The sequence below is a fragment of the Pelmatolapia mariae genome, linkage group LG13 (assembly GCF_036321145.2).
Source record: "Pelmatolapia mariae isolate MD_Pm_ZW linkage group LG13, Pm_UMD_F_2, whole genome shotgun sequence".
Lineage (NCBI taxonomy): Eukaryota > Metazoa > Chordata > Actinopteri > Cichliformes > Cichlidae > Pelmatolapia > Pelmatolapia mariae.
In genome coordinates this window covers 37,081,875-37,226,053 of record NC_086238.1, presented here as the reverse complement: position 1 = coordinate 37,226,053, position 144,179 = coordinate 37,081,875, and the positions used below count along the sequence as shown (strand labels likewise).

The following is a 144,179-nucleotide window of genomic DNA, read 5'->3' as shown; positions in this document are numbered from 1 at the left end:
AGTCTTTTTTTTTTTCAACCATTACACAACTTTTCGGGTGTTGGTGCTCCATCCTAAGTTTTGAATAGAATAGAATAGAATTCAACTTTGTCATTGCACATGTCACAAGTACAAGGCAACAAAATGCAGTTTGCATCCATCCAGAAGTGCTTTAGCCATGATATAGATATATTACAAAATATATATTAGCAATAATATAGATATATAGATATATTACAGAAATGGGTCTATTATGGGTATGTTACAATGTACACGGTATGAAGGTCTGTTATGAATATGCTATAACTATAAGTATGTACAGGCTGTAGTGGTGTACAAGCTATGTACAGGCTATGAACAGGATATAAATATGAAACTATACAGAAATATGCAAGTTATAAACAGTTATAAACAGTTGTAGAATTATAATTATCGTATTGTACAGAATGATTGTTTATACAGAATTATACAGTAATGCAGTTAAGATAAGTGAAATATGTGGCTACTTTCTACAGAGGCTATATAAAGTGCTAGTGGTTGTGGGTGTATGTTCAGTCCATTATTTTAACGTGGGTCAGATGTCAGGAGGCAGAGTTCAGGAGTCTGACAGCTGTAGGGAAGAAGCTGTTCCGGTACCTGGTGGTCTTAGTCCAGAGGCTCCTGTAGCGCCTCCCAGAGGGCAGGAGGGTGAAGAGGCCATGTGATGGGTGACTGGGGTCTTTGATGATTTTCCCAGCCCTTTTCAGACACCGCTTCCTGTAGATGTCATTTATGGCAGGAAGTGGTGCTCCGGCGATGCGCTGGGCAGTTTTCACGACCCTCTGCAACGCCTTCCGGTCCGAGGCAGAGCAGCTCCCGTACCAGACTGTTGTACAGTTGGTCAGGATGCTCTCAATGGTGCAGCGATAGAAGTTCACCAGGATGTCTGAGGACAGGTGTGTCACGGCACAGTGACCTGTGGGAATGGGATGGACTCAGGTGCAGATGCAAAACCGGAGGCTTGAAGTTCGGTGCAACAAAAGAACTTTATTCACAACGCTTGTTAACAACTGAAAACTCAGACTGTTATTAAAAGAAACATAAACTAGATGTCTGAGGCAGAAGAGACTAGAATTATAACTAAACTAAGATGAAATCACTGTAACGACTGGGTGCAGAGACTGGGCAGGGGAAACTATTGCTGGCCAGGGCACTGAAACATAGAAGAGGACAATCAGCGGGATCCAAAAGAGAGTTGCGAGTTAATCCAAGAGTAATTTCACTGAGCGGCCTTGCATGTTTGCAGGTGGAGATTGCTTGGAGGGGAGAAGGCATGAGACAGAGGTCCAGGTGAGTACTGCATGCGAAGCAGGGAGGCAGGCAGGAGAGACTGGCAGTTGGGAAGGAGAGTTACCAGCAGGTGCGAACCAGAGTCCAGGAGAGGTTAGATTGGTGAGGCTTGGTAGGTGGGCTCCAGATGCCAACTTGAAGACAGAGGAATGAGGTAAGCAACACACACACTATGATTCACCAAGGAAGAAACATGAAGCCGAGAACTGACTAAGGTTAGCAGATAATCTGGCGAGCACTAGTTGTGTGCGCTGGTCATAAATACTGCCGGTGTGATTGCCATCAGGTGAGGAACAACGAGGATTCCACCCAGAGGAGGGGAGCCGATGCAGTGGAAAAGTACTCAGACCTGCCCAGGCCATGACAAGGTGGTTCTTCCTCAGAGTCCTCAGGAAGAAGAGGAGCTGGTGAGCCTTCTTGACCAGCTTGGAGCAGTTGGTCATCCAGATGAGATCCTCGGAGATGTGGACACCCAGGAACTTGAAGCTGCTCACACGCTCCACAGTCGTCCCTTTAATGTAGATGGGTGGATGTGGGTCAGCATTCCTCCTGTAGTCCACGATGAGCTCCTTGGTCTTCTCGGTGTTGAGCAGCAGGTTGTTGGTGTCGCACCACTCAGCCAGACGATCCACCTCCTCCCTGTAGGCGGCCTCGTCGTTGTCATTGATGAGGCCAATCACCGTGGTGTCATCTGCAAACTTAATGATGGTGTTGGAACCATCAGTAGGTCTGCAATTGTGGGTGAAGAGGGAGTAGAGGAAAAGGCTCATCACACAGCCTTGTGGTATATCGGTGTTCATTGTGATTGTAGATGACCAGTGGTTATCCAGCCGGACATGTTGGGGCCGGTTGGTCAGGAAGTCCAGTAACCATTTGCACATGAGGGACGATGCGGGGGAGGGTTTGGTGGTCCTGTAGTCTGTAATGGTCTGGAGTCCTTGCCACATGCGTCGGGGGTTGGAGTTGGAGAAGTGTTCTTCTACCTTCTTTTTGTAATGGTGTTTGGCTTTTTTGATACCCTTCTTTAGATTAGCCCTGGCTGTACTGCAGGCGTCTGCATCTCCTGACCTAAAGGCGGTGTTGCGGGCCTTCAGGAGGAGACGAACATCCCGGTTCATCCAGGGCTTCTGGTTGGGGTACATGGTGATCCGTTTCTGGGTGGTGACACTGTCTGTGGTTTTGGAGATGTAATCCAGTACAAATGAGGCGTACTGGTCCAGGTCTGTGTGGGTGAACGTATTCCAGTCTGTGTTTTTGATCTGTCCTGGTGCACTGCGTCTGTCCCCTCTGGCCACACTTTAACCCTGGAGAACCCATGGGGTCAGAGCCGACCCTATTGGTTTTCTAGGGAAACCATGGGGTCAAATTTGACCCCATGGGTTCTCCAGGGTTAATTGTCCTCACAGCAGGTTTCACATGTTGGATGAGTGGTGAATACCGAGGCGTGAGGAACAGGGAGAGATGGTCCGATTGTCCAATGTGGGGGAGGGGTGTTGCTTTGTAGGCTCCAGCCAGGTTGGAATAAACATGGTCTAAAGTCTTGTCCCCTCTGGTGTGGCAGGAGACATGTTGGTGGAATCTGGGGAGGACTGTCTTTAAGTTGGTGTGGTTGAAGTCGCCAGCAACAATAAAAGCAGCCTCGGGGTGTTTAGTCTGGTGTTTGTTGCATAAATGGCTGCACAAAGTTCTTTCGTGGCCAACCTAGCATTAGCGTCAGGGGGGATATACACTGCAGTATGATAGAGGTGAGTTCTCTGGGGAGATAATAAGGTCTGCATTTGACCATTAAAAACTCCGCATTAGGTGAGCAGTGACTCTCAGTAGTAGTGGAGTTCATGCACCAAGCATTGTTAATATAAATGCACAAACCTCCACCTCTGGTCTTGCCAGAGTCATCTACTAGCCTGTTGGCTCGGTGTGTGTAGCGTCCTGCTAACTCAATAGCATTGTCCGGGCAGCTGTTGTTCAACCATGTTTCAGTGAAAAACATGACATTTGAGTCCATAATCCATCTTTTGTTGGTGATGGAGAGCCGTTTCTCATCCATTTTGTTTGCCAGAGAACGGACATTGGCGAGGAAAATGCTGGGTAAAGGCAGCCGGTGTGGTGTTAGCTTTAGCTTAGCCCATAGCCCTCCGTGCCTACCTCGCCTTTGTTTACGTTCTCGGCACCGCCTGCGTGCACTTCCGCCCGGCCGGGGAGAGTGGGCAGCCTCCGGTGTTCTGGAGATCTCTGGGATGAGTCGGAGATCGGCGATAAAACTGTTGGAGTTATGAGTCCAAATGTCCAGGAGCTCTTGTCTGCTGTAGGTCAGCAACGCACAGCAATTCTGGATGAGTAATCCAGTCAGAAAAAGATTTTTTTTTAAAAAATAGATAAAAAACCAGCATCTGCTGCAGACAGGTGGAGAAGCTGAACCAAACTTTAAAGTCTATCATTTATAAGTTAATTCACAAGGATGAATGTAATTGGGATCGCTGGCTAGACCCTCTGCTGTTTGTAGTGCGGGAGGTGACCCAACCGATTAAAGAAAACTGTGAGGAACGTCTGAGCCCAGGTAAGAATGAAATTCAATACGTTCTGGACCTGAGAGCAAAGCTACACATGTAGGGATAGATTAGATAGGATTACCTGAACATAAAAAGACATAAAAGACCAACATGAGAAGAAACATTTGTCCCACTGAAAACATCCAGGTGAACATGAACAGCATGCATCCAGATAAAAGACAAACAGGTCAGAAGGAACTGGTTGCTGTGCTGGAGTTGTGAGTGACAGTAGACTCATCCAGGCTCGGTGTAGCCCTCTGCAATAATACAGATAAAACCCCAACAGTCACTGACCCTCCCTGAGTCTGATCACAGAGCCAAGCTCAGAGAGGAGTCCTCTGCTGCGACTGGTGAGGGAGAGGGGGCAGAACAAAGACACTCTGTGGACAAGAGACAGATGCAGAGAGGTGTATGAACACATCGTGAGTGAAGAAGAAACACTCAGTACATCATGGGCAGGTGCGCCCCCAAACAGACAAATCAGCAGCCCTCGCATTCTGCTTGTATCCCAAGACCAAAAAAGTGGTGAGGTGGTTCTTGGGGCTGGTTGGCTGTTACTGCCAGTTTATGTCAAACTTTCAGAGCTGACCGACTGACTTCACCTGAAAGGATGCCCCAGATCTGGTCCAGTGGACGGACCAGTGCGAGGTGGCGTCTCTGCAGGTGAAGAAGGCTCTCTGTGAGGAACCCCTGCTCCACACCCCTGACTTTTCCCCCCCTTTCATCCTGCTGACCGATGTCTCGAGCAGAGGGCTGGGGGAGGTTTTATCCCACACTCAGAAACGTTGGCTAAGGCATTTCTTTGATAAAAAAAAATGCTTTGTTAATATAAACATATTATGTTTATGTTTGTTAAATGATTCATTCTTGTTGGTTTCATATGAATTAAAGAAAATCTGCTAGACCAGTATGTAATCACCCAATGAGAAGCATGCACAAACAGTGATTTTTTCAGTGCTAACTACTGTGCATGCTCCTTACCCTGGAAAAAGGTCAAAACAACAAAACAACCATCTTCCCAACATTTCAATATACGAAGTATCCGAGAAAAAAAAACACATGGATTTTTAATTAACTAGTTAATTAGTTTGTTTGTGTTTTGTTTTGGGGTTTTTGTATTAAATGCAGTGGTAATGGGGTGGCTGTAGCTCAGGAGTTAGAGCAGGTCACCTACTGAATATGAACCCCAAGTTGCTCTCCGATCCATCCATCGGGGTATGAAGGTAGTTAGAAGCACTAAAAGTATGTGGCGTGTTGTATAAAGTGCTTTGAGGACTGGGAGAGTAGAGAAGCTCTATATAAGATTTTAGATTAGTCTTGTTGTAGATATTTTACCATTATTAATTAGCTTAAACAGTAGCTAATATCTTGCTCAGTGTCTAAATTGTTTTCATTCGTGTCAACATTCATATTTTCTCCCTCTGACTGGTTAATATTGCTAAAAAACTTATGCATCAAGGTTGAAATTAGAGTTCTTTGTGTGTTTCACAGAATTTATTTTAATATTCTTCATCAGAGGTACATCACAGAATAAAGCAGTCCCCTTCATCCGTGGGCACCTCCGCTTTAATCTATAGTAAGTTTTCTCTACTATCCTGAGCAGAAGCAGATTTATGTACATGGCGTGAGGATAAGCTTCACATTATTATTCTTGCACTCCACAAGACAATACTGTGTATATACAGTATGAAGTGTCTGTGTTCATAAGGGTCTTATTGCAGTGCAATTTTTAAATTAATTATGCTCTATGTTAAGGGAGAAATGAAGATATTGTTAAATGTGTAATTTGTGGGAATCTTGGAAATGTATTGCATAGTAACTTCCAATAAACCAAGTTCATAAAAGGAGTCTATGGCTGACGCGTGTTCCTGGTTTCCAAAAGAAATGCCTCCAGTTGAATTATGACTTGAGGATTGTTTATTTATTACAAACTCCTTCCAAAATAAGCATTAAAGTTCCAAAAAATAAGACATTTATCCAGAACCCCTGTGCACACGCTCAGAAACCGTGAAACTCCTAACCTGTCTGTCCATGCTCCTGCTCTTTACCTCACACAGGCTTTCATGCTGCTATTGCACTTACATACTTAAAGTGATAGCACCTCTTTTAGATTCTAATTCCATACAGTCACATATCATTACCTTTCATAAACATAAATGTTCAAATGTATTAATCCTGGAAAGATGAACTACATAACGAATCTATGAATTATAAAACAAATATGAACTTAATCGTAAATTAAAATCTAAAGCAGACGTCTGGCGCCAACGTGTATGTTTAGGTAAGCTTTGTCTTGCCTTCAAATGTTTGTTGAAATGTCTCTACTTTTATAATGTATTTCTTCTTTTAATAGTAGATGTATGTTTTTATCACACAGAACACAGACATGGAGGCTAAAAGCATGATGAAGGAAATATTTATGGGGCAGAGGAGATACGACTGGAGTCTTCATTCAAGCTGTGGTGGTCCTCACTGGTTTGGCCAGCACTGTACAGGCATGGGGTTCGCAACAGCGCTGTTGGAAGTTTAGCAGAAGATATTTGGGAATCTTCATTGACACAAATTGTCATCCAAGGCTTGTCTCTCAAAAGCAAGCTTTTAGGGTGAGTTCAACAAGACTAACAGGAGGCAGTTCCCTTTAATGTCAGCTTTAAGATAAAAACAGAAGTAACTTATTTTGCTTGGAATTTTAAAATGTGTTTAGTCTTTTACAAAGTGTTGTGCAAAAGACAGATAGTGGAGGAGTGTCAGAGATGTGGTGTATAAGCACAGAGAGGGAAAAGAGCTGAGTAAAGAAGAAACAGTGCATCATGGGAAGCCACACAGGCTAGTTTAAAATTATGTTGTTTATGTCCTCCTTATAAGGATAAGGATTTATGGAGATATGTGTACACATGAAAAGTTAAGTGTTACTGTATTTACAGGGGCCGTGATGTGGGTTAACATAAAAGTAATGTAAAGAGCATCTAAAGAATAATTTAATCTCTACAGGGAGCTAATTTTACACAATATCTCTAAAATTCGAGGCACCCTGTCTCAGAGTGATGCTGAAAAAGACAAGAACAAGTTTTAACACAAGCTGGTGTTTATGGGCTCAAAATGTGGTCATAAATATTTTGTACTTTTAAATCAGGATTTGTATGTGTAAAAAGAATTTTTGTGTGTGTAAAAAAGATTTGTGTGTGGACTTAGCCCAAAAAAAACGTGTGAATCTCTGCAAGTTACAAGTATGAATTTTGACCCTATTTTTCTTCCTTTCATCTGATTGGTCAATGTCATGTCAATCACAAATGTAACTATCCAATCAGAGAACAGATGGGTTTGGCTGTCGGAGGGGCGCTTTTTTGAACTGCAGGTCCTTGAAGGGTAATACAGTTTGAAGCTGGAGGATCTCTATAAATATCTGATAGAAGCTAGGTCCCCTAACTTTCAGTAGCTGTTGAAAGGATAAAGTTGTGGTATGTCAGTGGTTAGAAATACCATTATTACTTTAGGATTAGTTTAACACAAAGTCAGGGCTGACCCGGGACCATTGCTGTGAGTCACAGTGCAGCATAAAGGTCCTTTCACATCGGACGCAGGATGTGCTGCTAATGCTAATGCGAATTTGTTGCGCTGGCTGCTGAGCTCTGTGGGTTTTGCAGCAGCTCTACCTGTACTAGATGCACCTGCTCCTTGTCGTTTCTATCTCTGACTTTATGTCCTCTACAAGAGTTTCTGTTTTTTTTGCTAGTTCTTCAAATGTTCAATAAAAACATGTATGCTAATTCATAACGAAGAAAGCTTTGTAGTGAAGACTGTCATTTCCGAAACACTGCGCTGTTGAAAAGGCTGTGGAAGTCCCTGTATTAAGCACGTAGACCTGTGACACAAAAATCACCAAACTCGGACGACCACAGACTGTTTTCCTTCGTGGTGATGAAGGAAAACGCTGGGTTGGCATGTAAAAGGGCATTTATTCCCTTCAAGGACCTGCAGTTCAAAAAAGTGCCCCTCCGACAGCCAAACCCATCTGTTCTCTGATTGGATTGTTACATTTGTGATTGACATGACATTGACCAATCAGATGAAAGGAAGAAAAATAGGGTCAAAATTCGTACTTGTAACTTGCAGAGATTCACATGGGTTTTTTTGGCCAAGTCCACACACAAATTCTTTTTACACATACAAATCCTGATTTAAAAGTACAAAATTGATTTACAAGTACAAAACTGATTTACAAGTACAAAATATTTATGACCACATTTTGAGCCCATAGGTGTTGTCTTGTTGCATGCTCAATCATCCAGGGTAAGGAAATCTCACAAAAGTTTATTCTGTTAATCTGCATGTAGCATTTTCAGTAGGAGAAACACTTTGTTACTCTGTTGTCTGAAGCACAACAAGACAATGCTATTGACCGGACTTCATACCACAGGCTATACCCAGGGGAAGCTACACCAAGTCTTTATGGTTTACCGGAGATACATAAACAGGGTGCACCTTTAACCCTGGAGAACCCATGGGGTCAGAGCCGACCCCATTGGTTTTCTAGGGAAACCATGGGGTCAAATTTGACCCCATGGGTTCTCCAGGGTTAAGACCGATTGTCTGTATGATCAACTCGGTCACCTATAACATCTCTAAGTTTCTTCGATCCTCAACCAACTGGTAGGCAGCTCTGAACACCACATCCAGAACACTTTGGATTTTGTTGAGAAGGTGAAAGATGTCATCATGGAGGCAGATGAAACCATGGTCTCGTATGATGTTACATCTCTCTTCACTTGCATCCCAGAAGCGTTGGAGGTAGTTCGTAAGAGATTACAGGATGACCCCAATCACATTTTTTGAATGTAAACAAACCAAAAAACTGAGATTGTACTATTTGGACCTTTTGACCCTTGCTTTTCTCTTAAGGTTGACCTTGGTCCTCTGGAAAATTCCAGAAATCCCTGTGCAAAGAATCTGGGGTTGTTCTTTGATGGCAGTTTTTCATTTGAGAAACAAAATAATTCTGTTCTAAAAGCCAGCTTCTTCCAGCTCAGGGCACTTGCAAAAACTAAGAACATTTTATCATTTGCTGACTTGGAGAAAGTAATCCATGCATTTATTTCATCCAGGCTTGACGACTGTAACAGTCTTTATTTTAGTATCAGCCAGGCTCTGCTCTCTCGTCTTCAGCTAGTTCAGAATGCTGCAGCTCACACCCCCGGTCTCTGCGGCCTGCTGGAGCGGGGGGGCTAGGAGGAGGAGTTGGCCGTCCGACTGGGGTCTGGTGTGTGGGGCCTCCCTGCTGCTGCGGAGTCGGGGCAGTCTGCTTCTCCCCACTGCAGGGAAAAGGGTAACACCACCTGGGTCTGGGTGCAGTTTCCCCCTCCAGGGGCAAGGGTACCTAGACCCGGTTCTTAGAGTACGCTTGGGGAGTGTGATTGTGTGTACAGCGTCTCTTTATGTCTGTCTCCACGTTGGTTGAGTGTGGAGTAATTGCCTATGAGAGCATGAGGGTGGGAATGGATGTTTGTATTTGAGTGTGCCTGTATGTCTGTGTCTATATGTCAGGTTGGGTATCAGACGCCACCTCTCTGGGGACATCTCAGGCCCTCCAAGGTTTGGAGGCCTATCTCCCCCCACCACTTCCCCTGCCGGTGGCAGACGCCCTCAGACATCGATGCGTTGGTGGTTCTTTGTGTCCGGGGGTGGGCGTCCGGGTACACACCGGCTCACTCCTTGGTGGCTGCTTATCGGGGCCTGGAACCTGGGGCTCGCTCGGGCCACTTCGGGGGTGGGGTGCCCTCGGCCTCTCGGCCTGGGGCTCGGTCACTCAGGCACAGCTGGCTGCCGGCGGAGCTCACGGGCACGTCACTGCAACCCCCCCTGGCTTCTGCTCCGCGGCTGCTGAGTGACCCCTCATCTGGGACTCTCCTCAGCTCTTTCTGGGACAGTGGCGCGGCTGCCCCTCTGTTGGTCTTCCTTGGTCTCTTGTGTTCTGGGGGCCTCTGGATGTCTGGAGTTTTGATCTCCTCCATACCTGCTTCATGCCCTGGAGGATGGGACTGTGGCCCCCCACACCCTCTAGCAGATCATTACATTAAGGAACCTTTTAAATACAAGCGCGCTCATGCTCACAGGTGTACACACAGGTGATCACACACACAAACTACACCCTTTTTGGCTCCTACCTCAAAGCACACTGTGCGCTGTCGATCTTACGTGCTGCACAATAATGTTTAATATTAAGTATGTAGCGTTATATTCCCATATATCATTGTGATGTTGTTTATTCTATTACTCTCGTTTTCTTCTGCTTGTTTTCTTTTTTCTTTCTCAACAGGTGATCCAGGTGATCGATATATGTATTTTTTGTCTGCTTATTTTGTTGGTTTTTGTTTTTTGCCCTTTATCCCCGTCCCTCTTCTTCGCTGTTTTTTTTTTCTTCCCCCTCTTTCTTTCTCCCTTTTCTTTTCCCCTGTCCCGTATCTAGCAAGTAAAAAAAAATAAATAAATAAAATAAACAATAAAAGGTAAATCAAATGGACCATTACGGCAAGGCTGGGATGGTCCATTTGGTAAAGTAAATCCGTTGGGCATCTTTCTTCGCCTTTAGACAATAATTCTGATGGCAAAAGAACCAAACGGGACAGGTTTAAAAAAAAAAAAAGAAAAAAAAAAAAAAAAAGAATGCTGCAGCTCGACCCTTGACAGGCACACGTAAACATGACCATATTTCCCCAGTCTTGGCTCATTTACACTGGCTTCCAGTACGTTGTAGAATTGATTTTAAGATTTTATTGCTTGTTTTTAAATCTCTGAATGGACTAGCTCCGTCATACCTCTCTGATCTGTTAACTAAAAATACTCTCAGGTCAGCTGATAAGTTGCTTCTAGAAGCAGGTTAAAAAACAGAGGAGATCGTGCCTCTGCGATTGCTGCGCCCAAAGTTCGGAACAGTCTGCCTCTTGAAATTAGGATCTCTCCAACACTTGACATTTTTAAAGCCTGTTTGAAAACACATTTTTACTCTCTAGCTTTTAATTCTGACTGAGTTTTGTTTTGTTCTTTGTGTGTTTGATCTATTTTTTACTTTTTTACTATGTACAGCACTTTGGTCAACCTGTTATTTTTAAATGTGCTTATAAATAAATTGATTGATTGATTGATTGATTGATTGATTGATTGATTGATTGATTGATTGATTGATTGAAGTCATTGGTTCAGGTATGTGGATGACACCTGGGTGAAAATATAATCTTAGGACGTACCACAATTCACCGTTAACATTAAATCAGTGTACCAACACATCAAATTCACCAGGGAGGATATGAAAAGTGGCAGGTTGGCCTTCTTAGACTCTTAGATTTCCATCAATAATGGGGGACATCTAAAAGCTGATGTGTACCAGAAACCTAAGGGTACACCTTTTAATATCTGTCGCTCACTGTGAAGGTGGCAGCTAACTCACAGCTGCTTGCTATCAGCTCCTCTCTCCTTCTCAGTCTCAGTGTGCTGCTTAAATAACGGAGGCATGATCCAACTGGGCTGGTATTACCCCCTGAACCAACTGCACCACCCTTCCTCTGCAGCTGAGCCACAGACCACACCCTGCTACACTAGTTCATGCATTTATTACTTCCAGGCTGGACTACTGTAATTCATTATTATCAGGAAGTCCTAAAAACTCCCTGAAAAGCTTTCAGTTAATCCAAAATGCTGCAGCAAGAGTCCTGACAGGGACTAGAAAGAGAGAGCAGATTTCTCCTGTATTGGCTTCCTGTTAAATCCAGAATTCAAAATCCTGCTCCTCACATACAAGGTCTTAAATAATCAGGCCCCATCTTATCTTAATGACCTTGTAGTACCATATCACCCTATTAGAGCACTTCGCTCTCACACTGCAGGCTTACTTGTTGTTCCTAGAGTATTTAAAAGTAGAATGGGAGGCAGAGCCTTCAGTTTTCAGGCCCCTCTTCTGTGGAACCAGCTTCCAGTTTGGATTCAGGAGACAGACACTATCTCTACTTTTAAGATTAGGCTTCAAACTTTCCTTTTTGCTAAAGCATATAGTTAGGGCTGGAAAGTGGCGCTGAAGATACCAGCTATACAATATTGGCCACCAGGCAGGCAGAGAAGTGTGGGCTTACATGGACTGGGCAAATGACCCTCACTATGCAGTCATGAATACCTGGCTTCCAATTGCCCAGTCTTCACTCCAGAGATGTGGGCCAGCTCATGCAATCCATTGGTGTTGAGCTGCAGTTCAGACACCAGCAGGTCAACATTTGGTTGATGAGATATAACAGTAACAATGTTTCCCAAAAACAAAAGAGGGAGAAGCAAAGCCTGGGGATGCTTAAGTAGCCTTTTCTTCAAAACCCAGCATTTTACATCTGCCCCTGTCTGCCCTTCAGACCCACACCCTTCATGTCACTAGTGGCTAAATCACTGGGTGCTGTCGCAGTCATTATGGTTCATTTATTTGTGTACTGTGTAATAACAACTGATACGTTGGTTTTATGCTACTTCTACTACTAGCAGGAGTTAAAGTGGGATTTTATAGGTGGAGAACCCTAAGACTGGCTGCAGAGGGAAAATCATCGCTTAGAAATAAAACTAAATGAGCTCCATTTGATTCTGGGTACATGGTGTGATGAGCTAACTTGTACTTCTACTTTGCGATTCATTGATTCTTTGTGGTTTTGCAAGATACAATTAACATAGAGCAGAGCTGAGATGAGCTCATTGGAACAGCGCTTCCAGTAACAGTTCCAGTTACTCATGTGGCCCCTTGGGAAGATGAATTTCCCACCTTTGCCTGTTTATTAAGCATCACACTTTCACTCACACTCTGATGGATGCATCAGGGCAATTTAAATGCCAGCATATGGCCCAAGGGTACCTTAATACAATCCACTGACCTAGCTGTACACCTTAAGCCACAGCTGAAAGGTGTACAGCTATGGGCGCTTACTTTGGGCAAAAAACAAAAACACTTGACTAAATAATTTGTCTACATAAGCTAAGTCATCTGAAGAGGGTTTTGTAAAAATAACATTATACTGCTAGCCTTTCAACACAAATTGTTTTGAGACAGCAATGAGTCCATAACCAAAGATGAAGGGCAGAGCTTTAAGCAGTCTTCTTTCGACGTTGTTGAACCATTTCATAAATGACACTATTGCAGCACGCCCATTTTTATCCATTTTGAAGAAAGGAAGCTTGTCATGAGACAATATTAAATCACTGTTTTCTGTATTCTGCAATCCTCATCATCTGTAACCTGGTGAACCCAGAGTAACGTTTGTTGTCTGAGTCATTAGAGATCCTGCACTGACCCCTGGTGGTAAAAGTCAAATAGAGCTTCAGCAACAGCCTGTTGTGACAGAAACTATCTTATGCTGTTCTCGGGACCCTGTAAGCTAAAATAATTGTTCCTAGCTTGTCCTTTGTCCTTTCAGGAAGCAATGTCTCACAATCTCACTAACATTTTGAATCAACTTTATTTTTAAAAATCATTGATGTGCAAAGGGAGTTTGTTAAGCCACTTACCTGTTGTTCAAGCATAAACGTTCACTTAACTGCAGGGATGAGCCACTGTTGTGTCTACATAAACAGTTTAGTAAAGAGCCCATCTTAAATTGTTACTAGCAGCCTGTCGTAAACCCACGTAATTTGTTCCCAGTTCTTTGTCTGAGTCTATGAAAAACCTGAAGTATGTTGGAATCGTGTACAATGTGACATTAAAAACTGAGCAAAGTGGACGAAGAAAGATGTGGCAGACCTAAAAAACTATCTACAGCAGTCCAGCGGTGATTTCCTCCAGAAACAGGAAAACACTGAAACATGGACTGGACTGGGAGTGATATAAAGCTTTACTGTACTCTCAGCACTCACTTTTACAGTCCTCATTCACACACATTCATAGATGTGCTTTTTTCCTATGTATAAGGATTTTTATGTGTTATTCACGAATATCCTAAAACTCACCAACTCAGACTTCAGTATCTTCCCCAAGGGCATTTCAACATGCAGACCTCATGAGCTACAGACCCAACTGCAGATCTTCCACCTGGTAGATGATCCACTCTATACTGTGGGCTGGGTGGACAGTTTTGGTTTTTGGGTGGAGCTGTGGGAAGTCTCCCACATGTTCATACCTGCAGCACATTGCCATCACCTGAACTGTGGCACTGCTTCTAAGACTTATCATCCCATCCCCATCGGTAGTAAATTAAACTGTTTCCAGTGTGCACTTTGCTCATGTTGGATCTGGCTAACCTATTCTCTTGCATTTGTCTCCCAGTCACCTGTCTGGATAACTCAAGTGTCTCACAGCTACCATCTCGCCTGGAGCACAAGCAATGCTGCCGGTTTGTCCAAGCCCGGAGTCCGCTGTGGACCTGGCCACTCTCCACCGTTTTGATGCACATCACTCCCAAAAGCCAGCCGGCCATGTATGTATGGAGCGCATCAGGACAGAGGTACAATCTATCTATCTGTAAAACACACTGGAGGCTCTGTTGTGGTGGGATCATCCTTATTCCCATCCTATTGAACATGATCACCGTAAAAATAAAAAAAAATTCATCAACTGAAATGTAAAAAAATTCTGTGCAAACAACCACAGTAATGTGAAACAATGTGACAGAGAGTGGGAGACAGTTTTTCTGAACCTTTTTAGTTCAGGTTTAATGTACACGAAAAACAGTTATTTCCAATCATGCGAGGGAAGGGGAGAGTTGCAGGATGTGCCACTAACACAGTGTTTAGCACAACAGAGAAGCTCACTCCACATCCTAAGATGTAATGTTTGTGAAATTCAACACTATGTAGTGATGTTAGGAAGAATCAAGGGCAAACACATTATAACGGATGCAGATCTTCAGTAGGTGGATGTAGCTGTGCCTGCATCTATTGGCTCTGGTCAATTAAAGATGGACTCAAATGATGGTAAATGGACTGATTCTTATATAGCACTAGTCTACTCTCCCAGAGTACTCAAAGCACTGTATACAACATGCCACATTCATCCAATCACACCCATTCTCACAAGCACTGACTCTAAACTGAGTGCTTTTCTTACGACATTCACACTCCGATGGATGCATCGGAGAGCAACTTGGGGTTAGTATCTTGCCCAGGGATACTTGGCATGCAGACTGGAGGAGCCAGGGATCGAACCACCAACTTCCCGATCAGTAGGCGACCTGCTCTGCCTCCTGAGCTACAGCTAAATGATCTGACTGACTGTTGTGATTTCTCTAGGATTATCTGCCTGAGTCTCACAGCCCCAGTCTGGATGCTTAAGGACAGATGTCCACTTCCTGTTTCATTCCACTTTGGAGTCTATTCACAGCCTTCACTCTTTGGCTAAGAAACGCGGTGAAACGCCAGGGATATGCAGTGAAATACACTCACGGGCCTATTGTGGTGCCGTTTTAGGCTGTAAGCTATTTATTTGGGCTAATGTGGATTTTACCAGCAGTTACTTTGCCGTAGAATTGTGTTGCGTTTATCTCCGTTACAGCTGTCGGGGGGCGTTTTTGCAGGATTTTCCCTCTGCTGAATTTTTCCCCTTTGCAGCATCAGTAGCACAGAGCCAGCCTCCGACCAGACTACGCTGTTCCTGCTTGCACTGTGGGATTTTTTTTCCTAAGGTCTGGAACCAGGATTATTAGGCACAAGGACGGCAAAACAAAACGGCCCGTCTGTTGCTGCACAGGAGCGTCACAAGTTCGCGCAGATTCACGTTAGAAAAACAGGTAGAAACTTGGGCTTTATTTGATGTTTCAAGGCTCAGCGCATATCCGGATTGACGGGGACGCGTTACTTTCCGTGTGTTGGAGCCTCCGTGGAAAACGAAGGGGCGGGTGGGTCTGCATTAGAGAAAAGGCTCGTTCAGGTTCATGTCTGTGTTGTACGGTAACACTCGGGATGTGCGCGGAACCGTTAAACGTTGAAGCTGCTACATTGTGCCGACCTGACCTAGCTAACGTAGCTTCGTGTTCACGCTGACTTCATGTCCGTGAAGGAATAAAAACACTTCTCAGTGGGAGCGAAGCCGGCTCCGACACTTTCAATGAGCCAGCCGTCAAAGTAAGGCTTTTGTGGCGACGCCGTAAAGGTGTCGCCTGCCTGGCTCCGACCTAGCTCGGTACAGTAACGTTAGCCTACATGCTGAGGTCGCGTTCCCTTCTTTTTCCGTTTACACTACACGCACGTACACTATCCCCACTATTAACACTAGCGACGTGATGCTGTTTGTACATACGTGGGAACGATGTGCGTGAACTCCAGCGGCGCGGATGCAGGCCGCAGCATATCAATAACCTTTACACATAGCGTGGCCGGGTATCATGTGGCGTGGAAAACAAACACTGTGCCCTTCATTATGACACCACGCACACACACACACAGCGACACGTGTCGGGGTAAAAGAATGTTAAATGAAAGCACACGCAGATAAAGTGTTCACGCCGGGACTGAGTCTCCCACCAGCACCTGACTGACGTCAGAAACAATGTTCTCACCTGAGCATCACGTATGTGGGGGACAGCTGTGAACACATGCATGCTTGAATGTAAAAGCTGTCAAATAATAACTCGCTGTTTCTGATTGAATGTGTATAATATGCATTAATGTACAGTTTCCATCGAACTCTGTATGTAGTTTTATTTGTACAGCGCCAAATCACTACAACAGTCGCCCCAAGGTGCTTTATATTGTAAGGTAGCGCCTACAGTAATACACACAGAGAAAAACCCAACAATCATATGACCCCCTATGAGCAAGCACTTTGGCGACAGTGGGAAGGAAAAACTCCCTTTTAACAGGAAGAAACCTCCGGCAGAACCAGACTCAGGGAGGGGCGGGGCCATCTGCCTATATAAAGGCACAGGGTGGGATTTTCATGTTCTGTCTGTTCCCCTGTGTTTCTGCTGGGCACTCCAGCTTTCTCCCCAAAGTCATGCTAATTAATTTGTGATTCTAAATTGGCAGTGGCTGTGAGCTACATATAGAACAGTGCATTCATTTACAGTTAAAATGTGGCATGCCATCAGGATGATGAGAAAAGGGGTTATTTACATGCCACTGCATTGATCTGGTTGCACTGCGGCTGAGTGTTGTGGAAATTGTGAGGACACACGTATTTATTTAGTACAATTTAGAAGAGCAGAGCATCCTGCTAACGAGGGTTTCATTATTGTTAGCATGTGTTTGTGTCAGTGACTGGCTGTTGTTGTACTGTGTCCAGACAAACATGTCAGCCAGAGGAGGAAAGAAGAAGGCCACCAAGCTGTCCCGTTCAGCCAGGGCAGGTGTCATCTTCCCGGTGGGGCGTATGATGCGGTACCTGCGCATTGGCACGCACAAATATCGCATTGGCATGGGGGCTCCTGTGTACATGGCAGCTGTCATTGAGTACCTTGCAGGTAAGTTTAATACATGACAACCTCGGGGTTTGTGAGAGCATGTGAGTGTGTTCAGTGTGCTGTGGCATATCTAAGGGATCAGTACATAATTCAAAGTTGAATTTCTGCAACACTCAGAGATCAGAATACTTTGATAATCCCTTATGTGGGTAACAGTAACAAACGACACCAATTATAACGATATATTACAAAATTTAGCACTAATATAAACAAATCACTCAATTTTAAATATCAAGACCATCACAGAGGTGAAATATATATGATTGACATTTAACCTGTGAAACTTTGTCACATACAGAGGCAGACTGACTCCAAAGAACAGCTCACAGTTCTGACTCAACATTAATGAACATACTATTAACTAATAGTTTCACCACAACAGGGATGGGGTGATCGTGGCTCAAGAGTTGGCAGTTCGTCTTGTAATCGGAAGGTTGCCGGTTCGAGCCCCGGCTCCGACAGTCTCGGTCGCTGTGTCCTTGACCCGTTGCCTACTGGTGGTGGTCAGAGGGCCCGGTGGCGCCAGTGTCCGGCAGCCTCGCCTCTGGGCAGCTGTGGCTACAATGTAGCTTGCCATCTGTGTGTGAGTGTGTGAATGGGTGGATGACTCAATGTAGTGTAAAGCACTTTGGGGTCCATGGACTAAGTAAAGTGCTATACAAATACAGGCCATTTACAGGGATCCCAAACACACCGGAACAGGAACAGGAATGGATAAAGCAGCTAACAGTAAGCTTCAGAGTTTGGCTGACGGCTGTGAAAAGCAGACGAGGCGTTTCACGAGCCTGCTAATGGACATTTAACTAAACATCAGTGGGTGTGTAACTATAATAATAATATTACATTTTATTTATAGGCACCTTTAAGACCCTCAAGGTCACCGTACAGTAATACAGCAACAGTAATACAGCAAAATAAAATGTAAACATAAGGTAACTATAGATTATATATATGTGTGTGTGTGTTTGTCAACATTCAGAGTTGTGTACCCAGCTGTTGTTGTTGTCTAAAGTAATTAAAGATGTTTTACATTACACGCTGGAAAAAGAACCAGATTTGTTCATATCTGCGAACTTCTGACCACAGCTGTTTTATACATAATCAGAGCTTTGTGGATATAAACTGGAGGTTATTTTCATGAAGAATACATAGTTTATAAAGTGTTATAGATCCACAAATGCTGTTAACAGCTCATTTGACCTGTTATTAGCTATGATTATGCTACGATGTTTTTAGCATGTAGGAACAAAATGAAGGAGTTTAATGGATCAGACAGTCAGTGTTAGACACAGACTCACTGCTGCAGTCGTGTAGTTTCATCCCAGTACAATCTGTTACATGCTGACTGAAGGAAAATACAGTAAACATGTTTAAATACTGTCTGCCTAATGAGTGTGCACCATGTGTTTCCTCTCCTGTAAGCTGAGATTTTGGAGTTGGCAGGAAATGCAGCACGGGACAACAAGAAAGGCCGAATAACTCCGAGGCATATCAAGCTGGCTGTGGCCAATGACGAGGAGCTGAACCAGGTAACACAGTGCTCTATACGTGACACATACGTGTACGCAAACACATAAAACTGGCCAGCATGTTTTACACCTTTTGTCAAAGTTTATTGAAGATTTGACCTTAAAGGTCGTTTAAAAATTGATGCATGTTTTCAGGACTGCCTAATAAGAAGACAAACAAGGGGAAGCTTAAATACTTGCTGATGTACCAAGACCCTTGGTTGAGTGATTGATTGATTGAGTTACACGTAAATGTTTAAAACAAATGTTAATATTAGCAAAAGATGACCCAACTAAATACAAAATTCAGTTTGTAATAATGAGCTATCCACACCCAGCTGGCCTGTGTGGAAAAAGTCACCTTAACATTTGAACTGGTTTTGCCACCTTTGGCAACAACAGCTGTGGTCGTTCAGCCCCACTGGACGGTTTCAGAGTATGAAGGCCTGTTTAAGGTCGCGCCGAGGCGCCTCAGTCTGATTCCAGTCTGGCCTTTGACATCATTTAGTTTTTTGTCTTTTTAGCCATTTAGCGGTTTACACTTGCTGCTGCGCATGCTTGAACTTCAGGGCATGAACTTACAGCTGGACACTTTCCTTCAGGATATTTTAGTAGAGACCAGAATTCATGCTTCTATCAATTACGGTGATTCGTCCTGAAGCAGCAAAGCAGCTCCAGTCCATCACACTGATAGCTGTGTCCCAAAACCTAGGCCGCATCCTTCGGAGGACCCGGCCTTCCTGGTCTACGTGGGCCGGGTCCTTCGAAGGCCAAGAAGGCCGGAAGTGCGACGCTATGAAATGGGACGGTCAGATTTGCGTCACCGCTGTCTCGGTGGAGTTTAATAAACTCAGCCGTCTGCTCCTTGCTATCTAAAATATAACAGTACGCTGGCGTAAATTCTCGACCGTCTCACACTTCTGTTTGATCAGTTTTTTTGTTGTTGTTTTTTGTCCCACCTGTCCCGTTTGGTTCTTTTACCATCAGAATTATTGTCTAAAGGCCAAGAAAGATGCCCAACGGATTTACTTTACCAATCAGTTTTCTGTTTAACGTTTATTCAGCTGTGTGAAAACCCCGGACGAACCCACCTGATGGATTAATAAAGCTTTATTTCATCTAATCTAATAACTTTAATCTCAGCCAAACCGATTTACTGCGGAACAAATCAAACACTGAAAAAAGCCAAACAATAACATTTTTAAGTTATCTGAGTGACTTATATATCATGTTTAACCTGAGTAGCGAAAGACGGCGGTGGGTCTGAAAACAATGAAGCCGGGAGTCCGCTGCTCTCGCCGGCTCGAGTGACCATTGAACCCCAGTTAGCTATCGAGCTGGTGGGTAACAGACGTCTCCAAAAACGTCGGAGCGCTTTTGAAAATATGTGATGTCTTGATAAACCGAGCAGATATTTGAGGTTTACACAGCTACATTCTGTTCTGAAAATATGTCAAAAGTTCATTTTGTGACCCAGAAAGAGTAATAAGAGTAACATTAAAACTTAGTAGCAGCCACCATTGTTGAAAACTGGAATTGGCTGGGCGGTGCTATGAATTCTGGGATATGGTGGGCCACAAAGGACACACCCGACCCATCCTTCAAATCTGGGGAAAAGGAGGATGCATTTGTCGGCTGGATTTGGAGGAGTCTATGAATTGGGACAGCCTTCGTCGCGTCGCTGTGACGTAATCAGTCTACAAATGCGGCCTCAGGAGGATGCAGCCTACGTTTTGTGACACAGCTCATGTTTCACTGTTGCTATGATGTATCTGAGTTACTTCAGATATTACAGGACTCCAGTTCATTTTTCACAAAGAGCTGGTAGGTTTGGATTGCTATGTTAACATTCAAATTAGTTTGATGATCAGAAATATTGAAGTGTGACGTAAATGCTAAAGAGTAAGAAATCGGCAAGGAGCCAAATAAATGAGACATTCAGAGCTTTGAAAAAACAACCAGCTGGTTCTTCACCTGTCTCTCAGGTGCCGTCTCTCAGCACACCGGTCGTGGGATCTCGGGGCTTTTCAGTGTGTCTGTGTGGATCTTTCTCTGTCTGCTGTAGTAGTAGTTGGACAGAAAACACGGGCTTGGTTTGGACGTCGGTGAGTGAAATCATCATTTGATCCCCGACAGCCCGACCAATCGCAGTTCCCACAGACTACAGTGAATCTGATTATTCAGAATAAGATATGAAATAAGCATCAGTCGCTCTCAGTCTGGAGCTCCATACAACATCCTCCTTCACAGGCTGAGGATGATGCTGCTAAATTGTGTCCTGAATGTTATGTAGCTATCTGCCACCAGATGGCGCTGCAGTTGTGACGTTGTTGATCCAGGCCACCTTTTAGTTGTTAGTTTGAATGTGGCTTCCTTCAAAAGGCGGCCGACCTCGTTGGAGAGGGGCTCCTGCTCCTCAGCAGAGGTGGTCACACCCTGGGCGAGGTGTTCGGGGCACGTTCCCCCAGGGCTGACCTGGGACACGGGGAGATTTCATCATCGGCCTGGAAAGCCTCCGGCTGAGGAGTCGGGGTCTCGGCTGCTCAGACCGAGCGTGCACAATGCTCCGCACTTTGACTTTGACTTATATTAGCTTCTCATATTTTACTAACAAGTGAACATCTTTTTATATCTTATTTGACATCAGTTCTTCTTCTCAGCTGTCTGTTTGGAGTGTAATGTTCATGATACTTGCGTTTAAATGTTGAATAATTAGTGAAGAATATGATTAACCTTTTTGTCACCATGGGCACACACATATTAAAAAAAAATCTCTATATACATTAATCTCTCTCACAGTACAGCCCGTCACTACAGTGTGTTAAATAGCATTCGCCTGTCGGTCAAACCGGCTGTGGAGCGATTTTTGTATCATCCTGAAATAAAGACGGAGGTCACCACATGGTCCCTCACGTGTGTGCACAGACAACGTTTCTTCACAGACACATCGTGAGCTCATTTATCAAAATGCTTCTTCCATCAGCTTCTGCGAGGAGTGACCATATCAAACGGAGGGGTTCTACCTCGTATCCACCCAGAGCTGCTCTCCAAGAAGAGGGGAGGCCGAGTGAAAGTGGACAGCCAGGCGTCTGTCACAGACAAGCAGGAGGAACGCTTGAAGAGCAAGAAACCCACCAAAACCTTCAAAAAGGTTAAAGGCAAACGAGGGCGCAAGCCAAAGGTCAGTGTGCCCAGCAAAGCCATCTCTGCTGCTGATGATGTGCACAGGTGCTGAGTCTCTAACCCTTCTTCTGTTAACAGCAGGGCCCGTGTGTTCTGTACATTTGTGTTAAGTCGAAGATTTGACACAAATGTTTGTGTTTGATTTGTTCAATCAAAGAAGAGACAAACCAGAGCTGGTTTAATGCTGCTGCACTAGAGAAAGAACCAGAGTCATTATCATTTGGCTAACTTAAATGCTTCTTTATGATTTAAGTGAACGTTTTTCTCTCCATCTGGCAAAGAGCACAGACAATGACAAAGAGGCTGTATCAAACTCCACAGTGGAAGACGGTCCCGGTGATGGATTCACCATCCTGTCAGCAAAGAGTCTCTTTCTCGGACAGAAAGTAAGCCGTGTTAAAAGCCCAGCTGAAAGTCACAGCACGTTGTGTTACTGCCAAAAGCTGTTTGTCACTCTGTCTTTGTGAATCCACAGCTTTCATTAACAGAAAGTGAAATGAGTAAAATTGGAACAATCAAGGTGGAGGGAATAATTAACCCAACCAATGCAGAGCTGGACCTCAAAGATGGTGTGGGTAAGCAGCACCGGTTCATGTAACGTTTCTGGTTTCTTTCATGCGTCCTCATGCTGAGCGGCTGCTGTGCTGCTCTTTCAGGCAACGCCCTGGAAAAAGCTGGAGGTCGAGAGTTCCTGGAAGGAGTTAAGGAGCTGAGGAAAGCACAAGGGCCTTTGGAGGTAGCATCAGGTACACAGCTGTGTCATCATAGCCACTGAATCACATCCGTCCTTGTCCACAGTAGGATGTAGATGATGAGACAGCGTGATACATGCAAATCTGGGCCTAGTAAATAGAGTGCACAGAGATCAGCTGTTAGACTGGGTGCAGACATGTTTTTGTCTGAGGAGACGGTGGTCACTCTAACATGCTTTCATCCTGCAGTGGCAGTGAGCCAGGCCAGTGGAATGGCAGCCCGCTTCATCATCCACTGTAACATCCCACAGTGGGGCTCAGAGAAGTGTGAGGACCAGCTAGAGAAGACTGTGAAGAACTGCCTCTCAGCAGCAGAGGAGAAGAAGCTCAAGTCTGTGGCTTTCCCCTCGCTGCCTGCTGGACGGTGAGCTCCATCACACACAGTGTGTCGCCTCATAGACGTGTCTCTTTGGTCCCCGACAGCGACGCCTTTCGTGGGTTAGACGTGAGTGTAAATGAGCATGTAGCTGTCGACCTCACCGTGACCATTACAGTAACATTAAGTGCAGATCTGCTGATCTCAGCTTGTATTCTGTGTGTATAAACTCAGCCAGGGCCTCAGCTAACAGTGTAAAGAGCACAGTGTGGATCTGCACCTGGTCCAGTGTACGTCCAGCTCCACTGATCTGTGTTTAACAGCAAAGTGACCGTCACGTTTGCAGTGCTGACAGATTTTTAGCCGTAGCTCTCCCATTTCCATGTTCAGCTACTCTTCATCACAAACAGCTGTGTCGTTTGTCTTCCTCAGTCTTCATTTGTCTAACCGTTTCCCACAGGAACGGATTCCCAAAGCAAACAGCCGCTCAGCTCATCCTCAAGGCCATCTCCAACCACTTTGTGTCCTGCACCAGCTCCTCTCTGAAAAACATTTACTTTGTGCTGTTTGACAGCGAGAGCATCGGAATATACCTTCAGGAAATGGCCAAGCTGGATGCCAAATGAGGATTGCCGGTTTGTGCTTGCGTGTGTGTGCGTGCGTGTGTGTTTGGGGGCTATTTTTTAACTGTTGTTTGTCACTGTTGGTATAGGTAGGGGATCCCACAGTAGGGCTTTCCATGTGGAATGTGTTAAAGAAGAAATCTATCTGTGTGTGGAGTGCTGTTCACATTTCTGTTCCACTGTCCCTTCAAAGATTGTATTCTTTCTAGAGTAGATAATTTAAGTGGGTAGAGTTTGCTCTCTTGGCTCCTCGTTTCACTGTTTTTATATCCATGTACAAATGTAACAGTTCTTTCGCAGCCTCGGTATTTTCTGATATATTTAGTTTACTAATTCAAACCTGTGGTTGGCATTCTGCTTTGAAATAAAACTGTTTTACACCAGAGGTCTGCTCAGTGTCAGCACCTCTTCTTACCATCTCCTCTCATTTTTCACAATATTGTTTTAAAGTAGAACAAAGCACAGCTGGAGGCACGGTACACCCTGTGTATATAAGAGGCTTTTTTGGATTTTAGAAATGCCATTTGATAGAAAACTTCATCTGTGATTCTACCGAAATTCTGTTTCTAATTGATCTGGGTTGCTTTGGCTTCATTCTTGAATGACCTTTAAAGTTTGTTACCAGTGCACACTGCAAAGACTCTGTGTTTGTTACAGTTACAACAAATATTGGTTGTATATGTCTTTGTCTCTGTAGTATTTTTTTCTCAGTTGAACAGTTTGACTCCAAAATAAATTAGCGTCATCTCATTTTGTTGTGCAGAGTAGTCCATCTAATTGTCAAACCTGCTGTGGTCACAGGTGTAACCACGAGTACGAATACTGGGAAACGTACAGGGCTCAGCGCAAATGACAACTGTGAGAAGCTGCTAAGATGAGACATGCTGTGGTGCCACACCGATCAGGGATGAAGATAAAAGGGACCAAAAAGAGAATAGAAGAGTTATTTTACACATACATATACGTATATACACACAATAATGTTATATATTAGTTATCCCAGTTGTATTGCAATGTATTAAAAATGTGAGACACACCACACCAGGCAAGACCCCAGGTGCAGGCTGTGTAAAGATGCCCCTGAGACAATCCAGCACATAACAGCAGGGTGCAAGATGCTAGCAGGCAGGGCATACATGGAACGCCATAACCAAGTGGCCGGCATAGTGTACAGGAACATCCGTGCCGAGTTTGGCCTGGAAGTCCCGAGGTCAAAATGGGAGACGCCCCCAAGAGTGGTGGAGAATGACCGAGCTAAGATCCTGTGGGACTTCCAGATACAGACGGACAAACTGGTGATGGCTAACCAACCAGACAAAGTGGTGGTAGACAAACAGAAGAAGACGGCCGTAGTGATCGATGTAGTGATACCGAATGTGTTGTTTTTGCTTAATCCCTTCATTAAGAGTATTTTTCCGTGTTCTTAACATGACATCAGTTGAGAAAAGTCTACATTTCAGAATAAAACCATAAGCAGACACCAGGAGGAGCACTTTCTTACAACATATTTATTACATAGTAAAAAGTACATTACCTTTCATTTATATACATTAGACATTATATTCACGGAATTTCCTGTTCAAGTCACAATCAGCTTCTGATAAATCTACGATGCCATCCAACAAATAAACACTCAGCTTACATGTTGGTGGCTCTATAAGGCCGTAGTGTTACCTGACTGACAGACACACACTGCATCTATGCCATCGTACTGCAGCAGTCCAGTCCATTTTCAATAAATAACACAAAACATCAGTGAAGCCCAGGACTGCTGCGAATGGTTTCCAGTCAGTTTGACATCAGATGGTCATTTAACCAATGAGTCAGCACATGTATGGAAGCAAAGAGGAGCAGCTGACTCAAACTGAGGACGTGTTGTGGAAATGTTTTAACTTCTGTTGGCAACCTCTCTCTAGAAAAGAGACTGTAATCTCAGTGAGCCTTTTACCTGGATAAATAAAGGAGAACAACAAGAAAACCACCGGTCTACATGTGTGATTCCTCTCTGGCACGATGCTGCAAACTTCAGATGTTTTGTACAAGTCTGTCAAATCAAAGATGCGTGTCAGGAGAAGGTGACGTGACAGCGTGGCGAGCTTCTCTCAGACTATTCCTCATGCATCTGCCATCATGTACCAGAGCAGTTACTGTGCAGAGCGTGCTCACTTCAGCCTGACACTGGAATGTTTACGCCTCCATCTGGCTGCTTGTTGAAGGTTATAAGGTGCAAGCTTGGGGCAAAACGATGAATCGAACTTGGCCATTTTACACATGCTGATGTGACTATGTTGTCATGCCTTCTGCAACATCAGACTGTAGCCAAGGCTCTGGGAATCTTCTTAAAACATGCAGATCATATAATCCTCACAACTCACTGTCCTTCTTATCTTTAGGTTGTTGTGAAGCACAGGCATATATGAGCAAAGCTATGAGTTCAGCCTGGGGCAAAGAGAGGACTCCTGCAGGTGTTTCTGATGTAAAAACATAACAGTGCTCAGTCTGGATGAAATGTTTTCATTACTCCCAACATGAAGCTAATCCTGAAGACGAGGTGGGGCAATGAAAACACTTCACTCAGAAGCTATTTACAAGACGGAGCTCTGTTTGCTGATATCCAAAGCCAAACGATACACAGTCTGGTACTGAATAAGCAGTGTGTGTCTCAAATATACAGGATGTGCAGTCTGTTTTCGTCTGTACCGTACGGCTCCATCCTTGTGTAAAAACTTAAAACAAAGCAGTGAGGCACAGTCTGACCCCTGAACAGTCACTGTGTGTATCACGACTCAATCCCAAGCAGACGATCATTATTGGCACTACAAAACTCTTAGAAACAGTCCTTAACACATCTGTACTATTTATTTAAAAAAATAAATAGAAACCAAAGTCAGCTTTCTGAACCCATCACCCACCGAGTTCAAAGAGAACAACTAACACGTTGTGTTGTTGATCCGTTTACAGACTTACAACAGTAAAAAACAAAAATATATATCAATGGGGATAAGTTCGATCTGTGGGTTTAAAATTACTGCCTGACTTAAAATATATGCACGGTGAAAGCTGCTGAAAATTGTGGAATCAGTAAATTGCTCTCAGTGGATCGCACTAACCTCTCCTCAAAGACTGCGTGTGGTTTCTAAACCAAACCTTAACCTGTTGGGTTTTTCCTACAATAACATCAGTGCTGAATTTTTATCGGTGTCACCAGGTTTCCATTCTGGAGGATTTCTCCTTTAAATGTGGTACTACTCCATGTCGCATACATCTTAAGCTGTAGCTCTTCCAGTTGTTAAGGAGAGAACAGCATGGCTGGGGGGCAGCTGGACTTTACTGGACCTCGTCGGGAGGAGTTGTCGATCTGGGAGCAGGAAGCAGTGGTACAGGGGATGTGGCCTCTATGAGGGCGGGATTAAGAATGATTGGCAGGGACATGGGTGGGACTCCCACCTGCAGAGGAGAAGCAAGGGGCTGCAGAATGAGGGGGGACTGGCCTAAAGGTGAAGGACCCTGGACAGGAGAGGTTGTTAATGGCACTGGCATGGGAGGAATCGAGGGGGGGACCGGAGATGATCGGCCTGATCCTGGAACACAAAACGAGAGAACACGATGATTCAGTCTCTGTTCTACATCAGTTATCAGTGTGATATGCCTGGAACATGGAACGTGAGGCCGACACAGTCTCACTTGGAGCAGTTTTTTGTTTTTCTTGCAGTCTTTTGAGTATGCATGGTCTGACCTTGGGATAAATGTGCTGATCCACGGCTACAAAAGCTGACAACAGTCCTGAATGTTTCTGATGGAAATGACTTCATATGGGCCCATGAATCTGCGATGGGCCGTAACAATTACTTCTTTAAGACTCGTATATACTTGGCATTGGGTTACCACAAGCATGAATACTCCTGCAGACTGCAACATTTCTGACTACTTGGATATGAGATGGTCAGTTAATCAAAGTGCATCTGGTTGCTAATTATCCACCTGCAGAAGCAGCAAGGATTCCCCTCAGGTTTTACACACTACTATTAATACTGAGTGTGTGAAACATGCCATGTTCCAGCTGCTTTCATCCAGACTGCTTTTACAACCATGTGTGTAAGAATGGGTGAATTCCAGCATCTACTGTGATAGGATGCTATTCGTGCAATGAGTCCAGTCATCCAGTAGTTTCCTCACTGCTAAATATTCCACAGTTAGTGGTAGGCCACTCATGACCATGACCTCAGCTGAATAGTGGCTGAGCCATTCGGCCACGTGGGTTTTCTAACATCAGGTTTCAACTTACACACAGACGGTCATTTAGACCATTTAAAAGTTTTGCCATTTTATCCATCTGCCGTTAAACAAATGAATATCCTACATGTATTTGTCCCCTGACGGAGATCATACTGTGCTATAATAGAGGAAAGTTTTAGAAGTTTTACCGTTGGCACTGGCTGGTGGAGGCTCCAGTGGTGAGGCCGGCCTGCTGGAGCTTTGAGCCGCTGTAGAGTTCACTGGGGCTTGGGCGGGTGTTTGCATGGGAGGTGGAGACACCTGAGGCGATGGGGGCCGGCCTGCTGGGGTTGTCAGCTGCACCGACTCTGGTTGAGGATTGGGTACTGCATCTAAAATGAAAGATGATACAATGGGGTAAAACTCCTGGTGACGGTACAAGCTCAAATTTACAGGTTGTCATGTCAGTGCATCACACCTGGTATGATAGTCTGTTTGAAGAGCTCCTCCCTCAATAAAGGCAGGAAACAGACGATTCGTTCCCAAGTTATTTCCCACAGGTCCGAGTATCCTGTCCTAGAGTCAGCACTGTGGAAGATGCCTGCTGTGTCCATAACCAGCAGCATGTTCTTCAAAGACTCGGGGATGGCTTCCAACTACACGAACACACAGGCAACACAGTCAACCAGTCTACACACACCTTTCTCTCACAGTGACAGTCATAACTACCATGGCATTTTGTTAATGTGGACATAAGAATTATATTCTCCTTACCAACAAGTCACTTGATCCAGCATGCATGTACTTATCCATGAAGTCCAAAATGGTGAGCCAGAGGGCAGCAAAGGTAGGCAGGGACAGCAGAGGGGAGAGGTGCTGTAGGAAAACCTAGAAGACAATCACACGTCAGAAGAAACTGTTCTATTTCACCACCTAAACTCAAACTACAGCAAAGAGATGTAGACAAAATGAACCAATGACAGAGCGACTTTTATTAACATTGATTAGCCACAACATGAAAGGCACTGACAGGTGAAGGGAATACAATTCAGGATCTTGTTGGAAGGTAATGTTCTTCTGAGCAACCCATGTGGTGGGCCTTATCTTTGACACGTGGCACCACCTGAAAACTGCTACAGGCAGTGTTTATGTGAACTGCATCTGCCCGCCAAACACTCAAGACAATCCCATTCTTCACAAGAACAGGCCAAATCAGGGGAGCTGCCCTGCATGTCCTGCATGTTTTGTATGCCCTGCATGTCCTGCATGTTTTGTATGCCCTGCATGTCCTGCATGTTTTGTATGCCCTGCATGTCCTGCATGCCCTGCATGTCCTGCATGTCTTGCATGCCCTGCATGTTTTGTATGCCCTGCATGTTTTGTATGTCCTGCATGTTTTGTATGTCCTGCATGCCCTGCATGTTTTGTATGCCCTGCATGTTTTGTATGCCCTGCATGTTTTGTATGCCCTGCATGTTTTGTATGCCCTGCATGTTTTGTATGTCCTGCATGCCCTGCATGTTTTGTATGCCCTGCATGTTTTGTATGTCCTGCATGCCCTGCATGTTTTGTATGCCCTGCATGTCCTGTATGCCCTGCATGCCCACAGAACTTGACTGATCAATTGCTTATGTTTCAGTGCCAGATACCACAGGAAACATTCTAGGCACTATCTCTGTCATATATATCTAGGTCAGGGCTGTTTTGGTGGTACTTAGGGGACTTAAACAATATTAAGCTTGATTTAAACTTCTGCAGGAAATTTATCACCTAATTTGCGTAGTATCCTAACACTGCAACCTTCCATGCCATTCAAATTGTTGTGGTATGCATGTAGTTTAGCTGACGTGTAGTTATATTTCTCAGGTGCACGTCAGCGTAGGGTTAAAATGGGGTTCCGGTTACGACATAGATCTGACGCAGGTTGGAATGTTGGTTTAACTTGTGTAACTGTGGTTGTGTGCAGTGCAATATGTGATGCTTTCAACCTTTGACAACAGCGTGCAGGCTCTCATTCTGGTCTCCTCCATACCACCAACATCTGCTGGGCTAATGTTGTCAAGCAGCTTAGTCAGCAGGGGGAAAAGCACCTGACAGCCAACAAAGAAACACGAATGAAAAACGAGTGAACAAAGGTGTCTTCACAGTCCTGAAATAACGCATGGACATACTCTAGCAGACATTCAGCATTTACCTTGTTGAAACAGGACTCCCATTCAATTGCATCAAGTGTCTGCAGATCATGAACAAGCAGCGCCCTCTGGAGGTAGGTGAGGGCCTGCATGCGAACCGGTCGCCTGGCATCACAGCACAACCAAGCAATCCCTGTGGGAGTGACATTGAGTGGAGCTGTGACGAAGACACTGATATGAACATAAACTGCATTACAGAGCTGAAGGAGAACTGAAATCTGAGAGAAAACTAAACGTTTGGAAAAAAGAAAATAGCACCTAAAAAAAGACTTATCAACCTTGTACTAGAAACAGTAACACACATACACTGAAAGAGCAATCTTGGTCTGAGATCCTTTATAACAATACAGATCTACCAGAAATTCAAAGAACGGATACTTGTGTCTTGTAAAAAGCATGTTGTAAGACAATATACAAGACTGAGCATTTGGTCTACATTAAGAACAGAAACAAAAAAACGTTTATGACAAAAAATACATCAAGTACTTCAGACATGTTGTAGTATACACAACACAAAACCTAAGATCAGGATTCAGGAATATCCACCATGAACCTATTAGACTGAACTGCAGCTGTTAATTTAACTTCAGAAATCTCTAGTTTTCTGCTCCAACCAGGCTTTTTACTACAAGCCATATTTACACACACACTTTGTGAATGTGTGCACGACAGTCAGAGAGCACAGAATAGTTTCCTACCTTGCAGCAGGGGGCACCAGCAGCTGGTCCACAAAGTCTGAGAATCAGCCTCAATCTTCCTGCTGGAAGCCTCCAGATGGCACTGCTCCTCTGCCCAGGAGTTGTAGATGCTGGCAGCCCGGGTATGCAAGGTGTGCATCAGATCTAAGAGCTGCACCCCCCCACACACACACACAAAAACCAGCATTAATAATAAGGAGATGTCCAGCTTTATGTCTGCAGTTCAAACTTGACGAACGAAACCACGTAGAGACTATTTAGATGTTGACTCAGTTACTACTAGCAGCAAGGATGCAGTGAGTTAATGGTGTCTGTGACAGTAAACAGTTTGATGCAATCACATAACAGGAGACTATGCTATATGTTATACAGACGTTATATTATGAAGTCCTGCAATTAAATAAGAATACCACAGTGAATAATAGGGAGATTATTCATATTTATGCTTTAATATAAAAGCACTGCTCTTCTTGTTAATGGTTTATTTGGTCAATGCATTTTAAACCAGTTTATATGGAACTTTAGCTAATAATTAATTTCATCATGAACTAATATGCTGACTATTTTTTCCATGAATTCACAGGACAATATTTCAAAACTACTGGTGAACACAACAAAGTGGTTTAAATGTTTGTCTAAACAGTTTCCTTTCATCTAATTTCATCATAGATGAAGTTACATTTACTAAGTTCTTCACAAGCTGCTCTTTATGTGTCATTAGTTGGTAATGACATCAGTAAATGTGATCAAGGAAAACACACCATGTTTGTCCGAGAGGAGGTGGAGTGTCCTTATACAAAGAAACGACTTGAATAAAACAAAATAAACTCTAATTTGTACGTAAGTATTGTAGTTACAATCTCCCACTGGCTACAAAACAAGGCTCTTTAAAATAAGAGAAGAACTTTAACCCATGTTAGTTTAACAGCCATAGTAGCAGGTACAGAAAGCAGTGAAGATGGGTCAAAGCACTGACATCTATCCCCACGACACAAACTGCACTTTGGTTTGTGATGTTTACTTCCAGTGTGTGTGTGTGTGTGTGTGTGTGTGTGTGTGTGTGTGTGTGAATACATTAATTTGTTAGTTAAGTTAAATCCAGACCAACAACACAAAAACGTTCATCCAACTGAACATGCTGACTAAAAGCCCCAACACTCTGATCTGCACAGAAGGATGAGATCAGGCACTGAAACAGCTCACAACTCTCTATTTAACGTGTAAACACTCTAAACACAGCATGTTCCACCTACTTACACTTACAATAAGTCTGTGACTGTGTCGAGAACACTGACATGGAAAAAGAAACCGACACACTGCGTGTGAGTGAAATGGTCTTTGAAATTAGCTGGAAACTCTGGTGAACACTGACAGTAACAATGAGAATAAACAGGTAACATCGTTTAACCCAGTGCTCTGACCCATCACCACATCAGAAACAGAACAAATGGGAGTGATGCTACATTTACAGCTGACATGGATTTACAGCTTAGCTCTATGACAGCTGTAAGAGTCCTGGTGCAACACTTTATAAGCTACTAAAACTCCATCTGTGACCCAAACCAGGCGTCTTACATGCTGACACTACAGTGTCCTCAGTGGGAGGAGTTTCAGTGCTGCGTTAAAATGCTCAACTGAATCAGAGATGTGTGGGTAAAACAAGATGCTTTGGGACAGCTGGGTTCTCATCATTAGAAGGGTAAAGAGGGCTGTTGTACTTACGTCCTGACTAACCTGTAATGACACCGTGTGGTAACTGGCTGGGACACCCTCATCCTCCTCATCATCACTGTAGGAACGCGATGGGCGCTGGCTGAAGGTCCTGCTGCTGCTTCGCCTCACGCTGCCTCCGCTGTCCTTCTCCCTGCCGCCTGCCTTCTTCCTCATCCGAGACTTGGAGGTGTCATATTTGTGGCTCTTCTTCTTGTCGTGGTTGCGGTAACCTGGAGAAGTATGAGGAAACAGAGAGGAGATCTAATCTCATTTGTAATCTACCAGAAGCATGTGTGTCTGAAATATTTGCCCTTCCTGCTTAAAGGGTTTGAAACATGCTATAATAATGGGAACACAATTAAAGCCACAAGCAGCTAAAAGAGAGCCCTCGCAGTTTGGTGCACATCCAGCATGCTGCTGCTTGGGTGTGCTGTAGATGTGGCCGTGTGGATGCAGTGTAGTTTACCTCCTAGTCTCACTAAGTGGCGATGGAAAGTACACAGTAATTGCACAACACTGTTTTATATCATCCATGAAACCACTAATGAAAATCAGCTCATTTCTGCTGCTTGAATCCACAGTCTCTAAGCTTTTGACCACATGTGAGGCACGGATGTTTCATTCATCATTTCTTGGTACTTTCCCACGGACACTGGAGAGAAACTGGAATGTGAATATATTATCTGGCTTGATAGATAGATCTGGGTGTCATCTGCATAGCAGTGAAAATGTATGCTATGCCTTCTAATGATACTGCCTAAGGGAAGCATGTATAATGTAAACAGAATTGGTCCTAGCACTGAACCCTGTGGAACTCCATAATTAACCTCAGCGTGTGAGGAGGACTCATGAACATAAAGTAATGTTTCATTATTAAATCATAACTTAATTTATGGACATCTGTGGTTTGATGTGTTTCCATGTGTGGACTGAATGTGCTGTTACCAACATCTGGTGAGAATTTCATGCCAGTCGCACCTTTAGAAATAAATTGGTGACGTGTTCAGTACTCTTTCTATATATAGTGACTGACCTGCTATATTTAACTCAGCGTGTTTAGTACTAAGTAAACAAAGTTTAGTAGTAAGTTCTTCTGATAAAGCCGACCAGACTTTAGTGTCTCACCTCCATTGAGGCTGGCCTCCACAAACACTCGTATCGCTCTGACACACAGCTCAAAGTTGTCAGGCGTGACGTGGGCAGCATCTCGAACGATGAAAGAAAGCGTTTCCACACACTTGATGAGAGACTTTGTGTCGTGCTGGCCAAGGTCCTGACCCAGTGTCAGACTGTACTGGTTGACCAGTGGGTGATTCAGCTGAGCCTTTGACCCTACTGTGGGGGTCTTACTTATCTCAAAGTCATCTTTCCCAACCTAAAGGGGGGGAAGTAAAGAAACATCTGAAATAAAACAAGCATCCCATGTTCTTTCCATAATTTAAGCTTAGCAAATAAAAATAGGAAAAGAAACATATCCTTGGCTTTATATGTGATACTGTTACAGTTTCAGTGTCATATACAACATACTGTTACTCATGAAGCAGGTGTGAGTGTGTGTGCTAACCACGAGCCATCCACTGCTTGCTACATCCACATCAGTGGCCGAGCGTGGGATCCTGGTCTTGCTGTGCTCAGTGTAGACCTCTGAGTCCGATGTGTAGCCTCGGTCTAAACTCACTTCACTAGGATGATGAGACGACAGCTCACTGTCTGACTGGGCACCTGCAATAAATGCCAACAAAGACATGTTGATGTAAACTCCTAACATGATGTTTTTATGTATTTCTATTTGCTCTTAGATGCTTGTTCAGCTGAACCTGTGTCATTGTCAGCTGTGGCCGAGGTAAGCTGGAAGGCGACAGGAGGTTTCACTCCAGCTCCGATGCACTCCAGCAGTGAAAAGAGCGTGTACCAGTCATCTGTACAGTGGATATTGGCTGCATTAGTCTTCAGCAGCTCATGAAGGCCATAAGCCACCTCCCTGCTGACCCGGGAAAGGACATGAGGCTTCATCATCAGCAAGAGGCGGAGGGAGAGAAGAACCTGTGGGCGCACAGCGAGAGAGCACTGTGGTAATCTGTTTAAATCGTTTAAGCCAGGGGTCAGCAACCCTGGGCACGCGTACCACAGCTGGCACGCGAAGGGTTAACTGATGGCACGACCATAGCTGGACCTGCCATCGGGCATACCGGGCATTTGCCCGGGAGGCAGGAGGAGGAGAGACCCGAGGTGGCCGCCGGTCGAGTGTCAGGTGAACTGAACTTCAGGTAAGAAGTTATGACCTGCAGTCTATCTGGGTCAGATATAAACCAAGTTTAGGTGGAGTTTATTTTCGTTGTGCTGACTTTTTACAGTCAGTTACAATAACTCGTACTGCGTACTAGCTAGCATGACGAAGTTTCTATACAGCTGGGTGTGTGCTATGATGCTACTGATAGTGAACTTTATTTTATTCATAAGGTTAGTTAGTAGAGTTGCCAACCGTCCCGTAAAAAACAGAATCGTCTCATATTCAGAGAAAATATTACGCGTTTCGTATTGAGCTGAAAAGGAACACAGTTTGTCCCGGACTTCAGCTAGAATGGAAAAGACACAAAGCTGGATTTATTCTGTCTTTACGCTGTCAGCTGCCTCTTCTTCTCTCATTCTCTCCCCCTCCCTCTCCTGTTGCTCCTTCAATCATGAAACTGATCAATGATCAGCTGATCGGGTTTTCTCTCTTGTTTGTTTATCGCCCACTTTGCGCCAGAAAGAAGAAACCAGCGGATGTCGCGCTAAACAACAGCAGCACAGCTTGATCAGCTGTTGTTAGAATTTATTTAATATTACTTTCTAGTATCAGCTGATGTTTGCTGGAGCCACAGCTGTAAAGCTGCTGGTCATGATGTCGGTTTGGATATGTGGTGAGAGGGAAACATGAAGATGAAACCAGGAGATGTCCTTACTGAATCATCAGAGCTGAACAGGTGATGGAGAAACAGGTTTACCTTTTAGGTGACATGAATGAGTTGAAGGGAAGTTATGAACTGTTTCTGAGAGACAAATAACACCAGGATCCTTTTCTAAGTAGCTGACAGCTGGTAACTGTGCAGGGGCGGGTCTAGCAAAGTGTTGCCAGGGGGCCAGGTAGGGCATTAACAGGGAAAGGGGGGCACAAAGAAATACTTTTCTTTCTTATTCTTATTTAAAATGTCTCGCTTTGAATAAATAATTATCTGAATCTTACAACCAAAGTTTTTATCTGACATAAAATGTATAGAAATCATACATATACCAACAAGACTGTACATCACTGTCACAACAGCGTTTGTTTTCATTCAAAGGCTTTATGGCTTTAATACCTGGTGGGCCGGTCTCTAGTCAAAATGCCGGGGCTGATTTTTTTGTCCCAGTCCAGCCCTGGGCACGACACGCAGTGAGTTAATCTGAGAAGAATAATAAATGGCCGGGCCAGCGGTGCACATTGCAAATTAGCTTGCATAGACACATTAGTTGTGCCTCTTCTTAATGACGGTATCTTAGCTAACAAGCCCAACTACCACATTCAACTTGTAATTGGCTAAAAATAACTTATCCTACCGGTGAGAGGGACGTTGCTAGCTGGCAGTTTTTTCAAGCGATGTTGAAATTTCCACATTCTGACACTTCAAATGCTTCAGCAGCTGTCCGCTCAGCGCAGCATCAGCACCACGGAAATACACGGATATATCCGTAGACTCAAGACTGATCAAACCAGAAAGCTTCAATGAGCAGCTGGATTTGTCTCGCATTAACTGGCTGATTTAATGCCAGTTAATGTGACATCGAAATGCAGCTGATTGAACTGAAAAGCTCGACTCTATGGGGTCAAAGTTTGCAGAACTACGAACGCAGCTGGAATCCACAGCTGTGCGTGTTCATGGAGCTGCATTTTCACCTGCTGGACATCACTACCTGACAAGTTTAACTGTCTTCAGAACATTGCAGAGGCCTTACTGACAGTATTTGGCTCTACATATCTGTGTGAGCAGATTTTCTCTCACACGAAGAGTGTCCTCAGGTAGCCGTCTGAATGCTGGACACTCGGAGACCTGTGTCTCTGAGTGGGAGACCAGAGAGTTATTACATTTATTGCTAATGCAATCATATGGCACATTGACTTCTGAGGGAATTTTAGATGGCACTCATCATCAGAAAGGTTGCCGACCCCTGGTTTAAGCACATCAGATATTTCCAGTCTTATTTTATTGGTAAATTCTAACGAAATAGTAAACTCAACAACATTATGCAGACTCCCCCATAGAAACAGGAAACAAACCTTTAGAGCTAACATGCACTTGGCTCAAAGTGCTTGCTGGATCTAAATGATTTACTCTTCCTGCTTTCTTTGCATCCTTCTGAAATCCTCACTAATCTGCTGTTTGACTCAACGCATCGAGTAACAAATACTCGAACGATTGTGTTGTGGTGGATAAATACTTTGCCTTATTAAAGAACAACAATATTCAAAATAGAACAACACAGGTTTAAAATGAAATGCTAATTTGTATCCATTTTACAACGGCAACACTTTCAATAATCTTTAAAAACAAACAAACAAACTAAATAAACACTTTCAAGTTATTTAGATCCTAAATTAAAAGTAAATTGAGTGTTGGTCAGATTACAGACTAGTACTGTGCTTGGAGTAAGGTTGGGCGATTGGACGAATATATCGACCATCGACGATAGGGTTAGGGTAACACTAACCCTTTCCACAACATTCTGCCGCGACGTTTCAAAGAGCCAGAAAGTAAATAAGTGGCAGACAAAATGAGGCAGGTCGAATCTTCTTGCGTTTCACACATGTGCAGGACTGGAACGTAAGCGTTTTCGGCCGTTTCAATGTGGACGCACAACTCTGTGAAAAAGACTGAAAACGCTAGTGTGGACGCGGAGCATTTTCAGACAAAAACGCCGTTTTCAAATTTATCCGGGCCAGTGTGGACGTAGCCTTTGTGTCTGTGAAACTCAGAGCCTTTATCAAAGACACATAAAAAACTAGAAAGCTTTTATCTACACAGCCTGAGATGGTTATGTAACATCAAATGGGAAAATTAGATTCCAAACACTCAAGTGCTTCCAAGATGTGGGATCACTGGCATGACTATGAAAGTCCAGCTATGCTGGGCTGGACATGCAGACACCAAAATACCAAAGATGCCAACACAGTTCTAGTACAAGGTTCTCTGGACATTGTGTTCTATTGTGCATTTAACAGTCAGGTCAGACAATCTATGCACAAACCAAATTCTATAAAGTGCTGTTCATGGTCCTGTACAACATGCCACATTCACCCATTCACACCAGCACGTTCTTCTATGCTTTTCAGTGCTTTCTAACTAACACTCACACACGTTTATACTCTGATGGATGCATCGGAGAGCAAAGTCATCGTGCTGGTCAAAGAGACCAACAGCACAGGTGGCTTTGGACCAACAGCATCCAGCTACCTGGGTTTAAGCTGCCCTAAAACTGAGACTGTCTGCTAACTTGAGATGATGATCCAAGTCTGCAAGACCACATCTGTGTCAGATGGGGTCAGGAAATAATTTAGCATCTTTTTATACCTGTGAGCTAATGTCTTCTCGTCGTAGTAGGCGAATCGCGAGTCGAAGGAGTCCCACCACAGCTCGTTCCACCAGGAAGCAGCTCTCATTAGCATGAACGCAGAGCTGGCAAAGGTGGTCGCGCACCGTCTGCCACACACAGGACACACGGTCTCTGCTCACAAACGCAGAGAAACAGCTCGTTATTGTGTTCAAAATCACTGACAACACAAACGATGTCACAAGAGTTATTCCCACCGGTTCTCAAGAACAATGCGCAGCAGCATCTCCAGGCAGAAGGCAGCATCCTCTTCATCATAGGTCTCTTCATCTGGGGTGACTGATATCAGAGCCTTGACAGGAGAATCCAGGTCATTTAGTGTGCTTATGTTGAACCATGAGGTGAATGGTATTTGGAATGGGAAACACTAAGCTAACACTTAGTATGTGCTGAACAATAATAACCTTCATGAGCTCTTGTAGAGACTCCAGCTTCAGGAACTTGCTCTCGGTGATCAGCTTTTCTGGGTCACATTGCTGGAAGAGACAAACAGCAAACGTACTGATGTTGATCCGATACAGTGTCAGCTGTCTGAACAGTGATGGTCAAAGTGCACACCTCAACAAGGTCAAATGTGTTAAAGACCCCTGGTGTAAAAATAAACTATTAAGCAGGCTGACATTGTTCCCATTTTCACAGATGATCCCAGTTTAAATCCAGTTTGTTGAATATCACGACTGTGACGTTCATATTATAACAAACCAAAACCATCACTGGTGCTGTCGTCACATAACTGAATGAAAGTCAGACACTGTAACATGGGGCTAGTTTTAATTAGGCACCAATTACTGTACATACACCAACTACAGGTAGTCTGATTACTCAGAGCATTTGCTCTGTGTCATTGTTGCTACAATATCCCTTCAGTTGAACTGTATTTGTAATAAAGCTGAAGATGACAGCAGGTGTTTCGACTGTGTTCAGACATCACGGTGAGTCCAGTACCTTGATGCAGTGGATGGCAGTCTGTTTGGCTTCCTGGTTTTCTGTGGACGGTCCTCTGAGTCCTGACTGCTCGGCTCCACTAAGCGTCAGCCAGTTGAAAACACTTAGCACTGCTGACTCGCCACTGAATGTAACAGATGAGGAGAAAACATCATTTTACTCTATGGCCTCTTAGCTAACACATGCCTTTGTACTGGTTTTAAAGATCCAGTCTGTTCTACGGGGAATTAAACGTAAAGCTCGTGTTTCACTCATGTCAAACATGCAGAGCTAACTGCTGAGCATGGGAGCAGTTGAAAGCAGTTCTAGAAGGTAAAAAAACACAAGTTCACCAGTATTTGGGAAAAAGTCACTATGTGGTGACACTTATTGATCTAAAAGATTGAGGATGAGATTGGTGTGTACCGATTTGAAGGGGTTTCCTCTCTCTGAAGAGAAATCTTCCCATTGGGCTCTACAAAGTCTTCCACCTGAGGACACAGGCAACAGTAGGTGTCAGCACAGCTTTATGTCTCTCTTTATAAATGAAAACCCCAAACAAACAACAAGTAGACGCCACAGATGATCTATGCAGTACTATCAGGAAGCAAGGACAGAATAACGACCTCAACCATGGCTTTGGGCAGCAGCTCAGCTCTGAACAGCTGTAGCAGCGAGTCCACGATGTTCTTCCAGCCCTCCCTCAGGATGTTGCCATGCCGATGAGCGAGGTCGAACACCGTCTTGGCGGCTGTCTGGGCCTTACTGTTACTGCCAAACACGGTGGGAAGATTCTCCACAGACTGTGTGTGGGGGGACACACAAACACTCAGACTTTCCAACACTATTTACACATCTGAATACATTATTGTTACTGAACAACATGCAGGACAACACAATTAGATTATTCCCAAACTCTGTTGTTTCTGTAGATGTTTAAGAAGCTGAGAACTCTGATTAAACAAAGGTCATTTGAAGGTGCTGACAGTGGGGACTCTTTGTTGACATGATGGCAGCAGGTGGAGGAGTGGTACTGACTGAGCCACATGTGAAAACATCCTCTCAGTGCATCAGCATGTGGAAACACAGGTAACAGGAACATTGAATGAAATCTGGATGAATTAATTAGTGACAACAAACGTGTGTCTGTACAAGTTTAAAGTGCTGTGTTCACACTCATCCTCACTACAGTTGTATGTGGCCATGGCTCAGTGTTTGCTGTGGAGTACAACTGATACAAAAAAACTACAGTACATTTTCTCACAATCACAGTTCAGTTCACGGTACTATACTGCACTATTTATGTGTGTTAGCAGTATTTATATATTAGCAGATGCTACATTTTGTACACATTTTTAATGTGGGGTGTGTATCAGAGATTTCAGGTTTTCTTCAAAAACCACCAAACGATGATTGTGTGAAGCAGAACGTCAAACTAACGACAGTGACAGTGCCTCAGCTGATTCACCAAAACACATGATTGGACTAAGCAGTGTCACGTGTGCACTTACTGTGTGTTAAAAGTAAAGTTATGGCAGTGTCTGTGAACAGAAGTGATTTAAGCAGAGCTGTGGACCCACCTCGCTGCTCAGAGTGGTGAACTTGCAGAGGGAGATGATCAAATTGTCAAACACATCATTGAAGCCATAGTGAGCTGCAATCATCGCACATTTCCTGCCAAACACAGATGACTGCACACTTTAACAGCTGACACACAAACTGTTTATACTGCATTCTTTACCTGACAAAACTACGCCTGTTTTAAAACGTGTATTTTTTGGGCAAAGTTTCTCCTACAGTAATCACACGATTTGTCCGTCCACAGTTAATAACAGTAACTTGTGTGCAGGTGGAGCGTGCTTCTACTACAGGCTAACCTGTGGATGTGGACATTTAAAGGCCGTTTCCAGCCTGTACTACAACTCACAGCATCTCGTAGCATTTACCACTGACTACATCTGAGTGCTGTATACCTGAAGCCAGTGATGGCCTTCTGGATGATGACATCATCGAGGCTCTTGTCAAAGACATAGGAGAGTGCAGCGATAGTGGGACCCCATGTCATGGTGAACAAGTCATTGTCGTAGCTGCCGGGCGGCAGGTGGAGAAAGATGCCTTCGGATGAGGCGCCGCGGTGCAGTAAGACGCTCCACACATAATTCTCCTTCACTAAACCCGTCTGCTCGTCCGGCATCACAATCTCCTCGTTTCTACAAAGGAAAGAACGTCAGTCTATTCATGAGCCTGGGACAGCTGCCTGCCTTCTTTAATCACATCAATATGGAAAAAGACAAATTTCTCCACAGCTGGAAGTTCTTTAGATCTGTGTTGATGCATCCAGGTAAGGAAACCCCAGAAGCCTTATTCTGTTCATCCGGATGTGGCGTTTCAGCAGGAGAAACATTGAACGCTACGTGCAGATGAACAGAATCAACCTTTTGCTTTTAAATGGGGTGAATGAAGCAGTGTAATGGGCATTTTTAACAATTCTAAGATATCCTGAACCAGGATAAGCACAGAAATGAGGCTCAGGTCTGGCTGCTGATAGCAGATGCTAACACATCAGGGGAGTTGTGCTGTGCGCCTTACTTGATAGCATTGTAGATATCCTCCAACATGTCCTGGTCAAAGTCTTTGTTTCCATTGACTCCCTTTAGATTTTTCTTGAATTGCTGTTTTAAAGTGAAACATCATGTTAGCAGTGATCAGCATTGGTTTCCCTCTACAAACTCTACTCAAACATGTGACCAATAGACTTTTATTTCCACTCACACATCGGTGAGAGCACCTAAGCTAAGATACCCAATCCTTTGGCATGTAGTGCTTTGTTCACGGAGCATCAAACCAACAGTTAAAAGGCCTTGGTTGGAGACGCACTCATGTGTCATTTAATATATTTTAGGTGCATCATTAGGAAAACAGCGATGCCACAGAGAGACACAGAAACAGGATGCTGCTAAGGATCAGGAACATGCCATCTGAAACCCACAGTGGTCGGTCAGTATCAGTGCTGGTCTGGGAGCAGCTGCTGGAAACAGCACGCTGGGTTTTATGGACACAGTACCTACCATCCCACTGCCCTCAGCTGAACCTCACTCATGTCATGTTATTGTCGGGGAACACGATCTGATGTGCACACAGCCATAGTTTTCCCATTCCAAAAATAACTGTGGTGCCAACACATGCTGTGATGAATGTTACATACTGCAACAAGCTCCTAAATAAGCGAAGTGCTAGGCGCCACTTTTATTGGCCCTGTCCAAACTATTGTGTGGACATCTGTGTGTTGTCTGACCCTGAGGTCGGTGAGTTTTTCCCAAACTGCAGCTGAAAGCGCATGGAAAAGATTTTAATACACAACAACAGATGATGAGGTCAGACTCTGGAAACACACCAGCTTTTATTAACTATGTGAACATAAGAAGAGAGAAAGCAAGTGTGTGGTGTGTTTGTCAGTGAGTGCCACAAACTGGTCACCACACACAGAGTTTAGGCTTCAACACCGTCAGCCAAAGGCAGAGAGCACAGACATACACCCCTCCTCCCTGACTACAGCTGTGGGCTCTCTGAACAGCTTCACCAGTGCAAACACCAGCTTTGTTAGAGGAATGTCAAACCACCAGATGTGTCATGTTTAACAAAAATAAAATGATACGACTAGAGCTGGGCGATATAAGATTTTTTCATATCACGATATGTTTTTTTCATTTCAGGCGATAACGATATATATCACGATATAAGCCAAATAACTATATTTGTAAGATTTAAATGTGCCGTTGCTCACGAGTAAAATGTGAAATAATCAGCAGCTTGTCTTGATTTTAATATTTATTTCCCATAATAAGTTCAACAGGGTAGATGTACTTAATGAACATGAAACTTCAGTTTCAGATAAATAAAGGCAAATATTGCAAACTACACAAAAGGCAGCCGCTAAAGCGTTTAAGTTTCAAAATAGAACAAACAAAACAAACTACTAAATTGTCAATTCCACTTAGAAACAAAATATTAATTCTAAAAATAAATCTTAGTTTGTTTTACAGAAGAACAGACAAAATTGACTAACTTTTGTCAATATCAAATAAACTGAGAACTAAAAGGAAATTTTCAATCTCTCCTTGTTGTAAAGCTTTCTGAACTTTCTGAATCCTTTATCATCTGCAACTGAAAATAGTTGTGGATGATTACTATACCTTTCTAATGTGACGTTGTTGTCCCTGGCTCTCTTTCTCTCTCTCTCCCTCCCGCTCTGTTCCTGTGCTACTGTGAGTGTAACTACCGCCCCTCCCCCCTCTGCCCAGCGCAAAGCGCAAGGCTCGTGTGCAGAGTGAAGCGGGAAAAAAGTGCGAGAGAGAGGAAAGAGAGAGAAGGAAAAAAAAACCCCACGGCTCGCGATAAGGAGCCGGCTTGCGTCGTTCACGTCAAAAATCCGGCTCTAAGAGCCATTTCGTTCGCGACCGACACATCACTACGAAACACACTCATTTCCTCCATTACCAGCGGCTGGCTGCTTCCAAACCACACATGCGCGGCTTGGCACTTGTGCTGTACGTAACAAGTCACGTGACGTGACGCTGCGGCTGTGATTGGTTCGGCTCTGCGCTACTTAATTTGGATTGGCTGTTCTTCTTTTCTTTTTTTTTAAGAGAGCAAGAGAGAGATGAGGTCTATCGCAATAGTTAAATTTTTCTATCGAGAAAAAGTTATTTCGCAATACATATCGTTATCGTTCTATCGCCCAGCTCTAGATACGACCGAGACAAAAACGCTGGTATTTTGTAAATATAATAATAAACAAATTCACTGTGTGATTGTGTAACTTTATCAGCAGCGTCCTCCTGAAATGCGCCAATAACATTGAGAGTAACATCCTCCCCTCTTAATGCTCTCTGGTTGCTATGGTATCGCTTAAATATTTCTTTCAAAATAAGACACACAACTACAACACGGGAAAGACCCAGGGAAATAGAGTTAACGATAAAAACCCTGAAGACCATAAATTTCACACCCGAGCCTCAACTCTCCGGCCCGGTACCAGACGACTAACGGACTGGTACTGGGCCGTGGACCGGGGGTTTGGGACCGCTGCTCTAAACTATTCGATGTTCTTCTCTTTAATTTGCTGTAATGCTGAATGGGTTCATTTGTGTTTATGGGTTTTTCACACATGCATGTCAGAAGCAGTGTTCTGGTTTTACTCTCTCTCAGCCTCACCAACACCCGACTGCATTCTGCTAGAATACACTGCTGCAAAGGCCAACAACAACATTATTATCATTATCATTAGTAGTAGTATTACAATCATTATATTTACAACATTTATGGCAGGTTTCAGTGACAGTGTTGTGTTACAGTCTATTTTCGTGGTGATGTGGTATCGCGGGGTGTATACTCTTGTAAAAAGACTAACTGCAGCTGTTTCAGTTTAAACGTCTCTATTAACTTGAGACTGAACACTGAACTTTAAATTAAAGATTTTTCTTACACTGACTGCACCACCTGACATGTCAAGTATAACAGCTCACCATTTTCATTGAGCTAGTTATATCTATATTTAAGAGAGAGCTGCAAAACTTTATCTACAGTATGTTTGATTATTGTAATCAGGATTTTGACGTTGTTAAAGAAATGATAATGAAGGTATAACATACAACAAACAGAATCATGCCAATGCATTTGACTTTTCATTTCTTATCACTGAAACACAACCTTAATAGTCTTCACAGTGTTTCCATGGACAGTCTCTCTACTCAACATGTTTGTGCTTTAAAACATTGCATAGAAATAACTCAGCATTATGACTTTTCTCTGTTAATGAGCTCCCTGCTGACCACCGAGTATTTACTCAACTACTGTGGGAAACAGTAGCAGGGCGGATGTTTTACGCTTCATTCAGCCATTATTACTCATGCACAATAGGCTGGTGAATGAGGACCACAACAACCACTTTAACCATCAATGTTTCCTGTGATGTCTGCAGCTGTAAGAGCTTCAGTTCTTCTGAAGGACAGAAACACATATGTGAGGCACATACTGGTGTTGGGCTACAGGACCACTACAGGACCAGTCAAACCTCTTCCACACCAAACTTGTTTATTCACATCTTTATGGACTTTGTGCGCTGGTGCACAGTCAGGTTGGACGTGAAAGGGGCCACACCTGAACGTTGGGAGCATGAGATGATCAAAAATATCTCAGCATGCTGAAACATGAAGTGCTCCGTTCACTGAAACTAAGGAGCTGAGCCTGAACATCAGCCCCACACCCTGAGCCACTAAACCTGGTCAGATAGTACTGTTCTCCTGGCTGCTGCTTAACCCAGACTCATCCACTGGGTGAGAAGACGGTGAATGATGATTCCTCCAGAGAGCGCGTGCACTGCTCCTGAGTCTAGAGGTGGCATACTGACTTATGGGATACTGATGTGTTGGATGCACATCACTGCAGCTGATGCTATGCCTCACACTTGGTGCACTAACACCTGGAGTGCAGCAGTACATGACGTTTGTCAGTGTGTAGGAACTGATTCTGCAGAAAGCCGTCTGCACACTACACGCCTCAGGTGTGGTTCTACCTAACACTCTAATAATAATAGCATTAACAGCTCACTGTGGACTATTTAGTAGTGAGGAACTTTCCCAACTGCAGTTGCTGCACAGGTGGCATCCTATCAATATGACCCTGCAGTCAGCAGCTAGAGGCTTGACTTCATGCACCTATGACCATGGAAGTGATTGGGACACCTGAATTTTGACAATATAATGTAAACAGATGCATAGCTGTGATCATTAGAGTTAGATTATTATCATTAGTAGACCACATGAATATATCTTGATTCCCATTCATGTACATCACATTGGTAGTTCATCTCAATGTTACCATTGTTGCTTGGTTACATTTTGGCAGTTAAGCCTGGTTTGATGAGAAAGAGGTTCAAACCACAATCCCTGTGACACTCTCAAACACAATCATCATTTTAGATTCAAGCTCCTTACTGAGCTCTTTGTTTTTATATCCTGTTTGACGCTCCTGTTGGAGCCGTTTTGTCCGGTGACATAATAATACATAATAATAAATCCGAGCTTTCGGGATAACTCAAACACTTCTTATACGTGTTATCTTATTTCAAAGCTCCGTTCTTGGTGCTATGGAGGCATATCCTTTCAGACCAGTGTTGGGGAAATGACTGCTGTCCATTTACACAAACTGGCACGACTAGTTCATGCTTCACAACCACACACAGGTGTGTGATCACTTACCTCTACGGTCATGGGGATGTTCTGCTTGCGGACATTGTGGTTATGCTGGTCAGTGTTCAACATGATGACAGCGTAGGCCAGGGCGAAGCCGGCATCGTTGCACATGAAAGGAAAGCCGTTGACTTTCTACAAACACACAGAGCATGGACCAAATATCACTCAGCAAACAGAGGCTGCTGTGTCTCTATGGCACACTACAACTACTCCCCTTGTTCTGACCTCCAGACTCACCTGACCTCTCAGCTGATACCACACTGACCCCACAGAGTGGAAAACCCATTTACAGTGTCACTGCCTAGAATGAATCATCTTCTCTTTCAAAGCCTACTCCTGTGTGTGGCTGGCCTAAAAAAAAGGGACATTACTAGGAATAGTTTCCAGGTCACATGGCTCCTCCTGCTATTTTGAGGCGTCAAATGTTTCCCCTGTGGAGTTTGTCCTTTGCCTGTCATACTCTATATGTGACTCTGTCTTGACACTTACGTCATCCCACTGCTATAATCTAGACAATCTGCAGGGTTGACCACAATACTGAGTGCTGTCTCTTACAAGTGGAGTTACCTTCTGATGAACACGCTTGGTTGTGATCAGACTGGGAAACATGTGAATGTGTACAGAGTTTGTTTCCAGGTATGTTGGAACGAGCAAAAGTATTAAATTATAAATGGGATTAGGGTTAGGGTCTATTAGGGGACACTAGATAATTACATAAGTCAAGTCTTCCCAGTGGTAACATTATTAAGCCAAAGAACAATAGAATAAAAGAGTATAATAGTAAATCCACATTATCAATCTTTTGTTTGATGCCCCTGCAACACACTGGCGAGCTGTTCGGGTGCATGCCTGCGTTTGCCCTGTGACAGCTGGCATAGGCTCCATAGGCTGCCTCCTCTCCCTGCAGCACCGTGCTGCCACTTAACAGTTGGTCTGTTCTTGGAAGACTATTGTAGGAACTCCCCCCATAGCTGCTTTCAGACACATGCACCGTCCTTCCAGTGACTGAAGCACACTGTTCAGGCAAGCTGTGATGGACACATCAAACTACACAACATCCATCTGTCCACTTATAATGGGTCAGATATCGGGCGGAGCAGCCTAAGCAGAGACATCCTGAGGCAAGATGTGCCCAAAACACTCAAACTGGGAGCATCCCAGTCAGATGAGTGACTCTACACTGAACCTTTCAGAATAACCGAGGGAGAGCCGAGACATGACAGAGGAAGATGATATCTGCGATCTCATTCTTTCAGTCAGTACCCACAGGCTGTGGCCATATGTGAGGGCAGGAGCATACACTGACCACAGAATCAGCAGCTTCGTTTTCAGGCTTTTCACCGTAACAGGCCAGTGCAGTGTCCACATCACTGCAGACACTGCGTCAATCTGTGATCAACAATCTGTGACTGTTCCATTTCACTTGCAAATAAGACCACGACAGCAAACTGACTGCAACTACCTGCAGTTTACTGCCTTATCAGGCCAAGACAACCACATCACCTGTGAACAGCAGAGATGTGATACTAAGGCCAGAGCCCCTCCACAACTTGGCTGTGCCGAGCGATTGTATCCATCAATGCTATGAACAGAATCAATGACAAAGAGCAGCACAGTCCAACTTTCACCAGGAACAAGTCTGACTGACTCCAATGGTAATGCACACCAAGCTCTTGGGGAGTGCCTGCAGCAAAGGGCCAGTCATACCAGAGACACTGTCCCCATCTTCCATGCAAAACTAAGACAGCCCTACAAGATCCAGAGACCTTAGAAACTCAGGGTGAACCTTGTCCACCCAGGGGCGAGGTCCAGCGGACCACCCAGGTGACATGACGTCTCCAGCCTCACTGTTAAAGCTTTTTTATTTGTGGGACCTGAAGTGGTGCATCAGTGCAAATGACAGTCAGTACCTGCTTCCCTGACCTGGAGGGAAGCAACCTCCTCGTCCACTGGGGAAAGTCCCAGTATACAGGTGCCAAACTGGGGGAAACCAGTATACCAGGCTCTGTATCCTAGGCTCAGGCTCCTTCTCCACACGAGCGCTGACCTTCAGGTCACCACCCGCTCTCGGCCACAACCCAATCCACAAACCCCTGAACCCCTGTTGGCCCTAATGTGAGAGGTTGATAGGAATCTAAACCTCAGTGGGATTATCACATTATTACTGTTGTACCTGATCCTGCTACAACAGTCAGCTGATGCTCATTCTCAGGTCTGTTTAATCTCTGATCACGCTCTTATTATGACCTTTGCAGAGGTGTCCAAACTTCTTTTAGCTTTAGTATTCAAACTAAGAGTGAAATAACTTAATCTCGTACTCAAGCGTAGCCTAGACCATGTGTGGCCTGATATCCTGCTGTGTTAAAGCGGTAATAATGAACTGTAGGACATGGTCCTTACATGCCAGTTGTCTGTGAACGTTTCCAGGAGTCTCTGAATGACAGGAGCCTCTCCAGGTAACCTGAAGGCCTCCAGGTAGAGCCGCAGGGCCTCGTCAATACGAAGCCCCTGGAAGGCAAATGTGCTGGAAAAGAAACCAGTCAGATTATTGTTTGCTCACACGGTGCATTATGATTATTGTTGCTGAACACACATGGCTCCACCTGTGAAGAGCAAACGTTAAAATGAAAGGATGCTAAGCCTACTTCACAAAGCAGTCCAGGAGTTCCGTGTTCTTCCGATCGCTGATGTACTCGCCAATCATTTTCTTGTCCAGCCGGGGGTTTTCTCTGAGCCACTGGGCCACCTGGTTGTTGTCTATGGGGCTGCTAAGGAGGCCTTTTTCCTGGAGGAACTGGATGCCTTTCTTGGGCTTCTGGTTAAACTGCTCCGTGCCTGTGATCAGCAGCTTGACACACAGCAAGAAACGTTGCTCAAGCAGATCTTATTCTTTAAGTTACTCTCATTAAATGAATTGCACATACCTTTTTCTTGGTTCTAATTTCCATTAACTCGTGTGAATCAGGTAAACAGGACAAGAAACGCTGAGGCTTTTTCAGACTTCTCTTCTCAGCTGGAGAAAAGAATTTCTGTTAGTTTCAGCTGAACAGCTTGGATGCAGCGCTTAGACAAACTTTAGAGAAGACAGAGGCCTCACAAGGATCGCTGTCTCCCTGATCCTGTCTGCCCAGTCTCATCTTCTCGGCCATTAGATGTCCACTGGTTGGAGGATACACTGGTGCCTTTTCAGGCTGCGAGGGACTCAAACCATTGGTACTGCCAAGTCTACTAACATCTGAAAACAGAAGGAAAATGTGTTTTTACTGAAGCTGTCCATGTCCAGCATGTGTGTTATTCACTCACATGACAAAGGTGAAAAAGGTGAAAAAGACACAGTAAAATGACACCCAAACTGCATCTATGAGGTATTAAGTTATCTGTAGAAGTGTGCTTATACCAGCTGCAGAGTCTGTTTCAGCCTTGGCTGCACCCTCTCCGTCTGCCAGCACAGTCTCTGCTTGGTCTTGCTGAGCTATGCTGCTCAGCACCCTGGCCTGGCAGTGAGCTTCGATGCTGTCGATCACTGTGAGCAGGGCCTCCAGTGACAGGAGGTGGGTGGTGTACAGCTGCCCCGACACTGGAAACGCGTTCTATCGCCACAGAAGAAAAAGCACTTTCACATAATACTCACATTATAATCTACAGAATATTAACCTGCAATTGTCTAAAGGTCTATTGTCCAGGCACATAATACTACCTGTGAATACTGTATTATAATTGTATCATTGCTACGATTGGACATGTTTGGCTCTGTTCTGACTGATCTTTTGTTTCTGTCTGTCCACTTTTAAAACACGTCTTAAAACCCATTTTTACTCCTTGGCATATGACACAGTCTGACCCTGATTTTATTGTTTTGATCTAATGTGCTGATTTTATTGTTTTAAATGTAATTCTCATCATCATTTTTTATACTATTTTATTATTGTTTTTGCTATTTGTGCTAGTTTTATTTATTTTAATGTCATTTTAATAATCATTTTTATATATATATTTTATTTATTTTATATTATTATTTTTCTTATTTTTTAACATGTTCAATGTATCATTTTGGCATGTCAAGTGTACAGCACTTTGTGTTCAGCTGGGGGCTGATCTGAAAGTGCTATATAAATAAATTGCTTGCTTGCTTTGCTTGGATCATCTCTGGCAGCTTTGTCTGAGGCCATTTTGAAGTTGATGGACTATTTGACCACATGTGTACAACTGTGCAGCATCCTCTCTTCTTTTAACTGTCTGCAAGCTGAGGAGCCTGGCTGGAGGACTTTGGGAAAGGAATGTCAGGCTGTAAACACAGGATTGGTTGGGAGACAGCTCTCTGCAGTCCTGACTCACACAAAACATGGTTCTCATGTCAATAACATATGAGTTTATGTGATTAGTGCATGTTGTTTTTATTTACATTTTACACAGCTCAAGTTTTCGAGATTGTGTTTACACATTGATTCAACATCACTGTTGCACGGCAACCAAAACAGCTGACATCTCCAATGGATGATGGGGAACAGGACGGTGGTGCAGTGAAAACAGCTGGTTTGGAGATCAATGCAAATCAAAAACAGACATGAGCTGCATCTGCTTTCTGTTATCACCTGTGTGTTGTTCATATGACCTAAAAACACTAATATTTTACAATAAAAAGTGGTGATTGGTGTCTAAACAGAGCCAAACATCCTCTGTAGAAAACACTCAGCAGTAGAAGAAATGCAGGACGCTCTAAACCTCTTCTAACAGAAAACTGGTTTCTATTATTTTGCCATTCAAATACAACTGCAGCAGTCTGCCCTCAGTACAAAAAGGTAAGCAGGGCCTGTTCATCACTAGCAAGCCTTTCAGGGCAGGTTACCTTAGACAGCAGCTTGGTGAGATCTTCAAAGAGGTTGGAGCAGTAAAAGTCACAGTCATAGTTAATGTAGAGCTCAGTGACAAAACTGGGGATCCTCCATAACTGGACCAGTGCCTCCAGAGCCACCTCCTTCATCTCGTAAGGCATCTTAATGTTCTCTGAAGTGATGATGTCTATGAGTTTCTTCAGGTACATCTGAGCAAACAGAGACATGGCCATCAGGTCCTCAGGGACTAACACTATGAAAGCTGAATGACAGGAGTGTGGATCAATGAGAAGAGCTACCTCGAGCTGAAACTTCAGGTGTCCTCTCATGCTTTCAAAGAGCAAGAAGCAAACTCGTATGGATGAAGCATACAGGTTCATACGGTCCACACTCAGCAGCTGGAACACAGATGAGGTACTTCATCAGCAAAACCAGGCCTCATAACTACACCAGTGTACTGGCCTGCAGAGGACTCAGGCCTCGACAAAGAGAACTAATCAGTCCATCTGAGGTCAGATAAATCAGTCGACAAGGTTAAGAGCAGGTCTCTGGGTTTATAACCTAAAAACACTCCAGTCATGTCTGTCATTAGCACAAAGTGAAACACAAATATATGGTACACACTTTTAGCCATCTCAGTAAGGAACCTGGAACAGTGGCTTCAGTTCAATAAAAAGCCAATAATCACTGAAAAGACTCAGATCAGCACAGAGTTACCAAAAGAAGACCGCAGGTTTGACGAGGACTGCTCCTCACTGTCATCAACTCAACATGCAGCAATGACATCATCTACATTTAATTTACCTGGAACAGGTGTCGACAGAGCTCGTCTTTGACCAGCACTAATAAGGACTGGTAGTTAGGGATGTGTGCTGATTCCAGGGCCACAGTCAGCAGCTGCAGGCCCATGTGCATCATGGCATCAGTGTTGTGGCGGTCATGAGGGTTGGTCAGTGAAATCAGGAAACGAAACAGCTCTCTGAGACACGGCAGGCCATACGGGATGAGGGATGCTCCTACAGACAAGAGGCAAAGGGACAAGAGGTTAGAGAGAACCACTCTACAGCTTTCTTTATGCATCACAGAAATGTGGAACTCTCAGATTATCTTCTGCCCTTCTTCCTAAATTCAGCTGGATCCTACCATCTCTTTGCGTGGACTGTGTGAAGCGGACGCCTCTGGGGTTGACGTAATCCATATCATGGACAGAGGCACTGTCTGACTGCTCTGTAATGGAGTCTTTGTCCTCCAGAACCTCAGGGATGGACTCCACTGAGGCTGACGGGGCTGGTTCAGCCTGCTGGCCCTCAAACTAGACAGAAAGAGGCGCAGCACAAGAGATTAGGGAGAAGGACAGGGAGAACCCAGGAAATACAATGTCTCTCGCGCAGCTGAAAATGTAAATAAGAGACATTAGAAACATGTTCACCTGTGCATCTGTAGAGCCACACTCAGTCCCTGTGAGCGCAATGGCTGCACCAGCGGTTGATGCAGAGCTGCACTGATCCAGGTCAGAAAGGTCTTCCCTGGAAGTAGTTTTTGAGCAGGTGTCCAGGCCGCTGTCAGTGGTTGTTGGGCTACAGATAGATGAGGCAGAGCTGTCTGAGACGGGAAGGCTGGGATTGGACAAGCCCTCCTCCATGAACGGGACACCACCTGAGAACACAGGATCCAGTCATACAGCGTTCCACCAAAGACCTGAAAGCCAAGCTGGGCTTACAGACGGCTGTGAGTCCATTATTACAACAGTGTGTGTCCCACCCGAGAGGTTGTTGTTGAGCGTGCTGGGCTGGCTTGGTTCCATCTGTCCGGAGGAACTACGGACCATGTGCCGAGGCGGCCGCGGGGAACGTTTCTGTTTCTTCCATTTAGATGACTCGCTCATGCCACCGGCACGCATCTTCAGCTGGAGGAAACACAGTGGTTCACTGAGTCAGCTGCTCCATCATCACTGAGCAATGACAATGTTTCACTTCTCTTTAGATTTATATCCAGATCATTTACACACTCGTAATACACAAGAGGCACCGTGACTCGTGTAGCATGTCTTGGGACACATATTGGCACATGAAATCCAACAGCTGAGACAGTGTAGCCCAAATGAATTCAATCATTTAAAGTGAAGTATGATAATCCAGATGTAATGTGAGTATTACACAGTCATAGACTGCTATGTGTCACACAATGACCAGCAGGATCTGCAGGCCTGCTTCGTGTTTTTTTGTCATGTCATGCCTCCATCTTGCCAAGGTCACAGGTAAAGGAAAAGAGGTTAAGGTAGCGAGGGTAAGCCAAAGGTTACTGGGAGAGAATCTATATACTGGCCTAGCCTAAATACTGAGAGTAATCTTCCTTACCTGCACACGTTTGTTTTTCCACAAGATATTGTAAGCCTCAGAAGAGAAGGGGAGCAGGCAAGGCCCGTGATTAGTGATGGATAACATTATCAGCAGATAAGTGGGACCAACACATAACACAACTGAGCATACACATCTATGCACGATGGGAGGAGTGCAAACAGTGCTCTGGATCAGAGTGCACAGTCACTGTAGGCTGTAACCAAGAGCAGCCAGCACAGATGTGTCAGTGCACAGGCAGACCATGCAAGAAGCAACAAGTGCTAAAATTCTAGGAACACGCCAATCTGCATCTAATACACATATGTGACGTGACACGTAACCAGTAGCTCAAAGGACAAACAAGGGTCATTGTTGTGTTGTTGTGTATATGGTGTACAGTGGTGTACCAGTCAGTGCTTCAGAGGCAGGGACATTCACAGACAGTCCAGACTGAACCACAACACGCTTTCATAAAGGTGAGCTTAGCAGAAGTAAAGCACAGCTGACTGAATGAAGCCGTTTACTTTAACCTGCATCTGACTTATGGAACTGCTTTGCAGTGATTGAATTTACCTGTAAGGTCAAAGTGTCTTCATATTTAGTCATGTGATAGATCTTCTAATTACACTAAATATCTAAAAAAAAAAAATTTGCACGTTTAAATCTGTAAAGTGATTTTGCCCATAAAGCCGGTGCAATGTAAGAATGAGCTTTAGATAAAAACTGCCATAAGAAGTTGCAGGAGCAGCCAGCAGTACAAAGGATTCAAACAGACTCACAAATGTCATCTTTAACAGTACAATAAACCAGCAGCATCTGATAGATGCTGAACTAGTTCTACTGTTAACTGTTCTTGTTCTCACTTAGTGCAACTACAACATGTAATGTACTTGTAATTACAGTCTACACCGCAGCACCACTGTGCTGCTCACTGGTGGATACTGCCTCTGCAGAAATGTTGAGATGCTGATGTTTGATTCAACTACATCCTTAAAACCAGCAATGTTCAACACTCATGCGCTCATGCACTCCCACCAAGAAGCCATGCTAACCCTGCCAGTTCAGTACCCTCTCTAGCCTACTCTGACTTGTGTTTCTATGCTGCTCTGCACAAATAACATCCTGAGTGTCCAGTATGACAGGTAGGGTCTGTGGGAAGGAAAACAGGGACACATACAAGTACAGGAAACATGAAAAGAAAACTAATAGTTACAAATAATAAAGTGAATCCAAGCACAGGGGGAGGCCACAGACTCAGAAGATTAACAAAGAATAAGAGAAAGCATGATGACAGCAAGCAGCACACATTCACAGTCTCAGCCATGTTACCTTCTTCATGTTAGCACCAACATAACTCTTGGCCTCCTCTTTGAACTGGGGGAGTCTGTAAAAAGACGTGAACATGTTAAAACATCCCATCTACAGTCTATGACATAAATCACCAACCAAATCGTTTTCAAACCCCCCGCCATCTTTCGCTACTCAGGTTAAACATGATATATAAGTCACTTAGATAACTTAAAAATGTTATTGTTTGGCTTTTTTCAGTATTTTATTTGTTCCTGAGTAAATCGGTTTGGCTGAGAAATAAAGTTATAGTTTTTACACAGCTGAATAAACGTCAAGCAGACAGCTGATTATCAGAAGTGTGAGATGCTGGAGAGTTTACTCCAGTGTCCTGTTATATTTTAGACAGCAAGGAGCAGACGGCTGAGTTTATTAAACTCCACCAAAACAATCTGCAAATTTCATTAAAATGTAATAAACTATCATCTTGTCTTTATTTTTAGTTAGCACCTTAAACACTTAAAGCTGTAAGCTAATGATAGTTATATAAGAGCAGACGCTGCTGGTGCAATAAGCTGTACGTTTTACGACCAATGGATGATGATCTGACTAGTCGACTAATCGCAAAAATAATCGGTGACTAGTCGACTATCAAAATAATAGTTTGTGGCAGCCCTACTTTCGAAGCAACCATAGACCCACATCCTCTTTATTTAACCCCTTCCCCTGGGATTACATGCGCAGTAGCATTCAAACACTAGTAGCATTCCCATCCCCTCTCCACTTCTGCCTTCTTGTTCCAGCATCCCACTTCTCATCAGTGCATCTTGGTCAACACCTGATGCAGACTGTGACAATCCAGGCAGTTTTCGAGCTGTTATGGCTTCAGTTATATATCTTGCACATACTCTGAGATAGGCTTGGGTAGGAAGGAGGCCTAGCCCGGGGGTCTTACTGGACACACGTCCTGGTCGGGATTCGAAAACCCTAACCTGTTGTTCCAAAGAGGAGCTAAGGTGTGTGTGTGTGGCAGCCCCCAGGTGGTGGAGGTGGTGACTTTAGCTGCAGTGTGAGTAGACCTGGAAGACAGGAAGATGATGAATCAAAGGCTTGTGTCCCTTACAGGTTGAGTACCGACTTCCTTGCAGCCAGAGATGTTTCCATGACCCCTGCAAACTCTGCTAACACTGTTCACCTGCAGCTGGTTCTCCATCCCACATCGTTTTTCCTTCATCTTCCTTGTCTCGTCAGGCGTCTCTGTACAGTCTTCAGTTCTTCCTCGTTTCTGACCTGAAGCCTCTTTTTCTGTTTAAGGGCAGCGTCGATGTCAGGAGTTATCCACGATTGTTGTTTGAGAAACACTGTACGGTACTGGCAGATACAGCGCTATCCACACAAAAATTCATGCAGTCTGTTATGCAAACCACCAGATCAACAATGTCCTCCCAGTGGTTATAACAAAGCACTTCCCACACAGCTGTCACAGTAATCCTTCAGAGTCTCTTCACTCTCCTCAAACCATCTTTTCACAGTACAGCGACTGTTGATTCCCCGTGTACTAAATCAACCACGGACCTCAGTAAACGTCATCGTATTCATCAGAATGGTGAAACCAGCCAGCCACGCTGACAATGCTTGACACCAATGTTCAGCACAGATCTAAAACAAGCAGCAAAGCGTTGTTGTTTTTTGTTGTGCAGCGACGGCTGCTTTTATCACAGTTTGTCACAAGATAAACTATAAACAGCTTTAACTATTCTAATAAATGTAGTTATTAAAGAGTGCAGTGGAGTGGCTCCATAGTGTTTGGGTTTACACATTCACCGATCAAGTGGAAAATCCCTGGTTCAATTCCAAATATCCCGGAAAGGCTTCCAATAAGGAAAATCTGCCAAATCAAATATACATAAGTACCTGCTGTGGTGGAGGTGGTGGGGTGGGGTTGTTTTCTACAGTTAACAACTCATTACAGCAAATGTAATGTGTCTGCATGACAGAGCCAAAGAAAAACAAATTAAAGCTGTTTTGAATCAAATTTGACTGGTAGTCTTTGAAAAGTGTCCAGTGACTGATTTGTTGGAAGTCACAGCAGTAATTCTGTGCCATTCCTTTATTAGCGTGTATGTGTGTTCGCGATGTACACGTGCAAACACCAAAAGTTCACGCCTCCCTGTTTATTTAGGCAGAGGCTTTAAATAACTGTTGTATACTGGTCCAGAGGTGGTAACTTTTTCATACAAGGACACTGCTTTAACCCTGAACCAAAGGGCAGCCTTAACTCTCACAAAACACTAACAATGACTTTTTGATTAAAACTCTACAAAAGTACAATAATAAATAATAAAACCCCCAAAAAGAAAAAACATATAACACTAAACACAGAGCCTGTCATAAGCTGCTTAAGAGGAAATATCACTGTAAGAGTCTCAGCACATTCAGCACAAGTCACAAATGTAAGGCATCACATACAGAGTATGTTAGTGTGTGTCACCAGGTTTCTGTGAAGCTAAAGCTTCGCTAGAAAATTATGAGATTAGAGCTCACCAACAACCAAGCACACACACACTCACACACACACACACACACACACACACACACACACACACACACACACTGTGTGCGAGCCAGCAGCCTTCTCCTGACATTAGCTCAGCGTTAATAGAGTGTTGTTCTGTAAGCACGATTATTGGATGATCTGTGGGTCCAACAGATTAACACGCTTAATACTTTCAGCAGCCAATCTAAGACTGAGCAGAGCTGCTGCTCATTACTCTCTGATGGAGGTGGGTGAGGGTGGAGGGCATCCCAGACTCACATCTCTATTATCTAGCGTCTGTGGACAAGCGGGGGGCTGGGGCTGAACACGAGGGAAATGAGCTGCGAGTCGTGTGTGTGTCTGTGTGTGAGAGAGCGCAGGATGAGAACAATAGAGTAAAAGTCCAGACTCATTCATTGCACCTGCTCGTGTGCTGAAATGTCTGTTAGTGAGATTTATGCTAACACAGTAAACTTGATAACAAGCTGCCACAAGAATCCTGGCAGCAAATAACAACTGGACTGCTCGGAGGAACTGGCAGCAAACAGCAACAACCTCGGCAAAAACTAATTCTGGACTTCACTGAAAGGAAGATAAGCTAGCGCTTTGTGACAAACCCCATGTCAAATAGTCTTAGTTAAGAATGCACAACATCAGGGAGGAGGTGAAACAAATCACACCTTTAATTTAAGCTCTGTTTGTTATCCAGCTGCAGTCTGTTTCACTCACATCAGCAGACATGCTTTTGCTGATTGCTTCTATGTGGCGTTGCTGGCAATGCTAACTCTCAGTGCGTGATGTGTGTGTGCTTAATATTTATGGGGGCTGGAACATTGCTGCTGAATCAGAGAGCAGCTTTATCTATATGCAGATCATACGGCATGCAGCTCAAGTGGCTCATCCCTTTGTCTGTGACCACATGTGACTGGCACTCCTAAACACATGGTGTGGACGATGGTGCTGTGAGTGAGTAAGAGGGGAGTTTGATTAGACCAAGGCTAGACAACTTTTGCTAATGAGCATCTTTTCAACACACCTTAGCCTTACAACTCCTAGTTAGTGTTGGTATTTGTTACGTATCTGCTGTGGTGGACTTACACTTCTTTGTATCTGTTCTAACATAAGAATCTCCCAACTTGAAGACAAATAAAAAACATCTCTAATCTCATCCTGGCGACATAGACTATTAAGCATTATTTAGGTTATTATCATTACTGAAACACACTCTCTTACAGACATACTCAGTTAGCACACCTGCAGTTAAATCTGAGCACAGTTTAATGCCAAATGTCAGAAACTGTCCAAACACAGGCACCTGGAGCCATTAATCCCATCCTTCAACAATGAAACGTCCTGCTGAACTGTGCGTTATGAACGGCAGGTTATTGGCGGGCAGTTGGATGGTGCAGGAGATCCTCGGGGATGGAGCATTGTTGTTATGGGTTGTGTCTTCCATCTCTCTACCTCTATAAGCAGCTGGCCAAGGCTGTGAGTCTTTGCCTGGCAGGTTCCACGGCCTCAGGTGTGGACAGCTACCTGTACTTCTTAGTCACCGCCTTCTTTATCGCACCTTTCTGCACCTCTGATATTTTGGTAACTTCCCTCCACACTGCCTCGATCTTGGCCTCTAGTCTCCTCCTCCAACGAGGATACTGCTCCTGGTGTTCATCTCTGTTATCACTGCTGCAGCGGTGTAGATCAGCTTCTCAGTCTTGATGATGGTCGCAGTAAGGATTGTTCATTATGCTGCATTCACATCTTCTAGCAGAGCTCCAGGGTACCTCACACAGTCTTGGTAATTGGCAATGGAGGGTTCGAGTTTCCAGCTTCGCAATGACCCCCTCTCTCTCGCACTCATCAGGCTTTGGGTTGTATTTGGGGCTTGGTACCCGATCCTGGATGGGGTTGATGATATCTCCCCTCTGACCTGACATCCTGGCCCCCCATACCTCATCGATCTCTAGTTGTGCTAGCAGTTGCTTCTTCCAAATGCTGGAACACCGAGCTACAAGTTGTTTTACCGTCATAGTCTGGATGCTGTGTATCCGAGATTCCAGAGGTCTAATCCTCTTCCCCTAACCAGGGGAAGACCAATCCAGAATTGAATTCAAAATCCTGCTCCTCACATACAAGGTCTTAAATAATCAGGCCCCATCTTATCTTAATGACCTTGTAGTACCATATCACCCTATTAGAGCACTTCGCTCTCACACTGCAGGCTTACATGTTGTTCCTAGAGTATTTAAAAGTAGAATGGGAGGCAGAGCCTTCAGTTTTCAGGCCCCTCTTCTGTGGAACCAGCTTCCAGTTTGGATTCAGGAGACAGACACTATCTCTACTTTGAAGATTCAAACTTTCCTTTTTGCTAAAGCATGTAGTTAGGGCTGGACCAGGTGACCCTGAATCCTCCCTTAGTTACACTGCAATAGGTGTAGGCTGCTGGCGGCTTCCCATGATGCACTGGGTGTTTCTTCTTCACTCACTATGTGTTAACAGACCTCTCTGCATTGAATCAAACTTGTTAATAATCTCTGGTTCTCCTCCACATCATGTCTTCCTCCTCTCACCACAACTGGTCGTAGCAGATGTGACTAAAGATGAACCACCGTGTCCATCTTTGTTACTGAGGGTTCATAAAATTAAGAGGATAATTTTCATATTCATGTAGTTTTATCAGAATAAACTTGGCAAACTTCATATACAGAATCTTACATTGGAAGCAACAGACTGAGGTAACAACAGCTTGGGGTGAGTGTTCTGGTCAAAAGACAAACATTTAAGACAAAATAAGCATTTCTCTCACAGATCTTACTGAACGTGTGATCATGTATTTAATGTGGATACAAAGCCTGTCAGTGAGCCCAAAGCTAAAGGGCCCAGCTCACAAAGCTCTGCATCCACTTTTCATTCAGGCTCTTCTGAATATTCTGCCATGTAGTGGTAACCTGTATCTCTGGCAGTTTGAAACTTACAATGGACATTTATTTTAACAAGTTCCAAAACGAGAGTGTTTGTCTTACAACCTTCCTCATTTATATTAAAGACAGTCAGCTTGCCATCTGTAACAAACAACCAACACAACCACCCTGTCATTTATTTACCTGGAGAATAATAGCTGCACCATGTCGACCAGTGTATGTTCAGCCGTCTTCCTGAGGAGCTCTGCACACACAGACATTAGAGACATGAGAACCAAAAACTGTGAGAGAGAGGAGACGCCTCTGGGAGGAGACAGTTTAAGACATAATTTGATATTTTTATGTAAATAACAGGACTGGACTAGTTGAACCTCACAGAAGACATCGGTACAGCCAAAGAACAGGTCGTCAAACAAGATGAATAAGATGTGAAAATGTCTCCTGTTATCAGTGTCAGGCTAATCTCACACAAACACTGTACTTAATGTCGAGTCCTCAGGGTCAGAATCATTTAATATTCTTATTATTTTAGCTTTATTCTTCACTCTCAGCCTGTCTGAATACCATTTCACAGGCATTAAAGGATGAAATGAAGTAAAATGTAAAAAACACTGCATCACAGGAGCCGTACACACAAGCTGTGAAGGAGCTGCTGGAATATGCCAGTAAAACTCGATCAAACTGTTTCAAATAAGGATGCAATGCTTCCTCGAATTAGCTTCAAATAAACTTACCACTTAGACGCATCTCAAAGCAGATCCTGAAGCATGACTGCATGATCTCACAAACAGACTCGTTGGTCAGGTGGGCTCCCACTGGTGTCAGCAACAAAGTCCTCAGGACCTGAAGCAGCAGGTACAACTGTACTAACATGCATACTGTGGTTCATGACCTTCTAAGACACTCAAAGACTATAATGGCAGTGACAGTGCTGACCAAACAAATGAGACATACCTGTAGAATTTTCATAAGGACAACTTCATCACTGGCCGGGTCTGTTCCTACAAATCTAGCGTGCGTGACGGCGTCTGCCATGTTCTCAATGGCCTCTGCTGCTGCCTCGTGGCTAGCATCTGCCAACAGACAACAAACAGAAGGTTCTCAAAGAGTCAGACTGTCGTCACTGAAGAGAAACTGACTCTCAGACACGTGTTCATCGATGAGGTCCAGCTCGACTGGACTTCATGCTACATCGTCTCCTCTTCATCTTGAGGTTTCGCACAGCTGGCTGAATAAAGGAAGACTTGATTCAGTCATCTCAAAACTTATGATGGCCAGTTTTGATATTTCCTTTATTAATAATCAACTATTATTTTTGCTGCTGCAGAACATCTGGCAGACACCACAAGCATATAAAAAATGATATAGCACAGAGCACTGCAAAGTGTCATATATATGTTTGAAAATGCTTTAAAATAATGCAGTGAATCCACGGCACACATGTGTACCCTGCACCGAAGGCTCAAGAAGCTGGTCCGGTATGTGCTGACAGAACAGGAATAATCCTGCTTCTGTGGAGCTCTTAGAGCGCTGTCCACCATCACATCCATAATGTATTTGCAGTGAGGTCAGTGACTGCTGCCTTTGGTGGGCATGTAGGTACTGCATTCACCAGATTTTTTTCTTAATTAAAAACAATGTTTAAATCTGAAACAGTAATATATCATTTTAAAAGCTTTTAGATTTTTATAGGACTTGACTGGTTGAACTGATGTGGCCTCCCGTCTCAACTCTGAGGCTTCCAATACTTAAGACTCAAAAAGCACATTATATTAGGAACTGGAGCAGGGCGATATGGCCAAAAATATTTATCACGATATATATTTGAAAATTTGCGATAACGATATAACTGACGATATAATTGATACGAGACAAAATACAACTCCACAACTTTACTAGCGCAAAAAAACCCCATCCATTTATTTTACTTAAACAAGAAGCTGTTTTTTATGTGCATTAAAGCTATATAAACATTTAACAGTGCAAATGCAAATTCCTTGCTGAAAGTTTAACCAAAAGGCATTTCCAGTAGAAATGGGCTGACATATCCTGAGCATAACCATGTATAATATCCACTGAAGTTAAAAAGAGGTGCTTTGCAACATTAAACTGCAGTGTGCCAAACAAAAAAGTCAAACACGTATTTTTCGGACCATAAGGTGCACGGGATTATAAGGCACACTAAGCGAAACAAAGCAGTCAGATAAATCAAACTTTATTCAACTCATTCTTCTTTCTTCCTCCACTTCTGTACCATTGATTCATTAATGCTGTATTCTCTCACAGCTGCTCTATTCCCATGTTGTTGCAGTATATTAATGACTAACCTCGTATTGTGGATGGATTATCTCAGTTGTTCTCCTGCCATGCGATTGCATTTGTCTCTAACCATCAGGAACCCTCACGTTAACTTTTCTCGAGTGGAAAAGTGTTAGCGTTCATCCTCCAGCTTCACTGTTTATGTTATGCTAACATAGCTGTGTCGCTAGCGATCACGTAGCACATCATTATATACCAGCTAGCCCAACTTCAGTAACCCTACAAACGTCACTGCTGTTTAGTTTCTGTCTTCATTTATGTTGGAAGTGATAGCAGAGCTGTACGTTTCAATTTTTTCAGAAATCTCTCAGTCAGAACTAGGGATGGGTACCGGTGTCCGGTGCCATTGTGGAACCGGTTCTGACATAAACGGTAGTAACCAGACCGAAAAGCAGCGCACAATTCGGTGCTTCATTTCGGTGCTTTTTTTCCCTGAGAAATCTAGCCAATCACTTCCTTTCCAAGGATAGCAGGCGGGCCCAGGTACGTACGGGTTTTTTTTTAGAGCAGAGCTAAAATGCCGAAGCTGAAGCGCTCGAGAGTGTGGCTGTACTTCACAGCAAAAGATATAAACTCAGCAGCCTGCAACAAATGCTTAAAGGTAATAATGTGCAAAGGAGGTAACACCTCAAATCTAATGAAACACATGGCGTCGCATGGCGTTTTTTTAAAAGCCGAGAAATGCACCGCATTTGATAACTTGCAGCAAGACATCACACCGAGCACATCTACTGCGGGTGTGGTGCCTGTTCTCGGAGTTAGCAACATCCAAGAACCCGAAGAGGAGAGTCCGGCCCCTAGCCCTGCCAGTGTAGCAGAAATAATAACTGATGATGATGATGGCAGCAGCAGCCGTTCTTCTCTGGGTGAGTATCTTAATGTTGTTCGTGTGCAATTTAAGTTGAGTAAGCTAACCACGTTATTAAATTAATGCATGTAAGGTGAACTAGCAAACACCATCGTAGTTATATGCGGCTGTCTTCTTGTTTGATGGCAGATACTCCCTTCACCCTGGCCAAAAAGGCTAAAATGACGAAAGAAAAAGTGGACGAAATTCATAGGGCAGTGACAAAATTTATAGTCAAAGATCTCCATCCATTTTCAACGGTGGAGTCACCATCATTCAGGTGAAAAATGTTGTATTACTCTTACATAAAAAAAATAGACTGTATAATACTGTAAAGGTTAATATGTTCATAGCTGCTTAGCTTTGTAAGTCTTCTCTAAATATTATAAGTAAACTATATTTGGGCGAGCTATATGTTTTTATTTTTTATCTGGAAGAAAAAAATTAATGAAAATTCAAATGTATTTTCTGTTTATTCTGGGAACTGGTTTATATGTTTTATTTATTTTATCTGAAAAAAAGAATTAAATTTCAAGTCAAAAACACTTTCTTTTTATAAATTTGTTTTTTTTTTTTAAATTAGGGAGATGTCCACTGCCCTTAATTCGAGGAATCAGCCCCCATCGAGGGATGATCTATCCAACACACTTGTACCTGCTTGGTATTGTGTGGAGAAAAGCAACCTCATCCAGAATTTGGCACAGGTTAACAAGGTCGCTATCACCTGTGATGGATGGACCAGTATTGCTCAGGACCATTTCCTCACAGTGACTGTTCACTACATCTACAAAGGCAAAATGAAGCAGAATGTGCTTAGCACTGAAGCAGTTTATGAGTCACAAACAGGTCCAGTTGTTGCTAAAGAAATATCAAGTGTTGTGGAGCAATTTCACTTGGGAGGGAAAATAATTGCTGCCACTGTAGACAATGCCTGCAACATGGATGTTGCTTTGAAAAAATTGGACTTTTTAAAAGTGGGATGCTTTGCTCATACCCTCAACCTGGCCGCACAAAAGGTGTATGACATTCCTGCAGTTTCCAGCTGGTGTGCCAAAATCCGTTCAGTTGTGGTGTGGCTCAAACGTTCATCCTTGAGCAAAACTGTGCTCAGAGAAAAGCAGCGAATCCTAAGTAGCGCATGCAGTTACATATCAAGAAGTATTGTTATTCATATTACCTTTTTTATAGTAATTTAAAATATGTTTGTGTCTATCTGTGCTTTAGATTTGCCAGAGCACAATGTAATTCTTGACGTTAAGACGCGCTGGAATTCTCTCTTCCTAATGGTGGAGAGATTTATGGAGCAGTTTGATGCAATCCAGGCAGCTGCTCTGGATCTACGGCTGAGGAAGCCTATGGAGAAGGACAAGTAAGTGAATGACATGAGGATCACTTGCAAGAGCTAAATTACGTCAGTTACCTTTAACATTGTGAATATTTTTCAACAGGCTAGAAAGGTTCACGCACACTGATTTAATCAAGGCAGAGGAGTTTATTAAGTGCATGCAAGTCCTGTACACATCAACCATGTGTGTGTCAAGTGACAAGTCACCCACATGCAGCCAAATCATCCCCATCCTGGCCAAGCTGGAGGCACATTTCAGACGATGTGATGAAGACAGTGTTTTCACCTCTTCAATAAAAGAGAAAGTCTGGGGTAGTCTGCAGAAAAGATATCAGGTATTTGCAGACAATATCAATGCGCATGAAAAATAGGGTTACCTTTTTTCAGTATCAGTTCCTATGTTATATCTTGTTTTACTTAAAGGATGAAAACCTTCAGAAATTTCTGAAGGAGGCCACGATGATGGACCCACGATTTAAAGGCAGGCTAGGTGGTGAGGCAGCTACTGACATCTGGGACAGGTTGGAGAAGGCAGCAGTTGCAAATGCCACAGCAGCAGTTGCACAGGTATTTTCATTGTGTGTGTACAATCTTGTCCTTTTGCATCATGATGTAGTTTCTATGTTGAAGGAATGCTCTTTTACTATCTGTGTGTCCATAGCCTCCCACTGAGGACCCCAAAGCACACAGCGAGGTGGATGATGCTGACATGGACAAGCCAGAAAAATATGTAATTTCAGATTTTTTCTAACACAACCACTACATTCTAAAAGTGATCTTTATTTATTTTGCAAACCTCACACATCTTTTTTTGTTGTTTTTCAGCTAAGTAAGGTCCAGAAGTCACCCTTAGAAAAGTTGTTTGAGGATGAAGACAGAGCTTCAACAGGCTGCTTCTCAAGCGGGTAGAGTCCCCTCAATCGCAGAGCAGGTACAGAAGGAGCTTCAAATATACAAAAGACTGCCAGGAATTACCTCTGGACAAGACCCTGTGGCCTGGTGGTGGAGTAAGAGGGATACACTCCCCAATTTATCTGCCCTATCAGAAAAATACTTGTGTGTCCCAGCCTCATCAACGCCTTCTGAAAGAGTTTTCTCTTGTGCTGGGCATGCCATCAGCCAAGAGCGATGCCGTATAGCTCCAGAAAAGGCTAATATCATTATCTTCTTGCAAAAAAACTGCTAAACATCACAGGATTCATGACAAAGTTTGTGTTTTCAATTGTTTAAGCGCTGGTTCCAACCAAAGAAGTTATGTTTTATTGACAGAAAGGGCTAACTTTGTTATCATTTTACTTAAAAAAAATTGCCTGGAAAAATAAAAACACAAGAGTTTTTTGGACGAAGTTTGTGTTCTTTATTCTTTAAGCACCGGTTCGAGCACCGTTTAAGCACCGGCACCGTTTCAAAAGTACCGTTTTGGCACCGGTATCGGATAAAACCTAAACGATACCCATCCCTAGTCAGAACATGCTATATCATGTTTAGGTAACTAGCGAGCTAACTTCCGCTAGCTTCCTGCTAACTTCTAACTCCGTTAAATGTAATAAATTCTGTTTTCATGGATGCCTGGATGTTAAACTTCATAGTTACACCTGGTAAAGAAGCAATGCTGATCGTTTTATTAAAGATGAAAGAATTTAGACAGTTTTTAACGCTCAGTGATGCTGCAGTGTTCGTTTGACTTTGGGAGCTGAAGCGGGCGGAGTTTAGGACCCAGATTACTCCCAGATTTACGAGCACCTTAGTCCAACAAATACGGCAATAGAGACTGAAAATGTGACGTCATTCAGGGGTAAAACCGCAAAGGATTCTGGGAACTCGTGGCAAGAGGTACTAGCGCACGCAGGCTTTCAATTGAAATCAGTCACACAGCGATAAAAAGAAACACAAAAAATGGCAAGAAGCTGTTGTATTATTAACTGCAATAGCCGGTCGCATGACAGCCACAGGAAGCCGACGGGTAAAGAGATCGGTTGTTATCGGATTACGTCGTTGAAGAGAAATTGTTCGAGCCATGTTTCCGAAGTAACAAAGAACCGACGGATGGCCTGGATTGCAGCCATTCAAAGACCAAATATAACTTCCCAGTCTGCTCCAAGCATTCCCACAAAGGTCAGTGTTTTGTAGTAGTTAATACGTCATTTTTCATAACATAATTGGTGATATAGGTTACAAGCAAGTCTGGCGCTGAACAGAAATTGTCGCGCTATGCTCCTTTGTTTGTTGTGCATAAATAGTGAATTGTCCTGACAGAATATTGCGTTTCGCTTCTGTTATTACCACGGTACATTGACAAAAACATATACTTTTATTCACAGGATAAAACAGTTGTTTTGTATCACTAATTGCCCAGTACTGTTACAGCATACAATATTATTGTCACTGCTACATTTCTGTAATGCGTACTAGAAATTATTTCCACTACTAATTAATTACCGTTGAGCTCAAAGGTTATATTAATAAACGGTTAACGAATGTGTATTTATGAAGACGATTTGTGAGACTGGTAAACTTACGATACGTATGATGGTCTTTCGTTCTACACGGTGCATTTCAAGGTCCTGTACCTGGGCTTGTTGCAGTGACCTGAAGTTACTAAACTTCATGAGTGTATGCACTCACTCCAAGAACCGTATAATTATAAATATGAGCGTGGAGAAAGTTGGGCAGCACGCTAACGTCTTTTGTCCACTCTGTGTAACCCTTTCACTCCTTTGATTTTTTCCTCGTATCTTTTCTTTGACTTTTCATCAAGTCTGTCTTTGTACGGTCCGGCATTATTCTCCTTCGTTCGGGGGCAAAGAAAAACCAAGAAGGTATTGGAACCGGAGAATGAACGTTTTGCGGTGCTGCAAATGCTTGTGTTTGATGCTGTACTTGGATTGTTTTGCCACGAGTTCCCAGCATGCAATGTGCGAAAGTCACGTGGTCTGTCAATCTCTATAACGACGGCCCACTTCCATGTTCTACAAAAAAATGTGCTTTGTTGTGTATCTGACGGACAAACACCAAACCAGTTCCACATCACTGAAGTTGCACCATTTTTACAAACCAATTCTGGTTCATCCGTTTCACTCTGTCACTACCCGATCCGTACCGGAAACCCGATCGGTACCCCGCATGTGCGAAAGGTGTCTACTTCCGGTCGAAGCGTTTTACGATAGTTACGGGTCAGAGTATCTGTTAAGATGTTAAGAATAATAAGTATCTCTTAAAATGTTTCCAATAATGAAACATTTCAATATAATGTAGACAAAAACGAAAAATAAAAAGATAGTTACGGATCAGGACTCCCCGATCCTTACTGCGCATGTGCAAAGTCGGACCGTACAAATCGGGTCTACCCGATCCCTACCGCGCATGTGCAGGGGGTTTCTTCTTCTTCTGTTCGTTTAATGGCAGTTTACTCCCCAATGTACGAGGATACTGCCACCTGCTGACGGAGCGAATGAACCCTATTGTAAACTGAATTAGCGTCATTACAAACGTGTGTTAAATTTGATTTAGTGATAGTCGAGTGTGTTTATGCTTGTCTGTGAGGAGAGGATTGATTGGAATAGTGATGATGATGTCCGCTATCACTGTCAATTGTCAGTAAACACTTCATCTGGCTGATGAATCTTCATGTGACACATTACAAAGTCTGTATTATTAACTCTGTAATTAGGCGCCATTCTTCTTATTTTACGGCGCTGTTGTTCAATCGGGGAACGCTCTCTGTTGAGGAGAAAAGCATGAATTTGTTTGTATACGGATTATCCACTGTTTAAATGTCCCGGTAGTCGAAAAGGAGGCAGAGCTGTTGAGAAATGCTAGGAGCTAACTGGAAGCTAACCGTATCATTCAAACATATTGAATGTCGCAATGTTGGCAAAGAGAGGAAGTGACGTAAGATTTGCGCATGCGGGGTACCGATCGGGTTTCCGGTACGGATCGGGTAGCGACACACTCAACAATTGGCCATGTGCGTACGAAAACAAAGGCACTGCGCATGCGCGTTTTACCCATATTCTATCGCGATATTTCATTTTCTTATCGTTGCCTAACATTGCACGGGTATTACTGTGAACCGTATAATATGGCCCAGCCCTAGTAGGAACCCTACACACATGCACTGTGTTGCTGGTATGAGCAGTGTATAAATATCCTAAACTGTGACATGAATTAAGTGCAGAGTTTCTGCTTGCATGAACCATTTAGGATTTAGAGCAACTTTACACAGTACACCGTTCCCCAGTCTCAAAGGTAACTGGACAAACTGACGTAGTTCTACAGTTAGAGCATTTTTCCTCCAATCAATGACTGCCAGATGTTCAGTGGTGATATAAAGGTGATATAAAGCCATGATATCCAACAAGTGGTGGCAATGATTGTTGGTGAAATGAGCAACTATGAAGACATGTTCAAACAGCATCCACCGACACCGTGCTTCAAACCGTGGCTCTAGTGACCAGATGTGGCCCTTTATTGAACGTAAGCTTGGACAAACAGCTTACGACCACCGACTCCTGTCAGAGCAATAGCCCCAGTGTTTTTGAAACCAGAGTGGCTGAGTCATCTTGTTTTTCTTTCCCACCATCCTCATGAGCAGCAATTCATTAACTAATAAGCGGTGGGGGGGGGATTAGGACTATCCCAGCAAGGCAACAATGCAGCCCTGTCAACATTAACACTCTGACAGAACCATTCCCTCTGAACATGTGTTTACTACATGATATGTAATTAAAGTTAAAGACACTTCTTGGGAATTTGCTCTTTGACAGATGGTGTGGAGAACAAGAGTCAGTCGTTTGTTTAAGGCTGAGAACTGGTTTCAGAAAAGTCCAGGGAGATGGAGTCATGCTGACATCCCTCCAGAGTCGAGGGCGACAACAACCGTGGAGGTCGTGTTGGAAACATCCAACACCCACACAGAGAAACTGGAGCCACATGGGGATAGAGCGGAGAGACAGAAGTGATAGAAAACACTAATCCTTCCTCTGGCACAGAGCGTAGGCAAGTGGTGTCCAAAGGTGGGCTTTGGGGGGGGGGGTTGAAATAACACTGAGGAAAGGAGAGGCTCAATGTATATCTATATGTGTGTGTGTGTGTGTGTGTGTGGGGGGGGGCAAAGTCAACAGGGGGCTGAAACAGCTGCCACATGAAGTCGAGTCTATCAAACTGTGGTCCAAAAACACACAATCTGAAATGTGGCGTAACAGAGTGGGCACAGAGGCAGGGACACACAAAAAGACCTCAAGCTGCACTCTGCATGACAAACCACACACAGGGAACACTTACTTTACTGGATTTATACTCATTCTGTTCCTGAACACAGTTTGTTCACCTGTTCATCTTCCTAATAGCACACCATGGCTCCTCTGCTAACTATGAGCTATGGTTCTCTTCACAGAGCGTGGGCTGAACTACAATGAGCTTTTCATACACTGAGCATGTGTCCAAAAAAAATTGTTGACTGTATTTTCACTAATTTTTCTCATTTCAATTTCTTTAATGCTCTGACTGTGAGATTCAGCAAATGGCCCTGTGTGACACTTTGTTTCATTATAACAGGCAGTTTATTAAGCACATAAGAGTTTATTCCAGCCTCAGCCCCAGGCAGGCTTCAGCTGTACTCTAAGCTCATCTCTTCTGTCAGTCCCTGCAGCCTAAGCCTCGCTCTGAGCCGTGTGAGGTCCAGTGACCGCGCGGCTGCTAGCGGCACAGTGTGGGACTTTGCTGACTACAGGAGACTCTGAGAAAACAAAGAAGGGGCAGAGGGGAAAAGACGAGCAATAAGATGAGAGCGAATAGACCACATTTCTGGATATCTGTCAACAACCAGGCTTAGTTTGCTCTCACTCTGCCAGAAGACCTCAGACCACAGAGAGAGGAGCCACTGCTCTCTAAGTAAAATTAAAATGTGTGTATCTGTGCGTCTTACAGTCATTTCCACCTAGATGTCTGTAGACTATTCCACTATTAAACTGTATTCCATTGTAGCCTGACAGTGTGCTGACCTTGTTGTTTTTGTATCATATTTGTGTGACACCTGCGCAGGCTGTTCTCTCTCTGCACTTTGACAGGCCTGTCGTTACGCAGCATCTGTCTGACTGCAGGCCTCTTTACAGACTCACAGGCAAACATGATGCTCAGTGAGGAAAACTTGCATCCAGAAAACAGAAATCCACCAAAGTGGCGTCTGTGGCGTCTGTGTGGCCAGCAGGTGGCAGTATGTGACTGGAACAGTCATGTTTGAGTATTCTGTCCATTTATCTTCTACTTGCTCAGAAACATAATGACATGCAGCATCTAAGTTTCAGGTTTTTCCTTAGCTGGCCTAGATGGGATTAGCAGCTTCACTTGCATTAACAGTGAATGGAGCATTACTGTACAGTTACACAGAGTACAGTCAGTTCAAACATACAGCTAGGATTGGAGCTCCATAACCACGAGGTTCATTTGGCGTTCACTCAGCATCGATCCATTGGTAACGTGTCTATTGACTCCCCTGCAACTCTGCACCGACTGAAGCTGCTCCTCAGTTTTATTCACATCCTTCACACGAAAGCTTCAATGTAAAGGAGCGAGCACCAAGACAGTTTCCCAGCAGCTCTCTAACAGGGTGCCTACAGCTGTTTGACAGCACTGTCACTCTGCCTCAGACCCTGCTGCTCACACCAACACCTGGTGATGCATTGTCATTTCACACTTGGCAGACACTGGGCCATATTTCCCTGATGAGGCTAATGACGACAGCGACCTTCAATTCATTCTGCATCAGCTATGAAGAACAGAAACATTCCAGGCCTTCCTGGGCCGACTGCGCTCCTGGACTTCACCTGAAGTTGGTTTCCTCTTTTCTTAGTGTCATAAAGAAAGTCACTTCAGCCAAGTATTCGTATTCCTTCATCTGCTGAACCAAGTTACAGAGACACAGGCACAACAGCCACATTCTGTCCTGGATTTAACCTAGAAAAAAGGAGGCTGCTGGTGCTAGCACACTATAGTCAGCCACTGTGTGATACATATGACAACATCTGACATACAATCTGAATACTGAAGAATGTAATTCATGGTTTAAATGGCTCTTACACACACATGTCTAACCCCCTCCCCTGAGGCTGACCTCATGTTTAACTGTTTTTCTGCTATTTATTTAATTAATTACCAGGAAGCCTCCTGTTATTAATATTAGACCTAGAACCACTCCCACACCAGTCTTACCATTTTAAGGAAATGTGATTAAACTGAGAAATGATGCTTTCTGAGCCTGGACATGAATGAAGTTTTTGGGTTTGTTTAAGAATCGAGTACATTCATCAGCATGTTTAGTTTTCACATGAAGCCGCTCCACTCCTGTCTGGAAACCAGGTCATTTTCATATACAGCTAAGGATTTTCTTACCTATAAGGCCGTGAGACAGGAACTTGTTGACAGAGGTAAGAGCAAGGCCTGTGATTGGTCCAGTGGTGTCCTCGGAGCGCACGACTTCTAGGAAAGGCCTCAGGAAAATATTGGGTTCAACATCTGACAGCTCTGAAAAACAATACAGGCACACATAATCAGGCACACGGTCCTCTGCAAAGGCTTTATTACTGTCACGATCCAGAACAACAGCGGTCAATGCTTCACGTAGTTTCTCCCGAGACTCCAAATGATGGTTTGTGCAAACAGATGTGCCGATAAATCGATGAGGAATTAACATGACGGGAGGCTCTGACCTGTGTTTTACTTAATGATGAGGGGAAGACGAGGGGGATGGAAGATATTTGATACAGGCACTGCTAAGGCAGGGGGAGAAGTGTGCTAACAGTAGAATAGGTTAGCATTTGGGCAAAGAGGCTCCACGCTCCCTATTATTGATCTATTTTTCTTCATTTTTACCTCCACCAGTGTTTTTAGAGTCAATCTGCAAAACCCGACCAAGGAACAACAATAAGACTTTAGTCTGTGAGCACCGCAGGGCCACCAACACTCTAGCTTTTTATATCACACATTTAAACACAACAGATAATGATCAAAGTGATGAACAATATATAAAATGAATCAATAAAATGATTTAAGAGCATATTTACAAAGGACCACTACCCACATTGTGTGCTCCGAGGTGAGAGCCTGAAAGCTTTTCCCACAGCGTTGGGAGCTTTGTCCGTGTGCTGCAGCAGTGAGAGTGAAACTAAGAGCCCGACTACAAGAATCCACACCGTAGCAGCACAGTGCAGTCAGGTGCTGCTCATCAGACTGTCAGAAGCATCATTTCGCACATGTCTCCACTGCTGTACAGTCCAGTGGTGGCTTGTTTCACACCACTGTGTCTGGTGGCTTGTACTGCACGTAGTGATGTAAGGCCTGGATGTAGCAGTTATGGAAACCCATCCCATCACTGGTCCTGAGAGCCGTTCTTTCACAAATGTGTGTAGAAGCAATCACAAAGCCTCGGTGCTCACTTTTAGTAAGAGACTATGATAGGTCTGCTGGTTTGAGATGTCCATCAGCTTTCTACAGGAGGGTGTCAGTGGTTTATTACTTTATATTCAAACACATGTAGTTTAAGTGGAAGAAGGCTGCTGTCAGCAGATCCTGAAGACGACTTCAGAGACAATCCAACGGGCCTTCGGTAAACACAGGGCTGAATGGAGCCTCTCTGTGGGCTTTGAGAAGTCAAGGAAAATAAAGAATTATAGCTGCAGCCAAAGTTAGACTGACCTCAGGATGACACTGACCAAACTACAATAAATAAATGAGTTTTCAGTCAGAGGTGCGTGTTGCCTTCTATGAGCTGTGTTTGCTGCATACAGTCCATCTTGTACACAAGTCCAACTGGAGTTGAGCTTAACTGGAGACCAAAAGGAAACCAGTTTGTGAAATGACGCCATTATGATTCACCATGAGCCTGATCCCATCTACCTTGACTTGCTGGAGCTCGTCTCTCTGCTCAGAGCTGTAGGAGAGGATCCAGCCATGTGTGCATTACCTTCACAAATGGCCCTCACAAAGAAAGGGAAGAGAGCCGGGGGTGAACCTCTGCCCCCAGAGAGCACATCAGGATGAGGCAAACTCTCTGAACAACAGAGGCCATCTTTAACACATGCGCATCTATTGGCATTGGAGCAGAAAAGCTTAGAGCACAGGGAGCAACTACAGCAGATGAATCTGAGCTGAAGACACTGTTCAGACAAAAAGGACAAAAGCAGAAAGCAAACACGCCTCTGTTTATCACTGTGGTGTCTTTGTAAGGCTTTCTAAACAGAGCCGTGGAGCTCTACAATCCCAAAATGCAGGATCTAAGCACAATATGGAGTTCTTCTAATGATGGAGACTCACTAACCTCCATGTATCCCTTTAAGAGGGAGTTACAGGGCTGACTGGACTCTGTGGGAAAGAAACCAGAACATTGCAGACGTCTGCTGATTTTAGATATTTGTTGCTATTTATAAGAACAGATATAAACGAGGCCACAAACACAACAAAAGTGTGGCGTTTTTCTCCCTTCTACATTTGCTCATGACCATCAGTGCACAGTCAGCACTTACTGTCCCGTTCATGGATCAGCAGTATCCTTTCACTGCCTACTTCATGCTGCTCATTTTCCTTTGCCAAGTCTGTCAGAGCGAGGTCAGAGGTCACCACATCCCCGTGACACAGTCCATGTTTAATGTTCTTCTACATGATAAAGAAAAAGCTGCTGTGACAACCAAACAAATCTGTCAGCACGACTCTTCAATTATCATAAACACATTTAGAAAACAGCAGAAAAGGTTTTTGGGGTTTTGCACTGCAGTCGTAAATAAACAGAACTTTGTAAAGTAGAAACTTTTCTGTCATTTAGTCGTTTATTTCTTAATGACTTTGTGTCATAGCATGCACACACTTCTGCATATAGTTTATTTTATGGAACATTCAATAACTGTACATTTAATCTTTCTCATTTCAGCCAGCTCCTAAGAAACTCTGCGCTCAGCTCGTCCCCGTTATCACTGCAGTCAGAAGCTGCTCTCTTCACGTTTTCCCGACACGCTTGCCTTTAAACCCACCTCCCCGTGTCCCAGTGTACCTGGCCTGTACCACTACAGTTGCTGTCTTTGGAGCGTCTGCCCCTTTTCCTCTTTCACATAATGGTATGATCCCAGTCTGTCGTTGCATGTGATTGGCCACATGGTGTGCCCATTGAAATAGAGTCCCACCCCTGCCTGCACTGATTCTCACTCGGCTCCCACACACTGACGGGACATTAATAATTGACATATGAAATTATGTCGCAGGGCAGATATAACTGTATAATTGGGCCATAGGTTTGACAGGCCTGCTGTGAGGTTTGCCTATGTCATTTATATTTATTAAAACTGAACAGAGATGTTAAGAATTTGATATATGGAAAGGAAGTGTATAAGAGCAGCACAGACCCTGTGTTATAAACTGTCATCATCACTAAACTGACCGATGGTGAGTCATGTATCTGTGGGAGCTCTGCCAGGTCAAGGCATCAAAATAAACAGCTACAACAGCAGCGGTGAAACACCCTCTACCACAGACGCTGTGGCCCGGACCCACACACTGATAACCCACCAGTGATATCAGTAAGAAGGTCTGTGACTGCAGTGCTGAGACGCCTCATGCTAAGGCAAATATATATATCCCTAACCCTATTAATTTGAGTATTTATGACCTATTAATTTTGGAAAGGTTGTAACACCTGGCCAGTCACCAAAGGTTTGAATGCTGTTTGTTGGATGTATGGACTGTAATACAACTGTGCTAATCTGTTTTAAAGCTAGTGTATGAATACTCCTACATACACACCTACAGGATCAGCCATGATGAGCTTTAGATGTCAGAGAAAGTGTGACATCACCACACAGCTGTGGGGACTGGTTGCTATAGTGATTAAAGCCACTGAGAGGAGGGGGAGGTGGGGAAAAAGCTGCTGTGTGGGTCACTGAGACGTTTCTGCAACTGAAAACGTCCACATGAACAGAATCAACTCTGTGTGGCAGAGAGGATAAGGTATGTATTTTAAAACGTATAGTTCAGTACAAGACTGAATACAACATCCTTATGTGTAAAGTCCAGAGCCTCTGCAGCACTCCATGGAGGCCTGAACAGTCCCATCTAAGGATCCCTGCAATGGGGGTGAACGTAGCTGTTGGTGATAATGTGCACGGCTCTTAAGTGAAAAGAACAAATTATAATTGTTTGAAATTGACATCTGGTGAGTTTTTAAATGTAACATTTTACTAAAAGTCATGTAGCTCCATGTTAAGGTGGTAGTGTTGTCTGCATCAGGGAGAGAGACAGAAAAGGGAGGCAGACATAAATGTGGCTCTGAAATTTAAAAGTACACATTTTATTGGAGAAATCCTTTAACCATGAGTGTTTCCACACTTTTCAGCCCAAGTTTGAGAGCTCGCTGTGGGCAGGTTGGTTGGAGAAGGTCGCAGCAAGCAGAGGACAGATGTCATCACAATGATAAAGAACACTGGTTGAGATCTTTGGATGAATTATGTACGAAGAGCAAAGGCAGAGCACAGGTTAGGTTTTATTTTCCACTATTTCCTCAGTTGCTATAGTGACTAAAACACTGTCCTCATATAACTTTGTGTTGGTTTCTCAAAGCTGTGAGACGAGTGAAAACTTCAGGTGAAAACAGGAGAAAAGCACACAGTGCTCCATCATTTTACAACATCACAACATTAAGAACAAAAGCAGAATAACTGATGAATAATCAACAGTATACCAATGCTACTGCAGTGGCACAGTTAATATATTATACTGCTATTGCAGTGGAATACTCTAAATCTGCTAAATTACTAATAATCTTCCTCAATAATAGTATTTAGTGTAAACATGAAATCACTAAATACTGCATGACATTTTAACAAAACAAATAACGTGCTCTAATATTTAATATGCTTTTCTGTTAAAACAGTAAATTTAACTGTAAAATTTAACGTTACATTTAAAGAGCGTGTGCTTGGTGGATTAGCCATTATATTTGGGCGTGGTCAAAATATTTGTTAAGCAATGTAAATTCAAATATAAATGTATTCAGTAAATGAACATTTCAGTTCATTGACGCCTGAGCAGAACTTAAAGCTGGATCAGCATTTCAAACAAATGTAACCGTGAGTTTTCAGTGGAAAGCATCCACCACAGACTTGTCTTTAATATTAATTAAAAATGAATGAATACGTTTTAGATCTATATATAAGTAAGTGCATCATTCACTGACCCAATCCCATCGTTATTATCGTCAGGTGAGAAAGCCTCAGATATGAGATGCACGTATCGTTAAGCGTCCCTTAAAACTGTGGTTTGTCTAAAAATGTAGATGATGTCCAGTTATTACTGCTGCCAACAGAATTCTGTTTCCAGTCTAAAAAACAGAGCTAATAAAAAGGAAGCAGGTGCATTATTCAGCCAGCATGACTTTATTACCAAACCGTGCTTAGGCCACAGCCTGCCAGCCACTGTGCTGCTCTGCACCTGTTATCCTGTACATAAAATGTATTTTCAATGGTGCATACTTTGCACAATGACTACATTATTCCAGCAGTGAGCTGGCTGGGCCCCAGCGTCCACTTAATGTGTTTCACAGTCTGCTGTCCCCTCTGTGATGGATGAGCACTAGTCACGGTCACTGTGATTATAGATAACCGATGTTTTATCACAGCAAATTAAAACCTGAGCACATATGAACGGTTCTGTATTCATGGGGATGTAAAGTGGGAGATACTCTGCTGCACACTGAACATCATGTAAAATGTCACTGCTGACATATCCTATCAGCTCTTAAAGCATAAATGCAGCCGCCTGATTCAAATGGCTCCATTTCATTTGGATGCATAAGTGTTTGCTTGTAGTATCACAGTGAGGTGCCCTTCAGATAAGATGGGCTCATATTATCACCTCTATTTCCAGAAAAACAAACAGTGGAGAGCAAGACGCGCAATTTCCATCCCATCTTTTAACCATGTATCCTTGCCAATGTCAGCGTGTGTCTTGGTTATGATGCAGGACAGGGAAGTGGGGTGGGGACAAACTATAGGTGGGCAGCAGGAGCACATAGAGCCAGGAGTGTGTGAGGTTGGAAATAGTACAGAGTAAGGCTGTGGACTGTCATTCAGCAGAATAAACTAATACATGTGTTCAGGCTCAGACTGGATCGTGTCAGTTATCCACGATACAGAATCGAAGAATGCAGAGGATGATTGATTTAAGGAAAAATGGAAATGCAGGGAACGTCAGAGTGTCCACCACATATCAGCAGGCATGAGGACAAGAAAACAAACAGCCGATAGGTAATAAGATGCCGCACTGGAAATACTCAAGTCTACATGTGCCTTTAGACACACACATCTAAATGATGTGGAATTAGACTGTTGTGTATATAATAGCAAAAACCTAGTGTCAAACACCATTGTGATCATTTTCATATGTGGTGACAGTGCTGGCACTAACATCCAGTCTGCATGAGCCAAAAAGAGGCATTAGGTCACGAGCCGACGACAGAAACAAAGTCAAAGTTGTGACTGAAGGGTGTGTGTGCGTCTGCGTGTGCAGCTATCATCCTTATTTGTTTCACCTGCTGCTCTCCTTCACCTCCCCATTAATGGCATTCCCAAGGAATGGGAGAGATTCCAGAAACCACACACTGTGCAAGCTAAGTGTGTTCACACACTACGCCACTCCCCCACAGGATCACACTGCAGGCGCACTCTACTAGAGACAACGCACAGCCGCTATTAACAACTGATGCAGCGCCTCAAAAACTACCATTGAATTGTAAAGATCTCCTTACAGGCAGTTCTTCACAATCACCAAGTACCATTAAAGACAGGGGCAGGGAAGTCCAGGCCTCGAGGGCCGCAGGTTTCAGATCTCACTCTGGGTCAACACACCTGAATCACATGATTAGTTCATTAGCAGGCCTCTGGAGAACTTCACAACATGTTGAGGAGGTCATTTAGCCGTTTAAATCAGCTGTGTTGGATCATCATCTAAAAGCTGCAGGACACCGGCCCTTGAGGCCTGGACTTCCCCAGGTCTGATTTAAGAGAACCATTTTTAGATCTGCTGTCAGCACCTATTCTAAAATTAAGACACCTGTGTTTATGTCAGGCTAAACTGAATTAAAGCTATTCAGTTTGACCTGAACCGATTAAAAACAAAACACTACAAAGACTTAGTGGGATTAAAGTGAATCATACGTCTAAAGACATAAGACAAAGGCAGGGCAACCAACGACTGTGACATCTATGCCTAAAGGAGGATGGAGTTTGTGGAGGAGCAGCAGCTCTACTCTACAAGAGAAGCTGGGCTCTCTGTAGGAGATGGAGTGAGCCTAGCTACTCTTCAAAGGAAACTCATGTCTGCTGCCCCGACCTCACTACCCAGAGCACCGGGTCTTAGGTGATGGTAGGAACGTAAACTGACCGGTAAACTGAAAGCTTCACGGGTAGATTTGGTAATCTGATCATCAGATCTGTGGCCGCATGTCTTGGACACTAAGGTGAAGAAAGGTGCTTATGTTTGGTAGCTAATGATACAGTAGTAATAAAAACAGTCCTTGTTCCTGCTAATTACACAGAAAGTACCACAGGTGTTTCCTGGTAATTATCACGCTTCTTGAAGTTTGCTTTAATAACTTTTTCATGTAGTATTAAACAGAAACAGGCAGCTTTACAATTTGCAGCTCATTACACCAAACCTAGCACACACTAAACGTTATATTTAATAAGTCAGAACAATAAACGAAATATTTACATTATTGCTTTAAGCCAAGCAGAATGCAGGATTAACTTAAATATTATAATCTGGTAAAATCCTGCTACACTAAAACAGTAGCCCATAAGGTCATTATCATTTAAAGCACACACATTACCTTCTTATTGCCAGCAGGGTATCATATTGTTACCAAGGGATTACTAACTGGTTTTGCCTCATGGGCCTAGCTTTGTTTCTTAGCTTGTTTTTGGCTCCTATTATCCAATGAAACACATCTCAGTGTGTTACTGCTCAGTCCTCACCATTGTTGCTCCATTTATATTTCTCTAAATCACCCAGTTATTACTCTGAGGGGTAATAACAACCAATATCCCATAATAATACCTTTAGTTTCCACCTTGCTGCTGCCTTGTCTATACTAACAGGTCATATTCAGATTTCCTCATGAAAATCTTCTAAATAAAAAACACTCTCCAAACTGGAAATGCATCCACAATCCAAACATCACACCTGAGATGGGTTTGTCTCATTTCCCTGCCAAAGAATAATTATTCATCTCACTGTGATACCACACACACCAACTGTCACACATGTTACATGATATTTGGTTAATATAGTTATCGATATATTGACAGAATTAGATGGGAGTCACGGCTTGAACATGTCACAAAGCCTATTCAGAAAGTGTGTACTCAGCTCCGTTTGCCTCACACCAGTCAATGTGACAGAGTGCTCCCCATTCCTGAGCCCAGTTTTTCCACAGGTCCTGTTAAAAGTACCAGAGAGGATCGTCTGATTCCCTCTTACAACACAAAGCACCCTGAGAAGATTGCTGTGCTGACTTTAGAAACAACACTCAGTTAAATAAGTAAGAAAAAGGCACACCAGTATGCAAATAGCTACTACGTCCTACACTAAGAAAATAACTTTTACTTGATGTGCAAGTATAACTACACACTGAGTACAAATACAGGCTGGTAAACTGACACACAATCAAACACCAGGAGCCTACATGCTAGCTGGTTGCGATGCAACTCAGATACTTGGACTAAATGCAGGAAAGCAGGATTCAGTTGAGAGTCATCCCATTTCATCCCTCCCTCAGTTTGAATGTAACCACTTAAAGCACAGCTCATCAGTATTAATAAGCTGATACAACTGTATTTAGATGTGACGTTAGCTTTATGTCCACACTGCATTGACAGCAAATCCTCTGTGTGTTTAATAAATCACAGCAGTTAGGTGGGATGGCTTAGTCTCAAGTCACCTAATGACTATATTATAAGCTACAGCATTAAGAGGGATGAATACTAATCTTGGCTGTTTCAGTTTACCCTGGGCTAAAGGGGAGGGTGCTTTGAGCAGACAACAGAGCAGTGTGTGTTTCCCTGGCAGCCAGTGTGTCAGCTGCTTTCCAAACACAGCAAAAGTACATCACTGACTTAGTTCTGCATGCTGCTCTCTGCCATCTCATCATCGTTGGGGATGGTGAGGGTTCACAGCACCCACACACTTAAAAAGCTCTCCTACATTCAGCTCTTCACCCCTGCGCTTCACACCTGGGATTAGCACCCAAACACACACAACTTGGGACTGGATACACAAAGGTGGAAGCCTCAAGGTGATGATGATGATGATGATGATGATGATGATGAGCAGACAGAGCCATAACAAGCCTTTGGTCCTCGAGGAAAAGTGCCTCATTCATCTAAGAATACTTCACAACAGCAACAAACACGCTGTTACAAAGTGCTACACTGTCACACGCTGTCACACGCTGTCACAAAGTGTTACACGCTGTCACAAAGTGTTACACGCTGTCACAAAGTGTTACACGCTGTCACAAAGTGTTACACGCTGTCACAAAGTGTTACACGCTGTCACAAAGTGTTACACGCCATTACACACTGTTACACGCTGTTACAAAGTGTTATACGCTGTTACAAAGTGCTACACTGTTACACGCTGTCACATGCTGTTACAAAGTGTTACACGCCGTTACAAAGTGTTACACGCCGTTACAAAGTGTTACACGCCGTTACAAAGTGTTACACGCCGTTACAAAGTGTTACACGCCGTTACAAAGTGTTACACGCCGTTACACACTGTTAACGGCGTGTAGCACTACAAAGTGTTACACGCTGTCACATGCTGTTACAAAGTGTTACATGCGTCACAAAGTGCTACATGCTGTTACACGCCGTTACAAAGTGTTACACGCCGTTACACACTGTTAACGGCGTGTAGCACTACAAAGTGTTACACGCTGTTACAAAGTGCTACACTGTTACACGCTGTCACACGCCGTTGCACGCTGTCACACGCCATTACAGCGTGTTACACGCCGTTACAACGTGTTAAACGCCGTTACAAAGTGTTAAACGCTGTTACAAAGTGCTACACTGTTACACGCTGTCACAAAGTGTTACGCTGTTACATGCTGTCACACGCTGTTACAAAGTGTTACACTGTTACACGCTGTCACACGCTGTTACAAAGTGTTACATGCCGTCACAAAGTGCTACATGCTGTTACACGCTGTTACAAAGTGCTACACTGTTACACACCGTTACAAAGTGTTACACGCCGTTATACGCCGTTATACATTGGACAAACAGAAAAACAAAAGACAGAAACGATACAGAAAACATCTATCCACTTGTTATGTCACTAATATATTTGGGGAAATTATGTATTTCTTTAATTTCCTGATAGGATTTATAGAAGCCTTAAACTCCAGTTGGCAATAACGTGTCTCACCACAGTCCTTACCAACTTTGTCTGTTAAGCAGAGATTTCTGCTTCCATTAAAAACCGTCCTTTTAAAGTCACGTGACTCTTCTTCTGCACCAAACAATCCCCAATCAGAGACAGTATCAGATAATGAAGGGGATAAAATGGAGATTGAAAATCATTAAGAAACACAAAAGAGTAGAGCCCACAAAGCAAACTGCAAAACTGTGAGGTGAGGTAAGTGACGGAAGTGACGGACAAGGTAAGCGACTCATGTTGTAACTGACGTCAGACGCCGGAGATTTTGGCGGAAAATTAAAGCGAATGGTAGTTTAGATTTGAATAAATTCCTTTAAGCTTCAGTATAACCAAATACACTTATCAATTGTCTTATAACTAACAACATTTGTCTAAATCATCTCCAACACCCTGGAGAACAACGGGGAGAGTTTAGAGGCTCTCCAAGATTACATTGATCAGTACTTCCAGGATCTCGTGATGAAGAAGGCTCAGAGTGAAGCTTCCCCGGCCAAACCTGACACGCCGTCGTCGAAAAGACTTCGCCCGGCAGATTCCCCCGGCACAACATCGCCAGCCGGCAAAGATATTGTCGACATACTGGAGTCAATCGACCAACGACTGTCCAGTTTCGATGCAAGGCTGTCCTTGGTGGAGATTCTTCACCGGGAATTTAAATCCTTGCGAGAGTCCCTGGAGTTTAGCCAGCAGCAGGTGGAAACGCTCGCTGCTGAAAATGCCACGCTAAGGGAGTCGGTGAAATGTCTCACAGACAATGTTACTCAGCTAAATAGAGAAAATAAAAAAATAAAAGAAACAGTTATTGATCTACAAGCTCGTAGCATGCGTGGTAATCTGGTATTTTCTGGTATTCCAGAAGCCGCTGGAGAGGACGCGGAGACCACGGTAAAAAGCTTCATCAAAACCCACCTGAAGCTGCCCGAGGACACGGTGAAGAACATCGTCTTTGATAGGGTGCATCGCCTCGGCCCCATTCGGGCTGCGGCCGGAAGACCACGTCCTATCGTGGCCAAATTCGGCCACTACAAACAAAAGGAACAGGTGAAAAGCCGCGGCAGGGAATTAAAAGGAACGGACTTCAGCGTGAACGACCAGTTCCCCAAAGAGATCCTGGAACGACGCAGGGTCCTCTTCCCAATCCGACGCAGCTTTATCCAGAAGGGCTCCCGCGCTGTCATCACTGTGGACCGGCTGTACATGGACGGACAGCTCCACCGCGACCCCGACATCACTCCGTGGCTGTATTAACTTCACACCAGATAAGAATCCGCTACACCCTTTCCCCACCCACTCACACTAACTTGCATTAACATCTGTTTAACTTACTAGTATCAAATCACATCTTAGGTGTGATTTCATAGCAGAATTGACACCGTCACTCTCCGTCAATGGTTTGATCGGAATGTTTCCGGATTTTTTTTTTTTCCTTCTCGTTTTTTGTTCTCTTTTTTCCCCCTCTTGTTTTTATGCTGCTCACCCTTGTCCTTGGTTTCTTTCTTTCTTTTTTCTTTCTTTCACTGCTTCGATCACCTGCTTCCACACTCATCCACAAACAACATCCTTTATTTGGACACATACGCACAGCACGATCACGCACAGCCATGCGCTCAACGGCAGCACATTTACATCAGACAGCGCACACAGTCGTATAGGATACACACACTTAAACCAAGCGTACTCATATTAGTAAATATGCACACACATAGTCAGACTCAGGGAGCATCTCACCACACATTTTTTCTCTCTCCCCCTCTTTTTATTTACGAACAAGTGATGTATTCTCTCCACCTGTCTAAGCGACACACACAGCGCACACCCCTAGTTATACACAGACATCTATGGGTGCACTAAGATTCGTTACATGGAATGTAAATGGAGCTGGCTCCAGAGAAAAGAGGTTAAAAATATTTAACCAACTCAAAAAACTACAGGCAGATGTTGTCCTTTTACAAGAGACCCACAGACCTCTTAGAGGTTCGAATGAACTTAAAACACCTGAGTTTCCTAATGTGTTCTCAGCTTGTTATAATTCTAGACAAAGGGGAGTAGCAATTTTAATCCATAAAAAAATTAATTTCACAGTACTCGATACAGTTATAAATCCAGAGGGCAGATTCTTAATCATTAAACTATCTATACTTGATAAAAAGCTATGTATTGTAAGTGTATATGGTCCAAATGTTGATGATCCCTCATTCTTTCACGGTTTTTTCAGTGCACTCTCTGAACACTTAGATGGCACACTTCTTCTTGGAGGCGACCTCAACCTTGGACTAAATGAAGAAATGGATAGGCTCAATACAGCAGGAACTCAGCGTAATTGGCAGTCCACAAATATAATCAAACAGTATATGAGCGACTTTGGTCTTTGCGATGCATGGCGCTCCCTTCACCCCACCAGTAAGGAATATACTTTTTTCTCACATGTCCATCACTCCTACTCTCGTCTGGATTATTTTTTGGTCAGCAGCTCACTGCTGAGGGACATTTCAGACACTGAGATTCACCCTATAGCTGTCAGCGATCATGCTCCTGTATCTTTAACACTAATGCACAAGAATAATACTACGCCTAGTAAAAACTGGAGATTTAATACATCACTGCTTAAAGATGAAGACTTTATTAAATATTTTAAAAAAGAGTGGACTTCATATTTAGACTTTAATGACACTCCCGGAACATCAGCTTCTGTTCTATGGGAAGCAGGGAAAGCTGTGATGAGAGGTAAAATAATTTCTTTCTCATCACATAAAAAGAAAAAAGAAAACAAAAATATCCAGGAATTAGAAAAAAACCATCAAATCACTAGAAGAAGCCTATGCGTCCGACCAAGATCAGGAAACATTGAACAAAATACGCAAAACAAAACTAGAATTAAATGAGATAATTGATAAAAAAACAAAATTCTTAGTACAAAGACTACGCTTACAAAATTATGAACATGGTAATAAATCCGGTCAATTTCTAGCAAACCAGCTAAAAATAAATAAAGAAAAAACAACTCTATGTGCTGTTCAAGACTCATCTGGGAATACAGTATATGACCCGAAACAAATAAACAACATCTTCAGGGATTTCTATAAAACGTTGTATTCACCACAAATAAACCCATCTAAAAAGGAAATTGATCAGTTTTTAGACAACATAACTCTCCCAAAATTATTAGACTCTCAAGCAATGGCATTGGATTCGCCACTGACACCAGGTGAACTCCAGGAAGCCCTGATAAATATGCCCAATAATAAGGCTCCAGGTCCAGACGGCTTTCCTGCAGAATTCTACAAAGAATTCTGGACGATTTTAGCCCCAATTTTTTACAGAATGCTGTTGGAAATCAAAGAAAATGGCAGACTCCCATCAAATATGAATTCTGCAAACATTAATCTCCTGCTAAAACCAGGCAAAGACCCTGTATATCCCTCAAGCTATCGTCCAATATCCCTTATAAATGTAGACCTTAAAATAATCTGCAAAGCTCTCTCGAAGAGACTAGAGAAAATAACCCCCCTCTTAATTCATCCTGACCAAACTGGTTTCATAAAAGGTAGGCACTCATCAACAAATACACGTAGATTACTTAATTTGATAGACTACTCATACAGTAAAAACCTTGAAACTACAATATTTTCTTTAGATGCAGAAAAAGCGTTTGACAGAGTTAACTGGAAATTTCTATTTGCAACTTTACACAAATTTGGTTTTGGATCTTCTTTCATCAGCTGGTTAAAAATATTATATAATTCCCCAACAGCTTGTGTCAGAACAAATGACCAGACATCCTCCAGCTTCTGTCTCCTGAGGGGCACCAGGCAGGGATGCCCACTCTCCCCTTCACTGTTTGCAATTTTTATTGAACCACTAGCAGCAGCAATTAGACAGAATTCAGTAATTAAGGGCATAAAATGCAAGAACGTGGAACATAAAGTCAGCCTTTATGCGGATGATGTGCTACCCTTTCTCCAAAATTCACAAACCAATATCTCTGGGGTGATTGAATTGATAAACTCTTTTGCAAGAATATCAGATTACTCAATTAACTGGTCAAAATCTACAGTCCTTCCGATTAATTGCTCCTTCCATAATTCCTCTTCTACTCCACTGCAATCGGGAAATATAAAATATTTAGGTATTAATGTTTCTCCCAAGCTTGCAGATCTAACTAAATTAAACTATATCCCACTTTTAAAGAAAGTAGAAGGCGATCTGGCTAGGTGGAAATGTCTACCCATATCACTCATGGGAAGGGTTGCCGCTATAAAAATGATGGTCTTACCAAAATTAAATTATTTATTCTCAATGATCCCAACTAAACCGCCACAAGATTGGTTCAGATCTCTAGATTCATATATGTCCAAATTCCTTTGGAAAAATAAGCCCCCACGTATAAGCTTAAAAACACTACAAAAGACCAAGGATAAATGAGGATTAGAACTACCTAACTTTCAGCACTACTTCTTAGCCAACAGGCTCCAATTTATCTCAGGATGGCAAAAACATACCCTCTTAGATGAACCTTGGCTAGATGTAGAACAAGCACTTTGCAATAATCTAGAGATTTCAGATCTACCATTTATCAGCTCAAACATTCAACGACATGAATGCTTCAAAAGCGTCAACATTAGCTCCTCTCTGACAGCATGGTGGGAGTTTCTGAAGTTGACAGAGTCTTCATTAATCCCATGCAAACGTACACCTATCTGGAACAACCCTGACATATTACAAAACAATAATATGATAAACTTTTCAGATTGGAGTGGTAAAGGAATCAAATATTTAGAACATATACTAGAAGGAACAGAATTTATTTCATTTGACAGACTAGTTACACAATATGGGATCAACAAGAAAAGATTTTTAGAATATCAACAAATTAAATCCATAGTAAAAAAGAAATTTAAACCGGGTCAAGTTGAACTACAAACACCACCAAGTGTGGTTCAATTTCTTACTCTTAAAACCCCCAAATTACTATCCAAAATATACAGAATGCTTTCTAAAATAGATGAATCAATATCACTTCCTATTGCAAAATGGGAAGCGGATTTATCAGTTAACTTAGACCAAAACTTCTGGTCTCAGATTTGCTTAAAAACCTTTCATCTAATTAGAAATCCCAGTCTTCAATTAATTCAATACAAAATACTACATAGAGTGCACTATACAGGTCATCGGATGTTCAAGATGGGCTTTACGTCTACCAACAACTGCTCACACTGCCAAACCAATTCACCGGACAATTATATCCACGCTCTTTGGTTCTGTCCACCAGTTCAGAAGTTTTGGCGTGAGATATGTGAAGACTTATCAAAGTGTCTGAAATGTAACATTCCAAATTCTCCTTTAGTGTGTTTGTTGGGCAGCTTAGATAATGTCACTTCAGAAAAGAATATAGCCCACATGGTTTTCACTGCCCTATGCATAGCCAAGAAAACAGTCCTCATGAACTGGAAAAATAAAAATAATCTTAATTCTAACCAGTATAGAAATTATCTATTAGATTACATTAGTCTTGATACAGCCTCTGCCACCACATCAGATCAATTGCTCTGGGCTCCTTTGATCAGCTCCATCACCTAGTGGGGGTGGGGGGTCATAGTTTGGTCCCACCTTCACTGTTGTGATTGGTGTGGGGGTAGGGAGAGGCTTAGGGCGTCGGGGGGTTCCCCAGGAGCATCTTCCTTGGGGGGCTCAACCCGGGGTAGCGGTCATGGCCAATTAAGGGCTCTGTTGGCTCTTAGGTGACGGTTTCCTCGTGGCTGCGTGCAGCGGGGCTAGGGGAGGGTCTGTGCTGACGGACGTGGGTTACTGACCTGGTAGCCTGGCTGCCCCTGGGTGGGTCCGGGACGGGCGTGAGGTTCTGGGGGCGCTCCGTCTCTGGGCTGGGGCCCTGGCCGGGCCTCGGGGGCTCGGGTCCTGGTTGGTGTGTTGCTGGGGTTGTGGGCGGGTGGGTATATGGGGGCCCAGTCCTGGCGCAGGGCGCCGCCAGTGCATCAAGCCACCTGGGGGACTCTTCAACTGGTGGGGGAGGTTGTCACATCTTGCAGGAGCTTTCCTCTCCTCAGGAATTCTCTCTGCAGGAGGGGGAGATATAGGAGAGGTGGAGGAAGATCTCAGCCTGGGCGTCTATTGGGGGTGCCTACTGGGGTCAGCGGGGGAGCTGGCCCCAGGGAGGGGTCACTTGCCCCTCCCTTTCTTCCCTCCCCATCTCCAGCTGCCTCCCTCTTCCCGCTCCACCACAATCACCCACACATGCAGGGCCTTGGGGTAGGGGTGTGTCACCAGGGTGCAGAGGAGGCATCCCCCCCCTCTGTCCCCTTCTGGCTGCCTCTGCCTCAATTTTATCTCACAACTTAGACATTCACATTACTCACACTCTCATAACACATACATATAGGATCTTGGGGGTGGGCTCACAACACGGACTCCAAATTACCATCAGGGTGTACACCTCACCCCTGGCGTCGTTGCCCACCTCTCAATTTTAAATACACGTAGACATTGAGGGCTATCAGGAGGGGCTATGCGCTTACCTGCTGCTCTCTGGCAGGTAGCTCCATGCCCTCCTGGGTTTTAATTGCACCTTAGAACACATATACATCAACACTACATATGAGCGGGTAGAGGGAGGTTTGGAGTCTTCTCACACCCCCGGTCTCTGCGGCCTGCTGGAGCGGGGGGGCTAGGAGGAGGAGTTGGCCGTCCGACTGGGGTCTGGTGTGTGGGGCCTCCCTGCTGCTGCGGAGTCGGGGCAGTCTGCTTCTCCCCACTGCAGGGAAAAGGGTAACACCACCTGGGTCTGGGTGCAGTTTCCCCCTCCAGGGGCAAGGGTACCTAGACCCGGTTCTTAGAGTACGCTTGGGGAGTGTGATTGTGTGTACAGCGTCTCTTTATGTCTGTCTCCACGTTGGTTGAGTGTGGAGTAATTGCCTATGAGAGCATGAGGGTGGGAATGGATGTTTGTATTTGAGTGTGCCTGTATGTCTGTGTCTATATGTCAGGTTGGGTATCAGACGCCACCTCTCTGGGGACATCTCAGGCCCTCCAAGGTTTGGAGGCCTATCTCCCCCCACCACTTCCCCTGCCGGTGGCAGACGCCCTCAGACATCGATGCGTTGGTGGTTCTTTGTGTCCGGGGGTGGGCGTCCGGGTACACACCGGCTCACTCCTTGGTGGCTGCTTATCGGGGCCTGGAACCTGGGGCTCGCTCGGGCCACTTCGGGGGTGGGGTGCCCTCGGCCTCTCGGCCTGGGGCTCGGTCACTCAGGCACAGCTGGCTGCCGGCGGAGCTCACGGGCACGTCACCGCAACCCCCCCTGGCTTCTGCTCCGCGGCTGCTGAGTGATCCCTCATCTGGGACTCTCCTCAGCTCTTTCTGGGACAGTGGCGCGGCTGCCCCTCTGTTGGTCTTCCTTGGTCTCTTGTGTTCTGGGGGCCTCTGGATGTCTGGAGTTTTGATCTCCTCCATACCTGCTTCATGCCCTGGAGGATGGGACTGTGGCCCCCCACACCCTCTAGCAGATCATTACATTAAGGAACCTTTTAAATACAAGCGCGCTCATGCTCACAGGTGTACACACAGGTGATCACACACACAAACTACACCCTTTTTGGCTCCTACCTCAAAGCACACTGTGCGCTGTCGATCTTACGTGCTGCACAATAATGTTTAATATTAAGTATTTAGTGTTATATTCCCATATATCATTGTGATGTTGTTTATTCTATTACTCTCGTTTTCTTCTGCTTGTTTTCTTTTTTCTTTCTCAACAGGTGATCCAGGTGATCGATATATGTGTTTTTTGTCTGTTTGTTTTGTTGGTTTTTGTTTTTTGCCCTTTATCCCCGTCCCTCTTCTCCGCTGTTTTTTTTTTTGTTTTGTTTTGTTTTTTCCCCCCTCTTTCTTTCTCCCCTCTCTTTTCCCCTGTCCTGTATCTAGCAAGTAAAAAAAATAAAATAAAATAAAATAAACAATAAAAGGTAAATCAAATGGACCATTACGGCAAGGCTGGGATGGTCCATTTGGTAAAGTAAATCCGTTGGGCATCTTTCTTCGCCTTTAGACAATAATTCTGATGGCAAAAGAACCAAACGGGACAGGTTTAAAAAAAGAGAAAGAAAAAAAAAGAAACACAAAAGACAAGAGAACAAAGCAATGTTGGAAAGAAGACAACAGATGACTGAGACAGAAAATGTGGTGAAATAAACATGTAAAGTCCAGTGAATAGTTTTGCTTGCACGCTCAGAGCTGCTGTTGATTTCTACAGTGAGAGCTGGACATCATACATTTAAACACTAAAGGTCACCGTCCCCAAGTTGTTAAAGAAGATCCCTTTAGTTTGTCAGCAGATCAAAATGAATTGAATTTTATTGACTCGACAGGTATTTCTGTGTCTCCTGTGTTCTCTTATCTGTAATTCCAGCAGCAAAGTTAAGCAGCAGATTACAATCAAGTATAACAGCATTTATACATTTCCTGCATTACAGAATTAATAAATGCAAACTCCTGTGACAAAGCAGCACTTCATTCAGTGCTTTTATATAAACTGGCCTGCAGGGAATCAATATCACCAGACTTTCAATGTGTTTGTGGTGTGTTGCACATTATAGCAGTTTATTTAGATGATCTGTTACCGACATCTGATTAAAATCTGGGATGTAAAGGTTGCATAAGGGTTGCAAAGTCTCCAAAAACTGACACTACAGCATGAAAGATAAGCTGTGGTAGGCTTGTTCTTTGGTAGCTAACAACAGGTGCCAATGCTCCAAAAGACACCAGCAGCACAGTGGTAACATGCAGTGACACAATGAGCAGGAATGAGGCCAATAAACAGATGCCAGCTACAACTACTGTTCACCACAGTTATCAGTCATAGAGGCAGGTATACAATCAAAGCTGGAAACACTACACCAGTGTATGTATAATTGTATAAACATGCTATTTTAACAGAAAACCATGGTGGGATTGTACAGGGACTGTTTGTACTGGTGCACTGGCTTCATGAACACGTTGGACATTCAGCTTAAAGCTTATGATCCAACCCACTCATCTATTCCTCAGAGCTGCCATCTATTTCAGTTCTACATGACCGTGATCTATACCGAGGGCAAAGGAGGCCCATTTTGAAAAAGTGATGAAATGTGTAAGCTGTCCATGGCAACACATGAACAACACTGCGGACTGTGGATGGTGGGGAGACATTAAACCCAGTCAGGTTGATCCACAGTGGGGCACTGAACTGCCTGTCACAGTCCATGCCCCTTTGGGCCTCCGTGAGCTGCACAGCAGAAACACAGCAGGGGGGCTCACACCTGAGAGAGCGCAGGTGTGCGGGGGCATCACAAAGAAGTACCGGTCTACCGTTATACTGAAGAGATGTCAGCCAATCGTTTTTACGGTCAGTGGGCTCACTTTCAGTAGGAAAATGTGCTGATCATTTCAAATAAAAGCAGACTTTTGCTGCTTCCATGAAATCCACGTTTCCTTGTCTGCTGTGAGTGCCAACGTGAGGACAGACTGAGTGGTTAGAGAGGAGGAGAAAAACGAGCCACTTCACTGCTGTTCACATTGCAGCCCACTTCCACCCATGTACAAAGTGCACTTCCCCAGGGCTTGCTGTTTGTCATAAAACATCTTTCAGCACATAATTTAACCAAACTTGAGAGGTAACAGCGGGGTGGTGGGGGGGTAAAACATTTTTCTAAAGGAGTGGTGAAGAGTAACACTGGGGCTGTGTGCCAAGAGCACAGTAATCCTAAACCAAGCTCAAGTAGTGCCTCCTCAAAGATACTGTGGCGTAATTCCAGGCAGCTGAGCAAATGAGAGGCGTTCCAGAGAGTGCATTATCTTTATGCATTTATCACTGCATTTGCACTGACAATGATAGATGCGCACGTGACTGCAAATAAACTGTTTCAAAAATCAGTGTTGAGGAATAAAAAGCTGCTCGGGCCTAAATGTGATCGTTTTGACTTTGTTCCTCGAGGGATTACACGGAACAGCATAATTTTTAAATCGTGGATTAGATGGTTGCAAGTATTTCTGGATTTCAGCCTGCACAGATATGAACCACAAGACACCAGAGCCAAAGAACCAAAAACCTCCCAACAGAAGAACACCCGGAAACCACACTGCACGTTTAAAGCACAAAAATCACCAAACCCACGTGCACATTTCTAAATAACGTATGATAAGATGACAGATGTACACAACTGAAAATATTCCCAGTATCTGCTATTTTTTTCAAACATGTGGACAAATTCTTTCCCATAAAGTTGGTTTCTGCAGTGCAATGTGTCTCCCTCACATCACGCTCGCTCTGCACACGCAAGGCTGCGCCTATCCAATCCGACTGGCATCACGGCCATGGAATGCTGAAGTCCACATTTTTCCCATTCAGCAAGGAAAAACGGCCTTTCAAAGCCAATCAGCTAGAAATGTTGCTTTGTTTTTATTTTTGACTGAACTTCCTGGAACCTATTATGGAGCTGTCAGGGATGTATATTTAGTTATGGCAACACAGGGCCTCCTCGCCCCCTTGCGCCACTGGTCATGTCACCTCTGATAAACAGAAAAACAATTGGCTATCCCCTTTGTCACCTTTAAAGAAAATGGTGTGGCCACTGTGTCTGTGGGTGGAAATGATGAAGCTCTCTGTAAACACCAGTACAGGGGTCTGGGACTGACACGATTCTGCCTTTACATGATCAACAAGGTTTTTCAAAAGTTACAAAAAAGAGCAAACATTTCTAATCAATCAGTAGAGTTATTTAAAAAAAAAAAAAAAAACCACACACATTCTTTTCAGAAACATCTGTGCAGCTGTGATCTATACAGCAATGTTCACACAAGTCAAAGGAGAAAGTCCTGAATCTTTGATCTTCAATGGTCTGATCAGTGCTGCTGATTTGGATTTGCAGCAAGACAAGGAGCTGCAAGAGTCAATATACCAACCAGGTCTCCACCCAACGCAGAGCGGTCAGTGTGGATCAGCCAGCTCACAACAGCTGCAGACTGACTAGTGCTGCTAGCTGCAGTCCTAAACTAAGAGAACGTTAGAGAACAGCCACAACTGGCTGGTAGCTACCACATTTTCAAAATAAAAGTACTGTGACGTGGCCTTATTCTCGTACACACAGAACATGAGAAACAAACAAGCAGCAGCCTGGGAGCAGCTCACTCCCTGGACAGTATTTCATGTTCAGAGAACAGTTTGATATTTTCTATATACTGATTTTATTTTCTTTGTTCTTCTCACACGTTCTCTAAGAGTGCAAACTTAAAGGGAGTAAAAGTCAGATAAGGGTACCGTGACACATGGTTACTGTGATTACACAAACACAGTAACCCTTTCCAGCTTTGTGAAGGTCTACAATTTTGTCTCGTGTCTTTTGACAGCTCTTTGGTTTTGCCCATGTTGCTACTTAGACTTTGGCTGATTGTGGGGTGCACAGGTGTCTTTATGACAGCTAACGACCTCAAACAGGTGCTACTAATTTAGAATCATGAGAAGAGTGTAGCTGGACTATTTAACCCTCTGGGGTCCAGGGTATAATTGGCCGTTTTTGATCACTTTTGATTTTACTTCAATATTTCACCTTTAAAAACTGTTTATCTTGCCTTGTTTGGTATCTTAACTTTCAGCACAACGTGAAATATCTGAAATCGGAGTTATTTTTTATTTTGACATACTATATTAGCACAGTTGATCTAAATTCAGGCAAAAAATTTAAAATCAGAGTAGAAAAAAGTTATATTTTTTACTGCAAAACCCACAAACATGTTTAACAAATCATTTTCATAACTTGAAATGCAAATAGAAATTGTACATTTCTAAAAATTATGCACAAGTTTTGCAAACAACAAAGTTATATGGTACTATTTACCTAAAAATGCAGCCGAGGCCTCAGACGTTTTTTATATAACCATTTAAAACTATTTACAGAACAATCAGCTGTTCTGCATCAAATAAGAAGGCACACAAATGATTTGTGCCAGTCCAAAAATAGTTTGTCCAGTATAAGACAGAGGAGAACAGCACAGGGATAAACCTGCAGGTCTGACAGCAGGAGGTGCATCAGTCGTGTTTTCCATGTGGAGACAGCGTTTACACTGCAATCTGCCTTTGGTGGCTTTAAGGCAGCAACTGTGACGTTCACAAGTATCACTGACACACAAAACAAAACAACAACTACACTACACACTAACTATAACGTCCAAACACACTAAACGTCACGTCTCACATGTGAAAACTTGCTCTCTCTCTTTCTTTCGCTCGCCCGCTTTCTCTCGCGGCGTCACTCCTAAAACTTCCCCTTCTCCCTGAACAACTAAATGCCACATGTTGCCATATCATTTTTTGATTAGTTGACATGGTACACTTTAACACAACAAAGGGTGTTTTTTCTTTTTCTTTTTTCACTCGCAAATGCAGAGTGTTTGCTAGCGCTGTCCTTAGAAAACGCCATTTTTACTGTTTCTTCCCGCTGTAAACACCACTGTTTTGTTCAGAAAAAAACATTGCGTGTATTTTTTATCATAACCCTGGTTTTATGTGGCCTATTGACACAATTTAAAAACTGGTGTATAGTTTGAAGTCTGCCCTTTCGACCCAAGTTGAAATGGAGACTCTGGGTCGCTACATGTTGTTGCTGTGTCGTCTTAAATTGTTCATGTGATTTTGATGCGCCGGCACGTCGGTCGACCCCAGAGGGTTAAAAGCAAAATAACAGGTCTTTGAGGGTCAGAAGTCTGCCTAATAAGCAAGTGATCAAATACTTATTTGACACAGTAATTCACAAATAAATTGTTCAAAAATCATACAATGCGATTTCCAGATTTTTCTTTTTAGATTCTGTCTCTCACAGTGGAAATGCACCTATGCTGAAAACTGTTGACCCCTCCATGATCTCTAAGTAAGAGAACTTGCAAAACCACAGGGTGATCAAAAACTTATTGACCTCACTGTAGATATATGCTTTTGTGCACTGCTCAACACTCCAGGTACACAATGCTCAGCCAAAAACACTTCACACAAGTCGATTCACTTCATTTATACTACAAGTGTTGGGTCAGAGTGCTGAAATCTGCAATGTAGCATCCTCGGCTGCAACGACAGACATGTGGACGAGCCAAACAACACAACGCTGTATGATGTTAACCATGCACACAGACTAGACACTGTGCAGGTTTGTAGACAGACTGTTTTAATGACCAGCACACAGGATGATGGAAACTGATAACTGCTAGTGTGTTAAGGTCATGGAAGATCCATATTCATTTCATTTTTAATGTGGTGATTATACAAACTATTCACTGAATTTACAGAAAAATGTGGGTTTTTTGTTATGGACATGAGACATGGGTCGTACAGCACAGCCCTACATAGTAACATTAAATGAACTGCAGCCAAAGAAAACTCACAGGGCGTTAAACTGTCACAGAAACAACAGACGACTAAAACTTGTGTATAAATTTCACAAAAGACTAAAAGAAAAAAACTGAGTGGACTGACGTCCTCCGAGGAGAAACCGGTCGCAGGAGAACATGAGCACTGACTTCTCAAATCGAGGAAAAAGGTCCTATGTATGTACTAGTTCATTTAACATTTTACCATTAGCAATCTTTAAAAAACACTTTTAAAGTTGTAACTTTAAACAGAAAAACTTCAGACTATGTGGAGTGAATAAAGACAAAACCTAAGCTCAGGCTTTCAGGACATTCACACTGTTTAAACTGCACAGATAAATCAGGCTATAGAGGTCAGAATACTATAAATGATGTAATGTTTAACTGAGGACAGGAAAATGTAAAAACAGTATTATCTGATGTGCTGTGTGTAGGACAGGCAAGCATGGACACTCCATGAGAATCCAGACATGTGATGCAATCCTTAGCTAATTGGATATGTGTATTACAACGTCTGTGGTCACAGCTCCCTTATGGGGGCATGAAATAACAGGCAGCTGTGTGTGTGTGTGTGTGTGTGTGTGTGTGTGTGTGTGTGTGTGTGTGTGTGTGTGTGTGTACGGGATGGCTGCTGAGAGGTTTATTAACCCAGTCCATCAAACCAGTGTGGGATTCACACTGAGACACCAAAGGCTTAAGGATGCAAGCATCACACAAGCAAGACAGCAAGACAGTTCCTCCCTGAAATACTAATATAATCTAAGCCCTTATTTTCTAACTCAGCTCTACCACCTACATACACACCCTCGCCTCCACAAACAGGGTGGGGGTGCTGCATACACAGGTAGTGAACTGTGTACTGTGATTTGACCAGCTTTGCTACCTTTCTAAGGAGAATACCAACAACAGCCTCGCCTCTTTACCACTTTCTTTCCGTGTGATTCACACTTCACAGCCATGTACAACATACAGAGCACTTCTCTACTCTAAGCACATGTTACTACAAGCTTCATTCATTCAATCACACACATTCATTTTTGTCCAAACACTGCATTCAGTCTATCGCCCAAGGATAAGTTAAGAGAAACCGTCCCAGCCTCCTGAGTGTGGACAACACTGTCCGGGAGCGTCTGATCAACAGCTGACCAGCAAAAGTGACACACTGTAAAATGTACCAGTTTGTGTCTGAAAGATCCAAAGTCTCGATTTGGGAATTCTGGGTGACTTCCTTCTTTAATAGGGATGCTCCTGCAATTCATTTTTCAGTCGACTAACATCTGAGTAACCAACTCTAACTCTTAACATCTGAGTGTTTCTGAGTTCAATTTGAGTCTAATGTGAAAAACTCATTCATCACATTCTTCAGTAATGAATCATGCTGCTGTGAAACATCATGACCACTGTATGTAATACAGCAGAAGAACACTTACCAATGAAAACATGCTCTATAAAAGATGCTCACGTATTCATAAAATATGAGAAAGAATAAAATCTAATAAATCTAATAACTGGACATCTCTTCAGTGTGTCCGGGGTCTGCAGTAGGACATGCCCAGCCTCGGCTGGCTCCTTTCGATGTGGAGGAGTAGCACCTCTACTCCCAGCCCCGACCCACTTCCTCCTCACCCTATTCCTAAGGGAGAGCCCAGAATGAGCTTCTCGTTCTAGTTTGTGTTAACAAAACATGTAAAAATCAGGCCTAGATGTATAGTGTTTCAACAACTATGCTCCATCTGGTAGACATTCAGACATGAGAGCTTACCGGACTTGGGCATCAATGAAAATTCTAACAATCAGAATAAACAACCAGCACGTCTGGTACCGACTGACAACAGTGCCCATTAGTTGTCTAGTTGTGCACATCCCAATTCTTGACTTGTGGCATTCACAAGCGTTGCAGAGATTCAGGCTTGTCCAAGACCTTTGGTAGATGCACCTCCTGTATGGGCTGGAAGCTCCTACGTTTCTCCTTTTTACGGCTAAAGGGTTAAAAAAATGAATTCCCGATACGATTTAGTCACGGCACAAAAGACACTGAATGTTCACCATTTTGTTTCAAGTTACGTTCTTTTGAGTCGTTGAGCCACAGTTAGCAGGGAATTAAGGAAGCACCTTCATAAGAAAGCGTTCCACTAAACTATCAAACTATCACTGTGCATGTTACTACCATAACATGTTTGAGGCTTGCTGTGGATCATCAGCATCCTTTTTTTTCATGCCATCATTCGTGTTTGATTTCATCCTTAAACACATTACATGATATGTTTTGTTTTTTGGTTGTTTTTCATTTTTAACCATGTATTAGCACTGGAGGTAAACCCTTTGTCTTTACAGTCATGAAGGTGTCTCTTAGTCGGAGCTTTTTGATACAATAACCCAACAAACTGTTCTTGACCAGGCTAGATGAAGAAGACATTTTGGTTTACCAAGCAAAGAATGTTCTTTTTTGGCCATTCAGTCCAATTGTGACCTTCTTCACTTACAGTTAGGATTAGAAACAAAAGGCAAAATTCATTGGATTTGACAGGAAGTGATGAAGAGGCAGGCTAGCACAGGCCATGAAACTGGCTGATGTTCCTGTGGTGAAGTCAAACCACCACCCAGTAACAATATGCTAACAGCACATTAAAACACAATCCTAAGCATCCAGTCAAAGCTGACAACACATAAATACCTACATCTGATAATGCTGGGGTCTGTACATCAGCTCCATGATTTATGTCTTAAAAAAAAAACGATGAGCCCTTTATCCCTAAAGATTAATAATAATAATAACAATAATAATAATAATAAGCCAAAAAAACCAAGCAATCATATTATTTGGAGGTGAAGCTGATAAGCGCCAACAAAAGGAAATTCCTCCATTGCGCTGCCAGACTGTCCTTATAAGCAAAATGCATCCAAAGGAAACACTCCAACACAAAAATGTGTGGCAGCGACTACATTTAGGAATAATCAGAGTTTAAATGTGTACATCGTGCTTCTGTGACCTTTGATCAGAGTTTCATCAGAAAAAATCCTGAACTGATCTGAAATTGTTTCAGGATTATTATGAGTGAACTAAAACTTCAAAAACGGTGATGTTCAAGCCAAGGCTGCCTTCCACCTCCTCCTCCACCTCCTCCTCCTTCAGCTTGGGGTTCATGGGGAATAGTTTGCTTTCTTCTCAGCTCTGTCAGAACATCCAGATCCTCTGTAGCACCTTCGACCCTTTGTCCCATGTAGCTCTCTGCTGCCTCTGTGACTGAGTCCAGACCCCCCACCCAAACAGACAGGATGATTAATAGCCCTCTGGTGGGACTCTCAATCCACTCAGCACATTGTTGAGAGCGTCTGAAACAGAACAACAGTTGCATCCCCACTTCAAACTGGGCCTAAGCCCTGCCTGTCATTCCCCGGTTAACTGGCCAAATTTACAGCTACTAACCAGCACTAGGTGGCAGCCTGTCTGAGGACCCGGGGCTACTTCTTTTAGCTGTTTTGATGAGACTCTTAAAACCAGTAGGCCAAATGCTTGGCACACCTGTATAGTCCATGCTGTCTCCCATCAGACATCAAGGACCATGCTACACCGAGGCAGCTAACATTTAGATTCTGTTTCCAAAGCATTTAGTTTGTTTGGTTGTTTGGGCAGGAATGAGAAGTTGAAGCTTTGGCACAAAACTGTCAGGCAGCACTGCTTAAAGAGTTCAATCTAAAAGCTCCACAGTGTTGTTCCATTTACATCTTATTCATACTACAACTTGTCGTATTTATTTAACGCAGCAAGAGTTGAATGAAAACAGCATGTTTGTTATTTTACAGCATCGTCTAATTAAAGTGCATATCTGAAGCTCAAGTTCCTCCTGATGCATCAGTCCCAGTGTTAGAGTTTGTAGGAGAGCAGAATACAATAATGTGTCCACTCAGCAGTTAATCTAGACTATTTATCCTGAAAAATTAGATTACAGATTAATAGAAGGGATGGCTTGACTCGCTGCGATCGCCGTCGTCTGACTGTGTCATGAAATGACACTGACAGAAGGAATGAGAACATAATCTCATGCTTAAGGGTATCAGACGCCGGGGCCTGGCAGCAGACATGTGAAGCATCGCCATGAGGCACATTCTCTGTGCTCAGAATGCCTTCATAAGTAAACATATTTGCATAAGCAGCTAAGCAGCATGAATTATGGCGCCTCTTCATCGGCATTTGCCAGTTGTCTTCTGCCACTTCAATTGGGAGTGATATATGTGTGTGAAGATCAGGTGGCAGAAAAGAGGGAGGGAGGGGTGAGACTGTTGAAGGTGGGGGTAAAAGGCCACAACCAGTTCATAAGTGCTTGGGCTGCAATCCCCAGAGGCATGCCAATGCCTACAACTGCATGCACGCGACCTTGAAATGAGACTACGAGGGACAGCATGTGTGCATGCTCTCCTGATGACTGACATGAAGGTAAAATGGGATGAATTAGTGAGGATTGTTGTTGTTGTGGCCCTCAAATATCACTGAAATCAAACAAAGAAATATGAGCATTCAAACGAAATGATTAAAAATCTCATATTTTTGCCATAATTCTGCGATTGCAACGCCTCATAAGCCGGATAATTATTACGAAGCCCATCTAGAGAGCAATCAAGTGATCCTCCGCCGTGTTCCTTCTGCAAGTCCACTGCCATGCCCCCAAGACATCCACTCCTCGCACCGTGCTAGTGATTCGAGTCAATTAGAGGTGCGCTTGTGGATTTCGTTATTGTCTGGATGTAAAGGGGAAAGCTGTCAGTCAAAGGGCCACTCTGGCTATGTATCTGGAGGGTGCAAGGGGCTCTAAACCTGTATTTGTATGAATAAAAATGAAGGGATTTAGGAGCAGACTGTTTGGCTGCAGCAAAGGGATGGGGGAGGTGGGAGTGCAGGGAGTAAAAAGAAAGAATTGAAGATTTGAGTAGCTGAGGCTCAGTGACTTCTGCATAACAAAAAAGAAGGTGAGCAGGAGAGGAAATACAATCTGTTTCAGGAAGGGCTGTTCTCTGCTCTCCTGTAGTCTCAGAGGGATAGTCAGCCAATAAAAGAAATCCACAGAATTATTCAACAAGAGACTGAGACGGATTTCTCCGTGTGATAACGGTCCTGTGTGGGAGAGACCCTCCGCCAATGTCAAGTAAGAGATGAAGACTCAATCTGCAGGTCAGAACAATGCCTCCATGTTAGAACACCAAAGCTTTGAGTTCATGGTCACAGGGAATCTGGCTGTGAAGACAATATGTCAGCGTCGGCGGCTTGTTTGTAATTCCAGTGCAGCGCCTGGATTAGGAAGAACATCGTTATTCAAGTCATTACAAGTGTTCGCCAACGAGCACCTGATAACGTTTCATCCACAACGATCAAAAGAATTTATGCACACCCCTCACTTTTGGTCTGCATGTTTCACAGTGTTGTCAGAGCAGTGGGGGGGGGGGGGGCAGAAGAAAAAATAGATGCATTACCATCTTCTGTTTGGGCGACTTTTATGTGTGCCGAGTGAGACATGCTAACAACTACGACCAAAGCCAGCAGCAGCCACAGAGACAACAGACAACTGCTAAACAATGAACAACAGAAATAGACAGCTCACAGGGCATGCTATCCCCTGATTTCATACTGAAATGAATGCTCAGTGCTTTCAGTGGACTGTCTCTTGTGCTACAATTTTTAGCAAGAAAATACCGATTCAGTTTCTGGTCACAAAGCTGTGAAAAGCACTCAGTTACACCAGTCTAATGAGATTAGCGCCGGACCATTAAGTATGGCGCTCGATACAAACCGTCCCATGTAAATCGGTGGAATAGCTCCCGTTTCCTGGGACTGCCTGCCTGAATAAGGGCATTACAACACATGGTCCATCGCTGGCCCAACTATTTGACTGTGCTCTCATTGTTCTGAAGTCAAGAACGGACCTTATACTTTCCAGAAGTTGGGGGAAATCTTTTCCCGCTTTCACAAAAGAGACACAACACTTCCTTTCCCAGAACAATTCATCTCTTTGCTTGACAAGACTCCCTGCTATATTTACCCAACTAAAATTGCAGATGATATACTTCCAGCTGCACCACGGCACATGGTCCTGTCAATCACGCTGGTTACAGCAGGACTGCCAGAGCAACCAATGCTACCACGACACTAAGCTGCAGAGAAAAACGAAAAGAAATCTTGTGGGGACTAATTCCTGTTTCCTCTGCTGGTTGACTCGTGTCGTTAGAGGAACGGAGACGCACACGAGAGCGAACGGAATTACCGGGCTTTCATTAAGAGACAGCTGGGCTACTACCAAGCAGCAAAACACAGCCCACCCACAAGATTTATCCACCAGCACAGCGCTGAGGTTCTGTGTGAAAGGCAAAGCTGCACAGGTTTATTAGGCTGTTGTGCTGCTGCGAAAACAAAACAAATTGATCAGTCTCTCAAGCACTTTGGCTCTGCTGCGGTTATTCCTCTAACCCAAGTATGAATGAAACATTTGACAGGCTGGCTGCACAGGAGATTTGGACTTAAGGACGGAACAAGGCCTTCAAACATTCTTGACATCAAGTCATTACTTAATGCAAATGTCTAAAAAAGAAAAAAAGAATAATCCAGCATTACGTTCAACTTGCAGTCTGGTCAAACACAGAACTATAATGCAGGCAGTGAGGTTGGTGATTTGACGGCTGAAGGGAAAAGCTCATGGAAGGAGAAAAAGAAAAGAGGAGGGTTAGCCTGTGTTGTGGATTCCTCCTCAGCCAGCAGTGCCTGTCCATCTCACAGTTCCAGAGGCATTCCCTGGAGGAAGGCAGCAGCAGCGGTGGGGGCTTAGTGCTGTGTGTGTTTCATCTTTCCCACTGCCCAGAGCTGCAGGGCCATGGGAGCTGCCAGGATTCTCACTCCAAAGGCATGACAACATGCGGGACGGAGCCAGCTTGGACCTCTCAGAAAGAGCAGGCCAGCTGACGGAGAGGCGGGGCTTCAGCACCACCATTGTACTTACAGACACAAGGACTCGTGAATAACTGGTCCCCACTACAACATCCAATGGCACAACCTGAATCTACTGGAAACACAAGTGTGGGTGTCCCCTGGGGTATGTGCGCTACACCGCCCGTGCTACACCCTCTGCACCTTTGGTGGCCAGCAGCTTCAGGTAGTTAAACTGGAAACCATCATTTCATAAAACCACCCAACCCTTCCCTGCACATTTGTAACAGCACTACTGTAACTCTCATCTTAGCCTGACTGCTGTTACAGATGTGCTATCAACAAGAGCAACAAATGTCTGCTTGACCTGATCTGTGGATCAATCAGACATTACTGATCACTGTTAACACTTCCCTTTCAGACTCCTCGAGCAACTAGAACAAAACAGTAAAACACAAACTACTGGTTCGCTCCTGCTCATTTCTTCTGTTGGCTAAGAGTAATGTTAGATAAAGTCAGATTTAAAGTCAGTCAATATAATAGGTGACCTATTGTTGTCTCTGACATTTTCACACATGAAGCATGAAAACATGAGTCACGTAGACTGTCAGCTGCTCTGCAAGTACACAAGAGCTCTATTTATATACATGTATACATGGTACATTTGGCATTTATTGAAAAATTTAAAAATACTGTGGTCAAGGTCAAAAATGTCATCATCACATTTGCAGGAATCCAAAACACAGTGAGTCATTACGTAACGTAAATCGGACTGGTTCTTTATACAATATGCCTCATTCAACAACACTACGCTCAGGTGCTTTCTAACATTTATACACTCTCACTCTGCACTGGACACATCAGTGGAGAGTGAGAGTGTACGGTATCCTGCCCAAGGACACTTTAGCACCCAGCCTGGGATCAAACCACCAACTTTCTAATTAGCAGATTACTTGCTCTGCCTCCTGAGCTAAACCCATATACAGCACATTCTAACAGAGATATGCTACGGTGATTTACAGAAGAACAGTGGACCTGTCCTTTAATTTCAACTTCAGGTCATTTGATAAATAAACTTGCAAGTACGTGGAAGTCCTGAAAACTAAGATAACCAACAAAGCAAATCTTGATGAATAGTAGCAGACTCGTATCTGTTCAATAATACGAATTCATCACACTTTTTACAGATTGAAGGTTCTCCAGTGAAGCTGTGACTCAAAAATCTATCTTTCAGTATTTAAAGTGGAATTCATATTAGCGCACAGCCTAAGTAAGGCCACGTACCTTTTATGGTGTTCAGTATGTCCTTGAGATTGCCAAAGCTGTTGAGTAATGGGTCCTGTTCTTCGTCCTGGGTAAAGAACAGAATCTGATTGGTAAGAAAACACTTACACACAGTATAATCAGTATTATGGGTTTACTGTTTGGCCCTGAACAAGCACCAAGCAGACTGACTGTAGACAGACATACAGCCAAGCTGGAGCTCATCACGTTCACGCTGGTCACTTTTTCATATTGTTAGTAAATCTAACTAACTGTGTAAAACAACACATAACACACTTGTGTTGAACTTACTAGTGGAGTGTGGGTATTCCATCTGGAGTTCCTCTTTATGGCTCCAACAACAGTGCTAATTTCACCCTGGACGATGTAGATGTTCTTATCCACCATGCTGCTTCCTGACAGAAAACACATAATAGCATATGGTCACTTCTAGAGCCAGGCTAAAGAACCTGAAGTCACTGAAAGGCCATTTCTACAGGCGTTTATAATGCAGCTCTTCATCTGTGACTCCATGCTACACTGATTTACGTTCACTTAGCAAGTGAAGGGTTACTTGTTCAATTGTAGGTAGAGGAAGGGCATCGAGTGTAAAACTCAAAGTACGCTGGGGAAAATAATGATTGGATACCTGCTGAATTTGGAACATTAAGCTTTGGGCTGTTTTTCTGCTGAGGGCGCAGGAGGGACTGGAGCTAAAGGATGGACCATGGACAGATACGGCCACTGAAAGACGTGTACTGCTGCCTTCTCCCTGACAGGACCACGAAGGAATTCTGACTGACTGCCGGCAGACGGGTGACCGTAATGATAGCCCCTGCCTGTGACGTGGATGATGGAACCATGAGTAGTAACGCCGCTAAACGGCTAGGAAAACCAGTGGTAATGTCTAATGTATCCACCAGGGGGAGCAGTGTGGCGCTGCAGTCATTTACAGGCTCGCTACACTACATGTTTATACTTGTTCAGGGTTTTTATAATTATGACAGAATCATACCTGGATATGTGTTTGCAGCAAATAAAATAGAGGCTGTGCGCAGCGAAGCAGCCAGACAGAAAGTACAGTTTGTGTTCTCTGATTAATGTCGACTTGTGTTTCTGAACATGAAAGCGTAAAACAATGATTTTATTGCACTGCTAATGTTCTTATATACAATGTAAAATCAAAATGTAATATGGTATTTTAAAAATAAATGAATAAATAAATGAACACTTTTATAACAGAATTGGTAAAAATATATTGAACGGATGACTTGACAGTAGTTTTACTAATGAAGTATGGATTGCATCATGTTAAAATGCAGTAAATTGCCTGCTGTGACTTTTACAGACAGGTAAGCACAGGCTGTCATTAGCATCACAGTGGGTTCCTTTGTCACACAGTGGGTGACCATTCAGAGCGCTCTCCCACCCCCACAGAAGCCAGCGACTTCCAAACCCCGGCCCAAATATCCTCTCGATGCCAGCCCTGATTTTATCACATGTAAACGGTATTCCAGGAATCACTGACAGAACGTATTTACAAATCACTGTTACCAAAACAATCATTTTTTCTGTCATAAAGTTTAGGAAAATACAAAGTTCAAAAGGGGGATTTTCTCATTTCTCATTTTAGTGCTTGTTGTTCAGCTGCAGCGTTTCATTTGCACTGAAACTATCGTCACATCTTAAATATCCATCCAAGCAGGTACCCACCATCTCTGCCTGTCTGTAAGTCTTTCTTAGTGAAAGTCATCGATGTTTTTTCACTCTTAATAAAATAATCACAGAAGAATTTTAGATTTTAACATGGAAGTCCCACAGGATCTTAGCTCGGTCATTCTCCACCACCCTGGGGGCGTCTCCCAGTTTGACTTCAGGACTTCCACACTCGGCACAGATGTTTCTGTACACTATGCCGGCCACTTGGTTATGGCGCTCCATGTATGCCTTGCCTGCTAGCATCTTGCACCCTGCTGTTATGTGCTGGATTGTCTCTGGGGCATCTTTACACAGCCTGCACCTGGGGTCTTGCCTGGTGTGATAGACCCCAGCCTCTATGGATCTTGTGCTCAGAGCTTGTTCCTGTGCTGCCATGATTCGTCTCTGTGCTGCCTTTCAGTCCAGCTTTGACCAGCCACTTGTAGGATTTCTGGATGTCAGCCACCTCCTCTATCTGCCGGTGGTACATACCGTGCAGGGGCCTGTCCATCCATGATGGTTCCTCCTCTTCCTCGGGTTTCTGCTGCCTGAGGTATTCACTGACCACGTGGTCAGTTGGAGCCATGTTCCTGATGTATTCGTGGATGTTCGTTGTCTCATCTGGCCTCCTTCCTTCCGCTTAGCGTACAGCCTCAGGGTGCTGGATTTGGGGTGAAACCCTCCATGCATGGTCAGGAGCTTCCTTATCTTGATGGCAGTGGCTTCTATCTCCTCCTTTGGCCAGCCTATTACCCCAGCAGGGTACCTGATCACGGGCAGGGCGTAGGTGTTAATAGCCTGGATCTTGTTCTTACCGTTCAGCTGACTTCTCAGGACTTGCCTGACCCTCTGCAGGTGGTGGTTGCAGCTTTTCTAGCGGCCTCTTCATGGTTCCCATTTGCCTGTGGGATCCCCAGGTACTTGTAGCTGTTCTCTGTGTCTGCAATGTTGCCTTCTGGTAGTTCAGTCCCCTCAGTTCTGACTACCTTCCCTCTCTTTGTTATCATCCGGCTACACTTCTCCAGTCCGAACGACATTCCTTTGTCATTGCTGTATATCCTGGTGGTGTGGATCAGTGAATCGATGTCTCGTTCACTCTTGGCAAACAGCTTGATGTCCACATACAGGAGGACGTTGACAACTGCTCCATCCCATAGTCGGTATCCGTAGTCAGTTCAGGCCTATGCAGAACAGCAGTGGGGACAGAGCGTCTCCTTGGTAGAGATGCACCAGATGGTGACTTGTGCTATGGCCTTGAAGTTGGCCTCTAGTGTTGTCCGCCACATCCCCATTGAGTTCCTGATGAAGGCTCTTAGGGTCCTGTTGATCTTGTTTAGTTCTAGGTATTCCAAGATCCATGTGTGGGGCATCGACGGCGCTGGCACAGCTGGCAGCCTTAACCCAATTTCCCTCGGGATGAATAAAGTATAATCAATCAATCAATCAATCAATCAATCGAGTCATAGGCCTTCTTGTAATCAATCCAGACAGGTCACAGGTTGGTCAGTCTAGTCTTGCAGTCTCGGACGACTGCTTGATCTACCAGCAGCTGGTGTTTACCTCCTCTGGTATTATTACCCATCCCTTTCTGTGCCCCGCTCATGTTTTGAGCCATGTGCTCATTCACATCATCTAGTAGATCTTCAGAGGATACTGTACGTAGTCGTGGTAACCGGCTAGGGAGGATCCAGGTTTCAAGCTTCGCCATGATCCCATCTCTCAGGTCAGTTTCTCTCACACTCAATGATCCTTCTTCCATCACACTTGGGGCTTGGTACCCAATCTCGGGTGGGGGTGATGACATCTACCCCCTGACCTGTTGCCCTGGCTCCCCTTTGCCGTACCAGTTTTGCTGCCGTCAATCTGGTAGTACTGACGGCGGCATCCAGTAAAAATACTGGTGGTCGCCAGTGCTACCCCTCGGCCTCCTAGTAGATGCACCCATGTTATTTTTTATAAATCCTAGGTGACATCTTTCCCCAACTTATTGTTGTCAATAGATTTTTCAGAAAACTTCCCTTGGTCACCAGGATTTAAACTAGTCCACGATTTTTAGCAGATGCACCACCAGTATGCTTTTCAAGTCAAACCATAGATATAAAAAAAAGAAAAGAAAAAAAGAAATATACATTATTGATCATACTATTCAGAACAGATAGGTTCCAATAAAAATTTGAGTAGGTATACTGTGTCATTTTATGTGTGAGACTTAAAAAAAATTCAATGTCAAATACCAAATTTCTACAAAAACTATATAAAAGTTAAGTCTTCAAGCTTCAAGTTTAAGTCTAAGAACTATGACCCCTAAATGTGCATCGAATATAAGAAGCAAACAGCAAATTTCCGTGTCTGGCTTTACAATGCCTAAAGCCAATATGGATAACCAAACAGAATCAAAATGACATGTGATTTATATTTGACAAGCAGTACAGGTCTGAATAGTTGGATTAACCTTGTTCCTTTTGCCATGACTCTCATGGCAATTTTTCATACCATTCTTTTTTTGAATACACAGAAAGCAGCCTATTTAAAATAACACCCAGATATAAGTGTAATAGCTGGATACAGGATACAGTGACAGGCGTATAGCTGATGGGAAAAAAAAAAGGATAATAATATTAAGTAGATATTGGCAAGAGAATGAGCCCAATGCTCAGGAGCTGACAGCAGTCTGGAAAAATTACCAGACAGTCATTTCATGAGCCACAGTTGTTAACAGGTCTGTATTTCCCCCACACCAAATGCAGAAAGTCAGAGGTCTCTAGTTCTTACATCTGGGTGAGACAACTACACCTACAGTCTTACATACAGAAGAGGACAGAATCATTAGGTCCCTATTTTTTAAAAAAAGATGGCGTATTAGAGCCAGTACTAGAGTCGAAATTTAGAGACTAAAGTTGAAAATCTAGTTTGTATTTCCAGAAAAAAGTCGAAATAGTTGTTTCGAGACAAACCACCACAGTTCCCCAACTGTCCAAGTTAGTGACATCACACTTCAGAATTGTTTTTTATTACAAGGAAGGAAATTATTTCTCTTTTAGCACATAAACGCAGTGTGGTGATAAACATAAGGATGTTAAAAATGCGGTAGAGAAAGCTGCATCAGGTGACATGGAAAAACCACACAAACTTGGAAGAGTGGATTTATAGAAGTGAAATGCTGGTAATGGACAGATACAAGGTTATCTGTGGTTGGACCCTTATGTAATAAAAGAGGACATGTCAGGAAATTGCACTTGGATCACCCAACTCTATCATAGTCGAGCAGTAATGCCTGAGCCGGGAAACAAACCACCCTTAAACCTTACAATACAAAGTTATGGAAAGCTTACACTTTGTTTCAAAATGATTAAATCTGAGATGTTGCTTTATTGTAAGGTTAAAGTAAAGCTGGGCGATAGAACGATAACGATATGTATTGCGAAATAACTTTTTCTCGATAGAAAAATTAAACTATTGCGATAGGCCTCATCTCTCTTGTCCTCTTAAAAAAAAAAAAAAAAAAAAGAACAGCCAATCCAAATTAAGTAGTGCAGAGCCGAACCAATCACAGCCGCAGCATCACGTCACGTCACGTGACTTGTTACGTACAGCACAAGTGCCAAGCCGCACATGTGTATTTGTTTTTGCAGCCGGGCTGCCCGGGTAATGGAGGAAATGAGTTTGCCGACTAGAGAAAAATCAACCGAGAGCGTGACCGAAGGTTACCGAAGAAGAAACAGATGATGGTTCCAATTCCGGAGAGATTGTCGAACGGAAGGGCCATAGAAGTTCCGTAGTGTGAAGGTATTTCGGTTATTTCAAGTCTGACAAAAAACAGAGTAGCGCGCACTGTAAATTGTGCCGAAAGCAAGTCTGGATATACAATAAACCGGTGCATGCTCAATCTCTGACTGAAAGCGCTAATTCGTCATTCGGCTTTTGTCAGACTAAAGTAACTGTTTGAAAAGCTAAGCTATACAACAAGGAGAGATTGACAATTTCCTTTTAGTTCTCAGTTTATTTGATATTGACAAAAGTTAGTCAATTTTGTCTGTTCTTCTGTAAAACGAACTAAGATTTATTTTTAGAATTAAAATTTTGTTTCTAAGTGGAATTGACAATTTAGTAGTCTGTTTTGTTTGTTCTATTTTGAAACTTAAACGCTTTAGCAGCTGTGTTTTGTGTAGTTTGCAATATTTGCCTTTATTTATCTGAAAAAGTCTCATGTTCCTTAAGTACATCTACCCTGTTGAACTTATTATGGGAAATAAATATTTAAATCAAAACAAGCTGCAGATTATTTCACATTTTACTCGTGAGCAACGGCACATTTAAATCTTACAAATATAGTTATTTGGCTTATATCGTGATATATATCGTTATTGCCTGAAATGAAAAAAACATATCGTGATATGAAAAATCTTATATCGCCCAGCTCTAGGTTAAAGTTTTAAATTGTTTAACAAATAATTCTAACATTTACATATGATAATATTAGAAATATGAAACAACATCTTCAGCAGTCACAATACTCACGATTTACAAGTTACCCTAACTTGGCCATCGTAAGTAAGCTCATATTCAACATATACACCCCAGATTTCTTCAACTCTGGTATCTGCTTCCTTCAGAAGTTCTCTGATGACTCAGCAATTGTTGGCCTCATCGCCAATGAGGACAACAGGGACTACAGAGAACTGACTGAGGACGCCGTCAACTGGTGGTACCGGAACCTAACCCCCATCTCAAAGGTGAGAAAACAAAGGAGCTGCTGGCTGACTTCCACAAGCACAAAAATCCTCCACCTAAACTACAGTGAATATCCACAGAATGGACATTGAGATAATAGAGTCATAAGTACTAGCGTCAGCTGACCAATAAACCACACTGGCCGGCCTTCAAGGTGTGGCTGATAAATACAAAAAAATAAAATGATACAGCCAAGACAAAAACTGTGGTATTTTGTAAATATAATAATAAACGCAAATTCACTTTGTAATTGTGTAACTTTATTAGTCCTCCTGAAATGCGCTAAACAACATTGAGAGTAACATCCTCCTCTCTGCCCCTTAATGCTCTCTGGTCGCTATGGTAACGTGTAAATATTACTTTCAAAATAAGACACACAACTACAACACGGGAAAAGACCCAGGAAACCGAGTTAACGATAAAAACCCTGAAGACCATAAATTTCACACCCGAGCCTCAACTCTCGGGGCCCGGTACCAAACGACGGTACAGGTTGGGGACCGCTGTTTTGGAAGGCAGGGGAGCTCCTGAAAACCTATCGCTCTGTCGTGGCATTGGCCATCTTTTATGGTGTGGTCTGCTGGGGCAGCAGCATCTCTGCTGGGGACAGGAAGAACTAGTCAGTGGGTTGTAGAAAATATTCTACATCCTGTATAAATCTTCGGTTTTCCATCCATCCATCCATCTTCTTCTGTTTTATCCCGGGCCGGGTTGCGGGGGCAGCAGCCTAAGCAGAGATGCCCAGACCTCTCTCTCCCCAGCCACCTCCTCTAGCTTGTCCAGGGGAATACCAAGGCGTTCCCAGGCCAGCCGAGTAATATAATCTCTCCAGCGTGTCCTGGGTCTGCCCCGGGACCTCCTCCTGGTGGGACATGCCCTGAACACCTCACCCAGGAGGCGCCCAGGAGGCATCCTTGTCAGATGCCCGAACCACCTCAACTGGCTCCTTTCGATGTGGAGGAGCAGCTCTACTCTGAGCCCCTCCCGGATGGCTGAACTTCTCACCCTATCCTATCTCTAAGGGAGAGGCCATCCACCCTTCGGAGGAAGCTCATTTCCGCCGCTTGTATCCGCGATCTCGTTCTTTCGGTCACTGCCCACAGCTCGTGGCCATAGGTGAGGGTAGGGACGTAGATCGACCGGTAAATTGAGAGCTTTGCTTTTACACTCAGCTCTCTCTTCACCACGACGGACCGGTGCAGCATCCGCATCACTGCAGCCGCAGCACCAATCTGTCTGTCGATCTCCGGCTCCCTTCTCCCATCACCCATGAACAAGACCCCGAGATACTTAAACTCCTCCACTTGGGGCAGGAACTCGTCCCCAATCCGGAGTGGGCACTCCACCCTTTTCCGGCTGAGAAATCTTTTTTTTTTTCCTTTTTTTGTTTTTTTGAAATGTGAGCTGACAGCACACTCACATCTGTCATACACATCAGTCCCAATGCATTTACACTGAAGGTGCATTCACGTGCACACATGTACATATGTAAATTTGAATCCAAATTCCCAAATGTCGGCTCGTGGGCGAGTCAGGGATAACTACAAGGCTGGATGTGGTCCAGGGCCATACAACGCCCAGATGTGGACTAATCTTTGACCATTTCATTGACTAGGAAATTAGTTGCCAAAACATCCCTAATTTACCAAGTATTGTAACATTTAATTTGTTTTTGACTGCAAGTCTGGGCCTAAAATAAGACTGAGAGGCACCTTGTTCCACACCTAAGTAACTTTGTTTTAGTAGTGTCCTCTGTGTGCAGGGGCCTTTATTTAGTGAAACGTTGTCCTACCTGCTCCTTGTAATGTTCATTTGAGTGGCTGGTGATGTCACTAGGGTCGTGCTTATGGACGATGATGTCGGGCATCAACGATGGTCAAAATACACAGCAGCAGCAACTCACCAATTAAGCTTAGCACATTTAACTATTGTTAAATTAAATTAACGTAATTACAGTCATCATAATCAATTGGCCTCATATATTCATGTCTCATCTCCAACAACACCTGACACAAGCAACAAAAATGAAATGTATTTTAGGTTCAGCTAATGAAACCTGACAAAAAATATCTTTGTCACAGTTCTGGTTTTTATTTGGTGGAAACCAAAACATCTTTGATGGGGTGCCAGGATTTTTTATGTGCAGGAAAACATTCTTATGGTTAACTTGTACTAACCCTGTGAAATCGTAATATTTCTTTAGACAGAAAGAAAAAAAAAATCACATAATACCAACCCCAGATCATAAACGAGCTGAGTCAAAAGTAACAGTTTATGGAACAGTTTGTGCTTGTTTTGGGGGAAAGTGGTGTTTTTAGCCTGTGTCTGGATTACAAGTAACTTCCGGTGATTCAACCTCTGTGTCAGAATACAGACAATTTTATCAATCAGTGTAAAAAGAAACAAAAAAATAAACTCAGCCATGCAAGCTTCTGATAATCTAATATGCTATGTGGCTAATAAGATTAGGCAGCATCTCCTTAAAGACAAACTCAACAGGCTCTCTCTCATTGAAAGGCATTTATCATTTGAGCAAAAGAAAAACAGACTTAAGTTTAATCGACGTTCTGACGAACTCAAATGTTAATGAGCAATTTACGGGACCAATTACCTGCAGGCTACCTACTTAGCTTAACTAGCTAGCATCTTATTTAGCTACTGGTAGCTGTGTTTTCATCATCCAAGCCACTATGTACTTCCCTGATTTGCTTAGGATAAACTTGCGCTGAGTAAAACATAAAACGCTTCTGTTGTCCATTTGAAATGAATATATTACCTGTCTACGGCGGTTGTCTCGCAGATGAAGTCCTTCTATAGCTAATGCTAGCCTTGCTCGGTAAGCTAGTAGGCTAGCCGGCCAAGAGTGAATGAAAAAGATCAGAGTTCAGTTCAGGCTCCGCAATGAAACAAAGCAAAAAGGTCGGACATTCCACTGTGCGATAGCGAAATATTCCCAAACACCGCCTCTTCATTCACTTAAAAATGCTCGACAGGTCAGTAAAGTGTACACCTTCCAGCTGTCACTCTGCTCTTAGTAAACACACTGACGTGGAAAAGCTCTACACTCTCAACCGAACCTGATTGCACAGTTTTGATTGACGTGCTACTAAACCGAGTAGTTTTTAAGGTTATATACGGCTTCATTATACAAGTACGTATCAGATCATGAAATAAGGCTGATTGTTATATTAATGCTTGTGTTATTTTATAACTATTTACAAATAACAGGGGTTCTCAAAAATGCCACTTGTGTTACATAGCGATAAGGGCGGGACTAGTGGCGGTTAGGTTGCGAAGGACAGATGACGAAAGCACGAAAGGAGCAATCCCACTGTGACGCTTAGCTGTCATTTGGCTGTGTTCTGGCCATTACACGTACGTTTCGTTACATTTCTAAAGCAGTTTATGTAAAATATTTGTAAAACCGCTTAAATTAAAGCTGAAAGTCTGGAATTCAATCACACACTGACTGATTCAAAATCCTCTGTGGTGCTGTACCAAAGCAAAACGACACAAATTCTATCTTTGTCCAACAAATCATGACCCTAATTGCATGATTTGATCTGACATATTATTGTGAGTCACATTTACATAATACTGAAGCATCGAGCGGCATGTTACTGTTGCTGCTGCGGATCTCTCATTTGAACTGCTATGAAACATTTTTGCCACCAATGTTCTAAATATTGTTCTAAAGGTGATACTGACATACACTCCATGGTGACTGGATGCATAACTTATTGTTTTCTTTGAAACAACTGTACCTGCTGACTCCAGCTCCTTCTGTAGCTCGCCACACGTCGTCTTTGTACTAAGTGGAAGGGTTGTTTTCTAATATCTGATGCATTTAGGCTGTTGTCATGGCTTTCCATGCCTTTTTGCACCTCTCTTTTTCAAGAGTTTAGTACTTCTCATTATTACACATGACTCATCTATGGACACTGATGGTTTGACTTCTTAGCATGTGTGGATGATCTGGGTTATCAGTGAAACCTAATAAAACATTTCATGTCAGCAGCACCTTTAGAAATTGTTGACAGTTGAATACTTATTACACAGCTGTGCAGGTATCATGGTCCCCTTTGGCCCTGTTTTTCTGGTTGAGTATTCCATTTTTCCTGATGTTTGTGTGTGTGTGTGTGTGTGTGTGTGTGTGTGTGTGTGTGTGTGTGTGTGTGTGTGTGTGTGTGGCTCAGGGGCTGTTCTGGTAATCTCCTGATTCAGCATCCGAAAAGAGACACTGGCTGCCCAGGGCACATCGTTGGTGTCTCACACACTAAGAGACAAGATTGGACATGAAAAATTCACAAGAAAACACCAAGTCACAACAAGAGGGAAATAATACAGAGAAACCCAAGATGACTGCCTATGAGCAAGCGCTTTGGCGACAGTGGAAAGGAAAAGGTCCCTTATAACAGGAAGAAGCCTCTGGCCCATCCAGGCTCAGGGAGGGGCGGCGATCTGCCATGAACAAGTAGGGTGAGTGGAGGAAGACGAGACAAAGACACGCTGTGGAAGAGAGCCAGAGATTAATAATAACTAATGACTAAATGAAGAGTGGTGTATGAAGACATAGTGAGAGACAAAGGTGACAAAGAAGAAACAGTCATGGGAATCCCCCAGCAGCCTACGTCTATTGCAGCATAACTAAGGGAGGATTCAGGGTCACCTGGTCCAGCCCTAACTATATGCTTTAGCAAAAAGGAAAGTTTGAATCTTGAAAGTAGAGATAGTGTCTGTCTCCTGAATCCAAACTGGAAGCTGGTTCCACTGAAGAGGGGCCTGAAAACTGAAGGCTCTGCCTCCCATTCTACTTTTAATGTATAATGTAAATTATACTGTGGAACATAATTAACCTGAGAGTGAAGAAGACTCCCCAGTTACACAAAGAAACTGGAGTGTGTTGTTAGATATGCACTGCAGTGCAGTGCCTTATAACCCTCAATTCAGTTACAGCACTTTCAGAATGAAATATAATCCCCACTGATGTGTAATTCATTACTGTACATTTCATTGTTATTAAGAAACAGACAAAAGAGGGTGTTCAGGACACACTGTTAAATGCTCAGTGTCTGTGCCATATGTCAGAACTGAGTAAGGGCCAGGAGTGCGATAGATACCAAATTAAACAGTTTGTTGAGTTTTCTGATTATTAACAAACACATGTTAACTGTTAACATATGTTTGATCTGAAACATGTACCTGTTACATATCTGTAAGCATCTGAAAACCTACTCAAAAAGTAAGACTTGAGGAAGGGAGCAAATCCTGCATGTATGCATATTTGCTTTGTACTGGGTGGGTGTGGGGGTCCACTCAGCACCAGCTACAGTTCCAGTGTGTACCCAGAAGCCACCATTGGCTTTACACCCACACTCAAAAGCGTCTAAAATGTACTTGTGTGTGATCCTCTGCTTGCTCTTTCCAGTCTGTTTGATGACCTGGGAGATTTGTAATTGCAACATTTCTAAAGCAAATATGTGCATGGGTTTCCACAGTGACAGATACACGGGCACTCCTGCAGAAATAACACACCGTGTGTTTTTGATGTCCTTACATAAATATTTATTTAAATATATTTAATTATCAGAGAACCAGTGTTAGCCGTCAAACCTTCCAAGACTCAAGAAATTATTTTTAATGACCAGGAGTTTGTGTTGCACTCAAAGATATCGCTGTGCTACCCATTATCAGCGGCTTATGAAACATCCGGAGTTCTCTCCATGACATTTCTTTCATCCAAGCTAAAAATATTGATTTAAAGTTGTGGACATGATTGGGTTTATCATGAATGACAGACACAAGAATAAGAGCACTGATCTTTCTTTAACTCTGCAGGGTAAAGTTTGAATTATGGATGCACTTTCTTATTGGACGTAAACTGGGTGAATTTTCAGTAGAGTCGCACCTACCTAGAGAACGATCCCGCTAACAAAACTGACTCAGCGGACCGAGTTTGATCCGTCCACTCTATTCAGGAAGCCCAGGAGAGCAGGGTGCGATCATTCACCGAGTTAATAGTTCTGATTAAATCTTCTGGAACTGAACCTAAACCATGTCCTACTCACAGTCTGATGTTCCTCGACCTGCTGAGCCTCCGGAGTCGCCTGAACCTGGATTCTCTGTCAGTGGGTTAGAAAAATGTGTCAGATCTAGTTTCTGTCAACACAATCGGACTGATGCCTTTGACTCTGTGAAAACTGTCAACAGCTGTCCTGACTTTAACAGCACGAAGGTGGATTTCATCATCAGCTTAATTTCAAATTCATCCCTGCTATACTGTAACCTGAATCAGACCGTGATCTTTATTTGAATCCATCATTACTCCGAGCTAACCAGTTTATCCTGAACTAAACTGCAGATTATTTTAACCTTTAAATAACACCGTTTGTTTACCTTACTTTATTTTGTAGCACATTTCACAACATGTACAGACCCAGTGTCTGATTTGAAACCATGAGCACTTGATGTAAGCTGAGCAGTCCTCAGCAACAAACTTCTCTTCTTCCTCTCCTGTCCTTCTTTCTTATCTTTCTCCATCTGATTGAAGTTAGCTCTTTGAAATGCAGCAGCTGGACCTTTAGCAGACACACTGCACACATGAACAGTTTGTGTTTGCTGCTGTTTAGAAACGCTGCGTTTGTAATGATCTGCTAATTAAAAACTTTACTCTCTTTATGCTCCTCTCGCTCCTCTTTCTTAGCTAGATGCTGAGCACAGCAGCCAAACTTATGCACAGCTGCACTTTTTGTATCCAAAAAACAAACAACAACAACAAAACTGAGTTACTTCCCACCTATGTTGTATAGCATTTCCTGTGGGAGTCTCTGGGGTCTCCAAAGTCAGCTATGCACTGGTTGTTCCAGTCCCTCTCTCCAACCATGTGTCCTAACTGAGGTGTTCCCCAAAGATCTTGGACTCTATAGATCTGCTTCCTTGTGCCCCTTTGCCCTGTAGCTGCCTCTACAGTTTAGCCAAATCCTTTTTAAAATTATGTTTTTGGTCTTATTTGATAGGAGCAGTGAAAGCAGAGGGAGAGAAAGGAAGACATGTGGCAAAGGACTACGGGTTGGGATTCAAACCCGGACCGGCCGCTCTCAGCCATATTGCATATGGCACATGGTCGCCTGCTCTAAACCAGCGCCCGCTGAGGTACATCAGTGACGGTTGAGCTACTGGTATCATTGGTGTCTCTTCCTGGTGCAGGTTTTTTCTTTGTTTAAGAGAAAGATGAATAACTCTGTCCCTGTTTGGCCTGAACAAAATAACTTTAAAGAACTGTGACCTCTGTTCTCCTCTGCTTTTGACCTTCTGCAGCTGCTATCAATTTCTGGAGTTGGACCTGTGCACCACTTCCAGGTGAGTATAAAGGACGGGGGAAGACGGTCTTCACTTCTAGTATTTGGTAATGCCATTTGAGTAAACTAATGCACCAGTTGTTTTTGAGCCCCTAGTGAACGATGTCCTCATCAACCACTGTCTTTGTCTAACTCGACCACAAACTAATCCAACTTTAAGTCTCACATCTGTTAAGTTGGTCAACATCTCTTGGAAAATCGTCTCTGTGTAAAGGGTGAGATGCGAGTGCTTCACGCCAAGTTTCATTTCTTGGTTTCACTGTTGAGAAAGGTCAGTGCAAGCAGTGATTGAGTGGCCTGCCCCCCCAGCAGAAAGCAGCTTCAATGATTCCTGTTGATTAAAAATAGATTCCTGGAGAAACAATTTGCAAAATTTTACCACCATGTCAACTGTGATTTCAGGAAAATTGCCCTAGACTAATCACAGCTCTCCCAAAGTTAGATTTCAGTGGGACTCAAGAACGAAAGCATCACTTCCTGTTCCTGTTACAACACACAGCTTATCTGTGTAGCCAAGTTAGTTAAAAACTTGTAGATAACATCTTATTTCATAGTGTAATAATTCACGTTTCTGTTTAATCATCTGCTAATTAAATTCACAGTATTCATTCACCCTTAGAAACTGTCTCTGTTCCCAAACCACCAAAAAAACTTCCATCCACTCTCAAAATCACCCAGCTGTTTATTGATCACATCTTCTTATTTCGGAATAATTATTCACTTCTCGTGTGTGGAGCGCTCAGTCTTTTATCCATTTTCACCCCCAGACTAATGGAAAAACTGAGCATGCTAACCACCTGCACTGATGCCGCTCTTTGCTGTGTTGCATCATCCAACCAGTCAACTTGGAGATCTCACCTGCCCTGGATTAATTATGCGCACAACCACATGACATCATCGACAACTCTACTGTCCCTGTTTGCATCCCCAGTCGGCTACCAACCTCCACTTTTTCTTGATGCTCTTTGTTTCCTCTTTACAGGATATTTTACACCATCATTTCCATGTCCCCCAGCTGAAGGTAGCTGAAGCATCAAATGGCGTGAGAGGGGCTTGGCTTGGTGGACTGGGAAGGATATGGCCTGGTTGCTCCAATCTGGACAAACATTACTACTTTGTATAATCTGAAGACTCCCTACATTTTGATATCATTACTTCAGTTTTATTTCTGAGAAATCTGGTGTTGTCTGATGATAAAAACTAAAACCCTTGAAACTGGTCTTGTGCATAAACACCTGCAGATATAAAAAAATTTTATGGATGATGCTGCAGATTGTGTTTTAAGCTATTACAATAAAGCTTAGCTTCCACCCACTCATAGTGGCCATGGATGAGAAAGATACAAGCCACGTAAACACAGTTTTCCTACCCTCTAAAAAAATTGCCTGCTTTGTAAAGAGTGCAGAGGAAAGGAGAGAGAGTGATTAGTCCCATCATAATCACCTGTCCCCTCAGCACCACCGCTCCACTGCAGCAGGCCAGAGACCACACCCCTGCCATAAACTGATATTGATCTTATCTGAAAAATAAACCAATAAATGTAGAAATACAACATCTTGAAATACTTTATTTATCAAACACAAACTGTCGCTAACCCTAATATATTCTTGAAAGGTTTACAACAGACATGGCAAAAATCTCCATAGTCCTGAATGCACTCCAATGTTTCCAGAAGCCAGAACTCGAGCTGTAAACTGGGGATCAAACGAGGTTTTTATGGAGGTTTCATGTGGGATATGTGGTCTTTGTCTCTGTAAACTGACCTACATGCTTAGCTAGCTGCACAGTCTGAATTCTTTGAGCTGGTTGCAACAGTCTTCTTTATTAAAACCAAAGAACTGTCTCTTGTTTACTATTCACTCTCTGCCCTTCTGTATCACCTGAGCTACAGAACATGGAAAAGTAGTTTATCAGTGCTGGCATTCAGCGTGGGCTTTTCACACACCAGGTGTAAAAGAAAGACAAATACACCTGCCTTCGATTGTCGGTCATTTTCATACCCAACCTGCACCAGTGGTTGGATTTGCAAGCCTCCAGGGTTAGCATCAGCAGCAAATGGCATTGAAAGATGACAAACACTGTATTGTGTATATGTGTAATATCATATCTCAAAGGCCACAGCTGTGTTTAGAATGTGTTCACACGTGTCAGATAAGTGTGATTCATACGCTTCTTTGAATCAGTATGGAACTGGTGCTCTCTCACTATATTCCCCATAGTCAAACTAAAAAACAAAACTTAATGTGAGATGTTTTTGCTGTGATTTTTGACCTCATGAAGTCTTCATGTGTTTGTTATTTTTCCATACTCCCCCGGTCTTTATCAAAAAAAATTATTTAATAATTGATTGACAGGGTTGGGGAGTAACAGAATACATGTACCGCCGTTACGTATTTAAAATACAAAATATGAGTAACTGTATTCTGTTACAGTTACCGTTTAAAAAGGTGGTATTCAGAATACAGTTACTTTGTTGAAATAAATGGATTACACGGCGGTCTTTTCCTGTTTCATATGTTAGGCTGTCCCCTCTCTATTTTTGGTAATTCCATGCCGGTGGAAACCCAAACAAAACACGCATTAAGAGGCTCTAATGTCTGTGTCTCAATCTTGCGTCTCATGTCACCTCCATTTGCGGCCCGCATAATGAAGTGAAGAAATATTTTTTTTAAATTATTCACAAAAATGATTTAATATGAAGGCAATAGGCAGAGTGTTACAGGCATCCCATATGGAAAAGATATATATAAATCTTATAAAGTTTGTATCTGTCTTGTGTGAACCTTGTATGAAAGCATACAAGAGTGAAAACAGATATAAGATCCCTTGAAAAATTATATAAATGAAACTTGTATGTTTTGGATACTTCCTAAAACAATATATGAAAGTAATGAGAAAGTGGCCACTTTCATGAGTAAATCATATAAGCCTTATATGATTCACTATATGAAGTAGGCCACATCTGATGCAAGTCTTTTATAAGTTTTTTCTGTTTCTTTTCCATATGGGAAAGCCCTAAAGCATGTAGCCTCATGGGCAGTGTAGTCCGTGCTGCAGGGAGAGTGGACTGCCATACCTGTGATGTGTCTGTGAGCGCGAGGAGGGAGAAAAAGGAAAAGTCCGAGCTGTCACCGAGCAGAAACGGGAGCTGGAAGCACGTAAATATAATAATAACCACTGCAGCCAAGAAGAGTGCCTGACGAGCCCAGTTGTAAGTAAGCTATTAAGACTCGACTGTACACTGTGTTCGTGTTTTCCTCCGAAAACAATAAGTTCCGTTGGAGCAGCCTTTCAACGCCTCTCTCTGTCTCTCGCTAGCAAAGTTGACCCAGACAACAAAGTAAAGCTAGTTTTCGGCTACGAGCCCGACACGAACCCGACGTATTAGTCAGAGATCCCTTTACTACGGTTCGGAGCCGCGGACCTGTTTTATATACGCGCGGAATAGTTTTCTATACGAGATCGCTGCAAGAAGTGCAGCCTTACCTAATGTCCACTAGTGATGGTAAATTTGATTCTTTTTACTGAATCGAGTTTTAATGAGTCACTCACCAAAGTGAATCGGGTTTTTTGAGTCATTTGATTCACTGAGTCAGTTGACCATAGAGTGCAAAACATGTACATTTTCACTCAAACTTAATTTGTTTCTCTTTTCATGTATATCCTACTGCTAAGATGAGTGATTCTGAAACAAAACAACTCTTTTATAGAGCAAAAAAGAGCAAAAACATTTCTAAAGGGAACATTTATTTTGTTTATTTTTATTTTATTAGTATTTTCCTTAAATGTGTCAAATATATATTTTCTCATCTAAATGTCCACTGAGCTGTGAGCCAGGGGGCGGTAATGTGCTTTAACATTGGTTGCCAACCAAGAAGAAGAACAAGCTGTGAGCCAGGAGGGAGGGGCTGAGTGAGTGAGTGATTCAGCACAGGAAGGGAGGGGCTGAGTGAGTGAGTGATTCGCTTACGCTACGATTCACACAGGAGGGAGGGGGTGAGTAGCTCAAGGTCGTGTCCAAATTCATGGGCTGCATCCTCCTGAGGACCGGGCCTTCGCAATCTAAGTGGGCCGGGTCCTCAGACGGTCGGGTAGGCCGGAAGTAAACGGCAGTGAAATTGGACGGTCCAGCCTTCTGATTAACGTCACCGCTGTCTCGGTGGAGTTTAATAAACTCGGCCGTCTGCTCCTTGCTATATAAAATATAACAGGACACTGGAGTAAATTCTCGACCGTCTCACACTTCTGTTTAATCAGTTTTCTGTTTGACATTTAGTCGGCTGTATAAAAACCAAGGAGGAACCCACTCGGGGGATTAATAAAGTTTTATTTTATCTAATCTAATCTAATAACTTTAATCTCAGCCAAACCGATTTACTCACGAACAAACAAAACACTGTAAAAGCCCAACAATAGCATTTTTAGGTTGTCTCAGGTTATATTTCATGATTATACTTATATACTACGTTTAACCCGAGTAGCGAAAGCCCGCGGTGATCTGAAAATGATGTGCCGGGAGTTGGGCCGTTCTCGGCGGCTTCAGTGACCCTCGAGCTCCCGGCTCGCTATCGAGCTGGTGGGTAGCAGGCGTCTTCGAAAACGTCGAAGCACTTTTCCAAATATGCGATATCTTGATAAACCGAGCAGATATTTGATGTTTACACAGCTACTTTCTCGCCTGAAAATATGTTAAAAGTTTATTTTGTGACCCAGAAAAATTAATAAGAGTAATTTTAAAACGTAGTACCGGCCGCCATTACCGGAAACTAGAGTTTGGCTGGGCCGCGCTATGAATTCTGGGATATGATGGGCAAAGAAGGATACATCAGACCCATCCTCAAATTCGGAGAAAATGAGGACCCATTTGTCGGCTGCATTCGGAGCAGCCTATGAATTTGGACAGCCTTCGGCGCGTCGCTGTGACGTAATCTGTCTACAAATGCGGCCTCAGGAGGAGGCAGCCCATGAATTTGGACACGACCCAAATGTGCTGTTAGCATGTTAGCAGAGCGATGCTCCTGTGAACCGAGGAGCTATTGTCTTGACGTGAGCTTCTACTCAGGGTTTTTTCTTCCAGTTCAGAGCAGAAATGTTTTTGTTAAGATAATGGATGTTGTGTTTTTCTCCACAATTTTAATTATAAGCTAGATATATTTCTACTAATGAAATTAGTTTGCTAACAGCAACAGGGATGAGTCAGTGAGTCAGTTGGGCTTGTGAATCATGATTCATGAGTCAGTAAAGTGATTCTCGAGTATTGAACGATTCGTTCATGATTCGCCCATCACTAATGTCCACCCTACTGTTACTCATTTATATTAAGATTTAAACATCTAGTTGGTATTGGTATGGAGAGTAACCTTCAGTAATAGTAATAAATCACACAGCAATAGCACATTCATGTAGTTGTAAAAAGCATGGTAATATATTAAGTAATCCAAAGTATTCAGAATACGTTCTCTCACTAATTAACGTAATGGAATACGTTACAAAATACATTTTGGGGCATGTAATCTGTAATCTGTAGTGGAATACATTTTAAAAGTAACCTTCCCAACACTGTTGAGTGATTATTATTCAGATTGACAGAAGAAAAAGTGACTGTGAGAGGATTTCCAGAAACTAATGAGTTAAGAAATGTTATGGTCCAGAGTCAGTGAGCCAGGGTGCTGGACTGTTCTGTGTTTGGGGTAATAGTATGCAAAGTTAAGTTACTGTCTTTGAGTGATGCATGTTTGGTTTTGTGGTATTTTAATTTCTCTTTTGATCATTTTGCTTTTCTGTGAGGTTGTAGCTTTTAGGTTCTTAGTTATTCTTTCGACATGTTTAGCTTGTGCTTTGGTTTTCCTTCAGTTCATGCTGATTGTATTCTCCCTCACTCAGTGTCCAGTCCTGTGTTTGGGAATCTGTTTTCTTTCCCCTGTCGCAGTGTTAAGCTCATGTAATCTTGTCTGCGTCTACTTATTTGTCATACTTCCTGTTTTATTTTGATAGTCCTTGTCCCATCTTCAGTATATTTCAGTATATTTAGTTTTGCAGTTTTCCCTCGTTACCCTCTGTGTATATACAGTGTGTGTTTCCTTTGTTCGTCGTCAGGTCGTCTGTTTGTCAAACATCAAGTTCAGGTGTTTCATGTTTAGTTATTTCTGGTCCGAGTGTCCATGTACGGGTTTAATGTTTTATGTGTTATGTTTTATATTTATATATTTATATATATATATATATATATTTTTTTTTTTATGTTTATGATGGTTCTCATCTCATCATGCTTTCAGGTTTCATATATTCTGGTTTGAGTTGTTTTCCCAGTTTAGGTTTGGTCAGGTTAGTCTTTGTTTCCCTTTTGATTTTTCCTTTGCACTGAGTTCAGCCATCAATAAAGTTCAGATCAGTCTCTGGTGTCTGCATTTGGGTCCTCTCTACTTCACACGGTCTGCCAGCACAGACCTGGACAGTAGCTCTGTGCAGTTCATCCCAGTTTCACATCAAATTGATCCAAAGCACCAGTTTCACAATATGCTTACAAAAGAAACTAGTCTCTAACACACACACACACACACACACACACACACACACACACACACACACACACACACACACACACGACTAGACTACAAATATAAGGTTAATTACATAATAGAAATAACACTCACACTAATTTCACCACAAAACCACTTTCCCTATCTCAGGCAAACCGATGCTCCCAGCAAAACTGGAAAGACAATCACAGACACAAGGACCAAAGTTGAGCATAGAAACACAGGACGAGCTCCTATTGGTTACAGTCGGCTCTCAGGCTGCTACAAAGAGGCCACCAACTGGAGTTACAGAAGGTTTATTTAACTCAACAATAGCAATCATGTTTATGTAAATCCATATCAGTGGTCTAAAGCAGTGTATGGGTGAGCTGGCAAGAATGTGAGATATGTAAGATAAAGATTATCTAACATAATCCAAACAAAGAAGCCAAACAAGCACTGGCACAGGACTGGAGTAGAACAGCAGCAGCAACTGAGACTGGGAAGGCCCAGAGAGGCAGGGCAGAACACTGGTCATCTCCACCCAGGAAACTCGTGCAACACAAGGACCATGATGAGCTGTACCACGATGCTACGCAAAAGAGTTCTCAAAGTTAGGTTAAGCAGAGTGGTGAGAATCAGTGAGAAGCAGTATGGCTTACATTTGTCTGCCGTCTGTCTGATTATATCTCTGCTGGCCTGGGAATGCCTCGGTGTTCCCCTGGACAACCTGGAGAAATGTAGAGGTGAGGAGGAGTGGCACTGTGTCTTTGTAGAGCCAGAGAAAGCATATGATGCAGTGCCGAGGAGAGTAAGTGTGGCACTGGATGAGGAAGTCAGGAGTGGCAGAGACGTATGTGAGGGTGAAGCAGGACGTGTATGAGGACAGTGAAACAGTGGTGAGGTGTGACAGATGGGTTGAAGGTGGAGGTGGGATTACATCAGGGGTCAGCTCTGAGCCCTTTGTTGTTTGCACTGGTGATGGACGAGTTGATAGATGAGGCCAGTGAGATCTGTGGGAGCAGGTGGAAGAGACGGGCAAAGGGTTTCATTCTACTTTCTTTGGTAAGAAGCAGAATGATTATGAATGAATGACATTAGCAGAAAAAAGACAGAACTGGTGTGTTAATGGCAGGACGACAGGTGAAACAGTGAACGGAGCATGGGCAGGAAAAGGGACTCAGTTTTTGTGTCTGGGGAAACCATTCAAAGACAGTGCACAAGACAGGTGACGTGGAGTGGGTGGAGACAAGGGACAGGGGTGATTTGTAACAGAAGGATAGCAGCAAGAGTGAAAGGGAAAGTTTACAAGATGCTAGTAAGACTTGCTATGATATATGGTTAGGAGACGATATCACTAACAAAGAAACAACAGCAGCCAGAGGTGGAGGTAGCAGAGCTAAAGATGTTAGAGTTTCACTGTCAGTAACAACGACAGACCACATTACAAATGTGTATATCAGACGTACCGCTCAGGTTGAGCAGCACAGACAAGCTGTGGCTACCTGAGGAAGCAACAGGTTACTAAGTGGAAGGCTCGTGGTTCAACCTCCGCCTGCTACAGTTTGGATTATACTGAGCCCAAAGTTGCTCCCGATGCATTAATTGGAGTGTCAATATGTGTGAATGTTAGAAAGAAAGCACAAAAACTACTTGTACAAATGAGTGTAAATGTGTGGGGCATCTTTTATAAAGTGCTTTGAGTGTTCCAGAAGAACCAGTTAATTTAGCATTAGCATCATACCAAGGCACAGATGGTTTGAACATGTCTGTTCCTGTTATTTTAAATAGTTGAAATATCAATAACTGTAACCTTATTTGCAAAAACATAGAATGTGAATTAACATGGCTAATATAAAATAACTACCAATCCTGCACCTGTGAATAAACATGAATTTGTTTTTACAGAAAATGTTTTTTCCACACAAAAAGTCTGTAAAAATGTAACATGATGTCACAAGTATGTTTCTTTATATATAAATTACATATAAATGATAAAACTGTTCAATTCCAGTTTGATGCTGTAAAGACATATCTAAACTTTGATGCGTTAAGTGAAAATACCACAAAAATAACAAGATGATTGTAATAGAAGCATACTTTCTGTTTTTATGAGTATATAACATCTGCAAGTAATGGTAAACTGTCAAAAGGTATAATTACGGTAGTTTCCCAGAATGTATGTTTCACAAAAGTAATAAAAATAGTGCATATACTTTATGATTCTTACCATACAAATGTAATGTGCTGAAAAAACAATATTATATGTAAATTGTAGGTTTGCATCATTAAAAATATAATCAGTATCATTTAATAAAGGTTTTACATGTAACCATGTAACTACTACATTACCACATGAACCAGTGTTGCCTTCACCCTCCCCACCTTCTGGAGCTCCTCCCACAGCCCCTCGTATTTCTTGAGTTTTTGTCTTCCTTCTTCCTGATGTTGCTATCACCGGTTGGTTAGCCATCACCACAGGATCTTAGCTCGGTCATTCTCCACCACCCTGGGGGCGTCTCCCAGTTTGACCTCAGGACTTCCAAGCCATACTCGGCACAGATGTTTCTGTACACTATGCCGGCCACTTGGTTATGGCGTTCCATGTATGCCCTGCCTGCTAGCATCTTGCACCCTGCTGTTATGTGCTGGATTGTCTCAGGGGCATCTTTACACAGCCTGCACCTGGGGTCTTGCCTGGTGTGATAGACCCCAGCCTCTATGGATCTTGTGCTCAGAGCTTGTTCCTGTGATTAGTGCCTCTGTGCTGCCTTTTAGTCCAGCTTTGTCCACCCACTGGTAGGATTTCTGCCAGGGGTACTTGCTGTGCAGGGGCCTGTCCTTGTTCCTTTTTTCTTGGGTTTATTTTTATTTGTTTATTTATTTTTTGCCTCCCCCATTCAGCACTGTAGCAACCAGAATTATTGTCTGAAGGCCAAGAAAAATGCCCAACAAATTTATTTTCCCATCATTACGGCTTTTCCATACTGGTCCACTTCACTGATCTTTATTATTTATTTATTTATTTATATTTTGAATTTATTTTTTTATTTTACGTTTAAAATAAATAAGTTTAAGTTTAACAAGCCATCAGAACGGACATCACCGGGGAATAGGAAAGGGAAAGACATACACAAGTCGGTGGATGCAGGAGTACTGTTCTATGCTGTGGTGTGCTGGGGGAGCAGCACAGTAAAGAAGGACTCATGCAGGCTGGAAAAACTAATCAGGAAGGCTGGCTCTGTGGTTGGCCTGACTCTGGTAACAGTGGCAGAGAAGAGGACATTAAAGAAACTGTTGGACATTATGGACAATGCTGGGCATCCTCTGCACATGGTCATAAATAAACAGAGGAGTCTGTTCAGTGACGGGTTGCTTCTCCCAAAGTCCAGGACAAACAGACTTAAAAATTTAATCTAATCTAATCTAATCTAATCTAATCTAATCTAATCTAATCTAATCTAATCTAACAAGAGAAGTTCAAGAAAAGGAGAAGGAAAGAAAAACAGAGGGGAAGAGGTGACAGTGAAAAAAGACACTAAAAACCCGCTGGATCACCTGCTGGAAAAAAAAGAAGAAAACAAGCAAAAAGAGAACAATGCTGTACGGAAACCACAGCAACAACCTAGATAAGCAAAAGTAAGAGTAAATAATAAACACTGAATGTTACTGAGCAGCACACAAAACCGACAACAATGCTTAGAGCAGCCAAGGAAGATGGTGTGTGTCTGTGAACACAAAATGTTTCTCCATGTAGCTGTCTAATAGCAGGTGTGGGGAGTCCTCATCATCATCATAATTTATTTATATAGCACTTTAAAAACACACAAGGCTGACCAAAGTGCTGAACAATGGAAATATAATAGATACAATAAGAATAATAAATAAGATAAAATAATAAACATAGTAAAAACAATAAAATATAAGTAAATACAAGTCAGTCAACCACTGAGTCAAAAGCCAGCGAATATAAATGTGTTTTCAATCTGGATTTAAAAACCAGCACTCATGTCGATTGCCTAATGTGAAGAGGAAGATTATTCCAAAGCTTTGGAGCCACGATAGAGAACGCTCGGTCTCCTCTCAGTTTCAGCCGTGATTTGGGGACTGAGAGCAACAGCTGCTCAGCTGACCGGAGCGAACGAGTAGGGCTTCAGCAAATCAGACAAATATGCAGGTGGCAGACCATTTAAGGATTTAAAAACCAATAAAAGGACTTTAAAATGAATCCTAAATTCAATTGGAAGCCAGTGCAAGGAGGCCAGGACCGGAGTAATGTGCTCAAATTTCCTTTTACCAGATAAAAACCGTGCCGCAGCATTCTGTACTAGCTGCAGGTGTGTCAGAGTGCCCAGTCCAACCCCTATTAAAAGGGAGTTACAATAATCCAAGCGTGAGGTTATAAAAGCGTGGATGACAGTCTCCAAGTCACGCCTTGAAAGAAAAGGTTTGACCTTCGACAGACGCCTGAGTTGATAGAATGATGATTTCACCACCCCATTCACGTGGCCATCAAAGGTAAGTGCAGAGTCGATTTTTAACCCAAGATTGGTAATCGAGCTCTTCAGGTGAGGGGTCAGAGCAGCAAGGTCAACATCAGGGGCATCAGAGGAATGATTCGGGCCGAACAGAATTGCTTCCGTTTTACATTCATTAAAATTTAAAAAGTTTAGAGCCATCCATGACTTAACATCGCTAAGGCAATCAAGCAGGAGTCTAATTGGGGAGCGATCAGAATGACTGAAAGGAAAACAAAGCTGGCAATCATCAGCATATAGATGAAATGAGACTTTGTGTTTACGAAAGATCGCACCCAGTGGCAGGAGATACAATGAAAACAGTAATGGCCCAAGAATAGATCCCTGTGGTACACCCCATGGCAGAGGGGCCACAGAGGACGATGATGAGCCCAACTTAACACAGAAGCTCCTGTTTGACAGATATGATTTTATCCACAGCAGTGCCAAGCCAGAAATGCCCACACAATGCTGTAATCGAGAGATCAGCAGGTCGTGATCCACTGTGTCGAATGCAGCAGTCATATCCAGTAGTATAAGCACTGCATGTTTACCACAGTCTGTCCCTACCAGAATATCGTTCATAACCTTTATGAGAGCTGTCTCTGTGCTATGAAACGGCCTAAAGCCGGACTGAAAAACTTCAAACATTTGAGAGTTATTTAGAGAATCCATCAGCTGAGTGTGAACAACCTTTTCCAAGATCTTACTCAGAAAAGGAAGTTTAGAGATGGGTCTAAAGTTTGACATAACTGAAATATCTGAGCCTGGCTTCTTAAGTAAGGGATGAATAACGGCATGCTTAAACTCACTTGGTACTTGACCTGACAAGAGGCTGGTATTGATTATGTTCAGAATATGTGGTCCAACAGTAGGAAACACCTTTTTTAGAAAACGCAGATGAGCGACATCATTCGGAGAACCACACGGTTTAGCAGTTAACACAAGCTTCTCTAGTTCAGGTAGAACAATTGGTTGGAAAGCAATAAGCAGGTTTAAACAGGGAACATGCACAGCCGGGTCAACAGAAGATACAGTGGAGGGTCTCAAACTAGCAACCTTATCCACAAAGAAATTAAGAAACTTATTACACATAACCTCAGAAAACTGCAAAAGAACATGATCCTCTGCATTCAGTACAGAATTTATGGTATTATACAGAACACGAGGGTTATGTGAATTAACAGCAATAAGTTGAGAAAAATAGGAGTTTTGGCAGTCTTTACTGCCCTCTGGTAAGCTTTCCAGCTCGTCTGAAGAGCTTCCAGAGACACGTACAGCCTGTCCTTTTTCCATCGTCTTTCACATCTCCTACAGTCTCTTCTAGTGGCTCGAGTAAAAACAGTTAGCCAAGGGCTGGCCTTGGGTTTACACTGCCTGAGTCTTAGAGGTGCAACAAAATCAAGGGCAGATTTACAAACAGAGTCCAGATGAGATAGTAATCCATCTACAGTGGACGACTCAGAGGGACTGGACACAAGTTGTTCAAATAGTGTTGAAAAATGCTCGGCACTATATGAGCCAAAGGCACGATAGCATCTCATAGGTGCAGCCCGTTTAACAACAGGACTAAGAGCAACAACGTCAAATAAAATGGGCATATGGTCAGAGAATACAGCATCCTCCACATGTAAGTTACAGACAGATAACCCATATGATAACACCAAATCCAATGTGTGACCACGTTCTTGAGTGGCACATTTAACAGATTGAACAAAATTAAAAGAGTTCACCAGGTCCATGAAGTCCTTAGCCAGGGGCTTCATGGACAACAGACGTGTATATTAAAATCACCGAGTAGCAGGACCTGGTCATACTGGGATGCACAGTCAGCGAGAAACTCCGAAAACTCAGATAAAAACTCCTTGTTATATTTAGGAGGCCGATAAATTATTGCACACAGCAACGAAGGCGAGTGGCCCAGTTCACACAGGCAAAGTTCAAAGCTGGTGTGGCGTGTCCATGAGGATAGTTGCTTAAACTCAAAGTGTGCTTTAAAAACAACAGTTAACCCCCCGCCATGACCAGAAGCTCTCGGAGTGCTAAAATAAGCACAGCCAGCGGGCAGCAGTTCAGAAAAGGCGCTTAACTCACCGGGTGAAGTCCAGGTTTCAGTCAAACAGAGGAAATCCAGTGCATGGGAAGAAAAGAAATCCTTCAGGATGAAGGTCTTATTCACCACCGATCTGGCATTTATTAAACCCAACCTGAGGGGAGCTGGTTCGGAGGAGTCATAGCCCTGCCCCCCAGGACATGAAGCAGACATGGGGGAGATCCAGGCCCCAGGCATCTAGAGGCCCCCCAGAGCATGAGAGCACCCAGCCCCAGACACTGGGAACCACCAACCAGTGGGTGAGGACATCAGCCACTGGCAGGGAGTGTGGTGGGGGGAGACTCCTCGGGGGCCCTGAGATGTTCCCAGAGAGGTGGAGTCTAAGACCCCAACTGACACATAATCATAGACAAACAGGCACACACAGACACAAACATGCATTCCCACCCTCACGCACACACATACAAATAATAAGCACTCACCCAACGTGGAGACAAACAAATGAACACTGTACACACACTCACACTCCCCAGACATACTCTATATCCCAGGTCCAGGTACCATCACCCCCAGAAGGGCAATCTGCCCCCAGACCCAGGAGATGTTTCCCTTTGCTCTGGGGTGGAGACAAGCAGACACCCCCCCGGTCCTTCAGCAGCAGGGAGGCCCAGCATCCCAGACCCCCGACCACCAACTCCTCCTCCCGGTCCCCCGCCCCCTTCATTGGGTTTCTGCTACCTGAGGCACTCACTAAGCACATGGTCAGCTGTGGTCATCTTCCTGATGTATTCATGAATCATTGTTGTTTCCTTCTGACACTCACTAGTTGTTACTACACTTCTCCAGTCTGAAAGAAGTCTTGTTAATGATCTGGGTGAGGGGGTTCCTGACTGTAAAGAACAGCAGTGGGAGCAGAGCATCTCTGTTTTGATGGCAACTTGTGCAATTGTCTTGAAGTTGGCCTCTAGTGTTGTTTGCCACATACCACTGAATTTCTGATAATGGCTCTGGTGTTTCTGTCAATTCCTCTCTGGGCTCAGCTTCTGTGCTGAGCCATGTGCCTCTTCATCTTATCCACTATGTTAACTGGCATGTTGCATGCCAGTATTCAGATGGGGATCAGGACTGTCCCGCCTTTGGGAAACCATTCTAGGTGCACATCATCCACGAGCATCTAGTTCATTTGTGCTGCCAGACGTTCATGGAGAGCAGTTAGCTTCTTTAGCCATCAGATGTGAATCATGTCAGGGCCTGGTGCTGTACAACTCTTCATGTTTGAGGCTCTTTCTTGGATATTTGACACTGTGATGGTTACTGGACCCTGTTCAGGGAGGTGCTGCTCAATCCACCAGACACTGAACATTGTTGTTATGTGTTGCGTCCTTCTCCCATAAGGATGCAACATAAAGGTTTTTTAACCATGAAAGGAGCTTTTAGAGATGGTAACAAAGAATGGATCAAACAGGAAGAGAAGGTTTAAAATGGCAAAAACCGAATACAAAAAGAAGATAGAAAGGAAGCTACAGTACAGCAACACCTGTGAGGAGGTGTGCAAAATCAATGCTATCTCTGGCTACAGCAAAAAGAAAACATGGACACTTGTAGGTGATGTGGAAAGAGCTGATGAGCTCAACCAGTTCTTCAATACATTCAACCCTATGGTCACACCCACTGCCACAGCATCTCCTTCTCCTTGCATTTCTAACGTAGCAGCTTCTTCCTCTCTCACACCTGTGTCCCCACCTTTATCTGTCACAGACACAAGGGTAAGACTGGAGCTAGGAAGACACTGCTGTGGGAAGGCTGCTGGCCCACATGGTGTGTGTCCAAGGCTTTTTAGGGTTGTATTGCCCAACTGTGTCCACCTTTCTACAGGATCTTAAATCTAAGTCTACAGTTAGGGCGGATGCCGACACTTTGGAAAACATCCTGTATTGTGCCAGTAAAAAATAATAACTTCACATCATTAAAAACCTGAGACTTGAGGTCAAAGACTAACTTGATCCACTGCAGTTTGCATACAAACAACACATGCAGTGAATGTGTAGTTGTCAAACAGCTAACAGATCATCTGCAGAGGAATGGCTTATTTGAAGAGTTTCAGTCAGGTTTCAGAGCTCATCACAGCACAGAAACAGCTTTAGTGAAGGTTACAAATGATCTTCTTATGGCCTCTGACAGTGGACTCATCTCTGTGCTTGTCCTGCTAGACCTCAGTGCAGCGTTCGATACTGTCGACCATAATATCCTATTAGAGCGATTAGAACATGCTGTAGGTATTACAGGTACTGCACTGCAGTGGTTTGTATCATATCTATCTAATAGACTCCAATTTGTGCATGTAAATGAAGAGTCCTCTTCACACACTGAGGTTAATTATGGTGTTCCACAGGGTTCAGTGCTAGGACCAATTCTGTTTACATTATACATGCTTCCCCTAGGCAGCATCATTAGAAGACATAGCATACATTTTCACTGCTATGCAGATGATACGCAGCTCTATCTATCCATGAAGCCAGGTAACACACACCAATTAGTTAAACTGCAGGAATGTCTTAAAGACATAAAGACCTGGATGGCCGCTAACTTTCTGCTTCTTAATTCAGATCAAACTGAGGTTATTGTACTCGGCCCTGAAAATCTTAGAAATATGGTATCTAACCAGATTCTTACTCTGGATGGCATTACCTTGGCCTCCAGTAACACTGTGAGGAACCTTGGAGTCATTTTTGACCAGGACATGTCCTTCAATGCACATATTAAACAAATATGTAAGACTGCTTTCTTCCATTTGTGCAACATCTCTAAAATTAGAAATATCCTGTCTCAGAGTGATGCTGAAAAACTAGTTCATGCCTTCATTACTTCCAGGCTGGACTACTGTAATTCATTATTATCAGGATGTCCTAAAAACTCCCTGAAAAGCCTTCAGTTAATCCAAAATGCTGCAGCAAGAGTCCTGACAGGGACTAGAAAGAGAGAGCAGATTTCTCCTGTATTGGCTTCCCTTCATTGGCTTCCTGTTAAATCCAGAATTCAAAATCCTGCTCTTCACATACAAGGTCTTAAATAATCAGGCCCCATCTTATCTTAATGACCTTGTAGTACCATATCACCCTATTAGAGTACTTTGCTCTCACACTGCAGGCTTACTTGTTGTTCCCAGAGTATTTAAAAGTAGAATGGGAGGCAGAGCCTTCAGTTTTCAGGCCCCTCTTCTGTGGAACCAGCTTCCAGTTTGGATTCAGGAGACAGACACTATCTCTACTTTTAAGATTAGGCTTCAAACTTTCCTTTTTGCTAAAGCATATAGTTAGGGCTGGACCAGGTGACCCTGAATCCTCCCTTAGTTATGCTGCAATAGGTGTAGGCTGCTGGGGGATTCCCATGATGCACTGGGTGTTTCTTCTTCACTCACTATGTGTTAACAGACCTCTCTGCACTGAATCATACCTGTTATTAATCTCTCTCTCTCTTCCACAGCATGTCTTTATCCTCTCTTCCTTCTCTCAGCCCAACCAATCACAGCAGATGGCCGCCCCTCCCTGAGCCTGCCGGAGGTTTCTTCCTGTTTAAAGGGAGTTTTTCCTTCCCACTGTCACCAAAGTGCTTGCTCATAGGGGGTCATATGATTGTTGGGTTTTTCTCTGTATGTATTATTGTAGGGTCTACCTTACAATATAAAGCGCCTTGAGGCGACTGTTGTTGTAATTTGGCGCTATATAAATAAAATTGAATTGAATTGAACTGAATGATGTTGCCCTACATAATTCACCGTGAGAGAATTATGTTCTTGCACTTTCAATACCTCCAACTAAATATACCGAAAGGCAAGCTCACAGAGGTGGGAGTAGATTCCTCCTCTGTTTCCTGGATCACCGACTACCTGACAGAAAGCCCATAGTTATCAGGTTGGGAGGGACACTAATGAGCAGCACAGGGGCTCTCCTGGCTCCATTTCTGTTCACACTGTATACTTCAAATACAACTCTGAGTTCTGCCACATCTAGAAATACTTGGACGACAGTGCCATTGTGGCATGTATCAGAAATGGAACGGAGTCTGTCCATTGTAAAAGCCTTCATTGACTGGAGTTACAACAACAATTCATATTAAACACCTCTAAGATGAAGGAAATGATAGTAGATTCAGAAGTTTGTGTTTTAGACATAGAGGTTGTAACAAAATATAAATATCGAGGTTTACACCTGAATAACAAACTAGACTGGTCCTTCTATACAGACAAACTATACAAAAAGTAGCAAAGTCCCCTCTTTTTGTTAAGAAAACTAAGAATATGCTGAGATCTGCAGTAAAATGCTGCAGATATTCTATCAGTCTGCGGTGGCAAGTGTGCTGATGTGCTGAAGTGTATGATGCAGTGTGCTGGGGAGGGACCATTAGAAACACGGATGCAGGCAGACTGGTGAGGAAAGCTGGCTTTGTAATTGGAACCAGACTGGAGACGCTGGGAGAGGTGGTGGAAAGATGCACACCAAAGATGTTAGAGCCAGTAACTCAGATCAGCCACTTTAGCTTTATGGAACAAAAACATCAGTACTGAAGGATTCTTCTCTCTTTATTGGAAAACAGAGAAATACAGAAAATCACCCCCAACCATCGAGCTTTTTAATTCTCATACAAATAGCAGATTAGCTCTGTCAGACTTATGAATTTTCCAATAAAATGATTCTTATTCGTATTATTGTCATAAGCCTTTCCAGTATTGCTCCGTCTCCAGCCTTGCTGGGACTGTTCTCGTATCGTTCCCTCCACTGAGCGCATACCTTGGATAGCTCAGTGGCAGACATCTTGTTTGTTCTCCTGACTTTTAACTGTCTGGTTTACCTGTTCAGGTATTCATAAAATTACATAAATATAAAATAAAATCCAACTAATAACAACACTTTTTTCACATTTTAAACCATTAATTGTATTTCAATTTGTGTAAGCATGTAAACATGCAAATACCTTTAATTTAATATTAAAATAATCAATAAAAATACAAAAGACTTGATGAAGTTTAAAGCTGAAACAGTTGCATTAAAACTTAATTTGCCGTCCTGGAAACACATTTTTTTCTTTATTTTAATTATGAAAATTTTCAGTATTTGTACATGATGGTAAATTCCATTATTTCAGCTGCCAGAATATTCAATAGGTTTGTTGTTGTTGTTGTTTTGATAGTGGCCATTCTGGGGGCTAATAACAGATTGTTGATTTTTGTTATTGTTGATGTTTATGAAAATCATTTCTCTATAGTGGTGCTTCCTCTTTAAAAGTCCAGTGAAATCCACTGATTGGTGTGAGCTGCATTAGTCACAGAATTCCAGGTTCACTGAACACTTGGTTAAATATGTTAAATTACGCCGCATGCTGTAGAGCTGCGTTTGAGTATTGTCATTGTGAGCGCTGCTGTCAGACAGGCTCAGAAATATCAGATACAAAAGAACCTTTCAGCTGAAATACTCTGTACCTGAACGTTTGCTTCAGCCACTTATTTCAACGCTTCTTTTAAAATGGGCCAGTGAAGTGAAATCTTCCACAGGAAGCACAGATGCATTTCTTTTCTATTCAAGTAAATATTCGAGCTTATGTGACAGATTTATGTATTTCTGTGTCAAAGGGGCTGAAATGGTCACAAAGAAACTTCAGTGTAAACTAAATTGAAAATGATTAAATTCAATTTAAACTAAATTATTGTTCATTTTTCTGGTTGAATTTTAAAGCTATAACTGCAGCTACAAGCTTCCGTTCCCTACAAACAATGTGCAGGTAAATAATAACCAGAGTTGTGCAGTCAGGAAGAGACGGAGGGTGTTTGTAGACAGAGCCAATGGGAGTTCAGTGTTTGCGTGTTTGCACATCAGTGCGTGTCTGAGTGCGTGTGTATGCGCCCCCCTTGTGCCCGCACAGTGTGTGTGTGTGTGTGGGGGGGGGTCGCCTCTCCTCTCTGCAGTGGACCTGTCGCACACAATACTTAGCACCAGATCAACCCCTCCCATCCCCTCACCCCCCTCCCGCCTCTTCCCTATACTCTGTGTGGGATCAAGTCTCACTCGTCCACAGCCTTCATGTCTGACAGTACCGAGGACAGAAGAAGAGGAGGAAGACAGAAAGTGACGGCAGACACATTCTTCTGAGGTTTGGACGCACCCGGGGAAGTTTTTGTCCATGTCACCAGCAGACCTGACGCCAGGACAGCCATCAGCCTGCAGCAGAGCTCTTTGCCCTTTCCACGGATTAATTTAACTAGCCTGGGATTCCATGTAAGTGAAACTGCCCAACTTTCCCCGCTTCCCTTCTGTAATTTTGTCTTTTTGTTTTTCAGCTTTTCTTGGTGTGTTTGAAATCCAAGTGGATTTTTTTTCCTGTGCATTAAAGTTCGCAAGACGACCAAAGTAAAAATTGAGAGGCTTCGTTAACGTTCTTCTGTGGGACGATTTGCACTTTTCCAAAATACACACGTTGTTTGTTCTTGGACAGAGTAAGAAGAATAAACCGTGAATAGCGCTTGGAACGCAAATAAAACCCCGTCTGCATTCCTCATGAGCAGACTACTGTGCTGATGAAAAGCGACATTTTGATATGTTTCAGTTAAATCACGGTGATTACAAAATGAGAATATTAATTTTGTACAGGCCAACCTCACATAGACAACACGGCCGGCGTGACGTGCTTAGAGTAAATCCGACAATTCTCACTTGGTACAATGGAGCGGTGCTGTTTGCTGCAGCGCTTCTCCGTGGGTAGGCCTGTTTTTCTTTTACCTCTATTTTTGTAATAACCAGAAAGATGATCATCACGAAACATGTTCAAACGATGACGTGAAAATAGTTGAAAATGTGAAAAATATTTGGGAATGTGAGGAAAACTGATGGGAGGCTGCAGAGGCCTGAGGAAACCCCACAAACCCGCGGACAGAAACACTGAAATGTGCGGACATACACGCGCGCGGATACTCACAAGCTTCACTCCGTATCGTCGTTAGAAACACACTGAAGGGAATCTTCAAGGAAACAACAACAACAATAATAATGCTATTATTATTATTATTATTTATTATTATTATTATTATTATTTAATTTTTGTTTTTTATTATTATTCCACAAAATAATTTTGTTTCACTCCTTTAAAATCACAAAAAAGGGAAAGAGAGTGTGAAACTGTCACTACAGAATAAACAGATCAAAATGTTCGATCACTATAAACTCAGAAGCTCGCGCTGCTTATATTATTATTATTATTATTGTTATTATTATTATTATTAACATGAAAATCAAAGCGAATCTTTTTTTTTTTTATTTATAAATGACCATCTTAGCATTCCCCCTGCAGGCCTGTACTTTATAGCCTTTTTTGCATACGTTTTCAGATCCGGACATATGAAAATATACTTGAATTTGTTTAATCGAAGTTCACGTTTGGCCTCAGGGCACAATGGAAATATTTTACACCCAGCCGAGGGCCGAGGTGCTCCGCTGAGAGGCCAAGGTTCCAGCACAATGACTTATCAACATGTTTAAATTACTTTTGTGATCTGTCGAAGTAATAATAATAATAATAATAATAATAATAATAATAATAATAATAATAATAATACAGACTTGGAGTTGACTTTCATTTGTGCTCCATCTAATAATAAGAAGCAGGTCGCAAATCAAACTGTGCTCTTACATCCCTGCAGACTGACTTTCAAACACAACCTTTAGTTATAAATGGACCCAGATTCACGCGCTGGATTTAACCCGACCGTCTGTGAATAAAATCGTGAGTGTTTAGTATTCCCCTGCAGGTCTGAATTTCTGTTAACTAAAGTTGCTTCGCAGACTGAGCTGAATGGGTGAAATGCATTTTTTATCGGGCCTAATAAATTCTTGATGTGGAAACGCTCTGTACTGATCACTGTCGAGAGCTTCTATTGGCTCGCCCAACCAATTATTCCTCCGTGATTCTGCTGCAGGACTTCATCGGCCTCGCTCCCTCAATCATATGCAAATGGCTGTTATAGGAGGGCAGAAATTAACATCTACAAACATTGGACCGAAATTCCATCTGCCGCCTCTTAGGAGGAGGAGGCCCTTAATAAGTTCTCAGACAGCAAAGTGACACACATCTTAATCAACTCTTAATCCCAGGAATTAATTCTCAACGCGTTTATGAATAATTCCCGGGCTAATGCCTGCTGTCCGTGGAAATGCAAGCACGCCGCCGCGCGCACTGCCAGATGGACCGCCAGAACTGCCGGGAAATGAGGGGATTCCACTTTTTTACAAGTATTTAATGTATTATCGTCAGCAGATATATGCTTTAATGAGCTCGATGTCACCAGGCTGCTACTCATGCAAAGCGCTTCTGCTCATGCAAACTGTTGATTTGCGTTTACTTCCTAGCAGGACCCCCGCCCGCCTCCTCCAGATTACCCGTGTTTTAGGCTTTGTTTCAAAGCAGAGGTAGAGGTTCGAGCGTGCTCCAGGAAAGAGCCGCAGTCTGTGTTAGAAAGCAGAGGTAAGATCCATGAAAAAGTCTGCTCAGCTCAGTGGTTCGGTCACAGGAGGCTCTGCGCGGCCAGTGATTAGTCACACTGTCAGCTGCTGAGGCCCAGCCTGCTCGTTAGCTCGGTGATAGTTTGTTGGACATACTGAGCAGGGAGGGAGGATGAGGGCTTTTTATTTTTGAAATATAGTCGAGCCCTTCATGAGAAAGTGTGTGTGTGTGTGTGCTGGTGGGTGGGGTTGTGGCACGTTGTTTTGGACAAAATGACTGGCTTGCATCACCCGCACTCGCCCTCACTACCGAGCCAGCCGGCCTCTCGGGCCTCTCAGCACCACATTGACAGCAGGCCCCGCGTCCATCCATCACTGCCACGGCGGATATAGTGCCCAAAACCAGCTCACTGTCATTTCTGGCCAAAATACCGGACCTTGCTGATACTAAACCTGGGCGGCTGTTGCTCTGTCGATTCCATCGCCGTTTAAGTGGCGTCTGTGGAGGGCTGTTAGCTTTAAAACAGAGAAGTGGCTCAACAACAATCCAGCGCAAAGGTAAACATCCATTTGATGGTCTGCTTTTCAAATGAAAAGAGTTCATTATCACATAAGCTGATTGACTGAATTCATATCTTGTTGCAGTGTTTTTTGGCCGTTTGTGATCTGCTGCTTTTGTTTGACTTTTACAGTAAAGTCTATAGATGGGCCTTGAATGTAAAAGTGTGTGTTTGTCGTTATTAAGTCATTCCGTTAAAGAAAAATTGGAAAATAAAACAGTAACTGATCTTTTTAACCCACCGTCCATGTCAGAGTCATTAATCAGTGCAGTGAGGTCTCGCCAAGCCCCCCCACCCCCGGGATCCAGCAGTAGCTTCCACGCAGTGCTCATTTTCCTGTCTGTTGTGAAATGTTGTCACCATTGTCACAGATGCTCAATAAAAAAGAGATGCAAGCCTTTTTTCTCTGAAGTCTGGCAAATGTTGGTGGCGATCACATGAATGTGCTTTTAAAGGCTGAGAAACAGAAGTGCAAGAAATGTTGATTCAGATGTCGCACATGTAGAACGGTGCTAAACCTTTCATCACAATATGCAGGTTGGCCTCAGCGCAGCATCACACCTGCTGACACAATGTGAAGTGGGAGCAGGGAGAAAATCTCCGGTGGGATGCAGTTGTATATTTCATATATTTTTGTGTGTTGTTGTGCCAAACAGAATTTCTTCTGTGAACTTTAGTGGAGGACATTTGCATTTGTTAAGCTGAGTTTGGCGTTGTGTGGTTCTTTTAAAATCGGTACTTTCTGGGGTTGCATTTAGTATTCGTACTTGATTTTGTCTTATTAAGCTGACCTCTAAATATTAGGACTTTATGTCCTCTCTGTAGGAGTCTTTAGGTGTGTTTTGCATGGAGCTACAAATATTTGCATAGACTCTTTAGGGCATTTCTGCCCAGAGAAACAGATTAGAACAATAGCATAAAGACAAAACAACAAAAACTCCATGTGGTCACTGGTTCTACCTCCCATATTTCAAGAGTAGAGTAGAGTATAGATGAGTGACAAATTAAAAGAAACCCATTACTACATGTTGAGCCACCACACACACCCAAATTTCTTCAGTGCTCCTTATTGTAAAGATGAAGCTCTCCTGGGAGGATGGAACTTCATCTTGCTCATTTAGTGTTTGATAGTAGAGCGTAATGTCTGCCACGCTGGTCTAAAATCTCCTGTAGGTGTTTAACTTGAGATGGGTCGACTGTAATGACCATAACACGTGATTCAGATCATTTTCATCTGCATCAAGCATTAAGTAAGCCATCAAATCATATGGATGGAGGCACAGTCCTCCTGGAAGAGACCAGTCCGGTTAGGATAACAGCATTTCATTTTGACAAAAAGGTCAGAACAACTTTGAGCCCTTTTCTCAAACTTCTTTTCAGGCCATTGCTTTTAATGAATTCCTACCATAAAACAGGGGATAATGTTTAATCCACGTTAGCAGTGGGATGGTGGTCTTTGATGCAATACCTCAGTCCGAGCCCTCTGATTTAACTCTAGCAGAATGTCAGGCCTGGCATAGTGGCAAACAGAGGACAGGGAAACACATTCATGATGGAGGGGCTGAGGAGAGGTGGGGGTCACAAATACGCGTTCGCCTGGAAATCTAAATGTGCTGCTTCTAAGTATAAAGCTTGTAACCACAACGTTGACTACACACAGACACTGGCAACATCACACGGGGAGCAGGCGTATCATCTTTTTAAACCTCTGATGACATGGATTCGCTGACAGTAGCCTCAAGACCTGCTCTGAATTTTCACTCACTAACCGAACGTGGAAAATGCAAAGTCAATCAAAAAGACGAGTAAACAATGGCACCGTGCTGAGTTTAGGGTGGGTCTTTATCCCTTTGAGTCCCTTTTCTTTGATTTGATTGAGTCCAGCACTTTGCAGCTGACATTAGCATCGATGAGCCTGTACTGATCCGCTCGCTTCAGGTTTCTACTGGCTTCATGTTTGAGCCAGCATTTTGTGATAAACCAATCCTATTTTCACCTCAAAGCCATAAATCATCCCATCGTTTTCTATAACTGCATTTTCAAAATCAGCTGCTTTCAGATTAATAAACAAGTGACCGACACTTTGACCTCACTGTCTTAAGTTTGTCTTGGAAATGTCATAGTGTGTTTTACAGCCAGACCTCTATAGTGCTCCCTGTGTGTCCCAAAATAGAGCCAATTCAAGGCAGGTCTACTTATAGCTGCTTGTGTCAGCCTTCGATACAGGGGATCATAATCATAACCACAACCGAGTGTGAAAGGAAAGCTTGGAGAGAGAATAGAGCATGTATCGACAAGTAAAACAAATACACACAGACCCACATGAAACACTGTGATTCAGATACAAAGACATCAGGTGATCCTCAGATGCAAAGATGATTGTATGCACATGATGAACCATACTGTGTGTCTGATTTGATGCACTTCAAGTCAGAGTATTTGATAATAATATTTTTGAATTTTTCATGATTATGAAAAACTCAGCCCCTTCCTTTTTAAATTAAAGGAGTTGTGCACAATACATGAGTCTACAGTTGGTAACATCAGTATTTTTATCGCCTCGGTTTGGATTATGGCAGCTGGACATGAGTCATAAAACTGGAGAAAACATGGATATGGATAAATGTTTGAACGGAGTCACGGACTGTTCCTGCAGTAAGATACACAATATTAAAGAATGATAATCAACACTGCAAATAATAAAGTAACAATATTACAAAACGATGAAAATGTTCTTGGAAATAAAATATTTAACAACGTAAAATTGTAGATTATTATTGGATGAATAATTGCGCTCACTGACCTTCAGGCCGCTGTTTCTTTCTTTATACTAACTGCAGGTGGTGAAAAGTGTTCTGACCGTGTCTTTCGTTCTGTGTGTGTCTGTGTGCAGAGCCTGGTTATGGATTTTAACCTTCTGACGGACAGCGATCCCCGCAGCCCGGCGCTGTCGCTCTCAGACTCCGGGACCCCGCAGCATGACCCGGGATGTAAAGGCCTGGACCAGAGCGGTCAGTCTGATCTGTCTGTCTGTCACATGTGACTGATGCACCACTGCAGAAATGTACGACTAAATGGTTTAAAGCCCATTATTAGTTTACTATAACAGATGATGTTTCCGTGAAGATGACTGGAAAAGAAACTGGTGGTTTTCTGCTTTTTCTGCGGGCTGTTGTGTCCTCACTGTTGACCTCGAGTATAATGTAATTACAGCCAATTAATGAGGAAAAAGTAAAGAAAGGCTCGGAGTGTTTCGCTGTGAGTGGAATTACTTTCTGAGCCTTTTTAATTTGCGGGTGATTTGTGTCGGCGCAGACTCTAGGCCCAAACTCAGGCCGATGATGAGCTCTAATCAAATATCGCTCAATCCGACTTTGAATATGAAAATGAACCGCCGAACAATCAAACGTAATTCTCGTCCGTGGACGCGCACCGGACCGGCGCCGACGATCGCGCGCTTTACAAGCGAGAAAACTGGAAACGTTGCGGTCGCCGCCACATTTCTGTATTTAATCACCAAAGCAACGAAGAACAGCTTCCCGTGAACTCTTCCGCTAATTTATACGTGACCGTGGGACGGACCGGACACCGAGAGGCAGCGGCTTCAGTTTGGGGACGGACTGAGAAACAAACTGCAGTTTGATAAATCTGCCACTCATCTTCGCTTTAAAAAAAATAAAAATAAATAACCCACTGAAATTTTTATACGTTTCACAGACTTGCGTGACGTGACTGGTCGTACATAAGAATAATCGTCTTCGCTCTCTAACGTCTGATCTGAACCCAGACACCCATCTGCCAGTCCGTATCAGTGCTGTGAGGCTGTGTGTTTATGTGTGTGTAACCCAATCTAATGGCTCCGCTCTGCGACGAGATCTGTGGCACTAACAAACTGTCAAACACGAGCTATTCTAAAGAGAAATACGGCAGCACCTGCTGTCTCCTTTTGTTCTCCTGTTTCTGTCACATTTCTGATCCAGTTAAAACTGGTTATTATAATAATAATAAATGAAAGAAAGCTTTTAGTTTGAAGGTAAAACTCAGTGTTTAAAGTTCAAAATCTAAATCACACAATTTGTGAATGGCAACCCTTTACTCCGCAATAAAAACCTAAAATAACAACAACTTCATAAATAATGAATACATTGATGCCAGGTCTCTCTTGGAAATGAGATTTTAATCTCAATGAGAATTTTTACCTGGATAAATAAAGGACTAATAAAAAAATAAATAAAATAAAAATAATAATAATAACATTAAAGTCTGGTTTAAAGAAATTGTCTTTTGCAATAAAACATGTCATAACTTCCATTTACCACACACACACGCGCGCGCACACACACACACACACACACACACACACACACACACACACACACACACACACACACACACACACACGTGAAACACAGGCTATTTCATATATATGTGTGTGTGTGTGTATCCAAACAGATTACTTTCAGTTTAATGTTCACGTGATCATGAACAAAACATACAACCTTAAG

At 43.2% G+C, this 144,179-nt stretch overlaps 3 protein-coding genes across 8 annotated transcripts in view; 2 read left to right on the top strand and 1 right to left on the bottom strand.

The window, feature by feature from the left end:
• The first annotated feature begins 15,056 nt into the window (after positions 1-15,056).
• Positions 15,057-23,651, top strand: LOC134639729 (core histone macro-H2A.2). Its single transcript, XM_063491106.1, has 9 exons — positions 15,057-15,595; positions 17,089-17,266; positions 18,689-18,795; positions 21,758-21,955; positions 22,239-22,343; positions 22,433-22,532; positions 22,614-22,703; positions 22,899-23,073; positions 23,486-23,651. Exons 2-9 carry the CDS (start codon positions 17,095-17,097, stop codon positions 23,649-23,651), a joined length of 1,113 nt encoding a protein of 370 aa, XP_063347176.1. The 5' UTR covers positions 15,057-15,595; positions 17,089-17,094.
• A 3,324-nt stretch (positions 23,652-26,975) lies between these two features.
• Positions 26,976-113,233, bottom strand: gbf1 (golgi brefeldin A resistant guanine nucleotide exchange factor 1). 5 transcript variants are annotated; one of them, XM_063491104.2, is made up of 42 exons: positions 112,959-113,233; positions 104,066-104,169; positions 103,775-103,841; positions 72,084-72,215; positions 61,138-61,256; positions 60,918-61,026; positions 60,367-60,427; positions 54,772-54,826; positions 54,495-54,591; positions 54,099-54,106; positions 52,865-53,009; positions 52,533-52,759; positions 52,247-52,415; positions 51,908-52,119; positions 51,403-51,501; positions 51,118-51,312; positions 49,669-49,861; positions 49,369-49,506; positions 49,196-49,284; positions 48,917-49,119; positions 48,672-48,795; positions 46,278-46,403; positions 41,608-41,690; positions 40,992-41,228; positions 40,599-40,692; positions 39,645-39,821; positions 39,445-39,509; positions 39,040-39,163; positions 38,499-38,570; positions 38,292-38,386; positions 38,055-38,208; positions 34,284-34,509; positions 34,031-34,188; positions 33,592-33,841; positions 32,476-32,696; positions 30,754-30,904; positions 30,058-30,188; positions 29,852-29,953; positions 28,638-28,751; positions 28,342-28,519; positions 28,073-28,255; positions 26,976-27,229 (listed from the first exon to the last, which is right to left on the bottom strand). In XM_063491104.2, the coding sequence occupies exons 2-42, from the start codon at positions 104,159-104,161 to the stop codon at positions 26,976-26,978; spliced, it is 5,733 nt and encodes a 1,910-aa protein (XP_063347174.1). In that variant the 5' UTR covers positions 104,162-104,169; positions 112,959-113,233. The 5 variants fall into 5 exon arrangements, with proteins under 5 accessions (XP_063347174.1, XP_063347171.1, XP_063347172.1 ...); XM_063491101.2 differs by lacking the exons at positions 54,099-54,106; positions 54,495-54,591 and adding an exon at positions 53,461-53,496; XM_063491102.2 differs by lacking the exons at positions 54,099-54,106; positions 54,495-54,591 and adding an exon at positions 53,461-53,496 and having other exon boundaries at positions 32,488-32,696.
• A 23,491-nt stretch (positions 113,234-136,724) lies between these two features.
• The window catches only part of pitx3 (paired-like homeodomain 3), a 16,114-nt gene continuing 8,659 nt past the window's right edge, over positions 136,725-144,179 (top strand). Inside the window, exons 1-2 of one of the 2 annotated variants that reach the window (XM_063491600.1) lie at positions 136,725-136,897; positions 142,568-142,685. In XM_063491600.1, the coding sequence (XP_063347670.1) occupies positions 142,577-142,685 (109 nt within the window). In that variant the 5' untranslated portion in view covers positions 136,725-136,897; positions 142,568-142,576. Of the gene's footprint in view, positions 136,898-142,248; positions 142,330-142,567; positions 142,686-144,179 lie in introns of those variants that run through there. The other variant, XM_063491601.1, reaches the window with a different exon arrangement.

Bases quoted from the DNA above. Each gene is read 5' to 3' on its own strand.
- LOC134639729 (XM_063491106.1), top strand. From the start codon at position 17,095: ATGTCAGCCAGAGGAGGAAAGAAGAAGGCCACCAAGCTGTCCCGTTCA. The intron at 17,267-18,688 runs GTAAGTTTAATA...CTCTCCTGTAAG, and splicing joins TGTCATTGAGTACCTTGCAG to CTGAGATTTTGGAGTTGGCA. The intron at 21,956-22,238 runs GTCAGTGTGCCC...CATCTGGCAAAG, and splicing joins AACGAGGGCGCAAGCCAAAG to AGCACAGACAATGACAAAGA.
- gbf1 (XM_063491104.2), bottom strand. From the start codon at position 104,161: ATGGTGGATAAGAACATCTACATCGTCCAGGGTGAAATTAGCACTGTT. The intron at 33,842-34,030 runs GTTAGCACACAC...CCCCCCCTTTAG, and splicing joins CAAGCAGTGGATGGCTCGTG to GTTGGGAAAGATGACTTTGA. The intron at 30,189-30,753 runs GTAGGAAACTAT...TCACTCCCACAG, and splicing joins CTGGTGCCCCCTGCTGCAAG to GGATTGCTTGGTTGTGCTGT.